At 43.5% G+C, this 109,313-nt stretch overlaps 3 protein-coding genes and 1 pseudogene across 4 annotated transcripts; 3 read left to right on the top strand and 1 right to left on the bottom strand.

Annotated features, from left to right (window-relative positions):
- Nucleotides 1–6,526: 6,526 nt before the first annotated feature.
- Nucleotides 6,527–64,637, bottom strand: LOC120063682 (disintegrin and metalloproteinase domain-containing protein 23-like). Its single transcript, XM_039013977.1, has 25 exons — nt 64,631–64,637; nt 60,771–60,988; nt 60,171–60,247; nt 38,990–39,053; nt 37,419–37,501; nt 36,689–36,752; nt 29,077–29,149; nt 28,452–28,519; nt 25,895–25,960; nt 25,407–25,475; nt 24,204–24,370; nt 23,796–23,880; nt 23,631–23,718; nt 23,409–23,460; nt 18,278–18,377; nt 18,094–18,165; nt 17,919–18,005; nt 16,270–16,350; nt 16,130–16,180; nt 15,793–15,856; nt 15,556–15,661; nt 15,273–15,392; nt 14,775–14,943; nt 13,140–13,251; nt 6,527–6,621 (listed from the first exon to the last, which is right to left on the bottom strand). The coding sequence occupies exons 1-25, from the start codon at nt 64,635–64,637 to the stop codon at nt 6,527–6,529; spliced, it is 2,238 nt and encodes a 745-aa protein (XP_038869905.1).
- A 490-nt stretch (nt 64,638–65,127) lies between these two features.
- Nucleotides 65,128–68,485, top strand: LOC120063725 (G-protein coupled receptor 1-like). 2 transcript variants are annotated; one of them, XM_039014019.1, is made up of 4 exons: nt 65,128–65,343; nt 65,955–66,067; nt 66,293–67,439; nt 67,490–68,485. In XM_039014019.1, the coding sequence occupies exon 3, from the start codon at nt 66,308–66,310 to the stop codon at nt 67,415–67,417; it is 1,110 nt and encodes a 369-aa protein (XP_038869947.1). In that variant the 5' UTR covers nt 65,128–65,343; nt 65,955–66,067; nt 66,293–66,307; the 3' UTR covers nt 67,418–67,439; nt 67,490–68,485. The 2 variants fall into 2 exon arrangements, with proteins under 2 accessions (XP_038869947.1, XP_038869946.1); XM_039014018.1 differs by having other exon boundaries at nt 66,293–68,485.
- A 10,394-nt stretch (nt 68,486–78,879) lies between these two features.
- LOC120063681 lies at nt 78,880–89,496 on the top strand (annotated as a pseudogene).
- Nucleotides 89,497–94,338: 4,842 nt separating this feature from the next.
- Nucleotides 94,339–104,825, top strand: LOC120064123 (INO80 complex subunit D-like). The gene is made up of 10 exons (XM_039014487.1): nt 94,339–94,654; nt 96,333–96,579; nt 96,695–97,791; nt 97,933–98,038; nt 98,125–98,346; nt 99,073–99,170; nt 99,357–99,490; nt 99,580–99,806; nt 102,541–102,698; nt 103,042–104,825. Exons 2-10 carry the CDS (start codon nt 96,362–96,364, stop codon nt 103,998–104,000), a joined length of 3,219 nt encoding a protein of 1,072 aa, XP_038870415.1. The 5' UTR covers nt 94,339–94,654; nt 96,333–96,361; the 3' UTR covers nt 104,001–104,825.
- The last annotated feature ends 4,488 nt before the right edge of the window (nt 104,826–109,313 follow it).

Genomic DNA, 109,313 nt, shown 5'->3' with positions numbered 1-109,313 from the left:
CTCTCTGCTCCACTTTTCCTTTTCTGACCGTCCATTTCGCCGTGCGACTTGTCTAAAATGTTATCGGTAGAGAAGCAGGTAGACGGTTGCTATGTGCGTCGTGGAGAGACCTGAGGTCATTTTTGGCACGGGGACACTGCAGCGAAAGTGTGAGAGTCCCGCCTGATTCGTGGATTCTCCGTTAACTCATTCCTGCTTGCTATATTATCGCTGGTCAAGTTGACTATTCACGGCAGGCCAAAACGACCCTCAGGCCACCGGGAATGTCCCGGTGCTCCCGACGGCCAGTCCGCCATTGGTGGGGTTGTTAGGTGAGTGGGGTTGTTAGGTGGGTGGGTGTGGTTGTTAGGTAGGTGGGTGGGTGGGGATGTTAGGTAGGTAGGTGGGTGGGGATGTTAGGTGGGTGGGTGTGGTTGTTAGGTAGGTCGGTGGGTGGGGATGTTAGGTGGGTGGGTGTGGTTGTTAGGTGGGTGGGTGTGGTTGTTAGGTGGGTGGGTGGGGTTGTTAGGTGGGTGGGTGGGGTTGTTAGGTATGTGGGTGTGGTTGTTAGGTATGTGGGTGTGGTTGTTAGGTGGGTGGGTGTGGTTGTTAGGTGAGTGGGGTTGTTAGGTGGGTGGGTGGGGTTGTTAGGTAGATGAGTGGGGTTGTTAGGTAGGTGGGTGGGGTTGTTAGGTGAGTGGTGTGGTTGGGGAGGTGGGTGGGGTTGTTAGGTGGGTTGTTAGGTAGGTGGCTGGGGTTGTTAGGTGGGTGGGTGTGGTTCTTAGGTGAGTGGGGTTGGTGGGTGTGGTTGTGAGGTGGGTGGGTGGGGTTGTTAGGTAGGTGGGTGGGGTTGTTAGGTAGGTGGGTGGGGTTGTTAGGTGGGTTGTTAGGTAGGTGGGTGGAGTTGTTAGGTAGGTGGGTGGGTTGTTAGGTGGGTTGTTAGGTAGGTGGGTGAGGTTGTTAGGTGGGTTGTTAGGTAGGTGGGTGGGGTTGTTAGGTAGGTGGGTGGAGTTGTTAGGTAGGTGGGTGGAGTTGTTAGGTAGGTGGGTGGAGTTGTTAGGTAGGTGGGTGGAGTTGTTAGGTAGGTGGGTGGGGTTGTTAGCTGGGTTGTTAGGTAGGTGGGTGAGGTTGTTAGGTGGGTTGTTAGGTAGGTGGGTGGGGTTGTTAGGTAGGTGGGTGAGGCTGTTAGGTGGGTTGTTAGGTAGGTGGGTGGGGCTGTTAGGTGGGTTGTTAGGTAGGTGGGTGGGGCTGTTAGGTGGGTTGTTAGGTAGGTGGGTGGGGCTGTTAGGTGGGTGGGTGGGGCTGTTAGGTGGGTTGTTAGGTAGGTGGGTGGGGCTGTTAGGTGGGTGGGTGGGGCTGTTAGGTGGGTGGGTGGGGCTGTTAGGTGGGTGGGTGGGGCTGTTAGGTGGGTTGTTAGGTGGGTGGGTGGGGTTGTTAGGTGGGTTGTTAGGTAGGTGGGTGGGGTTGTTAGGTAGGTGGGTGGGGTTGTTAGGTGGGTTGTTAGGGTTGAAAAAGGCTACATCTCTACATGACTAAGATGGATAATGTTAAATTGTCCTCTATGTATTTTTCAAGTAAATCTAATGCCCAAAAAATCCTCCGCAGTAAGTGCAGTCCAGCTGTAGAGTACTAAGGAAGCCCAGAAGGTTCCCTCTGTGCCCGCTGACCTCTCCTCCAACCTTATATGGCGCTGGCGTTGGGGTCGTACTTTCGCTTCTTCACATTTCTTCACGTTCAAGGGAGAGTCGGAAAAGAAGACAAGGGGTCAATATCTGGTATATTACTGATGATGGTGGTACAGTAAGTGCACATTGGAGAAGCAGCTACACTCATCTCTTAGACAACAGCAGTCATATCTGGTGGTTTCATATTGGACTGCTCACTGCAGCTAAGGTCTTCAGTGACGTCACTGGAGAGTAGATTCCTGGTATTGATTTGGTACGTTAACTATTGGTACGTTAACTATTGGCACGTTAACTATTGGTACGTTAACTACTGGTGCGTTAACTATTGGCGCGTTAACTATTGGCACGCTAACTATTGGCACGCTAACTATTGGTACGTTAACTATTGGTACGTTAACTATTGGTACGCTAACTATTGGTACGTTAACTATTGGTACGCTAACTATTGGTACGCTAACTATTGGTACGTTAACTATTGGTACGCTAACTATTGGTACGTTAACTATTGGTACGCTAACTATTGGTACGCTAACTATTGGTACGTTAACTATTGGTACGTTAACTATTGGTACGTTAACTATTGGTACGTTAACTATTGGTACGTTAACTATTGGTACGCTAACTATTGGTACGTTAACTATTGGTACGTTAACTATTGGTACGTTAACTATTGGCACGTTAACTATTGGTACGTTAACTATTGGTACGATAACAATTGGTACGTTAACTATTGGTACGATAACAATTGGTACGTTAACTATTGGTACGTTAACTATTGGCACGTTAACTATTGGTACGTTAACTATTGGTACGATAACAATTGGTACGTTAACTATTGGTACGATAACTATTGGTACGTTAACAATTGGTACGTTAACTATTGGTACGATAACAATTGGTACGTTAACAATTGGTACGTTAACTATTGGTACGATAACAATTGGTACGTTAACAATTGGTACGTTAACTATTGGCACGTTAACTATTGGTACGTTAACTATTGGTACGATAACAATTGGTACGTTAACTATTGGTACGTTAACTATTGGCACGTTAACTATTGGTACGTTAACTATTGGTACGTTAACTATTGGTACGTTAACTATTGGTACGTTAACTATTGGCACGTTAACTATTGGTACGTTAACTATTGGTACGATAACAATTGGTACGTTAACTATTGGTACGTTAACTATTGGCACGTTAACTATTGGCACGTTAACTATTGGCACGTTAACTATTGGGACGTTAACTACTGGTACGTTAACTATTGGCACGTTAACTATTGGTACGTTAACTATTGGTACGTTAACTATTGGTACGCTAACTATTGGTACGTTAACTATTGGTACGTTAACTATTGGTACGTTAACTATTGGCACGTTAACTATTGGTACGTTAACTATTGGTACGTCAACTAGTGGTACGTTAACTATTGGTACGTTAACTATTGGTATGTGCAGTGCTTTTATGGTTGTTTATTTTTCAGAAAGACAGTGAGTAAATTCTTCTGCATTGCAATGACACTCATTTTGTGTTTCACATTAACAACCACAGCATGGTGCTGGAGGCAATGAGATGAGGCTGTGCTAGTCCATGTGACATACAGTTAGCTTTCCAAAACACAAGGACAAGGAGAGGACATGTATCGCTCATTACCATCTCTGATAGGAAAAAACACATTTGTTCCATTCAAAACATTAGCATCTGGGGTGAGAGAGAGAACCAACAAAAATGTACTCTATAAAAGGAGGGAAAGAGGAGACAACGACACATCAACAACAACAACAACCACAAAGACGACAACAACAACAAGATAACACCAACAACATGAGTTGTGCATAACCTCTCTGTAAGTGGCTTGATGTAGGGCTTCTAGCAGTCTGTCATGCACCTGTTTCAATAGTAGGCCAGTTGGAGATGGCTCTATTGATGTGCGTGGTGGGTCATGCAGTACAATGCGCCGTGTGTGTACCAGGTCTGTGAAGCAGGCAGCAATGGCAGCTGGTGTGGGCGGGTCCGTGAGTCCTGCTCTGCTCTAGGGCGGAGTCTGGCCATCCAGGTGGGTGTGGCCAGCCATGGCACAAAGGCTGCGGCCAACAATATGGCCCTGGCTTCTCTCTCACCACTTCCGCTTAAACTCTCACCCTCGAACCCTCGTACCGGAGTGAGAAAAAGATGATGGTAGTGATAAGAGTATGGTAACCCAGGAGCATGTCATCCTGGGTTAGGCTCAGCCTTTGTGCAATGAACTGACCTTATCCAAGTAAACATGCAGAAATAAATGTTTTGGTGACAAATGCTTGCTAACTGGCATGCTTTGGTGGCTGAACTATATTTATCAACTCCTTTTCTTTCTTTAGATGAATGGTGTGTAACACCCCTGTTGCCCAACACAACAGGTTTACCAGTGAGCGACTGGCACTTGATACCTCAGATTAGTGAACATAACATAATGTGTCAAGAAACTATAATCTGAATGTGTCGAGGAGCTATAATCTGAATGTGTCGAGGAGCTATAATCTGAATGTGTCGAGGAGCTATAATCTGAATGTGTCGAGGAGCTATAATCTGAACGTGTCGAAGAGCTATAATCTGAATGTGTCGAGGAGCTATAATCTGAATGTGTCGAGGAGCTATAATCTGAATGTATCGAGGAGCTATAATCTGAATGTATCGAGGAGCTATAATCTGAATGTATCGAGGAGCTATAATCTGAATGTGTCGAGGAGCTATAATCTGAATGTCGAGGAGCTATAATCTGAATGTGTCGAGGAGCTATAATCTGAATGTGTCGAGGAGCTATAATCTGAATGTGTCGAGGAGCTATAATCTGAATGTCGAGGAGCTATAATCTGAATGTCGAGGAGCTATAATCTGAATGTGTCGAGGAGCTATAATCTGAATGTGTCGAGGAGCTATAATCTGAATGTGTCGAGGAGCTATAATCTGAATGTGTCGAGGAGCTATAATCTGAATGTGTCGAGGAGCTATAATCTGAATGTCGAGGAGCTATAATCTGAATGTCGAGGAGCTATAATCTGAATGTGTCGAGGAGCTATAATCTGAACGTGTCGAGGAGCTATAATCTGAACGTGTCGAGGAGCTATAATCTGAATGTGTCGAGGAGCTATAATCTGAATGTGTCGAGGCGCTATAATCTGAATGTGTCGAGGAGCTATAATCTGATTGTGTCGAGGAGCTATAATCTGAATGTGTCGAGGAGCTATAATCTGAACGTGTCGAGGAGCTATAATCTGAATGTTTCGAGGAGCTATAATCTGAACGTGTCGAGGAGCTATAATCTGAATGTGTCGAGGAGCTATAATCTGAATGTGTCGAGGAGCTATAATCTGAACGTGTCGAGGAGCTATAATCTGAATGTTTCGAGGAGCTATAATCTGAACGTGTCGAGGAGCTATAATCTGAACGTGTCGAGGAGCTATAATCTGAATGTTTCGAGGAGCTATAATCTGAACGTGTCGAGGAGCTATAATCTGAATGTGTCGAGGAGCTATAATCTGAATGTCGAGGAGCTATAATCTGAATGTGTCGAGGAGCTATAATCTGAATGTGTCGAGGAGCTATAATCTGAACGTGTCGAGGAGCTATAATCTGAATGTGTCGAGGAGCTATAATCTGAATGTGTCGAGGAGCTATAATCTGAACGTGTCGAGGAGCTATAATCTGAACGTGTCGAGGAGCTATAATCTGAATGTGTCGAGGAGCTATAATCTGAATGTGTCGAGGCGCTATAATCTGAATGTGTCGAGGAGCTATAATCTGATTGTGTCGAGGAGCTATAATCTGAATGTGTCGAGGAGCTATAATCTGAACGTGTCGAGGAGCTATAATCTGAATGTTTCGAGGAGCTATAATCTGAACGTGTCGAGGAGCTATAATCTGAATGTGTCGAGGAGCTATAATCTGAATGTGTCGAGGAGCTATAATCTGAACGTGTCGAGGAGCTATAATCTGAATGTTTCGAGGAGCTATAATCTGAACGTGTCGAGGAGCTATAATCTGAACGTGTCGAGGAGCTATAATCTGAATGTTTCGAGGAGCTATAATCTGATTGTGTCGAGGAGCTATAATCTGAATGTGTCGAGGAGCTATAATCTGAATGTCGAGGAGCTATAATCTGAATGTGTCGAGGAGCTATAATCTGAATGTGTCGAGGAGCTATAATCTGAACGTGTCGAGGAGCTATAATCTGAATGTGTCGAGGAGCTATAATCTGAATGTGTCGAGGAGCTATAATCTGATTGTGTCGAGGAGCTATAATCTGAACGTGTCGAGGAGCTATAATCTGAATGTGTCAAGAAGCTACAGTATAATCTTAATGCATATACTAGATTAGTGGTAAGAACAGTTTGGTCTCCAAGTGCTCCTATAGAGCTGATTTAATGATTATTCTGTTTAGCTAGCAGGTTTAGTAACTGTACTGAACATGCACGTCAAACCTTGAACTGTGCCCGTCTTATCAGTTTGAGGTTCTGCCACAGACTCACAGATGCCCAACCTCTCCCCCAACATAATCTCTATGGTATTTATTCACCCTATATGATTGATTGTGGACCTTTAAGACAAGTAAAGGTATCATGAACACATGCAAGATGACTTTAAACATGTCAGTGTGTGTTTACTGCTTACTGTGTAAGTGATGGTACATCGGACAAACGTGTATCAGGTATGTGTGTGTGTCCCATTCTGTATCAGGTGTGTGTGTGTGTGTGTGTGTGTGTGTGTGTGTTTGTCCCTGAGTCCATGTCCGTATTCTGTAGCAGGAGCTCAAACACTGGTGTCTATATGCAACAGCAGGGGATGCCAGAGTCATGGAGAAGAGGCATGTGGTGTGCTGCTTACTTAAAGCCCCATCCGGTCCCCCCCAGCACTATGGCAGCCACCAGGATGGCGCCGGCGATGGAGCCTATTATAAGATTGGTGGCACTAGGACCTGCAAAGGGTTATGGGGGAGAAAGACATGAACGCCTCACGTATGGTATATTTTTGCATGCTTATGCTTGCATGCTTTTTGCACCTTCTACTCAACGATACCGTGGTAGTAGTGATTATCAGGACCTTCTACTCAACGTTAACGTGGTAGTAGTGATTATCAGGACCTTCTACTCAACGTTACCGTGGTAGTAGTGATTATCAGGACCTTCTACTCAACGTTACCGTGGTAGTAGTGATTATCAGGACCTTCTACTCAACGTTACCGTGGTAGTAGTGATTATCAGGACCTTCTACTCAACGTTACCGTGGTAGTAGTGATTATCAGGACCTTCTACTCAACGTTACCGTGGTAGTAGTGATTATCAGGACCTTCTACTCAACGTTACCGTGGTAGTAGTGATTATCAGGACCTTCTACTCAACGTTACCGTGGTAGTAGTGATTATCAGGACTTTCTACTCAACGTTACCGTGGTAGTAGTGATTATCAGGACCTTCTACTCAACGTTACCGTGGTAGTGGTGATTATCAGGACCTTCTACTCAACGTTACCGTGGTAGTAGTGATTATCAGGACCTTCTACTCAACGATACCGTGGTAGTAGTGATTATCAGGACCTTCTACTCAACGTTACCGTGGTAGTAGTGATTATCAGGACCTTCTACTCAACGTTACCGTGGTAGTAGTGATTATCAGGACCTTCTACTCAACGTTACCGTGGTAGTAGTGATTATCAGGACCTTCTACTCAACGTTACCGTGGTAGTAGTGATTATCAGGACCTTCTACTCAACGTTACCGTGGTAGTAGTGATTATCAGGACCTTCTACTCAACGTTACCGTGGTAGTAGTGATTATCAGGACCTTCTACTCAACGTTACCGTGGTAGTAGTGATTATCAGGACCTTCTACTCAACGTTACCGTGGTAGTAGTGATTATCAGGACCTTCTACTCAACGTTACCGTGGTAGTAGTGATTATCAGGACCTTCTACTCAACGTTACCGTGGTAGTAGTGATTATCAGGACCTTCTACTCAACGTTACCGTGGTAGTAGTGATTATCAGGACCTTCTACTCAACGTTACCGTGGTAGTAGTGATTATCAGGACCTTCTACTCAACGTTACCGTGGTAGTAGTGATTATCAGGACCTTCTACTCAACGTTACCGTGGTAGTAGTGATTATCAGGACCTTCTACTCAACGTTACCGTGGTAGTAGTGATTATCAGGACCTTCTACTCAACGTTACCGTGGTAGTAGTGATTATCAGGACCTTCTACTCAACGTTACCGTGGTAGTAGTGATTATCAGGACCTTCTACTCAACGTTACCGTGGTAGTAGTGATTATCAGGACCTTCTACTCAACGTTACCGTGGTAGTAGTGATTATCAGGACCTTCTACTCAACGTTACCGTGGTAGTAGTGATTATCAGGACCTTCTACTCAACGTTACCGTGGTAGTAGTGATTATCAGGACTTTCTACTCAACGTTACCGTGGTAGTAGTGATTATCAGGACCTTCTACTCAACGTTACCGTGGTAGTGGTGATTATCAGGACCTTCTACTCAACGTTACCGTGGTAGTAGTGATTATCAGGACCTTCTACTCAACGTTACCGTGGTAGTAGTGATTATCAGGACCTTCTACTCAACGTTACCGTGGTAGTAGTGATTATCAGGACCTTCTACTCAACGTTACCGTGGTAGTAGTGATTATCAGGACCTTCTACTCAACGTTACCGTGGTAGTAGTGATTATCAGGACCTTCTACTCAACGTTACCGTGGTAGTAGTGATTATCAGGACCTTCTACTCAACGTTACCGTGGTAGTAGTGATTATCAGGACCTTCTACTCAACGTTACCGTGGTAGTAGTGATTATCAGGACTTTCTGCTCAACGTTACCGTGGTAGTAGTGATTATCAGGACCTTCTACTCAACGTTACCGTGGTAGTAGTAATTATCAGGACCTTCTACTCAACGTTACCGTGGTAGTAGTGATTATCAGGACCTTCTACTCAACGTTACCGTGGTAGTAGTGATTATCAGGACCTTCTACTCAACATTACCGTGGCAGTAGTGATTATCAGGACCTTCTACTCAACGTTACCGTGGTAGTAGTGATTATCAGGACCTTCTACTCAACGTTACCGTGGTAGTAGTGATTATCAGGACCTTCTACTCAACGTTACCGTGGTAGTAGTGATTATCAGGACCTTCTACTCAACGTTACCGTGGTAGTAGTGATTATCAGGACTTTCTGCTCAACGTTACCGTGGTAGTAGTGATTATCAGGACCTTCTACTCAACGTTACCGTGGTAGTAGTGATTATCAGGACTTTCTACTCAACGTTACCGTGGTAGTAGTAATTATCAGGACCTTCTACTCAACGTTACCGTGGTAGTGGTGATTATCCGGACCTTCTACTCAACGTTACCGTGGTAGTAGTAATTATCAGGACCTTCTACTCAACGTTACCGTGGTAGTAGTGATTATCAGGACCTTCTACTCAACGTTACCGTGGTAGTAGTGATTATCAGGACCTTCTACTCAACGTTACCGTGGTAGTAGTGATTATCAGGACCTTCTACTCAACATTACCGTGGCAGTAGTGATTATCAGGACCTTCTACTCAACGTTACCGTGGCAGTAGTGATTATCAGGACCTTCTACTCAACGTTACCGTGGTAGTAGTGATTATCAGGACCTTCTACTCAACGTTACCGTGGTAGTAGTGATTATCAGGACCTTCTACTCAACGTTACCGTGGTAGTAGTGATTATCAGGACCTTCTACTCAACGTTACCGTGGTAGTAGTGATTATCAGGACCTTCTACTCAACGTTACCGTGGTAGTAGTGATTATCAGGACCTTCTACTCAACGTTACCGTGGTAGTAGTGATTATCAGGACCTTCTACTCAACGTTACCGTGGTAGTAGTGATTATCAGGACTTTCTACTCAACGTTACCGTGGTAGTAGTGATTATCAGGACCTTCTACTCAACGTTACCGTGGTAGTGGTGATTATCAGGACCTTCTACTCAACGTTACCGTGGTAGTAGTAATTATCAGGACCTTCTACTCAACGTTACCGTGGTAGTAGTGATTATCAGGACCTTCTACTCAACGTTACCGTGGTAGTAGTGATTATCAGGACCTTCTACTCAACGTTACCGTGGTAGTAGTGATTATCAGGACCTTCTACTCAACGTTACCGTGGTAGTAGTGATTATCAGGACCTTCTACTCAACGTTACCGTGGTAGTAGTGATTATCAGGACCTTCTACTCAACGTTGATTGTGAATCTGATGTGGCACTGTGCTTGTAAATTAAAAGGTCATGTCTACATCTCAGGGGCCCTATTGCCTACAGGTGGAGGTATCTAAGAGGTTTTGAAAAGACTCAGACCACTACATTGAAAAGTTGGCCAGAGCAAAATGTTCCCGATAAACATGGTGGTTAGCGTATAACAAATCTCAGGAGATCATAAACCTCTCGTACTGTATTATCTTAGACTGAGAGATGTTTTACTCCTTTATGGCAGCATTTACCTAGCTACAGTCTCAGCCTAACCTACATTAGCTTCCGATGACAGGCTGCATGAAGTTAGTGACAGGTGATCTATACGCAGATAAATGGACAGTGGAAAATGACCACATTGGAACTCTTTGGGAGTCACAGACAGGCTACAGTATCTCACTACGGTTCACTTCCCTTGACCGAGGTCTATCTCCATCTCTAAAGTGCTAATATTTAGTCAAACTTACAGATATTGAATATTTTTATCTTGAGGCGATCTGCACCTCTATGTTCAGTCCGCCATCTTCCTCAAACCGCCACTATCATTATTCTATAACAAAGAACGCTGTTTGTTCTTTGTTACAGAGCCAAACATATTGGGGAAGTGGTCAACTCTTCGTGTTGTTATTTGTTTAGAGTTTTCCAATTTTCCCATAAGTGGTTAGATTCTATAGATTCTTCAATTACATTGAGCTGATTTCTGAAATGCTGTTCATTCTTTTCACGTAGTGTATTTCTGTCTTGTTTTAGTGATTCACCATAGTGAAGGCGTAGGCTCAGGTTTTCTGGGTCTCTATGTTTTGCAATTTCTTTCTTAGGTTTTTGCATTCTTCAACAAACCATTTGCCCTTGTTGTTATTTTTTTGTTGTTGCCTGCTTGAAATGTTTTGATTTTATAGGGAAGCTAAGAGGTCAAATATACTGTTTAGGTTTTCTACTATGACAGTGAAATGTTTTGTCTAGGAAGTTGTCTAGAAGGGATTGATGTCTATATCTGTGATGATGGTGATATCATGATGTCTATATCTGTGATGATGGTGATATCATGATGCCTATATCTGTGATGATATTAGAGGCCACAGCTACAGCACCTATTCTCCTGGGATTCATTAGATGTATCTGTGTGCCTATTCCAGAATAATAATTTAATGATTATAATCAAATTGATTTATTTAGCACCTTTCATACGAGCATCAGCAGCTTACTGTTAAAATTAGCACTTAAAACAACTATAAAATAGCACAATAAAATAATAAGAGCAACAAAAGCAGATATAAAATAAATATATATTTTTAAAACAGCAATACAAGTTAAAAAAGGATTAAAAATATTTATAAAAGAAAAACAGTCAAACAAGAATGAAAAGGCACACTAGTTAAATGCCATAGCCATCTTGAAGGACCTTCCATTCACTTTGACATGTACAAATGTTCTGTGAAATGTACAGTTGAAGTCGGAAGTTTACATACACTTAGGTTGGAGTCATTAAAACTAGTTTTTCAACCACTCCACAAATTTCTTGTTAACAAACTATAGTTTTGGCAAGTCGGTTAGGACATCTACTTTGTGCATGACACAAGTAATTTTTCCAACAATTGTTTACAGACAGATTATTTGACTGTATCACAAGTCCAGTGGGTCAGAAGTTTACATACACTAAGTTGACTGTGCCTTTAAACAGCTTGGAAAATTCCAGAAAATGATGTCATGGCTTTAGAAGCTTCTGATAGGCTAATTCACATTACTTGAGTCAATTGGAGGTGTACCTGTGGATGTATTTCAAGGCATACCTTCAAACTCAGTGCCTCTTTGCTTGACATCATGGGAAAATCAAAAGACATCAGCCAAGACCTCAAAAAAATAGTTGTAGACCTCCACAAGTCTGGTTCATCCTTGAGAGCAATTTCCAAACGCCTGAAGGTACCACATTCATCTGTACAAACAATAGTATGCAAGTATAAACACCATGGGACGACGCAGCCGTCATACCGCTCAGGAAGGAGAGGCGTTCTGTCTCCTAGAGATGAAAGTACTTTGGCGCGAAAGGTGCAAATCAATCCCAGAACAACAGCAAAGTACCTTGTGAAGATGCTGGAGGAAACAGGTACAAAAGTATCTATATCCACAGTAAAACGAGTCCTATATCGACATAACCTGAAAGGCCGCCAAGCAAGGAAGAAGCCACTGCTCCAAAACCGCCATAAAAAAGCCAGACTACAGTTTGCAACTGCAGATGGGGACAAAGATCGTACTTTTTGGAGAAATGTCCTATCGTCTGATGAAACAAAAATAGAACTGTTTGGCCATAATGACCATTGTTATGTTTGGAGGAAAAAGCGGGAGGCTTGCAAGCCAAAGAACAGCATCCCAACCGTGAAGCACGAGGGTGGCAGCATAATATTGTTGGGGTGCTTTGCTGCAGGAGGGACTGGTGCACTTCACAAAATAGATGGCATCATGAGGCAGGAAAATAATGTGGATATATTGAAGCAACATCTCAAGACATCCGTCTGGAAGTTAAAGCTTGGTCGCAAATGGGTCTTCCAAATGGATACTGACCCCAAGCATACTTCCAAAGTTGTGGCAAAATGGCTTAAGGACAACAAAGTCAAGGTATTGGAGTGGCCATCACAAAGCCCTGACCTCAATCCCATAGAGAATTTGTGGGCAGAACTGAAAGCGTGTGCGAGCAAGGAGGCCTACAAACCTGACTCAGTTACACAAGCTCTGTCAGGAGGAATGGGCCAAAATTCACCCAACTTATTGTGGGAAGCTTGTGGAAGTCTACCTGAAACATTTGACCCAAGTTAAACAATTGAAAGGCAATGCTACCAAATACTATTTGAGTGTATGTAAACTTCTGACCCACTGGAAATGTGATGAAAGAAATAAAAGCTGAAATAAATAATTCTCTCTACTATTATTCTGATATTTCACATTCTTAAAATCGTGGTGGTGATCCTAACTGACCTAAGACAGGGAATTTTTACTAGGATTAAATGTCAGGAATTGTGAAAAACTGAGTTTAAATGTATTTGGCTAAGGTGTATGTAAACGTCCCGACTTCAACTGTAGCTATGATCTTTAGACAGAAGAAAGTATTTGAAAACCAACTGATGTAAAGATGATCTAAAAGTCAATGAAATGATTCTAGTCAGGGAAGCATGTTACTTTAGTCTACCATGGAGAGGTTCTGAAAACGAGATGGAAACAAACCCTTTGGTTCTTCTTCTTCTGAGGGCGCAGGCTCCTTGGGAGGGTCGGGCATGCTGCAGTCTGTCCCCGCCCAGGTGGTGTCACAGGTGCACGTCGCTTCGTTGTTACACACCTGGCCAGGTAGAACAAAGGGAGGAAGAGAGGCGGCAAGGAGGAATTCATTAATCTATGCTCCATGACAAATTAATACGTCACCCTTGTTAAACTCGTCCCCAGGCTCAGTTACTACTGCATGCTGGGGATTTTACACGATTTGTGAAATTGTAGTGAATAATTCACTTGCTGACACTGTGTCATTGGAGACACCATTGTGGACCCTTATGGCTAATAACAAAGCCTTCAAGGTTGTAGTCCTGGGCTGGGGTCATATGGGTACACCTAGAGCAGGGATCATCAACTAGATTCAGCTTCATATGGGTACACCTAGAGCAGGGATCATCAACTAGATTCAGCTTCATATGGGTACACCTAGAGCAGGGATCATCAACTAGATTCAGCTTCATATGGGTACACCTAGAGCAGGGATCATCAACTAGATTCAGCTTCATATGGGTACACCTAGAGCAGGGATCATCAACTAGATTCAGCTTCATATGGGTACACCTAGAGCAGGGATCATCAACTAGATTCAGCTTCATATGGGTACACCTAGAGCAGGAATCCTCAACTAGATTCAGCTTCATATGGGTACACCTAGAGCAGGGATCCTCAACTAGATTCAGCTTCATATGGGTACACCTAGAGCAGGGATCCTCAACTAGATTCAGCTTCATATGGGTACACCTAGGGCAGGGATCCTCAACTAGATTCAGCTTCATATGGGTACACCTAGAGCAGGGATCCTCAACTAGATTCAGCTTCATATGGGTACACCTAGAGCAGGGATCATCAACTAGATTCAGCTTCATATGGGTACACCTAGAGCAGGAATCATCAACTAGATTCAGCTTCATATGGGTACACCTAGAGCAGGGATCATCAACTAGATTCAGCTTCATATGGGTACACCTAGAGCAGGGATCCTCAACTAGATTCAGCTGCGGGATGATTTTTTTCTGGAGCGGTTGGTCGGGGGTTGGGGGGGGGGACATAATTACAAATCATTTGTGGACTGCAAATTGACAGCAAGAAGCCCAAACAGATATAATGTTTGACTAAAACATAATAATTTCAAACCTTACATGTGTATCCGATCACGTTGTGTCTATTATGAGTGGGGAAATACTTGGGATCACGTTGTGTCTATTATGAGTGGGGAAGTACTTGGGATCACGTTGTGTCTATTATGAGTGGGGAAATACTTGGGATCACGTTGTGTCTATTATGAGTGGGGAAATACTTGGGATCACGTTGTGTCTATTATGAGTGGGGAAATACTTGGGATCACGTTGTGTCTATTATGAGTGGGAAATACTTGGGATCACGTTGTGTCTATTATGCGTGGGGAAATACTTGGGATCAGATTTCTTAAATTAAAAACCCCTTGGAGCTGTTTTTTTTACAATCTTTTATGTCCAACAATGAACCCCCCCCCCTCCCCCAGAAAACTTAAACCAACCACAGGCCAAATTCGGCCCACGGGCCGCCAGTTGGGGAAGCCTGACCTACAGGGTGAACCAGCTCCACTGGACTCACCCCGTGGGTTGAGCACACCTGGCCGTTGGGCCCGCTGGGGCAGGTGCTCATGTTGAGGGACTGGATGGGCAGACACTTGTGGTCAAGGCACATCATGGACGGCCCACAGGGCGTTCCGTCCTCCACGTAGCCTAAGTCAGTCTCATCGTCCAAAAGAACATGGCCACCACTGGAGAGAGAAACAGAGAGAGAGAGACCATAGAGAGAGAGAGACCATAGAGAGAGAGAGACCATAGAGAGAGAGACCATAGAGAGAGAGAGAGAGAGAGAGAGACCATAGAGAGAGAGAGACCATAGAGAAAGACCATAGAGAGAGAGAGAGAGAGAGAGAGAGACCATAGAGAGAGAGAGAGACCATAGAGAGAGAGAGAGACCATAGAGAGAGAGAGAGACCATAGAGAGAGAGAGAGAGAGAGAGACCATAGAGAGAGAGAGTTGAGTTAGTATCCTTATGTTGTCTTTGTGCGTTGACAGGTGAGGTGAGGAGGTTGTATCCACCTGCAGTTCACCGGCCTGCCCTGATGGTTGAAGGAGGTACGAGTGATGTCTCCCTTCATCATGCCGATGCGGGGGTTGTGTCCGATGTTACTGCACAGCAGGAACCCACAGAACACATCGCTGCAGAGGGAGAATCAGAGACAGTCAGAACTAAGGAAACATTGACAATTTGTGAATACTACATTGATGTAGAACAGATACAGCAGTACTTGACTATTTGTTCTGGTATAGTGCATGACTACAGTGTACACCGGTGTATATTTGGTATCGGCTGTAAACTCACTGCTTGCTGCACTGGAGCCACTTATCTCCATCCTTTCCACAGTTACCCTTCTCGGTTCCTTCTGTGTTTAGCTTCTCGTAGCAGAACTTCTCAGAGCCTCCCGCCTCTGCACAAGGAGGTAACACAGGAGAGGAGAAAGGGAGGAGGGTGACCACACCTCACAACAAGCTTTTATATGACATATCTTGCCACTGTACTGGCATTGAATAACTTAAGCAAGAGGGATTCTGAACTCACTTGGGCCCCAGAGGTATTTGCACTGGTTTCCTCTGGTCTTGCACTCTCCACTGTAGCAGCGTCCCTAAAGAGACAAAATCATATCAAATGTATTTATAAAGCCCTTTTTACATCAGCAGATGTCACAAAGTGCTTCTACAGAAACCCAGCCTAAAACCCCAAACAGCAAGCAACGCACGTGTAGAATCACAGAGTATACTCATTCATTCCCTATCTGTTCAAGCAAGTTCATAAAGACAATCATTTTCTAAAATCACATCATCTGAATAGGTATCAGATGATGTGAATCACATCATGAATCACATCATCCTTGTGGCTTAGTGATCATGCTGCCCACCTGGTCGACTTGACATTGGTAGCCATCTTGTTTGTGGAGGTTGGGAGGGCACTACAATGAACAACATAACAAATATTTCCTTTTAAGACAGCTGAACGTTTCATCCTTTTTCAGAAATGAATGGTTAGAGCCCACCTCACCTGGCCAGAGTCTCCTGAGCATGTCTCTGAGATGTCACAGTCATTCACCGCATAGCGACAACTGTAACCACGTGGGTAGAACTAACATAGAGAGAGAGAGAGAGAGAGAGAACAAGAGACTGGGATTTCCTGTACCAATCTTATCAGGTCTCTTAAGCAACACTAACAAAAAATACATACTGGTTATTAAAAATATTGGTTCTTAGTGAGCATCCTGACACAGTGATTAAACAGTCCTATTGGTTCTTAGTGAGCATCCTGACACAGTGATTAAACAGTCATATTGGTTCTTAGTGAGCATTCTGACACAGTGATTAAACAGTCCTATTGGTTCTTAGTGAGCAGACTGACTCAGTGATTAAACAGTCATATTGGTTCTTAGTGAGCATCCTGACACAGTGATTAAACAGTCCTATTGGTTCTTAGTGAGCATCCTGACACAGTGATTAAACAGTCCTATTGGTTCTTAGTGAGCAGACTGACTCAGTGATTAAACAGTCATATTGGTTCTTAGTGAGCATCCTGACACAGTGATTAAACAGTCCTATTGGTTCTTAGTGAGCAGACTGACTCAGTGATTAAACAGTCATATTGGTTCTTAGTGAGCATTCTGACACAGTGATTAAACAGTCCTATTGGTTCTTAGTGAGCATCCTGACACAGTGATTAAACAGTCCTATTGGTTCTTAGTGAGCATCCTGACACAGTGATTAAACAGTCATATTGGTTCTTAGTGAGCATCCTGACACAGTGATTAAACAGTCCTATTGGTTCTTAGTGAGCATCCTGACACAGTGATTAAACAGTCCTATTGGTTCTTAGTGAGCAGACTGACTCAGTGATTAAACAGTCATATTGGTTCTTAGTGAGCATCCTGACACAGTGATTAAACAGTCATATTGGTTCTTAGTGAGCATCCTGACACAGTGATTAAACAGTCCTATTGGTTCTTAGTGAGCAGACTGACTCAGTGATTAAACAGTCATATTGGTTCTTAGTGAGCATCCTGACACAGTGATTAAACAGTCATATTGGTTCTTAGTGAGCATCCTGACACAGTGATTAAACAGTCATATTGGTTCTTAGTGAGCATCCTGACACAGTGATTAAACAGTCCTATTGGTTCTTAGTGAGCATCCTGACACAGTGATTAAACAGTCTTATTGGTTCTTAGTGAGCAGACTGACTCAGTGATTAAACAGTCCTATTGGTTCTTAGTGAGCAGACTGACTCAGTGATTAAACAGTCCTATTGGTTCTTAGTGAGCATCCTGACACAGTGATTAAACAGTCTTATTGGTTCTTAGTGAGCAGACTGACTCAGTGATTAAACAGTCCTATTGGTTCTTAGTGAGCATCCTGACACAGTGATTAAACAGTCCTATTGGTTCTTAGTGAGCATCCTGACACAGTGATTAAACAGTCCTATTGGTTCTTAGTGAGCATCCTGACACAGTGATTAAACAGTCCTATTGGTTCTTAGTGAGCATTCTGACACAGTGATTAAACAGTCCTATTGGTTCTTAGTGAGCATCCTGACACAGTGATTAAACAGTCCTATTGGTTCTTAGTGAGCATCCTGACACAGTGATTAAACAGTCCTATTGGTTCTTAGTGAGCAGACTGACTCAGTGATTAAACAGCTCTTACCAGACAAGTGTTGTTGCAGCAAGGTCCGTCAGCACAATGTGCACCATTAGCTAGGGAACACTTCTTACAGCACTCCTTGTAGCACTCCTACAACATAGACGGCAGCACCAGTCCGACACTGTATTTGAACCATATTAATGAGATGTAAATAAACTCGTATTTAATAGTAACTTACTGTTCTATCTCCGCAGTCACACTCCTCTCCCACCTCAATGTATCCATTCCCACACTCTGTGGATTCAAACAGCTGCCCAAACAAACAGAATCAGAGGATTATAACGGTATCTGAGTTACTGGTTATATACAGTATCGCTCTTTTGATGTTCAGCTGTATGGCGACCGCAACGTAAACTAATCACCTTGGTTGGCCTGTTATAAAGACATGATCCACCGCCCTTCAGCAGGAACTCCTTGTAGTCTGAGATGCTGCACTTGGAGAACTTCCGGGGATGCTGGACCCTGGGGGGGGGGGGAAGGAATACATTGACCTTTAACATCCAACTGTTAATTGACCTTGTCCTAGCGTGAGAGTGAAAGGTGTGGCAGATGTTATTCACGTCAGGTGACTTCTGGACCAGTGTGCAACAAGAGCCACTGTCAACAACACAAGCATGAAGTCAAGGAAACTTTCACATGCTAGCACAGGTCATGACCCTGCACAGCCTCTGGTGGCTGCAGCTACAGCTCTATACATCCTGTCATTGGCCTACTATCATAGATAGAGGTTGGGGCGCTAGGTGGTTAGCAGCTCATAGAGAGAGGCTGGGGCGCTAGGTGGTTAGCAGCTCATAGAGAGAGGTTGGGGCGCTAGGTGGTTAGCAGCTCATAGAGAGAGGTTGGGGCGCTAGGTGGTTAGCAGCTCATAGAGAGAGGTTGGGGCGCTAGGTGGTTAGCAGCTCATAGAGAGAGGCTGGGGCGCTAGGTGGTTAGCAGCTCATAGAGAGAGGCTGGGGCGCTAGGTGGTTAGCAGCTCATAGAGAGAGGTTGGGGCGCTAGGTGGTTAGCAGCTCATAGAGAGAGGCTGGGGCGCTAGGTGGTTAACAGCTCATAGAGAGAGGTTGGGGCGCTAGGTGGTTAGCAGCTCATAGAGAGAGGCTGGGGCGCTAGGTGGTTAGCAGCTCATAGAGAGAGGCTGGGGCGCTAGGTGGTTAGCAGCTCATAGAGAGAGGCTGGGGCGCTAGGTGGTTAGCAGCTCATAGAGAGAGGTTGGGGCGCTAGGTGGTTAGCAGCTCATAGAGAGAGGCTGGGGCACTAGGTGGTTAGCAGCTCATAGAGAGAGGTTGGGGCGCTAGGTGGTTAGCAGCTCATAGAGAGAGGCTGGGGCGCTAGGTGGTTAGCAGCTCATAGAGAGAGGTTGGGGCGCTAGGTGGTTAGCAGCTCATAGAGAGAGGTTGGGGCGCTAGGTGGTTAGCAGCTCATAGAGAGAGGTTGGGGCGCTAGGTGGTTAGCAGCTCATAGAGAGAGGTTGGGGCGCTAGGTGGTTAGCAGCTCATAGAGAGAGGTTGGGGCGCTAGGTGGTTAGCAGCTCATAGAGAGAGGTTGGGGCGCTAGGTGGTTAGCAGCTCATAGAGAGAGGTTGGGGCGCTAGGTGGTTAGCAGCTCATAGAGAGAGGCTGGGGCGCTAGGTGGTTAGCAGCTCATAGAGAGAGGCTGGGGCGCTAGGTGGTTAGCAGCTCATAGAGAGAGGCTGGGGCGCTAGGTGGTTAGCAGCTCATAGAGGGAGGCTGGGGCGCTAGGTGGTTAGCAGCTCATAGAGAGAGGCTGGGGCGCTAGGTGGTTAGCAGCTCATAGAGAGAGGCTGGGGCGCTAGGTGGTTAGCAGCTCATAGAGAGAGGTTGGGGCGCTAGGTGGTTAGCAGCTCATAGAGAGAGGCTGGGGCGCTAGGTGGTTAGCAGCTCATAGAGAGAGGTTGGGGCGCTAGGTGGTTAGCAGCTCATAGAGAGAGGCTGGGGCGCTAGGTGGTTAGCAGCTCATAGAGAGAGGTTGGGGCGCTAGGTGGTTAGCAGCTCATAGAGAGAGGTCGGGGCGCTAGGTGGTTAGCAGCTCATAGAGAGAGGTCGGGGCGCTAGGTGGTTAGCAGCTCATAGAGAGAGGCTGGGGCGCTAGGTGGTTAGCAGCTCATAGAGAGAGGTCGGGGCGCTAGGTGGTTAGCAGCTCATAGAGAGAGGCTGGGGCGCTAGGTGGTTAGCAGCTCATAGATAGAGGTCGGGGCGCTAGGTGGTTAGCAGCTCATAGAGAGAGGCTGGGGCGCTAGGTGGTTAGCAGCTCATAGAGAGAGGCTGGGGCGCTAGGTGGTTAGCAGCTCAGAGAGAGGTTGGGGCGCTAGGTGGTTAGCAGCTCATAGAGAGAGGCTGGGGCGCTAGGTGGTTAGCAGCTCATAGAGAGAGGCTGGGGCGCTAGGTGGTTAGCAGCTCATAGAGAGAGGCTGGGGCGCTAGGTGGTTAGCAGCTCATAGAGAGAGGCTGGGGCGCTAGGTGGTTAGCAGCTCATAGAGAGAGGTTGGGGCGCTAGGTGGTTAGCAGCTCATAGAGAGAGGCTGGGGCGCTAGGTGGTTAGCAGCTCATAGAGAGAGGCTGGGGCGCTAGGTGGTTAGCAGCTCATAGAGAGAGGTTGGGGCGCTAGGTGGTTAGCAGCTCATAGAGAGAGGTTGGGGCGCTAGGTGGTTAGCAGCTCATAGAGAGAGGTTGGGGCGCTAGGTGGTTAGCAGCTCATAGAGAGAGGCTGGGGCGCTAGGTGGTTAGCAGCTCATAGAGAGAGGTTGGGGCACTAGGTGGTTAGCAGCTCATAGAGAGAGGTTGGGGCGCTAGGTGGTTAGCAGCTCATAGAGAGAGGCTGGGGCGCTAGGTGGTTAGCAGCTCATAGAGAGAGGCTGGGGCGCTAGGTGGTTAGCAGCTCATAGAGAGAGGTTGGGGCGCTAGGTGGTTAGCAGCTCATAGAGAGAGGCTGGGGCGCTAGGTGGTTAGCAGCTCATAGAGAGAGGTTGGGGCGCTAGGTGGTTAGCAGCTCATAGAGAGAGGCTGGGGCGCTAGGTGGTTAGCAGCTCATAGAGAGAGGTTGGGGCGCTAGGTGGTTAGCAGCTCATAGAGAGAGGTTGGGGCGCTAGGTGGTTAGCAGCTCATAGAGAGAGGCTGGGGCGCTAGGTGGTTAGCAGCTCATAGAGAGAGGCTGGGGCGCTAGGTGGTTAGCAGCTCATAGAGAGAGGCTGGGGCGCTAGGTGGTTAGCAGCTCATAGAGAGAGGCTGGGGCGCTAGGTGGTTAGCAGCTCATAGAGAGAGGTTGGGGCGCTAGGTGGTTAGCAGCTCATAGAGAGAGGCTGGGGCGCTAGGTGGTTAGCAGCTCATAGAGAGAGGTTGGGGCGCTAGGTGGTTAGCAGCTCATAGAGAGAGGTTGGGGCGCTAGGTGGTTAGCAGCTCATAGAGAGAGGTTGGGGCGCTAGGTGGTTAGCAGCTCATAGAGAGAGGTTGGGGCGCTAGGTGGTTAGCAGCTCATAGAGAGAGGTTGGGGCGCTAGGTGGTTAGCAGCTCATAGAGAGAGGTTGGGGCGCTAGGTGGTTAGCAGCTCATAGAGAGAGGTTGGGGCGCTAGGTGGTTAGCAGCTCATAGAGAGAGGCTGGGGCGCTAGGTGGTTAGCAGCTCATAGAGAGAGGTTGGGGCGCTAGGTGGTTAGCAGCTCATAGAGAGAGGCTGGGGCGTTAGGTGGTTAGCAGCTCATAGAGAGAGGCTGGGGCGCTAGGTGGTTAGCAGCTCATAGAGAGAGGTTGGGGCGCTAGGTGGTTAGCAGCTCATAGAGAGAGGCTGGGGCGCTAGGTGGTTAGCAGCTCATAGAGAGAGGTTGGGGCGCTAGGTGGTTAGCAGCTCATAGAGAGAGGTTGGGGCGCTAGGTGGTTAGCAGCTCATAGAGAGAGGCTGGGGCGCTAGGTGGTTAGCAGCTCATAGAGAGAGGTTGGGGCGCTAGGTGGTTAGCAGCTCATAGAGAGAGGCTGGGGCGCTAGGTGGTTAGCAGCTCATAGAGAGAGGCTGGGGCGCTAGGTGGTTAGCAGCTCATAGAGAGAGGCTGGGGCGCTAGGTGGTTAGCAGCTCATAGAGAGAGGCTGGGGCGCTAGGTGGTTAGCAGCTCATAGAGAGAGGTTGGGGCGCTAGGTGGTTAGCAGCTCATAGAGAGAGGCTGGGGCGCTAGGTGGTTAGCAGCTCATAGAGAGAGGCTGGGGCGCTAGGTGGTTAGCAGCTCATAGAGAGAGGTTGGGGCGCTAGGTGGTTAGCAGCTCATCATTACACATTTCCCTCAACAGAAATACGCGGAAATGATCTATTCTCTCTCCTAATAGGAGCTCTAATAATAACATCTGTTTCATAGTGTTATATTATCTCCCTCTCTCCTTTTCGTTTTCTCTCTCCCCGCCTCTCTCTCTCTGCATCTCTCTCTCCCGCTCTCCTTTTCGTTTTCTCTCTCTCCCCGCCTCTCTCCCTCTCTGCGTCTCTCTCTCCCTCTCTCCTTTTCGCTTTCTCTCTCTCCCCGCCTCTCTCTCTCCCCACCTCTCTCTCTCTCTCTCTCCCTCTTTCTCTCTCTCTCTCTCTCTCTCCCTCTCCCTATATACACTACCATTCAGATGTTTGGGGTCACTTAGAAATATCCTTTTTTGAAAGAAAATAAAAAACATTGTCCATTAAAATAACATCAAATTGATCAGAAATACATTGAAGACATTGTTAATGTTGTAAATGACTACTGTAGCTGGAAACGGCTCATTTTCTATGGAATATCTACATAGGCTTACAGAGGCCCATTATCAGCAACCATCACTCCTGTGTTCCGATGGCACGTGGTGTTAGCTATTCCAAGTTTATCATTTTAAAAGGCTAATTGATCATTAGAAAACCCTTTTGCAAATATGTTAGCACAGTTGAAAACTGTTGTCCTGATTAAAGAAGCAATAAAACTGGCCTTCTTTGGACCAGTTGAGTATCTGGAGCATCAGCATTTGTGGGTTCGATTACAGGCTCAAAATGGCCAAAAACAAAGAACTTTCTTCTGAAACTCGTCAGTCTAATCTTGTTCTGAGAAATTAAGGCTATTCCATGCGAGAACTTGCCAAGAAACTGAAGATCTCGTACAGCGCTGTGTACTACTCCCTTCACAGAAAAGCGCAAACTGTCTCTAACCAGAATAGAAAGAGGAGTGGTCAGGCCCCGGTGCACAACTGAGCAAGAGGACAAGTACATTAGATAGTCTAGTTTGAGATATGACTTTTTCTTTGCAACTCTGCCTAGAATGCCAGCATCCCGGAGACGCCTCTTCACTGTTGACATTGAGACTGGTGTTTTCTTTCAAAAACAAGGAAATGTCTAAGTGACCCCAAACGTTTGAAAGGTAGTGTATATTATTATATATATCTGTATGTGTGTGTGTGTGAGGGGGCACATGTGACAGGGAGAGAGAGACATAGAGACAGAAACAGAGAGTGAGAATAACAGTAGTTCAGCAGCTCATTACCCAGTATCCTCCATGATGCAGCCCACCCAGGAGTCAGAGCAGCCACATTCCTCTGTGAGAGAGAACAACACACAACATGTCCATCAAAGAAACATATGTGCCTAAAATTATTCCAAATTTAAAACATAGATTGTAAAATTAGATATTTCTAAAAAGGACTGCTTTGTAAATCTGTGAGGCAGAAATGAATGTGCAGTGATGCATGTGAGCTGGTCTGTGTACTTCTCTTGGCGGCTGGATCCCACTGGATGCCGAGGTTCTGTGCCAAGCTCTGGGAGAGTGATGAAGCCATAGTCCATGTGGTGCCATACTGCAGGTACAAAACATTAGCAGTTACTCGTCTGTTCTGCCATAATAAAACAGTATGATCCTGGACATTAGTCTCACCTCGTTGACCCCTACTCCACGGCTCACAGAGCACATGCCCCCGAAGTACGCTACACTGCTTCGATGATAGTGGAAGGTCACATTGCTGTGCATCGAAGAGACACAGAGTAACTATCAGACAGACACACAGACAGGCAGTCAGATACAAAGATAGACAGACAGACAGACAGACAGGTGGACAGGTAGACAGACATATGCTGGACATGTGAGTGGTATTCAGCCACCCTTGGAGGAAAAATGAAAGTGGATGGAAAAAGGTTGCTTTGTTGTTAAAGCCAAAGCATTAGGGCCTAGTCCTTTAACATGATCTACTGATCTGGGAAGCCATAAGGGCACCGTGTGCAAGAGATACTTACTACAGCATCAGTATGGGGTGGCCCTGAGGAACAGGGAGGAGAGAGCACTTACGAGAAGAGGTGCACAGCGTCAGCGTGCTGCTTGATGCTCTGCGCCCGGTACTTAGAGAAATCTTTCAGCATGTCCAGAGGCTTCACACTGATGGGAATCTGGTCCTTGTCCGTCCAGATCTCCGCGGCAACCAGAACCACCCGTGTGTGCAGGTGCTCCTTAAAGATCTGTCATCGGAGCATGTTGGGGTAGTGGGAGAACACAGAGAGAGAGAGAGATGGAGAGATCACAGCACAGGAACAGGAGAAAAATACTGGGTGTGAATGATCATCTGTACTGTCTGAGGACAGGACAGGACAGGACAGGGGAAACAGCACACTGAGAGCAGGGAGAGACACGGGACAAGACAGGACAGGACAGGGGAAACAGCACACTGAGAGCAGGGAGAGACACGGGACTGTTATTCCACATCCCAGCTACACAGAGCAACAACAAGCACGGTGATACAGTGTACAATCTGAACAGCACAGACACACGTATGGGGCCGACTGACAGTACAGGAGACTGAGGGTACAAGAGACTGAGGGTACAAGAGACTGAGGGTACAGGAGACTCAGATTACAAGAGACTCAGATTACAAGAGACTCAGATTACAAGAGACTCAGATTACAGGAGACTCAGATTACAGGAGACTCAGATTACAGGAGACTCAGATTACAGGAGACTCAGATTACAGGAGACTCAGATTACAGGAGACTCAGATTACAGGAGACTCAGATTACAGGAGACTCAGATTACAGGAGACTCAGATTACAGGAGACTTGAGGTACAGGAAACTGAGGGAACATGAGACTCAGGGTACATGAGATGAACAGTGTATGACACATGAGGAAATGGTCAATTCTGGGTTCTACCTCTAGGGGAACTTTAATAGAAATGGTAAAGAGCTGTTCTCAACAAAAAATAAATATACATTTGATAAATTAATCTGTAAATTCAACGTTTAGATATACTTGTGTTTTGCAAACACAATAATTGATTAAGCTATGATTGATTCAACTATGATTGCATTGAAAGTATTATTTAGTCACACGAGCCAGAGAATTAGAATCAGTTCAACATTATTCTAGATTGTTCTGACGGACACCCTGAAACATACACCAGAAAGAGGAGGTGAAGAGCTGAATATCTGCAGTTGAATAAAAGTGTTTTTTAAAAAAATAATAGAATCAGTTCTCAGAGCCAACTGAAGATGTTACTCACAGCATCAACAATGTTCACCACTGACTTGGCAGAGTTCCTGGTGTGCTGCTTGGTCTTGAGTCGCTTATACTGCAGACCACACAAAAAACAACGACACAAATGTTATTCAAAACTATTATTAAGGGGAATATGAATACATTCTTATACAAGCTCCTACAACACCCTTTTAGAAAAGACATAAAATATACATGTTGATTTTTGATGGTCCACACCAACAATAGAATAAGCCTGGTGTTTTCAAATCTGGACGACGGTTACGTTAGCTAGGATATGAATCACGCATCCACTGCCACATTCAACAGTGTTGCAACCTCTTGTGGGTGTAGCTGGCTAAGCACAGGACAATAGAGGAAAAAACAGGTCTCCTTGGTGTTGCTGGAATGTTGCAGAGACTCTTAACAGTAAAAGAATGAAACATGGATGAAATATTAATTCATGTTTCCTGTCTTTTGTTTAGATAGTGATGCTTGGCTTTTGAGGGCACATACCATATTATGGTCACTGACGATCATAATCTCCAAATACTTCATCTCCTCAAATACATTCCGAGGCATCTGAAAAAGCCACAGATTAGTTAACTTTCATAAGACACAGCAATGAAAGATTTATAGAGGATGAGAAGAAAATAGAGAATTATATTGTGCTGAATGCAAATTATGTTGTGAAAGAAGCTTGAGGCATTTACATGAATTTAAATTAACATGTTATAACATGAGGCTACATCGCACACTAGGCTATCGCAAGAGGCTACATCGCACACTAGGCTATAACATGAGGCTACATCGCACACTAGGCTATAACATGAGGCTACATCGCACACTAGGCTATAACATGAGGCTACATAGCACACTAGGTTATAGCATGAGGCTACATAGCACACTAGGTTATAACAAGAGGCTACATAGCACACTAGATTATAACACAGCAAGGGTGGATGAACAGTAGGTGGAGTGGGTTACATAGCACACTAGGTTATAACAAGAGGCTACATAGCAAACTAGGTTATAACACAAGGCTACATAGCACACTAGGTTATAACACAAGGATATGTAGCACACTAGGTTATAACACAAGGCTACATAGCACACTAGGTTATAACACAAGGCTAAGTAGCACACTAGGTTATAACACAAGGCTACATAGCACACTAGGTTATAACACAAGGCTAAGTAGCACACTAGGTTATAACACAAGGCTACATAGCACACTAGGTTATAACACAGCAAGGGTGGATGAACAGTAGGTGGAGTGGATTACAGTAAGGTTAGGGTTACAGTAGGGTTACAGTAGGGTTAGGGTTACAGTAGGGTTACGGTTACAGTAGGGTTAGGGTTACAGTAGGGTTACAGTAGGGTTAGGGTTACAGTAGGGTTACAGTAGGGTTACCTTGGGGTTACAGTAGGGTTACAGTAGGGTTACAGTAGGGTTACCTTGGGGTTACAGTAGGGTTACCTTGGGGTTACAGTAGGGTTACAGTAGGGTTACCTTGGGGTTACAGTAGGGTTACAGTAGGGTTACAGTAGGGTTACAGTAGGGTTACCTTGGGGTTACAGTAGGGTTACAGTAGGGTTACAGCAGGGTTAGGGTTACAGTAGAGTTAGGGTAGGGTTACAGTAGGGTTACAGTAGGGTTAGGGTTACAGTAGGGTTACAGTAGAGTTAGGGTTACGGTTACAGGAGGGTTACAGTAGGGTTACGGTTACAGTAGGGTTAGGATTAAAGTAGGGTTACAGTAGGGTTAGGGTTACAGTAGGGTTACAGTAGGGTTACCTTGGGGTTACAGTAGGGTTACCTTGGGGTTACAGTAGGGTTACAGTAGGGTTACCTTGGGGTTACAGTAGGGTTACAGTAGGGTTACAGTAGGGTTACCTTGGGGTTACAGTAGGGTTACAGTAGGGTTACAGTAGGGTTACCTTGGGGTTACAGTAGGGTTACAGTAGGGTTACCTTGGGGTTACAGTAGGGTTACCTTGGGGTTACAGTAGGGTTACCTTGGGGTTACAGTAGGGTTACAGTAGGGTTACAGTAGGGTTACCTTGGGGTTACAGTAGGGTTACCTTGGGGTTACAGTAGGGTTACAGTAGGGTTAGGGTTACAGTAGGGTTACAGTAGGGTTAGGGTTACAGTAGGGTTACAGTAGGGTTAGGGTAGGGTTACAGTAGCGTTAGGGTTACAGTAGGGTTACAGTAGGGTTACAGTAGGGTTACAGCAGGGTTAGGGTTACAGTAGAGTTAGGGTAGGGTTACAGTAGGGTTACAGTAGGGTTATAGTAGAGTTAGGGTAGGGTTACAGTAGGGTTACAGTAGGGTTACAGTAGAGTTAGGGTAGGGTTACAGTAGGGTTATAGTAGGGTTAGGGTTACAGTAGAGTTAGGGTAGGGTTACAGTAGGGTTACAGTAGGGTTATAGTAGAGTTAGGGTAGGGTTACAGTAGGGTTAGGGTTACAGTAGGGTTACAGCAGGGTTAGGGTTACAGTAGAGTTAGGGTAGGGTTACAGTAGGGTTACAGTAGGGTTATAGTAGAGTTAGGGTAGGGTTACAGTAGGGTTAGGGTTACAGTAGGGTTACAGTAGAGTTAGGGTTACGGTTACAGGAGGGTTACAGTAGGGTTACGGTTACATGAGGGTTACAGTAGGGTTAGGGTAGGGTTACAGTAGGGTTAGGGTTACAGTAGGGTTATAGTAGGGTTACAGTAGGGTTAGGGTTACAGTAGGGTTAGGGTAGGGTTACAGTAGGGTTAGGGTTACAGTAGGGTTATAGTAGGGTTACAGTAGGGCTACGGTTACAGGAGGGTTACAGTAGGGTTACAGTAGGGTTAGGGTAAGGTTACAGTAGGGTTAGGGTAGGGTTACAGTAGGGTTACAGTAGGGTTACAGTAGGGTTAGGGTTACAGTTGGGTTACAGTAGGGTTAGGGTTACAGTAGGGTTACAGTAGGGTTAGGTTTACAGTAGGGTTACAGTAGGGTTACAGCAGGGTTACAGTAGGGTTAGGGTAGGGTTAGGGTTAGAGTAGGTGGAGTGTCCCTTTAAGGGATTGATGAGACTTACAGCCCGCTTTTTCCTGCGCTTCAGCCAGGCCATGTCGTCCAGCTCCGAAAGCAGCCGCTCGTCCTTCACTAGAGAAACACGGGAACACAGAAACACAATAACAAAGGTAGAGAAACACACTGAGGTCTACGGCAGGATACCGATGCCATGCTGGGTTCTGTGGTTCTGTGTCAACAGTCCCAACCTGCGTCAAATACACTAAAGTATTAAGTTGTGGTATGCATTAAGTTAATTTACCTTCCACTCTACTGGGCAAACCAAATCAAGCGCAACAGAGGCATTTGAAAGTATTTGACATTATGTAGGATAGGATAGGATAGGATAGGATAAAGTAATCCTTCTAACTCCCCCCCCCCCTTAAAAGAGTTAGATGCACTATTGTAAAGTGGTTGTTCCACTGGATATCATAAGGTGAATGCACCAACTTGTAAGTCGCTCTGGATAAGAGCGTCTGCTAAATGACTTAAATGTAAATGTACTTGACCCAGGTGAGGGGAATATAATGTCAACGGTAGTAGGAGAGGTTCTGGAAGGCCAGGTAGACAGGTCATGAGATTGTTGATGTAAAGTGGTGGAGGGCGGGTGGAGATTATACAAGATGGCAGTCAGATGCAGAACACCTTACCCAGTTCCTCGGAGTCACTGTTCCACTGGAGGCTGGGCGTCCTGCGCAGTGAGTGGGGCCGTGCGGCTGTATCCTGTGAGGGAGAAACCATCAACAGGCCGTCAACAGGGGTGTGATGAGGGTGGAGGGAACAGGCAAGAGGGGTCAAGTTACAGAAGAAGAGGGTATTGGAGGGTATTCCCATTAAACTGCATAACAAGGCACATGATCAGGTTTTCACAACTACAGAGTCAACATCAATCAATATTTAAAAATGGAATACTTGACTACGCTAAAAACATTATCATTACATTATTATTATCCTTACCATGATCATTATCATTCCATTAACATTAATATTACCATTATAATTATCATTTCCATTATCACTGTCCTTTCCATTATTATTATCCTTTCCAGTGTCATTATCATTTCATTGTAATTTCCATCATCATTATCCTTTCCATTATCATTATAATTCCATTATAATTTCCATTGTTATTATCCTTTCCGTTACCATTATCATTATCTTTTCCATTGTCATTGTTATTCTTTTATAATTACAATTTCCATGATCATTATCCTTTCCATTATCATCATGGACCTCGAATGGGATATAGTGTTCTGGGCTTATGTGACTTTAGAAAAAGATCAATGAGAGATTAGTGAGGGAAAACCATTTCTATACATACAGCACTTTTGTTTCCCGTAGCCACCGTGCTTCTACACCTGCATTGCTTGCTGTTTATTGTTTTAGGCTGGGTTTCTGTACAGCACTTTGTGACATCAGCTGATGTAAGAAGGGCTATATAAATACATTTTATTTTATTTGTTTGGGGTTTTAGGCTGGGTTTCAGCTTTGATGATTGATATTACCATATGTCCTTCATTATAGTACACCATGGACTTCCTTCAAAAACAAGATTGCCCTTGACATTGAAGTATGTAAATTTTCACTAGATAACCTAATGTGCCTTTACAGTAAAAAGGAGGCTTTAGTAAAGGTAAAAGGAAGCTTTAGTAACGGTAAAATGAAAGCTTTAGTAACGGTAAAAGGAGGCTTTAGTAGTGGTAAAAGGAGGCTTTAGTAGTGGTAAAAGGAGGCTTTAGTAACGGTAAAAGGAGGCTTTAGTAACGGTAAAAGAAGGCTTTAGTAACGGTAAAAGGAGGCTTTAGTAGTGGTAAAAGGAGGCTTTAGTAATGGTAAAATGAGGCTTTAGTAGCGGTAAAAGGAGGTTTTAATAACGATAAAAGGAGGCTTTAGTAGGGTTAAAAGGAATATTTAATAACGGTAAAAGGAGGCTTTAGTAAGGTTAAAAGGAGGCTTTAGTAGTGGTAAAAGGAGGCTTTAGTAATGGTAAAAGGAGGCTTTAGTAACGGTAAAAGGAGGCTTTAGTAGTGGTAAAAGGAGGCTTTAGTAACGGTAAAAGGAGGCTTTAGTAGTGGTAAAAGGAGGCTTTAGTAACGGTAAAAGGAGGCTTTAGTAACGGTAAAAGGAGGCTTTAGTAGTGGTAAAAGGAGGCTTTAGTAATGGTAAAATGAGGCTTTAGTAGCGGTAAAAGGAGGTTTTAATAACGATAAAAGGAGGCTTTAGTAGGGTTAAAAGGAATATTTAATAACGGTAAAAGGAGGCTTTAGTAAGGTTAAAAGGAGGCTTTAGTAGTGGTAAAAGGAGGCTTTAGTAATGGTAAAAGGAGGCTTTAGTAACGGTAAAAGGAGGCTTTAGTAGTGGTAAAAGGACGCTTTAGTAATGGTAAAAGGAGGCTTTAGTAGTGGTAAAAGGAGGCTTTAGTAACGGTAAAAGGAGGCTTTAGTAACTGTAAAAGGAGGCTTTAGTAGAGGTAAAAGGAGGCTTTAGTAACGGTAAAAGGAGGCTTTAGTAACGGTAAAAGGAGGCTTTAGTAAGGTTAAAAGGAGGCTTTAGTAAGGTTAAAAGGAGGCTTTAGTAAGGTTAAAAGGAGGCTTTAGTAGTGATAAAAGGAGGCTTTAGTAACGGTAAAAGGAGGCTTTAGTAACGGTAAAAGGAGGCTTTAGTAGCGGTAAAAGGAGGCTTTAGTAACGGTAAAAGGAGGCTTTAGTAACGGTAAAAGGAGGCTTTAGTAAGGTTAAAAGGAGGCTTTAGTAAGGTTAAAAGGAGGCTTTAGTAGTGGTAAAAGGAGGCTTTAGTAATTGTAAAAGGAGGCTTTAGTAATGGTAAAAGGAGGCTTTAGTAGCGGTAAAAGGAGGCTTTAGTAGCGGTAAAAGGAGGCTTTAGTAACGGTAAAAGGAGGCTTTAGTAACGGTAAAAGGAGGCTTTAGTAAGGTTAAAAGGAGGCTTTAGTAAGGTTAAAATGAGGCTTTAGTAGTGGTAAAAGGAGGCTTTAGTAATGGTAAAATGAGGCTTTAGTAGCGGTAAAAGGAGGCTTTAATAACGATAAAAGGAGGCTTTAGTAGGGTTAAAGGAATATTTAATAACGGTAAAAGGAGGCTTTAGTAGCGGTAAAAGGAGGCTTTAGTAACGGTAAAAGGAGGCTTTAGTAGCGGTAAAAGGAGGCTTTAGTAACGGTAAAAGGAGGCTTTAGTAAGGTTAAAAGGAGGCTTTAGTAGTGGTAAAAGGAGGCTTTAGTAATGGTAAAATGAGGCTTTAGTAGCGGTAAAGGAGGCTTTAGTAGTGGTAAAAGGAGGCTTTAGTAATGGTAAAATGAGGCTTTAGTAGCGGTAAAAGGAGGCTTTAATAACGATAAAAGGAGGCTTTAGTAGGGTTAAAGGAATATTTAATAACGGTAAAAGGAGGCTTTAGTAAGGTTAAAAGGAGGCTTTAGTAAGGTTAAAAGGAGGCTTTAGTAGTGGTAAAAGGAGGCTTTAGTAATGGTAAAAGGAGGCTTTAGTAATGGTAAAAGGAGGCTTTAGTAGCGGTAAAAGGAGGCTTTAGTAACGGTAAAAGGAGGCTTTAGTAATGGTAAAAGGAGGCTTTAGTAAGGTTAAAAGGAGGCTTTAGTAGTGGTAAAAGGAGGCTTTAGTAATGGTAAAATGAGGCTTTAGTAGCGGTAAAAGGAGGCTTTAGTAACGGTAAAAGGAGGCTTTAGTAAGGTTAAAAGGAGGCTTTAGTAGTGGTAAAAGGAGGCTTTAGTAATGGTAAAATGAGGCTTTAGTAGTGGTAAAAGGAGGCTTTAGTAAGGTTAAAAGGAGGCTTTAGTAGCGGTAAAATGAGGCTTTAGTAAGGTTAAAAGGAATATTTAATAACGGTAAAAGGAGGCTTTAGTAGCGGTAAAAGGAGGCTTTAGTAACGGTAAAAGGAGGCTTTAGTAACGGTAAAAGGAGGCTTTAGTAACGGTAAAAGGAGGCTTTAGTAACGATAAAAGGAGGCTTTAGTAGGGTTAAAGGAATATTTAATAACGGTAAAAGGAGGCTTTAGTAACGGTAAAAGGAGGCTTTAGTAAGGTTAAAAGGAGGCTATAGTAGTGGTAAAAGGAGGCTTTAGTAAGGTTAAAAGGAGGCTTTAGTAGCGGTAAAAGGAGGCTTTAGTAAGGTTAAAAGGAGGCTTTAGTAGTGGTAAAAGGAGGCTTTAGTAAGGTTAAAAGGAGGCTTTAGTAGTGGTAAAAGGAGGCTTTAGTAACGGTAAAAGGAGGCTTTAGTAACGGTAAAAGGAGGCTTTAGTAACGGTAAAAGGAGGCTTTAGTAACGGTAAAAGGAGGCTTTAGTAAGGTTAAAAGGAGGCTTTAGTAAGGTTAAAAGGAGGCTTTAGTAGTGGTAAAAGGAGGCTTTAGTAATGGTAAAATGAAGCTTTAGTAGCGGTAAAAGGAGGCTTTAATAACGATAAAAGGAGGCTTTAGTAGGGTTAAAGGAATATTTAATAACGGTAAAAGGAGGCTTTAGTAAAGTTAAAAGGAGGCTTTAGTAAGGTTAAAAGGAGGCTTTAGTAGTGGTAAAAGGAGGCATTAGTAATGGTAAAATGAGGCTTTAGTAGCGGTAAAAGGAGGCTTTAGTAGCGGTAAAAGGAGGCTTTAGTAATGGTAAAATGAGGCTTTAGTAGCGGTAAAAGGAGGCTTTAATAACGATAAAAGGAGGCTTTAGTAGGGTTAAAGGAATATTTAATAACGGTAAAAGGAGGCTTTAGTAAGGTTAAAAGGAGGCTTTAGTAGTGGTAAAAGGAGGCTTTAGTAAGGTTAAAAGGAGGCTTTAGTAGGGTTAAAGGAATATTTAATAACGGTAAAAGGAGGCTTTAGTAAGGTTAAAAGGAGGCTTTAGTAGTGGTAAAAGGAGGCTTTAGTAAGGTTAAAAGGAGGCTTTAGTAGTGGTAAAAGGAGGCTTTAGTAACGGTAAAAGGAGGCTTTAGTAGTGGTAAAAGGAGGCTTTAGTAGTGGTAAAAGGAGGCTTTAGTAGCGGTAAAAGGAGGCTTTAGTAGTGGTAAAAGGAGGCTTTAGTAACGGTAAAAGGAGGCTTTAGTAACGGTAAAAGGAGGCTTTAGTAACGGTAAAAGGAGGCTTTAGTAGTGGTAAAAGGAGGCTTTAGTAGTGGTAAAAGGAGGCTTTAGTAGCAGTAAAAGGAGGCTTTAGTAGCAGTAAAAGGAGGCTTTAGTAGTGGTAAAAGGAGGCTTTAGTAGTGGTAAAAGGAGGCTTTAGTAGCGGTAAAAGGAGGCTTTAGTAGCGGTAAAAGGAGGCTTTAGTAGTGGTAAAAGGAGGCTTTAGTAATGGTAAAATGAGGCTTTAGTAGCGGTAAAAGGAGGCTTTAATAACGATAAAAGGAGGCTTTAGTAGGGTTAAAGGAATATTTAATAACGGTAAAAGGAGGCTTTAGTAGCGGTAAAAGGAGGCTTTAGTAACGGTAAAAGGAGGCTTTAGTAACGGTAAAAGGAGGCTTTAGTAACGGTAAAAGGAGGCTTTAGTAGCGGTTAAAGGAGGCTTTAGTAAGGTTAAAAGGAGGCTTTAGTAGTGGTAAAAGGAGGCTTTAGTAAGGTTAAAAGGAGGCTTTAGTAGCGGTAAAAGGAGGCTTTAGTAAGGTTAAAAGGAGGCTTTAGTAGCGGTAAAAGGAGGCTTTAGTAGTGGTAAAAGGAGGCTTTAGTAGTGGTAAAAGGAGGCTTTAGTAACGGTAAAAGGAGGCTTTAGTAACGGTAAAAGGAGGCTTTAGTAAGGTTAAAAGGAGGCTTTAGTAGTGGTAAAAGGAGGCTTTAGTAAGGTTAAAAGGAGGCTTTAGTAGCGGTAAAAGGAGGCTTTAGTAACGGTAAAAGGAGGCTTTAGTAACGGTAAAAGGAGGCTTTAGTAACGGTAAAAGGAGGCTTTAGTAACGGTAAAAGGAGGCTTTAGTAAGGTTAAAAGGAGGCTTTAGTAAGGTTAAAAGGAGGCTTTAGTAGTGGTAAAAGGAGGCTTTAGTAATGGTAAAATGAGGCTTTAGTAGCGGTAAAAGGAGGCTTTAGTAGGGTTAAAGGAATATTTAATAACGGTAAAAGGAGGCTTTAGTAAGGTTAAAAGGAGGCTTTAGTAAGGTTAAAAGGAGGCTTTAGTAGTGGTAAAAGGAGGCTTTAGTAATGGTAAAAGGAGGCTTTAGTAATGATAAAAGGAGGCTTTAGTAGCGGTAAAAGGAGGCTTTAGTAACGGTAAAAGGAGGCTTTAGTAATGGTAAAAGGAGGCTTTAGTAAGGTTAAAAGGAGGCTTTAGTAGTGGTAAAAGGAGGCTTTAGTAATGGTAAAATGAGGCTTTAGTAGCGGTAAAAGGAGGCTTTAATAACGATAAAAGGAGGCTTTAGTAGGGTTAAAGGAATATTTAATAACGGTAAAAGGAGGCTTTAGTAGCGGTAAAAGGAGGCTTTAGTAACGGTAAAAGGAGGCTTTAGTAACGGTAAAAGGAGGCTTTAGTAAGGTTAAAAGGAGGCTTTAGTAGGGTTAAAGGAATATTTAATAACGGTAAAAGGAGGCTTTAGTAAGGTTAAAAGGAGGCTTTAGTAGCGGTAAAAGGAGGCTTTAGTAGTGGTAAAAGGAGGCTTTAGTAACGGTAAAAGGAGGCTTTAGTAACGGTAAAAGGAGGCTTTAGTAACGGTAAAAGGAGGCTTTAGTAACGGTAAAAGGAGGCTTTAGTAACGGTAAAAGGAGGCTTTAGTAAGGTTAAAAGGAGGCTTTAGTAGTGGTAAAAGGAGGCTTTAGTAATGGTAAAATGAGGCTTTAGTAGCGGTAAAAGGAGGCTTTAATAACGATAAAAGGAGGCTTTAGTAGGGTTAAAGGAATATTTAATAACGGTAAAAGGAGGCTTTAGTAAGGTTAAAAGGAGGCTTTAGTAGTGGTAAAAGGAGGCTTTAGTAATGGTAAAATGAGGCTTTAGTAATGGTAAAATGAGGCTTTAGTAGCGGTAAAAGGAGGCTTTAATAACGATAAAAGGAGGCTTTAGTAAGGTTAAAAGGAGGCTTTAGTAGTGGTAAAAGGAGGCTTTAGTAATGGTAAAAGGAGGCTTTAGTAATGGTAAAATGAGGCTTTAGTAGCGGTAAAAGGAGGCTTTAATAGGGTTAAAGGAATATTTAATAACGGTAAAAGGAGGCTTTAGTAAGGTTAAAAGGAGGCTTTAGTAGTGGTAAAAGGAGGCTTTAGTAAGGTTAAAAGGAGGCTTTAGTAGCGGTAAAAGGAGGCTTTAGTAAGGTTAAAAGGAGGCTTTAGTAGCGGTAAAAGGAGGCTTTAGTAAGGTTAAAAGGAGGCTTTAGTAGTGGTAAAAGGAGGCTTTAGTAATGGTAAAATGAGGCTTTAGTAGCGGTAAAAGGAGGCTTTAGTAGTGGTAAAAGGAGGCTTTAGTAACGGTAAAAGGAGGCTTTAGTAACGGTAAAAGGAGGCTTTAGTAAGGTTAAAAGGAGGCTTTAGTAGTGGTAAAAGGAGGCTTTAGTAGTGGTAAAAGGAGGCTTTAGTAGCAGTAAAAGGAGGCTTTAGTAGCGGTAAAAGGAGGCTTTAGTAGCGGTAAAAGGAGGCTTTAGTAGCGGTAAAAGGAGGCTTTAGTAACGGTAGAAGGAGGCTTTAGTAGCGGTAAAAGGAGGCTTTAGTAGCGGTAAGAGGTGTCACGCCCTGACCTTAGAGATCCTTTATATTCTCTATTTGGTAGGTGTGACTAGGGTGGGAAATCTATGTTTATATTTCTTTGTTAGCCGAGTATGGTTCCCAATCAGAGGTAGCTGTCTATCGTTGTCTCTGATCGGGGAACATACTTAGGCAGCCCTTTTTCCCACTTTCTGTTGTGGGATCTTGTCTTTTTTGTTGCATGTGTGTGCACTCCTAGCTTTACGTTCGTTGAGTTGTTTATTGTTTTTGGTGGAACATTTAAAATTAAAGGAAATGTACGCCTACCACGCTGCACCTTGGTCTTCATTTAACGACGGACGCAACAAAAGGAGGCTTTAGTAAGGGTAAAAGGAGACTTTAGTAATGGTAAAAGGAGGCTTTAGTAACGGTAAAAGGAGGCTTTAGTAGCAGTAAAAGGAGGCTTTAGTAACGGTAAAAGGAGGCTTTAGTAGCGGTAAAAGGAGGATTTAGTAACGGTAAAAGGAGGCTTTAGTAAGGTTAAAAGGAGGCTTTAGTCAGGTTAAAAGTGGCAAAAGCGATCCTAGCAGTAGCACAAGTAGAGGTAGAACAATGTTATTTGTGTAGCAAAGATTGTTAAAAACCTAAATGGAAGGAAGAACTTACAATTGAGTGAGTCTGTTGCAAAGGCTCCATTATATAGAGATAGAGTCCATCGTCAAACATTCCGCTGTCAGGCAAAGGCAGGTGGAACGAGAGGCAAAGTGAAGAAAGAAGACAGGGGGAACGAGAGGCAAAGAGAAGAGAGAAGACAGGGGGAACGAGAGGCAAAGTGAAGAGAGAAGACAGGAGGAACGAGAGGCAAAGAGAAGAGAGAAGACAGGGGGAACGAGAGGCAAAGAGAAGAGAGAAGACAGGGGGAACGAGAGGCAAAGTGAAGAGAGAGGACAGGAGGAACGAGAGGCAAAGAGAAGAGAGAAGACAGGGGGAACGAGAGGCAAAGTGAAGAGAGAAGACAGGGGGAAACGAGAGGCAAAGAGAAGAGAGAAGACAGGGGGAACGAGAGGCAAAGTGAAGAGAGAAGACAGGAGGAACGAGAGGCAAAGAGAAGAGAGAAGACAGGGGGAACGAGAGGCAAAGTGAAGAGAGAAGACAGGAGGAACGAGAGGCAAAGAGAAGAGAGAAGACAGGGGGAACGAGAGGCAAAGTGATGAGAGAAGACAGGGGGAACGAGAGGCAAAGAGAAGAGAGAAGACAGGGGGAAACGAGAGGCAAAGAGAAGAGAGAAGACAGTCAATACTGAGTCAATAGCAGCTGTAGAGAGCACAGATGAATCTCCACACATATTCCAGGCACGGATTATTATATATAAAACTGCTGCTGTTCCTTCACTTACTGCAGCCCATTGCAGGTAGACAAGGCCACGTGGGAATCATCTTTCCCCCTCACCTGGCCGTGGTAGTAACAGTGCTCACCACCCTGAGGGAACACAGAAACAGCACTTAAACAACACTTAAACGAGACTTATACAACACTCATACAACGACACTCATACAACACATCACAGCAACCTACTGTGGAGAACAGGGGGGACATGATGATTGGAACACCACTCCATGGGTTTGGTCTTCTCCAAGACATTCAACAAACAAATATATTCACATACTAATCCATCTATACAATCTGGAATATTCTTCAGATGAAGTACCCTTGTGTATTTGCTGCATTATTGCAACTGTGTTGTAATACTGTTAATTCAGTTGGGAGGACTATACTTTTCTTCAATACAGTACATCTTCTGCAGCCTGGTTAACGAAATCAGCCCACATTTAGAAAAAATACATTTCTGGAGTGTGGGTTGTGTTTGTGGGCCTCAAACTAGACTGTTCTCTTCAGACCTCAATGATCCACATCTCTCTCGCTCTCTCTCTCTCTCTTTCTCTCTCTCTCTGAAAGACCATCCCACGCTGCATAGCTACTGCAGAGCGCCAGTCTCTCCCTTCCCTGTCACGTGATCTGGGTTGCAGCCAGGCAGGCAGGAGAGGCAGGAGGCTGCAGGGGAGCGGAGTGGAGCCATGCTGAGTCAGCTAACTCCACTGTGCCCAGCCCAGCCCAGCCCTCAGCCCCTGAGCCCAGCTCTTAGCCTAGCCCTCAGCCCTTCAGCCCAGCCCACAGCCCCTCAGCCCCTGAGCCCAGCTCTTAGCCTAGCCCTCAGCCCCTGAGCCCAGCCCTTAGCCTAGCCCTCAGCCCCTGAGCCCAGCTCTTAGCCTAGCCCTCAGCCCAGCCCACAGCCCCTCAGCCCCTGAGCCCAGCCCTTAGCCTAGCCCTCAGCCCCTCAGCCCAGCCCCTCAGCCCCTCAGCCTAGCCCTCAGCCCCTCAACCCATCAGCCCCTCAGCCCATCAGGCATCAGCCCCTCAGCCATCAGCCACTCAGCCCCCAGCCCCTCAGCCCAGCCCTCAGCCTAGCCCTCAGCCCCTCAGCCCATCAGGCATCAGCCCCTCAGCCCATCAGGCATCAGCCCCTCAGCCATCAGCCACTCAGCCCCTCAGCCCCTCAGCCTAGCCCTCAGCCCCTCAACCCATCAGCCCCTCAACCCATCAGCCCCTCAACCCATCAGCCCCTCAACCATCAGCCACTCAGCCCCCAGCCCTCAGCCTAGCCCTCAGCTCCTCAGCCCATCAGCCACTATGGACAATGGCCATATTATTTATTTGAATGTCTGTGAACTCCAGAGGTCCTGTCGACATCGTACAACTGAATAGTCTTTAAGCGTCTTGCTACATATTACTTTAACTATCCACTTGTACTTTGATTGGCCCTAATCAGCCACCGTAAAACAAACCAATCCATTCTTTACCAGCTGTAGGCCCTGTATCTTCCACTGGGAACCAATTAGGCTCCGCCCGAAAAAAGGTCAATGAAAACAGGTACCCAAACAGAGTGTGTTGTCTGCCTGGAGATGTTACCTTTGATAGAACAGGTTTGCCCTCCTCATAGTGGATCTCCACATAATCCGACGACAACAAGTCACTGCGAAGTAGAAAGAGAAGGGGGCGTGGGTTAGTATCTGTTGTGATGACCTGCTGCCCTAACCCTCTGGCTGTGGTCTGATCTAGAACCGTGACTCAGTTTTCCTTGTGGCTTACATCATCCTGTTTAACAGCTGAACAGCATTCAACAATCATCACAAACCTTAGATAATCTTATTCAAACCCCACAGTCAAATACACCCACGTCAACATAAATACACCCACGTCATCTCACAGTTAAAGGTAGCTTAAACGTTGCATTCTGTGCAGCTATAGGAAGACTAGGTAAGATTCTGCATCAGTATGTAAGATGCTGCATCAGTATGTAAGCTGCTGCATCAGTATGTAAGATGCTGCATCAGTATGTAAGATGCTGCATCAGTATGTAAGATGCTGCATCAGCGGGTAAGATGCTGCATCAGTATGTAAGATGCTGCATCAGTATGTAAGATGCTGCATCAGCGGGTAAGATGCTGCATCAGTATGTAAGATGCTGCATCAGTATGTAAGCTGCTGCATCAGTAGGTAAAATGCTGCATCAGTATGTAAAATGCTGCATCAGCAGGTAAAATGCTGCATCAGTATGTAAAATGCTGCATCAGCAGGTAAGATGCTGCATCAGTATGTAAGCTGCTGCATCAGCGGGTAAGATGCTGCATCAGTATGTAAGCTGCTGCATCAGCGGGTAAGATGCTGCATCAGTATGTAAGCTGCTGCATCAGCGGGTAAGATGTTGCATCAGTAGGTAAGATGCTGCATCAGTAGGTAAGCTGCTGCATCAGCAGGTAAGCTGCTGCATCAGCAGGTAAGCTGCTGCATCAGTAGGTAAGATGCTGCATCAGTAGGTAAGATGCTGCATCAGTAGGTAAGATGCTGCATCAGCAGGTAAGATGCTGCATCAGCGGGTTAGATACTGCATCAGTAGGTAAGATGCTGCATCAGCGGGTAAGATGCTGCATCAGTAGGTAAGATGCTGCATCAGCGGGTTAGATGCTGCATCAGTGGGTAAGATGCTGTATCAGCGGGTTAGATGCTGCATCAGTAGGTAAGATGCTGCATCAGCGGGTTAGATGCTGCATCAGCGGGTTAGATGCTGCATCAGCGGGTTAGATGCTGCATCAGTAGGTAAGATGCTGTATCAGCGGGTTAGATGCTGCATCAGCAGGTACGATGCTGTATCAGCGGGTTAGATGTTACATCAGCGGGTAATATTCTGCATCAGGGGGTAAGATGCTGCATCAGTGGGTTAGATGCTGCATCAGTGGGTTAGATGCTGCATCAGCGGGTAATATTCTGCATCAGGGGGTAAGATGCTGTATCAGCGGGTTAGATGCTGCATCAGCGGGTAATATTCTGCATCAGGGGGTAAGATGCTGCATCAGCGGGTAAGATGCTGCATCAGCGGGTACAATGCTGCATCAGCGGGTTAGATGCTGCATCAGTGGGTTAGATGCTGCATCAGTGGGTAAGATGCTGCATCAGCGGGTTAGATGCTGCATCAGGGGGTTAGATGCTGCATCAGCGGGTTAGATGCTGCATCAGCGGGTTAGATGCTGCATCAGCGGGTTAGATGCACCAGATCCTTTTTTGTGGAGCTGCCAGGTGGTAAAGACTGTACCAATAAAACATTATAAGATAGATACTGTAGGTATAACACAGTAAGGTACATACTCTGAAACCATTTGAAAGTCAGTCAACACACAGTGGTGACAGCCAGCGTACAAAATGGGATCCAGAATCCATCACAAAGCTGTCATTTACAGAGCCAACAAGTGAAGTGCTCGTTGGAGTTCACAACAATGTCAAATCTATTCTAACCTTTGAAAAACATTTAAAAGCAAGAAAATATCTAAAACAATGTTTCACTATTACACAAATGCATTGATTAGAAAGAAAATCCATGACAGACAAAAGACACAGGCATGGCATTGATATAAGTAACCAAGCAAAACATATCCCCTTTCAACATGGTGTCAATGAAGCATGACATGATCAATGATTGTTTGAGGCCTTTGGTTCACCTTGAGTCCCGCTATCCTCCAGCCTGTTCCCACCGTCTGACTCAGCAAGCCATGCCACACCACACAGTTACACACAGTCAATATGTTAGCTGACCACTGACTTCAAGAGACTGCCATTTCTGCCACAATGGCACTTTTCAAGGTAACCTTGTAGATCTAATTGAACACACCCTCCCAACCCCGGACATACAGCACCTTTTGCTGCAGACAAGTAGAAACAAAAAATTAAGAAATGTCTTTCGAAATGTGTGTGTGTCTGACATGTTTTGAGTGATGCTCAGCGAGTGGGCAGGAAGTCCTGTACACAGTTAGGTGTAGAGAGAGAGCGAGAGAGAGAGAGAGAGAGAGCGAGAGGAGAGGGAAAGGGAGCGAGAGAGAGAGCGAGAGCAGAGGGAGAGAGAGATCGAGAGAGAGAAAGAGGGATGGAGAGAGAGAGAGAGAGAGAGAAAGAGGGATGGAGAGAGAAAGAGAGAGAGAGAGAGAGAGAGAAAGCCACAAGAATTAGCCATACAAGATGTAGGAATTTGGAAAACTTATTTTGATAATCTATACAAAAACATCCCACAAAAAGACTTAAAACAGAACCAATTAGAAATGAAAGAAAAATTGAACATCCTTGAATCAGTCATTAAAAACAACCAAAATCCATTAGATTACCCAATAACCCAACAAGAACTAAATGAAAAGCTCAAATCTATTAAATCAAAGAAGGCTTGTGGTCTAGACAACATCAGAAATGAAATGCTGAAAAACAGCACACCTGAGTTGCAAAATGCTGTGCTTAAATTGTTCAACATGGTTTTAACTTCTGGCTGCTTCCCCGATGTCTGGAACCAGGGGCTCATCTCCCCTATCCACAAAAGTGGAGACAAATCAGACCCCAATAATTACAGGGGAATTTGTGTAAACAGTAACTTGGGAAAGGTTTTCTGTAGCATTTTGAATTCAAGAATTCAAACCTTTCTTCAAGAAAAAAATGTAATAACTAAATGTCAAATTGGCTTTCTCCCTAACCATCGCACTACTGACCATATATACACATTACACACACTAATTAATAAACACGTCCACCAAAAAAAAGAGGGCAAAATCTTTGCTTGCTTTATTGACTTTAAAAAAGCATTTGATTCTATTTGGCACGAAGGGCTATTCTACAAAATTCTCCAAAGTGGGCTTGGTGGTAAGGTGTATGACTTAATAAAATGTATGTACACAGAAAACAAGTGTGCAATAAAAATCAAAAACCAAAGAACAGAATTCTTTTCACAATGTCGAGGTGTGAGACAAGGCTGTAGTTTGAGTCCAAATCTTTTCAACATTTATATCAATGAATTAGCAGACATGTTGGACCATTCTCCAGCCCCAGGACTCACACTATTTGACACAGAGGTGAAATACCTGCTATATGCTGATGACTTGGTACTTCTATCACCAACCAAAGAAGGTCTTCAACAGAACATTAATATTCTAGAGCAATATTGCCATAATTGGGCCCTGGCAGTAAATTTCCCAAAAACTAAAATCATGATTTTCCAAAAACAAAACAGATGTCAGAAACACAAATATAAATTCACCCTGAACAACACCATCATTGAACACACAAAAAATTACACCTACCTTGGTCTAACCATATCTGCATCGGGAAACTTTAATAGGGCAGTGAATGCACTCAAAGAAAAAGCCCGCAGAGCATTGTATGCAATAAAAATGAAATTATTCAAAATCAACATCCCAATTAGAATTTGGACCAAAATATTTGACAGTGTAATCCTACCAATAGCTCTTTACGGAAGTGAGGTTTGGGGGCCACTCAATAAACTGGACTTTAAAATGTGGGACAAACATCCAATTGAAGCCCTACATGCAGAATTCTGTCGGAAAATCCTACAAGTCCAGAGAAATACACCAACTAATGCATGTTGGGCAGAATTGGGCCGCTTTCCAGTAATAATGAAAATACAGAAAAGATCATTAAAATTTTGGCTACATCTAAATTCAAGTCCAAATTCGAGTCTGCAATTTAAAGCACTTCAAACCCAAGAGCTGAGCCCAGAAACGAGCCCTCTCAGTCAGCTGGTGTTGGACCTCACCAACCAAGCTGACACCAGCACTGCTTCAAAAGAAAGAATTCCAATAAACAAAATCATGAACCAATCAAAGGACTCATATATACAACATTGGAAAAACGAAACAAAATCCCAAAGCCGACTAAATTGCTATCTGACCCTAAACAGAGAATATGAACTGGCTGAATATCTCTACTCTGTCAGAGATACGAAGCAGAGACAGATCCTTACCAAGTACAGGCTGAGTGACCACCGATTGGCAATAGAAACCGGCAGACATAAAAAGACATGGCTACCCAAAGAGGAGCGTGTATGTGGTCACTGCACGACAGGGGAGGTAGAAACAGAGATGCACTTTCTCCTTTACTGTGATAAATATTCCTCACCAAGAGATTCATTATTCACAGAAATGTCTACATTTATTCCAAATTTTAACTTATTAAACCCAGAGGAAAAACTAAAAATACTCATGGGCGAAGGAGCAATGGCTCCTCTTGCAGCCAAATATGTATTTGCCTGCCATAGCCTGAGAGACACTGAATAATAACATCTGCATAGTAAGCAGTAACTTACTTATTATTCCTATTATTGTTATTACTGTTATTGTTATTACTATTATTATTGTTGTTTATCATTCCAAGTAGTAATGGTATGGGTGGTAATGGTAATGATAGCAGTTTAGTGATGGTGGTGGTGGTAGTAGTGGTAATGATGATAGTAGTTGTAGTACCGATGTAATGATGAAGATGACCGTTATTTAGTTATAAGTTAGTTATAGTTTCATTTTTTTATTACATTACATTCGATTATTGACTGTTACCATTTTATTGTTACTATTTTTATATTTAATTTTGTATTATTATTTACTGCCATTCTATATTATTATTTGTCATTGTTTATAATTTTATTACAATGTATATTGTATACATTGTTGCTTTGGCAATATTGACACAATGTTTTTCATGCCAATAAAGCAGCTTGAATTTGAATTTGAATTTGAGAGAGAGAGAGAGAGAGAGAGAGAGAGAGAGAAAGAGAGAGAGAGAGAGAGAGAGAAAGAGGGATGGAGAGAGAGAGAGAAAGAGAGAGAGAGAGAGAGAGAGAGAGAGAGAGAGAGAGAGAAAGAGAGAGAGAGAGAGAGAGAAAGAGAGAGAGAGAGAGAGAGAGAGAGAGAGAGAGAGAGAGAGAGAGAGAGAGAGAGAAAGAGAGAGAGAGAGAAAGAGGGATGGAGAGAGAAAGAGAGTGTCGGAGCACCCGTGAAGGGCTATTTTTAGCTTGATGGATGAGGCAGGGAGAGGCAGGGAGAGAGAGAGAGAGAGAGAGATAGATAGAGAGAAAGTTAGAGAGAGAGATAGAGAGAGAGAGAGATAGAGAGAAAGTTAGAGAGAGAGATAGAGAGAGAGATGGAGAGAAAGAGAGAGAGAGAGAGATGGAGAGAAAGTGTGAGAGAGAGAGAGAGATGGAGAGAAAGTGTGAGAGAGATGGAGAGAAAGTGTGTGAGAGAGAGAGAGAGAGAGATAGAGAGAGAGATAGAGAGAGAGATGGAGAGAAAGAGAGAGAGAGAGATGGAGAGAACGTGTGAGAGAGAGAGAGATGGAGAGAAAGTGTGAGAGAGATGGAGAGAAAGTGTGTGTGAGAGAGAGAGAGAGAGAGAGAGAAAGAAAGAGAGAGAGATCGAAAGAGAGAGAAAGAGAGAGTGAGATGGAGGGAAAGTGAGAAATACAGATAAAGAGAGAGAGAGAAAGAGAGAAAGAGAGAGAGAGAAAGAGGGGGGGGAGTGCAGCATTGCAGAGTCTGGTGGGCTGGATCAGTGGAATGCAAAGATGTGTGTGTGTGTGTGTGTGTGTGTGTGTGTGTGTGTGTGTGTGTGTGTGTGTGTGTGTGTGTGTGTGTGTGTGTGTGTGTGTGTGTACATGAGTGGAGTGTGTGGAGAAGGAATGCCGGAGGAAGTACATGTCGCATTGTGCAATGTACAGTCAGTGTGTATGAGTGTTTATGTGTGTGTGGCTAAAGAGGAGGGAGTCCTTCCCTGAGGTCTTTGAGTCCACAGGAGACTGACAATGCAGTGATAGAAGAGAGGGGGAGACCAGCAACTGCAGGAGGTTCTGGGGCCTGGCGTCGGACCAGCTCCAGCACAAATTCACTGACACGTGATGCTGTCATTGCTATGTCTCTGACAGATGGAAATAATCAGCTCTTCTCAGAATTGAATAGTGATGCTATGGGAGAGGAAGGGCAAGACATACTGTTCTGCAGCCAAGACCCAGACACACTGAATGACTGAAGCAGTCCAAGATGAATGCTTATTAAAACACAGAGGTATTATGAGTCCAATAAATACTCAATCTACAATACATTAAACCATCTGCATATAGGGGTTCTATGAAAACTATATTGGATAAATCCATTTTAAATTCAATAACTTTTTAGCAGCATCCCTTTTGATGTAAACAAAACTTTCCATAAATGTTTGCAAGTGATGGAAGGAAAAATCGATAAAGTTACATATCGGGATAGTATTTTTGACGATATCTTGTATAGTTTTGACAATATCTCAACATTATTTTTGTGCTAGTAGGCTGGAACTGCACTGAATTCTTCCTTCATAGCTTGCTCTCCATCTTTTTTTTAAAACTGAACCAAAATATACACGCAGCATGTAAAGTGTTGGTCCCATATGAGCTGAAATAAAAGATCACAGAAATATTCCATACATGTACGTACAAAAAGCTTATTTCTCTCAAATGTTGTGCACAAATGTGGTTACATCCCTGTTAGTGAGCATTTCTCCTTTGCCAAGATAATCCATCTACCTGGCAGGTGTGGCATATGAAGAAACTGATTAAACAGCATGGCCATTACACAGGTGCACCTTGTACTGGGGACAATAAAAGGCCACTAGAAAATGTGTTGTTTTGTCACACAACACAATGCCACAGATGTCTCAAATTTTGAGGGCGCATTGTCATACTGACTGCAGGAATGTCCACCAGAGCTGTTGCCAGAGAATGTAATGTTTATTTCTTTACCATAAGCCGCCTCCAACGTCATTTTAGAGAATTTGGCAGTATGTCCAACCGGCCTCACAACCGCAGTCCACATGTAACCATGCCAGCCTAGGACCTGCACATCTGGCTTCTTCACCTGCAAGATCGACTGAGACCAGCCACCTGGAGACAGCTGAGGAAACTGTGTTTTTGCACAACCGAAGAATTTCTGCACTAACTGTCAGAAACCATCTCAAGGAAGCTCATCCGTGTGCTCATCATCCTCACCAGGGTCTTGACCTGACTTCAGTGGGATAATGCTCACCTTCGATGGCCATTGGCATGCAGGAGAAGTGTGCTCTTCACGGATGAATCCCGGTTTCAACTGTACCGGGCAGATGGCGTTGTGTGGGTGAGCGGTTTTCTGATGTCAACGTTGTGAACAGAGTGTCCCATGGTGGCAGTGGGGTTATGGTATAGGCAGGCATAAGCAATGGACAACGAACACAATTGCATTTTATTGATGGCAATTTGAATGGACAGAGATACTGTGACGAGATCCTGAGGCCCATTGTCATGCCATTCATCCGCCACCATCACCTCATGTTTCAGCATGATAATTCACGCCCACATGTCGCAAGGATCTGTACACAATTCCTGGAAGCCGGAAATGTCCCAGTTCTTCCATGGCCTGCATAGTCACCAGACATGTCACCCATTGAGCATGTTTGGGATGCTCTGGATCAACGTTTACAACAGCATGTTCCAGTCCCTGCCAATATCCAGCAACTTCACAAAGCAGGAGTGGGACATCATTCCACAGGCCACAATCAACAGCCCGATCAACTCTATGTGAAGGAGATGTGTAGCGCTGCATGAGGCAAATAGTGGTCACACCAGAAACGGACTGGTTTTCTGATTCACACCCCTACCTTTTTTAAGGTATATGTGACCAACAGATACATATCTGTATTCCCAGTCATGTGAAATCCATAGATTAGGGCCTAATGAATTTATTTAAATTGACTGATTTCCTTATATGAACTGTAACTCAGTAAAATCTGTGAAATTGTTTCATGTTGCATTTATATATTTGCTCAGTGCAAATAGGGAGCCAATTTGTTTTCAGCACTTTTATTTCCTTGTCTGAACAAAATTAGTTTTTCTCATGGCTCTCTCTTGTCCCTCTGCAGCAGACATATAGTCAGCAATATGTTTTGAACATCGAATCGCAATAAAATCACAGTATTGAAAGCCTCCTGAGTGGCGCAGCGGTCTAAAGCACTGCATCACAGTGCTTGAGACGTTACTACAATAGCCAGGTTTGATTCCAGGCTGTGTCAGAGTCCCATAGGGCGGTGCACAATTGGCCCAGCGTCGTAAGGCTGGGGGGGCTTTACTTGGCTCATTGTGCTCTAGTGACTCCTGCTGACCAAGGATGGGTCTGAGGAGCTATTAAAGGTTGCAGCTAGCCTAGCTGTTAGCTAGCTCCATATCAACCTATTACACAACATGCCTACCACTTTGAAGATGCAAAATATTTTTTATAGTGAAACAAACAAGAAATAAGACAAAAATTCAGAAAACTTGAGCGTGCATAACTATTCACCACCCCAAAGTCAATACTTTGTAGAGCCACCTTTTGCAGCAATTACAGTTGCAAGTATCCTGGGGTATGTTTCTATAAGCTTGGCACATCTAGCCACTGGGATTTTTGCCCATTCTTCAAGGCAAAACTGCTCCAGCTCCTTCAAGTTGGATGGGTTCTGCTGGTGTACAGCAATCTTTAAGTCATACCACAGATTCTCATTTGGATTGAGGTCTGGGCTTTGACTAGGCCATTCCAAGACATTTAAATGTTTCACCTTAAACCACTCGAGTGTTGCTTTAGCAGTATGCTTAGTGTCATTGTCCTGTTGGAAGGTGAACCTTTGTCCCAGTCTCAAATCTCTGGAAGACTGAAGCAGGTTTCCCTCAAGAAATTCCCTGTATTTAGCACCATCCATCATTCCTTCAATTCTGATCAGTTCCCCAGTCCTTGTTGATGAAAAACATCCCCACAGCATGATACTGCCACCACCATACTTCACTGTGGGGATGGTAATATCGGGGTGATGAGAGGTGTTGGGTCTGCGCCAGACATAGCGTTTTCCTTGATGACCAAAAAGCTCAATTTTGGTCTCATCTGATCAGAGTCCCTTCTTACATATGTTTGGGGAGTCTCCCACATGCCTTTTGGCAAACACCAAACATGTTTGCTCATTTTTTTCTTTAAACAATGGCTTTTTTTCTGGCCACTCTTCCATAAAACCCAGGTCTGTGGAGTGTACGGCTTAAAGTAGTCATATGGACAGATACTTCAATCCCCACTGTGGAGCTTTGCAGCTCGTTCAGGGTTATCTTTGGTCTCTTTGTTGCTTCTCTGATTAATTCCCTCCTTGCCTGGTCCGTGAGTTTTGGTGGGCGGCCCTCTCTTGGCAGGTTTGTTGTGGTGCCATATTCTTTAAAAAAATGTATAATGGATTTAATGGTGCTCCGTGGGATGTTCAAAGTTTCTGATATTTTTTTATAACCCAACCCTGATCTGTACTTCTCCACAATTTTGTCCCTGACCTGTTTGGAGAGCTCCTTGGTCTTCATGGCGCTGCTTGCTTGGTGGTGCCCCTTGCTTAGTGGTGTTGCAGACTCTGGGGCCTTTCAGAACAGGTGTATATACTGAGATCATGTGACAGATCATATGACACTTAGATTGCACACAGGTGGACTTTATTTAACTAATTGTGTGACTTCTGAAGGTAATTGGTTGCACCAGATCTTATTTAGAGGATTCATTGCAAAGGGGGTGAATACATATGCACGCACCACTTTTCTGTTTTTTATTTTGGGGAATTTCTTGAAACAAGCTATTTTTTTCATTTCACCTCACCAATTTGCACTGTTTTGTGTATGTCCATTACATGAAATCCAAATAAAAATCCATTTAAATGACATGTTGTAATGCAACAAAATAGGAAAAACACCAAGAGGGATGAATACTTTTGCAAGGCACTGTATATCTTCCTTAACGAGTACTATCCTGAAGCTGTGCGCCAGAAGAGGAAAGAACTGATCCCAGTCATGAAAGCTGCCAGAGCGCGTGGGGACATTGCTTACATCCGCTATGACAGGCTCATTGTCCACCCACCCTCCCTCCCAGAAGCCTGGAGGGGATGAGAGAGCCAAGCCTATGGGTTCGTAGCTTCAACCCCGCAGCACGCGCACACACACACACACACACACACACACCACACACTACACACACACACACATTGATTAATGGACTGCTGAATGTATATTTTTTTTATCTTGCTTTGCTTGCTCTTTTCAGTATTATGTCTATCTCTGATAAACTACCCAGGAAAGGGCTGAAAATAGCCCATATTAATATATGTAGCCTTATAAATAAGGTTCATGAAACCAGTAACTTGCTAGCATCAGATAACATTAATATATTAGCAATTTCTGAGACTCACTTAAATAATTAATTTGATGATGCAGCGGTAGCAAAACAAAGACATAACATCTATAGAAGAGACAGAAATGCTTACGGGGGAAGTTTTGCTGTATATATTTAGAGCCATGTCCCTGTAATGCTTAGAGAAGATCTTATATCAAGTGTTATTGAAGTTTTGTGGTTGCAGGTTTACTTGGCACATCTAAAGCCTTTTCTTTTGGAGTGTTTCTATAGGCCACCAAGTGCGAACAGTCAGCCTCTAAATAATATGTGTGAAATGCTTGAAAATGTATGTTATGTAAACAGGGAGGTCTACTTTCTTGGGGCCCTGAATATTGACTGGTTTTCATTAAGCTGTCCGCTCAAGACAAAGCTTCTCACTGTAACCAGTGCCTGAAATCTGGTTCAGGTTATTAATCAATCTACCAGGGTGTTTACAAACACTACAGGGACAAGATCATCCACATGCATCAATCACATTTTTACTAATACTGTAGAGCTTTGTTCTAAAGCTGGATCACAATATAGTGGCTATATCCGGGAAAGCCAAAGTTCCAACAGCTGGGCCTAAAATAATGAGATCATACAAAAGATTTTGCTGTGACTTCAGTGGATGATGTTAAAAATATTTGTTGGTCTGATGTGATTAATGAGGATCATCCAGATGCTGCACTTGATGAATTTATGAAATTACTTCTTCTAATTATTGGTAAACATGGACCTGTTAAGAAACTGACTGTTAGAACTGTTAAGGCTCCATGGATTGATGAGGAATTGAAAAACTATATGGTTGAAAGAGATGGGGCAAAAGAAGTGGCTAATAAGTCTGGCTGTACAGCTTACTTCAAATTGAGAAATGATGTGACTAAACTAAAAAAAAAGAAGAAACTGTATTATGAAGCCAAGATCAATGATGGAAAAATACTTGAGTACTTTAAATGAAATAGTGTGCAGAAAGACATTCAACTCCATCTTTCATCGAATCAGATGGCTTATTCGTCACAAAACCATTTGATGTTGCCAATTATTTTAATGATTACCTCATTGGAAAAGTGGGCAAATGTAGGCAGGAAATCCCAACAACGAACAGTGAGCCATCGTATTCATGCATTGTGTCACGTTCCTGACCTGTTTTCTCTTGTTTTTGTATGTGTTTAGTTGGTCAGGGCGTGAGTTGGGGTGGGCATTCTATGTTATGTGTTTCTATGTTTAGGTTCATTGTCAGTTAGCCTGATATGGTTCTCAATCAGGGACAGGTGTTTTACGTTTCCTCTGATTGAGAACCATATTTAGGTAGGTTGTTCACACTGTTTGTTTGTGGGTGGTTGTCTTCCGTGTCTGTGTATGTTGCACCACACGGGACTGTTTCGTTGTCGTTCGTGTATGTAGTCTGTTCCTGTTCGTGAGTTCTTCGTGTATTTATGTAAGTTCCATGTTCAGGTCTGTCTACGTCGTTTTGTTATTTTGGTAATCATTTCAAGTGTTTATCGTGTTTCGTCTGGATATAATAAATTCGTTATGTCAAACTATCACGCTGCGCTTTGGTCCAATCCCTACTCCTCTTCTTCTTCCGAAGAGGAGGAGGACAACCGTTACACATTGCAAGTTTAAATTCTGTAAAGTTAGCGTGGGAGAGGTCGAAAAATGATTATCGATCAATAATGACAAACCTCCTGGCATTGACAACTTAGATGGAAAGCTACTGAGGATGGTAGCTGACTCTATAGTCACTCCTATCTGTTATATCTTTAATCTGAGCCTAGAGGAAGGTGTTTGTCCTCAGGCCTGGAGGGAAGCAAAAGTCATTCCACTACCCAAGAGTGGTAAAGTGGCCTTTACTGGTTGTAACAGCAGAGCTATCAGCTTGCTGCCAGATCTTAGCAAACTGTTGGAAAAAGTGGTGTTTGACCAACTACAATGCTATTTCTTTTGTAAACAAATGAACAACAGACGTTCAGCACGCTTATAGAGAAGGGCACTCAACATGTACTACTGCACTGACACATGACTGATGATTGGGTGAAATAAATTGATAAGAAGATTGTGGGAGCTGTACTGTTAGATATTATTAACCATAACCTGCTGCTGATTCAACCATATATACACATCAGCAACCACAACTAATGGAGTCACTGAAACACTTAACAAAGAGATAATCTGTTTTGGAATGGGTGGCCAGTAATAAACTGGTCCTGAACATCTCTAAAACTAAGAGCATTGTATTTGGTACAAATCATTCCCTAAGCTCTAGACCTCAGCTGGATCTGGTAATGAATGGTGTGTCTGTTGAACAAGTTGAGGAGACTAAATTACTTGGCGTTTGTAACGATCGTCTACTTCGTTCTCCTCCTCAGACGAGGAGGAGCATGGATCGGACCAAGATGCGGAGTGGTAAGTATTCATGTTTTAATGGAAAAACAACAAACACTACAAATTACAAAACCCAACAAACGTGACTAACCTGAAACAGTCCTGTGTGGCCCAAACACTGTCACAGGAAACAAACACCCACAAAAACACAAGTGAAACCCTGGCTGCCTTAGTATGACTCTCAATCAGGGACAACGATTCACAGCTGTCTCTGATTGAGAATCATACCAGGCCGAACACAAAATCCCAACATAGAAAATCAAACCTAGACCAACCCACCCAACTCACGCCCTGACCAACTAAAACAAATACATGACAAAGGAAAACAGGTCAGGAACGTGACAGCGTTACCTTAGATTGTAAACTGTCATGGTTAAAACATATAGATTCAATGGTTGTAAAGATGGGGAGAGGTCTGACCGCAATAAAGAGATGCTCTGCTTTTTTGACACCACACTCCAAAAAAGCAAGTTCTGCAGGCTCTAGTTTAGTCTAATCTTGATTATTGTCCAGTCATGTGGTCCAGTGCTGCAAGGAAAGACCTAGTTAAGCTGCAGCTGGTCCAGAACAGAGCGGCACGTTCTCCTCTTCATTGTAATCAGAAGGCTGATATAAACACTATGCAGCCAGTCTCTCTGTTAAGAGTTGAGGAGAGACTGACTGCATCACTTCTTCCTTTTTATCAGAAACATTAATGTGTTGAATATCCCAAATTGTTTGCAATAGTCAACTTACATACAGCTCTGACACACACTTACCCCACCAGACATGCCACCAGGGGTCTTTTCACAGTCCCCAAATCCAGAACAAATTCAAGAAAGTGTACAGTATTATATAGAGCCATTATTGCATGGAACTCCGTTCCATCTCATATTGCTCAAATAAACAGCAAACCTGGTTTCAATAAACAGATAAAGCAACACCTCACGGCACAACTTCTCTCCCCTATTTGACCTAGATAGTTTGTGTGTATGTATTGATATCTAGGCTACATGTGCCTTTTAAAAGATGATTATGTCATTTTGTCCTTGAGCTTTTTTCAAACCATAAGCAGAACGTACGACCAAAGATAGTGGTAACCTTTCGTCTGTGGTGTGACTTTTAGCTAGCAAGCTACTTACCAGCATGCCGGCGAAAGCACACTGTATTGTGACTGGTTGCCATAGCGTAAAATGAACCTTCCACTATTTTCCGAAGAATGAAGACATCTGACTGCATTGGCTGCTTTTCCTTTCGGGTGGACAGGCTGCACCGAACATTATGAGCATGTCACATTCTGAGGGAAGTTGCTTTATCAACTGGAGAGAACATCCAATGGGTCTTGCCAGAAAGCTAATCCTGAAGACGGATGCTGTACCATCATTCACAGTGAATCTTGTAAGCGCTGACCACAATGTTAAGTATCAGAGTGTGATGAGTCTGACACGGTAGCCAACATTTTTTGGGGAAGGGGGGGGATCGGGGGACTAAGGTTTAATAATGCAACTGTGGATGCTTTGACTTGTGAACGGTATATTGTCTGTAACACACCTGATAGTCACGACATGGTTGTTATTCTATCATCCCCATGCCATCTACATTGAGTCTCAGCAACAGCTGACACAAAAGAATGTTGTCCACAAAAGGAGTTGGGTGTGTATAGTATTTGTAATTTACCCTGGAAATCATATATCGCCAATCCACGGTGTGGTTTGTGATCTTACAGTTTCAAATTTCAATTAGCATACAATTTCTGCGCCCCCATCAAAATCCGATTGTTTAAAATACAAATATCTGTTTTTTTTGCATGGGATGCGTCTCAATCCACCACATCTGCTGATATCTCCCTTCCCCATCTGCAGTGAAAGGTGGCAGAGCTAGAGCAGTGTTTGTCAGACCATGAGACATCCCAAAAGTCTGTTTTCTCACAAAAACCTCTAAAAATATATATCTATATATATTCCCCTCCGTGGAAAGATGAGACTCTCACCAACACGATGGCGTTCTCCGTTTTGCTCTACGACCCCCACAGCCGATCTGCCAACTTCTGTCTGTAGGGTCTGAACAGTTTGGGCTACACACTAATATGACCCCTCTGTGGAAAGGTGAGACTCCCATGAACATGTCGGTTGTATTGCTCTAGGACGCCCACAGGCCTCACAAGACTCGACTGAAGGTCCCCCGGTACCAGTTGAAAAAATGTATGAAAGTATACAGTATACGGAGACTGTTTAGTGCCAACAATAAGGGGTTAAATACATGTAAAATAAAAAATGTAAATGTTCCCTGATCTTTCTTATATCGCTCAGATACTAATAGATCTAATCAAAAATCTAAATAATTCAACTTTGAGCACCTTTAACTGATGAAAGTCACTTTCTGAGCACTTCTACGATGGGTAAATAGGTATTGGAAGGTTTTGTTCAAATCAAAAGGGGTTGCTGTCAAAAAGTTATTGAATTGAAATGGATTTACCAACATGCTACACTATAATGACAATAAAACACCATTATCCATGAAAGGGATAGTTCACCCAAATTACAAAATTAAACATTGGTTTTCTTACCCTGTAATAAGTCTATGGACAAGGTATGACAGCAATCCATGCTTTGGTTTTATTTTCCTGACACTGTTTCCAAATGCTAATATTTTAATATTCTTAAAGGGATAGTCCACCCAAATTACAAAATGACATGTTGTTTTTTTCCCCTGTAAGCATTTGTGGCACAAATCCCATTCAAGTCATGATACCAATATTCACACTTTTCACGGATCGTGTCCACATCATCCGAAAGTATCTAAAATTGACTGTGAAGCTCAACAATGTCACTTATAGATGATTTGAACATGATGCACAAAAAATGCTAATATATCAGTAGCATGACTTGAATGGGATTTGTGCCACAAATGCTTACAGGGTAAAGAAACCAATATGTCATTTTGTAATTTGGGTGGACTATCCCTTTAAGAATATTAAACTCCATTATGCTGAAAATATGTTCTCCAGGTGCAATAGTGACAGGTAACAGTGAGCAGGGGGTAGAAGTTGTGCCCATTGGAGGGTTGCAGACCTATCTATATTTAGATCAGCACTGTCGCAGCTACAACAGTGAACACAATTCATCCTACCCATAGACACAGACAACAAAAAACATGCACCAAAGTAAGCTCACTCACAAACAATGAAGAACAACATAGAATCTGGTCACAAAGCACAGCTTCTCTTCACTTCTGCAGATCGTTCTTATCCAGAGCGACTTACATGTGCAATTAGGGTTAAGAGCCTTACTCAAGGGCACATCAACAGATTTATTTTTAACTAGTCGGCTCAGGGATCCGAACCAGCGACCTTTCGGTTACAGGCCCAACGCTCTTAACCGCTAGGCTACCTGCTGCCCCGCCGCCCAGGTCGTTGTCTAATTATTATCTGATCAAAAAATCACTTGTGATCTTGCTTAAACCCTATGGTTCAAAGCCTGTTGTGCAATTGTGAGTGTTGGGACTGAGAGTAACAGCAAAACTAGTTTGTGTTGTGAGGACCGGAGATGGTTAAGTTCTCAGGTCAGGGACAGGACACCAAACCCTCATGTCTCTACATGCTTCCTGCTGTAGTTTACTGTGTGTGTGTGTGTGTGTGTGTGTGTGTGTACGTGTGCGTGCGTATGTGTGTGTGTATGTGAGGGCCAGGTGCTAATCTATACACCCAGCTACATGGTTCTAGATTACATGGCTATAAACTACCACAATCCCTACTCCCTCTGGAATGACAGTGATTAAGGCATAGTGGACCCATGGTCAAACGTCTCCAAACAGAGTGCCAACATCTGGCCCCTGGCAATCAGGAACATCAACCCTCTTCCTCTGACAGCATTGGTCCACATGACCACTTCCCCCATCTCTACTGTCATCCTTCACATGGTCATCAGACCATCAGACCACACCACCTTCACATGGTCATCAGACCACACCACCTTCACATGGTCATCAAACCACACCACCTTCACATGGTCATCAAACCACACCACCTTCACATGGTCATCAAACAACACCACCTTCACATGGTCATCAGACCACACCACCTTCACATGGTCATCAGACCACACCACCTTCACATGGTCATCAAACCACACCACCTTCACATGGTCATCAGACCATCAGACCACACCACCTTCACATGGTCATCAGAACACACCACCTTCACATGGTCATCAAACCACACCACCTTCACATGGTCATCAGACCACACCACCTTCACATGGTCATCAGACCATCAGACCACACCACCTTCACATGGTCATCAAACCACACCACCTTCACATGGTCATCAGACCACACCACCTTCACATGGTCATCAGACCATCAGACCACACTACCTTCACATGGTCATCAAACCACACCACCTTCACATGGTCATCAGACCATCAGACCACACTACCTTCACATGGTCATCAGACCACACCACCTTCACATGGTCATCAAACCACACCACCTTCACATGGTCATCAAACCACACCACCTTCACATGGTTATCAGACCACACCACCTTCACATGGTCATCAAACAACACCACCTTCACATGGTCATCAGACCACACCACCTTCACATGGTCATCAGACCACACCACCTTCACATGGTCATCAGACCACACCACCTTCACATGGTCATCAAACCACACCACCTTCACATGGTCATCAGACCACACCACCTTCACATGGTCATCAGACCACACCACCTTCACATGGTCATCAGACCACACCACCTTCACATGGTCATCAGACCACACCACCTTCACATGGTCATCAGACCACGCTACCTTCACATGGTCATCAGACCACACCACCTTCACATGGTCATCAGACCACACCACCTTCACATGGTCATCAAACCACACCACCTTCACATGGTCATCAGACCACGCTACCTTCACATGGTCATCAGACCACACCACCTTCACATGGTCATCAGACCACACCACCTTCACATGGTCATCAGACCACACCACCTTCACATGGTCATCAGACCATCAGACCACACCACCTTCACATGGTCATCAGACCACGCCACCTTCACATGGTCATCAGACCATCAGACCACACCACCTTCACATGGTCATCAAACCACACCACTTTCACATGGTCATCAGACCATCAAACCACACCACCTTCACATGGTCATCAGACCACACCACCTTCACATGGTCATCAAACCACACCACCTTCACATGGTCATCAGACCACACCACCTTCACATGGTCATCAGACCACGCCACCTTCACATGGTCATTAGACCACACCACCTTCACATGGTCATCAGACCACACCACCTGCACATGGTCATCAGACCATCAGACCACACCACCTTCACATGGTCATCAGACCACACCACCTTCACATGGTCATCAGACCACACCACCTTCACATGGTCATCAGACCACACCACCTTCACATGGTCATCAAACCACACCAACTTCACATGGTCATCAGACCACACTACCTTCACATGGTCATCAGACCACACCACCTTCACATGGTCATCAGACCACACCATCTTCACATGGTCATCAAAACACACCAACTTCACATGGTCATCAGACCACACCACCTTCACATGGTCATCAGACCACACCACCTTCACATGGTCATCAGACCACACCACCTTCACATGGTCATCAGACCACACCACCTTCACATGGTCATCAGACCACGCTACCTTCACATGGTCATCAAACCACACCACCTTCACATGGTCATCAAACAACACCACCTTCACATGGTCATCAGACCACACCACCTTCACATGGTCATCAGACCACACCACCTTCACATGGTCATCAGACCATCAGACCACACCACCTTCACATGGTCATCAGACCACGCCACCTTCACATAGTCATCAGACCATCAGACCACACCACCTTCACATGGTCATCAAACCACACCACTTTCACATGGTCATCAGACCATCAAACCACACCACCTTCACATGGTCATCAGACCACACCACCTTCACATGGTCATCAAACCACACCACCTTCACATGGTCATCAAACCACACCACCTTCACATGGTCATCAGACCACACCACCTTGACATGGTCATCAGACCACACCACCTTCACATGGTCATCAGACCACACCACCTTCACATGGTCATCAGACCACACCACCTTCACATGGTCATCAGACCACACCACCTTCACATGGTCATCAGACCACACCACCTTCACATGGTCATCAGACCACACCACCTTCACATGGTCATCAGACCACACAACCTTCACATGGTCATTAGACCACACCACCTTCACATGGTCATCAGACCACACCACCTTCACATGGTCATCAGACCACACCACCTGCACATGGTCATCAGACCATCAGACCACACTACCTTCACATGGTCATCAGACCACACCACCTTCACATGGTCATCAGACCACACCACCTTCACATGGTCATCAAACCACACCAGCTTCACATGGTCATCAGACCACACTACCTTCACATGGTCATCAGACCACACCACCTTCACATGGTCATCAGACCACACCATCTTCACATGGTCATCAAACCACACCAACTTCACATGGTCATCAGACCACACCACCTTCACATGGTCATCAGACCACACCACCTTCACATGGTCATCAGACCACACCACCTTCACATGGTCATCAGACCATCAAACCACACCACCTTCACATGGTCATCAGACCACACCATCTTCACATGGTCATCAGACCACACCACCTTCACATGGTCATCAAACCACACCACCTTCACATGGTCATCAGACCACACCACCTTCACATGGTCATCAGACCACACCACCTTCACATGGTCATCAGACCACACCACCTTCACATGGTCATCAGACCACACCACCTTCACATGGTCATCAGACCATCAAACCACACCACCTTCACATGGTCATCAGACCACACCACCTTCACATGGTCATCAAACCACACCACCTTCACATGGTCATCAGACCACACCACCTTCACATGGTCATCAGACCACACCACCTTCACATGGTCATCAGACCACGCTACCTTCACATGGTCATCAAACCACATCACCTTCACATGGTCATCAGACCACACCACCTTCACATGGTCATCAAACCACATCACCTTCACATGGTCATCAGACCACACCACCTTCACATGGTCTTTAAACCACACCACCTTCACATGGTCATCAGACCACGCTACCTTCAGTAGTCGATGTCTGCCATGAGTCTCCATGCTTCCCCATTCCTCTATTCACTTGAAAAGACAATGCATTTGCCATGCTTGTTAGAGTCAGCCCACACCATAATGTATGTTCACGGTCATAGGAGCTAATGTTGTGCATGTGACAGTGCTGAGAAGACTGATGGTGGTCACAATATGACGTCTGCCAGTGATGAGACAAACAGGCAGTCTCTCTCTCTCTCAAGATGACCTGTTCAATCGCCATAGCAGACCCCATTATCTACGTGAGGCACTGCATGAATCATTCACATGAGGCGGCAGGTAGCCTGGCGGATAAGGAGAGTTGGGCCAGTAACTGAAAGGTTGCGTGATCGAATCCCCGAGCTGACAAGGTAAAAATCTGTCGTTCTGCCCCTGTGCAAGGCAGTTAACCCACTGTTCCTTGGGTGCTGTGGATGTTGATTAAGGCAGCCCTCCGCATCTCTCTGATTCAGAGGGGTTGGGTTAAATGTGGAAGACACATTTCAGTTGAATGCATTCAGTTGTACAACTGATTAGGTATCTTCCTTTAATACACCTCATTACAAGTGAAAAAAGTCACATAGAACTCCCAGGAATCATGGGGCCTGTCACTTTTAATTTAAAGATGTCCCACTCAGCCCAATATGGTGCTCTCCGTATCAATGAGTATAGCCTGGCAGCCATGCAAAATGTGGCTACTGTTGTAACCAATGACCTGGACAACATAAACTGTAGTTGGACATGTTCCACAAACTGGATCTGGATCAAAATGGAAGACTGCTCAGAAAATGACTCCTTAAGTTCATATAAAAAGACCTCTCTGCTGTAAAACATGAAAAACCAAGAGCAGGGCAACACCCAAATTCCCATATTCATCACTGTTAGCAAATACCCATGCCTATTTCATAAGCTAAAATATCAGCCTGCTGACCAAACTGTATTGAGTAAGAACAGTGAGGTTTTAAGGTAGATAAAAGCTCTTACTTGTTTAACGTTAGGTCCAGTACAAATCTGGAGCCAAAGGCCTCTAACTGGAAACTGGCTTGGGCAAGATGGATTGCCTGTGGAACAGACAGACTGTTAAACACATCACTGTGAAAACACTGGTCACTGTTTTCACTTCTTATCAGGCTGTTTTCCTTTCTAATTGTAGGTATATTGGGAGAATGGTCACCCTTGATAATGGTAATGGTAAGAGTAGATATAGCACTATACAAATTAAATGTATTATTATTATTATTATTAGTTAATAACCATATAATTAGAATCTTATAGTCATGGGTATTACATTGAGAAATTGCAACTGTAATAATGACTGTAAGGAATGGCATGCCAACTTCAGTGCCAATCCAAGTTAAGTAAGTCCCTTGCATATCAAGTAAAATAGTTAATCACCCTCACAATGCTCTCATTGATGATTCCGTCTATCATTTCAATCAATTTATACCCATTCATCAGTTTACTTTATCCGGTGTGCCAACATGGACAAGAGTACTTCCATTGACAAGTATAACCTCACCGCAACTCTGAGGCTGTAATAGGATGACCATCCCATATGCATATTAGTCTGGTATGTTGTCATACCTGGTCATGACCCTCTGTGACCTGGTTCCTAGCCCGGGTGTCCAGGTCATGGTAAGTGCTCTCTGAGTCCTCCTTCAGGTAGTAGATGAGCCGAGAGGGGTAGGTGATCGCATGCTCAGCCTCACGGTGACTTGTGTTGTCTGTGGCCGCTGCTGCAGTTGCCACTCGCTCCAACAATAATGGTTCTGTGTCCCTCTCCACCACCTCATTCTCTCCTCCTTGAGAAAGTGCAGAAGAGGAAATACCCCTCACCACCACACGAGCATGTGACAGTCAGCCGGCACTCTGCATAGCCCTCACCACCACACGAGCATGTGACAGTCAGCCAGCACTCTGCATAGCCCCCACATAAGGAAGCCTGTCAATCATAATCTAATCATGTAAAACATTGCTGCTACTGCAGGAAGTGCTCATGACTTCCCCATTCCTCCTGGATACAGAGGAGAGAGAGTGAAGTACATATTGCTGCTACTGCAGGAAGTGCTCATGACTTCCCCATTCCTCCTGGATACAGAGGAGAGAGAGTGAAGTACATATTGCTGCTACTGCAGGAAGTGCTCATGACTTCCCCATTCCTCCTGGATACAGAGGAGAGAGAGTGAAGTACATATTGCTGCTACTGCAGGAAGTGCTCATGACTTCCCCATTCCTCCTGGATACAGAGGAGAGTGAAGTACATATTGCTGTATACTGTTGTAAAGTACATATTGCTGTATACTGTTGTAAAGTACATATTGCTGTATACTGTTGTAAAGTACATATTGCTGTATACTGTTGTAAAGTACATATTGCTGTATACTGTTGTAAAGTACATATTGCTGTATACTGTTGTAAAGTACATATTGCTGTATACTGTTGTGTATTCAGACCATTTGAGTATAGCAGGGTATGGCAGTAAACTATGACATCACATTTTCAAAATCTACCTAAAAAATTATACCTGGGGATTCCCATAAAAATGCTATGCTTACAATGAAATACACAATAATAAAAACTCAAAATAATGTAAAATTCCATTACATAAATCTTTAGCTGACTTCAACAAAAAGAAACAGATCAATTGAATATGACAGACTGGGTAGACTACTTTATGTTTTGTTGAATATTATTCTACTAATAGCACAGTTCAATTCATAATATAATATTATTCTACTATTGGAAATAGCACAGTTCAATTCTTAATATAAGCGCCTTGATAAGGTCAATGCTGGGAAATAATGTCTCAAAGATCAGCAGTTTATAAAGGTGTTTATAATATTACCAATATCACTAATAATGTCGTGGAAATATTCAGTCAATAATATTTCTCAAATACCGGAGCCTGTGAGTTCAAATAGACTTTTATTACAATATAATAAAAGCCGAGCTGGTTCATGAAAACAACTGCCTTTTCAACCTCGGCACACACTCATTTGTCCTCCTTACGTCACACTCATAGTAACTCCTCTTCATGACTCATCCCCTCTGGCATTTAGTCACCATTATCTTATTGCCTTGCACTGGTTTTAGTTTGGTTTCACATTAGGGCATGGAACCATTAGAGCCATAGCACTGGTACAAAAATAAACAGACATGTCATCCTGCTAACTCCTCCGAATTGAACACTCATGTTCTGGAAAAGTCCCAATAGGCGTAACCATAGCAACGTTTAGATATTAGGCCATAGCACTGGTACAAAAATAAACAGACATGTCATCCTGCTAACTCCTCCGAATTGAACACTCATGTTCTGGAAAAGTCCCAATAGGTGTAACCATAGCAACGTTTAGATATTAGGCCATAGCACTGGTACAGAAATAAAAAGTCATGTCCCCTCCCCAGACAGGTGCATGTCTAATGGTGTCTAATGACCCAGAGCACATATAGAGTGCACTATTCTCGCTGGCTCCTCTGAAATGAGCACACATGTTCTGGAAAATACCCAATAATAACTGGACAAAATGGTAGGCCTAGAGTTAAAAGGAGTTAATGTCAAACATTCCTCACAGGGTTAATTTATATATATTTCATGTTCATAACCTGAACAAAAAGATACTGAGCCCACTCTCTCAACGTCACTTATAAAGACTTGTCCTCCGGACCAGACACTTCCGTCCCAAATTAGAAACAGCATAGCGAGAAAAACTAACATCTCAATCATATCTATCAGATAATGACACAAAGGAGCATGCAAGTTATTAGATGTACCTGATACCGTTCTGACTGGGCTAAGAACATGCAAGAAGGCTACATACCGATTGATGCTATGGATGAATGGAGCCCGGATGCAAGGATGCTCACGAGCAAATTTGCTAGAAATATCAAATGCATGATTCATATTTGATATTTTAAAATATATGTATATCAACACGTCAACGCAGTAATTATCTTCCGGCCCGTTATAGCGGGGGAGATGTCGTTTACGGGAAATTGTTCATGTATCCAGTCAGTAGGGGAGACGACTCCTGCAGCATCGGGCGCGGGGCGAATGGAAAGCGATGGCCAGCTACTCGAAATCAACGAGCAGACTCCTATGCTGCATCCGCTCAAGTGCGGTGTTTTTACAATTCAATATAAATCCACGTTTTGCCCGCGCGCACATAGCACAGGCTCGTGCACGAGCTTTAAAAGTACAAGCAAGTGCTTTTTCACAGGGAAGATATCCCCGCATCCCGCATCCCAGAGATCATCTGCTTGCACTGCTTCCCATCCCTACTACTGCATTAATGTATTGTAGTGTATAATGTCATGTCTATCCTGATTCCCACTGTATTTTACACAGTTAAAATAAATAGTGAGCAGTTTTGTGATATGGTGGGTAGTATAATGTGTATTGCCTATGTATTTTACAGACTGATTATTAGCATTTTACTGTATTCTGCTCCACAGTGCCTATCTCTGTCTAATCTCACAGTGATAAACATCATAACAGTTGAAGAGCTATTTTGATGGGAATTATTTGTATTGTTTTTGTCGATCATCGTGGCCTTCCCTTAAACAGGGTAAGAGTGTTCATTAAAATGCAGCAAAATTAGTGGGATTTTGTTGACTGACTAAAGTCTAGACTAAATGGATTACGATCTGTCTTGGGATACAGATTCCCACACAGACAGATCCTTTACGATCGGAGCTAGTAAGAGGGTATATCTGCTTCGCTAAGGCTATAGTTCAAAGGACACAATCAATGTCAATGATTGCCTGCATTTGCCTGTGTTTTAAATATTTGATAAAGCTTTGCATAAAACACGTGGCACCGTCAGATTTCATGTCCACAGCACTTTTAAGCAGTCAAGGAAATGCTCACAGAAGGCAATATTTCAATCATGTTTTTAAGACAGCGCCCAGCAAGTCCAGTTCAAATAATGTATGGGTCCAACAATTTCACACACACACACACACACGCACACGCGCACACGCACACGCACACGCACACACACACACACACACACATCCTATCATGAGGCGGCAGGTAGTCTAGCGGGTAAGAGCTTTTTTAGACCAATAACCGAAAGGTCGCTGGTTTGAATTCTAACCCGTCGATGTGCCCTTGAGCAAGGTATTGAGCTGATATTGAGCTGCCCCTAGTTGCTCTGGATAAGAGTGTCTGCTAAATTACTAAAATGTAAATGTTCCTGCAGGATCTGACAGCTCCTCACTCAGGGCTAAATGGGTCTGCAGTGGAATGGTCGCTGAGCAGAGATAAGAGAAAAGCCTGTTTTGTTATCTCACGACGCAAGAGGGGGGGTAATACGTGAGCAGTGCTCCACCTAAAGGACATCGTTTGGAGATTTAATTTGCACCAACTGATTTTTTAGCTTCATCAATCAATCAAACAACAACTTTGGAATGCTGCGGATTTTCATTTCGTAATTTATACTTACTTGACATCAAATCTATAATCTGCACAAGATGATAAGGAGTGATTGTAAAACATCCAAATAATGCAATATCTGTATTCGTGATGACCAGGGTTACTTACAGGACTCTTTTTTAAAAATTGTTTTTGATTTAGACTGATTTAGACTCGGTATATTGAGCTGCTCCTGTACGATGTGCTACACTACAGTAAATCATGTTGGTTGGTTAGATTGTATGTTCCATTGTAGGCTGGTGCTTAGAACTTCTGAGATTTGATTGCCAGTGGTCAACCAGTCGGAAATCCGTCCTGAACTATTCTATAAATCATGCGATCTTTTTTTGACAGACTACAAGTATACCGATTGTACAATCTTACACAAAGCATTCCTTTACCCCAGTACTTCTCATTCTTATACAGCGCACGTGACGCGTCAGTGGACGCGCCTACTGAACGACAACACGCCTCCTCCAATATGTATTACGGCGTAACGGGTTTATGCACAGCACAGACTAACGAAGATACCCGAACAGGAACAATACCCCAACTCCAGTGATAAAATAGGGATGGAGATTGGAATTTCAATTAAACATATCACCGAATGAGACAAATGGTAAAGTATTGGCAGTTGCTATAGCCTAACTACGTTTACGCCGTTGAACTTCTGAAAGTTTTTATTTTGGGTGATTCCGACTCCGAGAGGATTGGCAGGACATAGTAACTTTCAGCGACTGGAAGGTATGTATATATATAGGCTACTGTATAAGTAGACTAGGCTTTCGTGGCTGTTGGATAACGCATAGGAAAATGGACAGCATCCGCAAAATATCAGATGTAGTTTTTTTCTGATCAATCAGTGTTATCTGTATTTTATAGAATACGCCCAGCCCACGCATGTCAATGTTAGTATTAGTTTCATAGCTCACATACTCTATCATGTGGCAAATTATTTTAAAACAAAATAATTTTTTATTTGGCCTGCAGTTAAATGGAAGATTATGTTGTACGGGTTTTTAAGTGTTTCTCCTGTTGTCGTCAGTTTATATCTGATTATAGACCTTCAAGGCCTAAGTTAGAGGAACTGAGACTGAAGAGACGTGTTGTCCACATTTGTGTAGGTTGGAGGTTTCCTGTGTTTAAAGGTCACAAGTTTGTTAATGCCCAGAAGAAACAGACAAGCAGGATGATTTCCTGATTTTTTTTTTTTGTGTGTGCGTGTGTGTGTGTGTGTGTGTGTGTGTGTGTGTGTGTGTGTGTGTGTGTGTGTGTGTGTGTGTGTGTGTGGGGTGTGGGCACTCCACATCCGCTCTTTTTCTAGTTGGCTTACTAATGATGACACTCTCTTCCAGGATAAGGACCAACCCAGCTGTATTTTACAATCTCCGTTTTAAAACAACTGGAGGAACTGTGACCGGGATAATTACAAGGACATTTGTGTCAAAGAAGTGCAAGGGGCATTCAGGTGAAGAATCTATGATATCAAAACATTATGGGCTATTATGACAAAACAGAAAATCTGGTAACATATATTAAGTTCTTATACTCGTGCGGTTACACAGTAATTAACTGTTAAAATGAGTAATTATTGTTTCTAAACTACACCAGTACAAGAGCAACTTGTAAAGTTTTACTGAAAAATCCACATATTGAAAGGATGTATCTTATCATTGCTTTCTCATTCTTGCAGGACCTCTGCTTACAAATGGTAGGTAGTGTTGCAGCAATGGAAGAATCCATGGACGACTATAACAATTACACCTACGATTATCTGGAGTATGGAGACTTGGAAGAAGAAAAAGTCAGAGATGGATACTCTCAAAGGGAGGCTATACACATCATATCAGTAGTCATGTATAGTATTTCATTTGTGCTCGGTGTCACTGGCAATGGAATAGTCATATGGGTGATGACATTTAAAAGCAAACGGACAGTGAACAGTGTATGGTTGCTGAACATGGCTATAGCAGATTTTGTGTTTGTGCTCTTTTTACCCTTCTCTATCGACTACGTTCTTCGAGACTTCCACTGGTCCTTTGGGCTGGTCATGTGTAAGCTAAACTCGTTTGTGTCTGTGATGAACATGTATGCCAGTGTGCTCTTTCTCACAGTGCTCAGTCTAGACAGGTATGTCTCATTGATTCACCTTAGCTGGTCTCAGAGGTGTCGCAGTGTATGGCGAGCCTGGATCGTATGTGGCTGTGTGTGGGGGGTGTCTGCTCTACTGAGCCTCCCTACCCTGATATTCCGTGACACTGTGAGTTACCGTGACCGGGTGATGTGCTTCAACAACTTTAATGTCCAGGATAGACATACAGCTGCTGTGAGACACATTACGTTGGTGGTCATCCGTGCTGCAGTGGGATTCCTACTGCCTTTCAGTGCCGTCTGTGTGACTGGAATTCTCCTGGCAATCAAAGTCCACCAGTCGGACGATTCTGTGTGCCTGTCTAGCTTTTCTAAGACAGTTTCAGCTGTCATTCTGGCCTTCTTTTTGTGCTGGGCACCATTCCATACCCTTAGTTTAATGGAGCTTTCCTTAAACTCATCACTGTACCTACATGCTGTTCTGAAGACAGGCTTTCCTCTTGCTACTAGCTTAGCCTATTTCAACAGCTGCGTCAACCCCTTCATCTACATGCTGGTGGGTAAGAAGGTTCGCCAGCTCCTGAAACGCTCGTGTCTGGACATCACAAAGAGTACTCTGCGGGAGCTCAACCAGTCCATCTCTGCAACTGAATCAGTGCCTATAGCAGACATAAGACCTCCATACATCAGTTCACCACAGGATCCCACAGAATCATCAACGGTTTGATTATACTGACCTAATCCCACAGTTACCTATAGCAGAAACCATCAGAAACTGCCCTTTGACCTAATCCCACAGTTACCTATAGCAGAAACCATCAGAAACTGCCCTTTGACCTAATCCCACAGTTACCTATAGCAGAAACCATCAGAAACTGACCTTTGACCTAAAAGAGCCAGCCTGACCATTATTTTAGTCCAAATGTGACTTATTTTATATTTTACTTCAGTGTAACATTTGTGCTAGTTGTTTGAGTTGAATACTTCCAAGTAGCAATTACTTTGAGTGCCAACGTCTGTTTGAGTGACCTCATAGGAAAACTTGAGTAAAGACGTGCGCTAAAAGTATAACTTGCACAGGGGAAAAGAGGCAACTTTAATGATTTTAAAAAGAAGTATCTGATCCTATTTACCCTGAAGACAAATAGGAAAGGAGGCCACCCTTCCCCACTTTATCTGTAACAGACTGTCTCTGGAACAGGTTGTCTCTGGAACAGGCTGTCTCTGGAACAGACTGTTTCTGGAACAGGTTGTCTCTGGAACAGGCTGTCTCTGGAACAGGCTGTCTCTGGAACAGGCTGTCTCTGGAACAGGCTGTTTCTGGAACAGGCTGTCTCTGGAACAGACTGTCTCTGGAACAGGCTGTCTCTGGAACAGGGATGATTAGAAGCAGATCTACCATTTTCATAAACACTTTGTATTTAGATTTCGGTCATCAAACAAATCCAAGTTTAACCCTGACGGGAATTTAGTCCTTCTCTTTCTTATTACGTTGAAACATTTGCCATTACAAGTTGATTTGCTGTTGTAGTGTACTCTGTTATTATATGGCTGCTGTACACATGTACACAAATTCTATTAGGTCGTTCTTTATATTTTCTAATTATATTAAGCGTATAAATTAATCTCAATGTTTACATGACATTTTCCAATCGTGTTCACATTATTGGAACACTATCACTGTGTGGGATTTTTTTTGTGGGAATTTGAAATATATGAGGGAAATTTGGCATGCAATTGATTTGTTAATTGTAATATACTTGAGTCAAAGGAATAAACAATGAATCCAATCCGTTCTCTGTGGGTTTTAATATGTATTCCTTCTGTGTTATACAGACGCAGTGCCAGAAGTGCCGCTATATTAGAGAGTGGTGCTCAATCTAACAGGACCAACGGTATATTGCCTGTAACCTCAATTATGGTCACAATACCCTGTAGATGGAATGAAAATACTACACACATAGTTGATGAAAGCAGGAAACACCAGACCTGAATACCTAACACGTATTCACGTATAGCTAGAGAGTGTTGCCGCTCTCCACTCTCACAGATGTGCATTTCCAATAAAGGCGTTTCGCTGTACTTGTGCACGTGACAATAAAACTTGAAACAGTACATCACTTAGTCCTAACTGCTGGCTTCCTGAAGTTCAGTCCTGTCACGGGTGTCGTCATCTGATGAGGAAGAATCGGACCAAAGCGCAGCGTGGTAAGTGTTCATGACTTTTATTGAACTGAACACTGAAACAAAAATAACAAAGTGAATAACGAAACCGAAAGAGTCCTGTCAGGTGCAGAAAACACTAAACAGAAAATAACTACCCACAAAACACAGGTGGGAAAATGCTACCTAAGTATGGTTCCCAATCAGAGACAACAATAGACAGCTGTCCCTGATTGAGAACCATACCCGGCCAAAACAAAGAAATACAAAACATAGAAAAAAGAACATAGAATGCCCACCCAAATCACACCCTGACCAAACCAAAATAGAGACATAAAAGCTCTCTAAGGTCAGGGAGTGACAGTCCAGTTGGTTACAATGTAAATGCAGCTATTTCCTGTTATTGCCAAAACCCCCACAGCAAACAAACCCAGATGAGTTGAGTTTGGTTGAGTGAAGTCCCCATCTGGGACCATAGCCTCAAAGAACATCAACTGTATCATGGTTGTATTAATTACCCCCATTTCTTCCGTCAATATTATCACGCCTGCCCCCGCTCCCCCTCTCTGCACTCAAGCGCACCAGGCGGCCCATCATTACGCACACCTGTCACCATCGTTATGCGCATCAGCGCTTCCTTGGACTCACCTGGACTCCATCACTTATTGATTGCCTCCCCTATATCTGTCAATTCCTCAGTTTAATCCCCGTGTCAGCATTAATGTTGTTTTGTTACCCCTGTCCAGACGCTGTCCTTGATGAGTGTCATGTCGGTTATTTATTAAATATTCACTCCCTGTACTTGCTTCTCGTCTCCAAGTGTCTGTCCTCACAAATATATTGATACAATGCTTGGAAAAATGGGCTATTGACATTTGATTCAGATTAGTTTAACTGGCAAATGGATGGAATTGTTTAATAAAAATACTTTGGAATGAATGAAACCAGATTAGGGTTTTTGGACATTTAAATCTGAGATTTCGGCACAATTTGAATTGAATAGAGATAGGAATGAAAATCAATTGCATCTCAGTGAAGCAAAAACATTCTGCATGTCATTGATGGAAATCAATTGCTCAGCCAGTGAGAACATCTGAAATTCTCTCACATGACGTACAAAGAAATTACCAGTAGACTAATTTACAGATTAAAAAAACAACTGAAATGTTTATTGTTGAGTAGTTGTGTTTAATTAAAAATACTAACATGTTTATTGTTGAGTAGCTGTGTTCACTATTGGAAGATAATGCATTCATGGAGATATGGCAATTTATTGATTAGATAGCAGTGTTGGGGAGTAGTAAGCTACATGTACACTACCATTCAAAAGTTTGGGGTCAGTTAGAAATGTCATTGTTTTCCATGAAAACATACATGAAATGAGTTGCAAAATGAAAAGGAAATATAGTCCAGACGTTGACAAGGTTATACAGTTGAAGTCGGAAGTTTACATACACGTTAGCAAAATACATTTAAACTCTGTTTTTCACAAATCCTGACATTTAATCCCAGTAAAAATTCCCTCTCTTAAGTCAGTTAGGATCATCACTTTATTTTAAGAATGTGAAATGTCAGAATAATAGTAGAGAGAATGATTTATTTCAGCTTCTATTTCTTTCATCACATTCCCAGTGGGTCAGAAGTTTACATACACTCAATTAGTATTTGGTAGCATTGCCTTTAAATTATTTAACTTGGGTCAAACGTTTTAGGTAGCCTTCCACAAGCTTCCCACAATAAGTTGGATGAATTTTGGCCCATTCCTCCTGACAGAGCTGGTGTAACTGAGTCATGTTTGTAGGCCTTGCTCACACACACTTTTTCAGTTCTGCTCACAAATGTTCTATGGGATTGAGGTCAGGGCTTTGTGATGGCCACTCCAATACCTTGACTTTGTTGTCCTTAAGCCATTTTGCCACAACTTTGGAAGTATGCTTGGGGTCATTGTCCATTTGGAAGACCCATTTGTGACCAAGCTTTAACTTCCAGACTGATGTCTTGAGATGTTGCTTCAATATATCCACATTATTTTCCTGCCTCATGATGCCATCTATTTTGTGAAGTGCACCAGTCCCTCCTGCAGCAAAGCACCCCCACAACATGATGCTGCCACCCTCGTGCTTCACGGTTGCGTTGGTGTTCTTTGGCTTGCAAGCCTCCTCCAAACATAACGATGGTCATTATGGCCAAACAGTTCTATTTTTGTTTCATCAGACCAGAGGACATTTCTCCAAAAAATACAATCTTTGTCCCCATGTGCAGTTGCAAACCATAGTCTGGCTTTTTTATGGCGGTTTTGGAGCAGTGGCTTCTTCCTTGCTGAGCGGCCTTTCAGGTTATGTCGATTTAGGACTCATTTTACTGTGGATATAGATACGTTTGTACCTGTTTCCTCCAGCATCTTCACAAGGTCCTTTGCTGTTGTTCTGGGATTGATTTTCACTTTTGCACCACACAGCAAAAATCTCTAGGAGACAGAACGCGTCTCCTTCCTGAGCGGTATGGCGGCTGCGTGGTCCCATGGTGTTTATACTTTTGTTTGTACCGATGAACGTGGTACCTTCAGGCGTTTGGAAATTGCTCCCAAGGGATGAACCAGACTTGTGGAGGTCTACAATTTTTTTTCTGAGGTCTTGGCTGATTTCTTTTGATTTTTCCATGATGTCAAGCAAAGAGGCCCTGAAGGTAGGCCTTGAAATACATCCACAGGTACACCTCCAATTGACTCAAATTATGTCAATTAGCCTATCATAAGCTTCTAAAGCCATGACATCCTTTTCTGGAATTTTCCAAGCTGTTTAAAGGCACAGTCAATTTAGTGTATGTAAACTTCTGACCCACTGGAATTGTGATACAGTGAATTACAAGTGAAATAATCTGTCTGTAAACAATTGTTGGAAAAATTACTTGTGTCATGCACAAAGTAGATGTCCTAACCGACTTGCCAAAACTATAGTTTGTTAACAAGAAATTTGTGGAGTGGTTGAAAAACTAGTTTTAATGACTCCAACCTAAGTGTATATATACTTCCGACTTCAACTGTAAATCATGATTTTTAATTGAAATAACAATTGTGTCCTTCAAACTTTGCTTTCGTCAAAGAATCCTCAATTTGCAGCAATTACAGCCTTGTTGACCTTTGGCATTCTAGTTGTCAATTTGTTGAGGTAATCTGAAGAGATTTCACCCCCATGGTTCCTGAAGCACATCCCACAAGTTGGATTGGCTTGATGTACGCTTCTTACGTACCATACGGTCACTTTTCACTCATCTCACGAATGTTCTTCTTTGTAATCCAAACACCTCAAACTTACATTTTTTATATTTTTTATAGGACAGACGAAACTTAGATTCGTCTGTCCATAACACCTCATTCCAATCGTCCTCTGTCCAGTGTCTGTGTTCTTTTGCCCATCTTAATCTTTTCTTTTTATTGGCCAGTCTGAGATATGGCTTTTTCTTTGCAACTCTGCCTCGAAGGCCAGCATCCCGGAGTCACCTCTTCACTGTTGCTGAGACTGGTGCTTTACGGATACTATTTAATGAAGCTGCCGGTTGAATACTTGTGAGACATCTGTTTCTCAAACTAGACAATCTAATGTACTTGTCCTCTTGCTCAGTTGTGCACCGGGGCCTCCTACTCCTCTTTTTATTCTGGTTAGAGACAGTTTGCGCTGTTCTGTGAAGGGAGTAGTACACAGCGTTGTACGAGATCTTCAGTTTCTTGGCAAGTTCTCGCATGGAATAGCCTTCATTTCTCAGAACTTGAACAGACTGATGAGTTTCAGAAGAAAAGTCTTTGTTTTTGGCCATTTTGAGCCTGTAATTGAACCCACAAATGCTGATGCTCCAGATACTCAACTAATCCAAAGGCCAGTTTTATTGCTTCTTTAATCAGAACAACAGTTTTCAGCTGTGCTAATATAATTGCAAAAGGGTTTTCTAATGATCAATTAGCCTTTTAAAATGATAAACTTAGATTAGCTAACACAACGTGCCATTGGAACACAGGAGTGATGGTTGCTGATAATTGGCCTCTGTATGCCTATGTAGATATTCCATAAAAAATCTGCCGTTTCTAGCTACAATAGTCATCTACAACATTAACAATGTCTACACTGTATTTCTGATCAATTTTATGTTATTTTCATGGACAAAAAAAATGTGCTTTTCTTTCAAAAACAAGGATATTTCTAAGTGACCCCAAACTTTTCAACTGTAGTGTAGTTCAACTAGTATTCTTTTCTAAAAATCTTTATTTAATTAGACAAGTCAGTTAAGTCTCCCGGGTGGCGCAGTGGTCTAGAGCACTGCATCGCAGTGCTAGCTGCGCCACCAGAGTCTCTGGGTTCGCGCCCAGGCTCTGTCGCAACCGGGAGGTCCGTGGGGCGACGCACAATTGGCATAGCGTCGTCCGGGTTAGGGAGGGTTTGGCCGGTAGGGATATCCTTGCTTTACGGATACTATTTAATGAAGCTGCCGGTGGAATACTTGTGAGACATCTGTTTCTCAAACTAGACAATCTAAAAAAATGTAAAATGTAATAAAATGTATGCACTCTACTGTAAGTCGCTCTGGATAAGAGCGTCTGCTAAATGACTAAAATGTAGATGTTAAGAACAAAATCTTATTTACAATGACGGCCTAATTTTACAGTAGCTCGCTTGGTGGAAGTTGAACTAAATACAAATCTAGGTAGTCTTTTCAGTTGTTAATTCCTTTTTTTACACCAGGTAGTGGTGTAAATATCTATTGGAACTACAGGCAATTTTTTTTTGCAAAAATAAAATATGGGTGAAGTAGGCAATAATTTCCTTTCTTTTTTGCATCAGAACTGCTTGAATTTCCAGATTGTGTTAACATATGACCCTAAAGGGCACTATTCTTGCGATTTGTAGCCCGAAATTCAGATTTATATATGCAAATTATTCAGGAAGTAGTTTGGATGTCAATGAACTACTTTTTCAAAGTAACTTTAGTAACTTCTTCCAGTGAAAAGTAATTGGTATCTTGGTAAACTATATTTTCAGAGTAGCTTCCCTAACACTGTTAGATAGCAACATCATGTGCTACATTAGGGTACATTATATGGGGATTACCAAATAGTGACGCAGCTGAATAGTGAAAAGTACGCAGTCAGTGGTGATCGTTGAGGTGCCACTACCGAGGCTGGAGTGACACAGGGGCAAGGTAAGGACTCGCTATGACAGCTCTCGTGTGTACATTGAATCTCAAACGTATAAGAGGAATGCGATATTTGAAGATGTTTTAAAACCATCAGAATTGTATATAGTACCGGCACCATAAAGTTTGATGAGTGTAAAAATATGTATTGGCTGGCTACGTTAGCTAACTTGTTCGCGTAGTCTAGCCAAGGTGGTCATGGCTAAAAATGATGCATTGCAAGCTCTTGTTATTTTTGTATAATGTATACGCAACTACGTGGCTTCCGTAGGCAAGTGATTCATGTGTTTTTAGCTAACTATTTACACAATATTTGTATTCCTGCCTAAACTAGGGAGACAGATAACGTTAGATACCAAACACAGATGCTTGCTAGTTAGGGGTAATTTGTTATCCTATAAAGGAAACTAAAGCTAGCCAGCTAGCTATCTTTATACAGTAATGTCAGGTGATGCTGCTTGCCAACATGGGAGTGATTGCATTTTCTAAGTGGCAACTTTGTTGATGAAACCAGCTTTTTACTTATTCGCTCAGCTAGCTGAGCATTATAATATCGTTCAGCATCATTTTGCTTCTCTCAGGAGTGGCTCACTCTACAGGGGGCGTGGCAGTCACCAACAGTGACCGAGGTAAAGTCAGTTTCAGGTTGGATATTCGACTGTAGTTTTCCTTACGTCCACCAACAGCAGTTATGGACCATCAACATAGTGACAAACCTAATTGTTCAAATTTCAATAGCTCTTTAACCATTACTTATAAAACTTTCAAAACTGGTTGTAGCTAACCCGATGGCATAGACACGCATTGCACACACTTTTTTTTGTCGATTTACATCTCACACTATTTTAAGTTTATTTATTTACATTTTTGAATTTCAATAGCTCTTTTGTCATGTGACCTACTGACCTCAAACAAGGTTCAGAATGTCCACCGACTACCCTTATACATTGCACACCCTTTTGTTTGTCCATTTTCATCTCACTTGATTTTACATTAATTTAGTAAACATTCTAATTTCAATAGCTCCTTGGTCATGTGACCTACTGACTTCAAACAAGGTTCAGAATGTCCACCGACTACCCTTATACATTGCACACCCTTTTGTTTGTCCATTTTCATCTCACACGATTTGACATTAATTTGCCTGCTCTGCCCCCTGAAGGACAGTGTCACTCACACACCTATTCAATTGGGCCTTCTCCCTGGGGCCTTCCTGACCTCAAGGCAGCAATGAAGTCGCAGCAATGAAGAACGCGAAGGGTGGGAGAATTCTGGCAGATTTTCAGCACAAAATCTCCCCCCTATTTTTGGCACATCTCCCCCCGTGCTGCCACCAGCAAGATGCCGCCCTACCCATGTCGCCCGTACCTAAATCCGCTACTGATTTTGTATTAGTCTATAAATACATCTCTTTGTCAAAATTCGTCATCTCCCATGTCTTATTCGACTAGTATTTTTGAAAGTGTAAGGATAATAATCACAATTTCCCTAGAATAACAAGTGCTCTTTTTTGATTTTTTTATGAACATTTCTTCAATCAAAAGTTTTTTACCGACAGACATAGCCAATTGAATAGCCTATCATTATAGAATATGCATAAAATGCATCCTCCAATTGCAATGTTTGCCTAGGCCCACACATATTGTCTCAAGAAAATGTTATATTTTTAATACCCTCAAACACCAAGTTAGGCATATGCTACCAACTTTCAATTATCCATCATCCCTGTTAATCATGAATAATAATTCTTCACGTTTTACCTGTGAAAGTCCAAACTGCATCTCCCTTCCAATCATTTGATGTCAATCAGTTTCATGGGAATCAGCATTTCAATCTTCTTGAATGACTGTTTCCTGAGTGAATTAGAGCAGATGATGTTAACTAACTATTAGCCTGTCTTGCATTTTGTTTCAATCAAAGCAGACATCCTGCATAGTGGCTCTGAGTTTTGGTGCATAATGATATATGTTTTTAACTATTCAGCTTCAGCTAACCATCCTAAAATCTCATTAGAAATTCTGTGTTTTTTTGTGGTTACCGTAATGTTATAGACCTGCTATGCTATTCATTATGTAAAATAGAAATACATCTTTATGTGATCTTGCAAGACATGGATTCAGCTTTGATCTAAGTTTACTAAAGAGCACCATTGTGAGAAGTGATAATCTTCTATTTGTAATTCTAATAAGTGATGAGTAGGACTATTAGGCAACATATCTTGACGAGTGTCATTTTAAGCAACAGATGCACTCTTTGTGGTTCTGAAAGGACAGCGCCAGGATCACACAATGACGTTCGAGAGGTTGACCCAGCTTTTGGTGCTGAAGGACGGCTGAAGGATAGCTGAAGGATAGCTCTGTGCATTCGGCCAGTTCAGGAAGAAACAACAATAATTTGCAGTAGGCATAGTATAACTATTTGTAGGCTACAGCCTAATGTAAGCCTGGTGTGGTGTATTCATGCATTTCAATAAACTATTACTTAAATGCATTATTACCTCCAACTTGGCCCAATTCACATTTCCAATTGCCCACCCTGACATACCGAGCTAGAATGAGCCGTGCGTCTCAACCAATAGCCAATGTAGGCTAAATATTCCAAGCAGGGCTACAGCCCCTTCCAGAAAGGTTCGGGCACCTTGGGCTTTGGGTGTCTTCGGCAGAACGGTGTCACCGTAACCAAGAGGTCACATATATAGTTCTGGGTACCACTGAGCAAGAGTAGAGAGGGGGTGTGTGGAGTTTAATAAACATCAAGGCAGACATACGGTGAATTACCGTTCATATTAGCCAAAGTGGTCAAGCCTTCGACGGGCCTCTGCACACGTAGGCTATAGTGAGTCATTATTCTGGCTACCGCCAGAGAGAACAGGGAGGAAACCACCGTGTACCTCTAGGCTGCTATACATATTCATTTGGTTTGTCTTTCTATTGTTTTCTTTGTTATTTTTGTGGCAATTAAATAGAATTGATTTAGAATTTACCAGAATTAATTTTCCAGAAATAGTTTTACCTGCTCCGTCTATTCTCAGACTGAAAAAAGCAGTACACCCCTGCTAGTATAACACTGGTGTTACAGTCAAAAAGCAGCACAACAGTTTTCATTATTAGCATTATTATTAGCATTATTAGCATTATTATTATTATTAGCATTATTATTATTAGCATTATTATTATTATTATTATTATTAGCATTATTATTATTATTATTAGCATGATCATTATTATTATTCATTATTATTATTATTATCATGATCTGTTATCATTATTATTATCATTATTTATTATCATTATTATTATTATTCATTATTATTATTATTATCATGGTCTGTTATCACAGCTACAGGAGTAAGAGGTGTGCCCATGTCGTCCCTTATTCCATTCTTGGATTATCTGCAGGATTACAGATTAACCAGGGAGGGAATGAGAATAGGTGCTAGGCAGTTGCCAGAATGGTGACATCAGATCTGCTCAATTTAGTGCAGGTGGTTTGTTAAGACTACCTTTTATTGTGATGGTACACTTCACATTTAACTAATGCATGATGTACTGGGGATACTAATAAAGTCGACGTCATTGTGTGAGACGCAGTGTGATTTATGATACAAGGATGCAGACGATGTGGGGTTTGTCATCTGTGCTTGCAGGCCGCACCACAGCTATAGCAGCAGCAAGCAGGAAGTAACCTGGCGGAGGTGTGTGTATGGGAAGCCACTCATAGTGGAACCGAAAACTACAGTGCTGCAGGTAGCAGGGGCTCTACTCATTGTATCTGACTGTATAATAGAACATCGTGTCTCATTTTTGTAGATAGTAACTGCTTCGGCAATGAAATCAGGCTTCTTAAAGTTTGTTGATATTTTGTTTTTTAGGCGTGTGAAAAGGTGGGAGTGCATGTTCCTCGCTTCTGTTACCATTAGCGCCTGTCAGTTACAGGCAACTGTCCGCTGTGTCGCAAGGAGATTGAGAAATCTCCTATGGTATGTGTTTATGTGTTCTCTTATTAAAGGTTTCTAAATGTCTGTATATTTAAATATTTAACTAGGTAAGTAAGTTAAGAACAAACTCTTATTTTACAATGACGGCCTACCCCCCCTGGCCAAACCCTAACGACGCTGGGCCAATTGTGCACCGCCCAATGGGACTCCCAATCACGGTTGTGATACAGTCCGGGATCGAACCAGGGTCTGTAGTGATGCCTCTATCACTGAGATGCAGTGCCTTAGACCGTTGCGCCACACGATAGGGTTGGAACATTTGAACTGACTCTTGACAAGAGAAGGAAAGCTAGGTAGGTAGAATCAACTGCAAACGCATCATCCCTTTGATAGTCTGTTTCTCTATAGTGATGTTTGCATTACCTTCTTATTTGGTGATAATCACCAGTATTATAGTGTTTTTTATTACTTTTACTTACGTCTTCCGGTAGCCAGGGTGTGATGGAGTTTCTGTTGGCCAATCACTGAATGTGACCTTCATGTAAAATCATAACATCATTGTTTCCTAAAGCTTCTAAGCCTCATTTAGAGGTTAGTCATGATGACGGTTCAGCCTGTGGGAGGGACTGGTTAGTCATGATGACGGTTCAGCCTGTGGGAGGGACTGGTTAGTCATGATGACGGTTCAGCCTGTGGGAGGGACTGGTTAGTCATGATGACGGTTCAGCCTGTGGGAGGGACTGGTTAGTCATGATGACGGTTCAGCCTGTGGGAGGGACTGGTTAGTCATGATGATGGTTCAGCCTCTGGGAGGGACTGGTTAGTCATGATGACGGTTCAGCCTGTGGGAGGGACTGGTTAGTCATGATGACGGTTCAGCCTGTGGGAGGGACTGGTTAGTCATGATGACGGTTCAGCCTGTGGGAGGGACTGGCAACAAGGTTTTTGGCATTGGACTTCTTAAAGGAACATGTTGCCATTGTGTGCTGACTGTGCAGGACCAGTGACCGGTACCGCTTCTTAGAGAGCTGTGGAGGACAAGAACATTGGTCCCTTCATCAAGACCGTCATGACCCGCTGTATCCAGTCCACCCACTGTGTCCGGTGAGTCAGGCTAGTAATCATAGTATGGTCCACCTTGGAAGCATTCATTATAGAGGGCAACACCTTATTATTACCAAGAATTTCAAAGAGGCAGACATCTATGCGCCAAATCATTTTTTCCCCCTTTTGTAGCTTTACCAGTGAGATTACAGGTGTGGAGGATCTGGGGACCACTGGCAGGGGACCTGCAGATTGGCATTCGTGTGGAGAAGATGTTCATGTCGGCGCTGCCTGGGAATGTGATTGACGTACGCCCTGTGGGAGCATTGACTTCCAAGCTGTATGCCCTCACTTCCTGTCCCTGGGAGACCAGGTATGTGCTTTACACTGTTGTGTATACAGTACCATCCGGTTCTTGGAATAGAGTCCAAGTAGTAGTATATAGAGTTTCTCCAAGATGGCGTAGCAGTCGGACGTGTGTTTTTGTCTTGTCCCTTCCTGTCCATTGTAAACATAGTTTTTCCTAGTTTTTTTTCTCCGTATATATATTTAATATTTTAATATCACTTTCTATCTACGGACTGAAAATAATCTCCTGCAACCCGCCTCACCCAATGTGGTACGAATCTGCTTTTTTTTACACTTAAGAACTCAACTCATCAAAAGCTAGCCAGCAAACTGGCTACCAGCTAACTGGCTACTAGTTAGCCACGGCCCGCTGTCTAAAGTACATCGGACTGTTAGCTTAAGAGGCCCATCGGATAAATTCTTTGGCCACTATACCCACCATACGGAGCCCTGCTGATCCGTCGTCTGAACCGGAACCCCAACAGAAGCTAGCCAGCTAACTAGCGCGGACAACTCTCGCCAGTCTGCACAGCGCGACCAGAGCAAACCAGAGCAAATCGGACTTATTTTTCTCCGTATCTCCGGATTCCTACTGCAAGCTCTGAACCTTTTTTTTCTTCTTCACCTGGATCATCACAGCTAGCTAGCTGCTATTCGAGTGGCCACTCCTGGCTAACGTCACTGTCCCGAAGCAAGAACCAATTAGCCTGGAGCTAGCCTTGCTAGGCCCATCTCCTGGCTAGCCAAAGAGGTCCATCAGCCACTACTTGGGCTACAATACCTCTTTTTGCCAACTGGCTTGGACCCACAACGACTCATCACGACTGGACCACCGACGTGATTCGCCCGATGGGGTTTTTCTCAACTGGCTCCGCCGTCGCTTCATCCCCTGAAATCCCATCCGCTAGCATGCTAGCTAGCGGCCTGCTACCTGTCCAGAGCACATCGGGCTGTTAGCTTAAGAGGCCCACCGGACAAATTCTCTGGCCACTATACCTATTCTGCCAATTGGCCTGGTTTACCACATGGAGCCCTGCTGATCCATCTGCCGACGTAACAGCACGAGGGGGCCACAACAGACTTTCTTCCGTTGTGACGTCCCTCCAAGGCCCTTCTGTTAGCTTGCTAGCCCCAGCCCGCTAGCTGCCTGAAGCCACTCACTGGACTCCTATGATCACTCGGCTACACATGCCTCTCGCTAATGTCAATATGCCAGTGTCCCAAAAAAGTTCTGGGATACTGTAAAGGCTATGGAGAATAAGAGCACCTCCTCCCAGCTGCCCACTGCACTGAGGCTAGGAAACACTGTCACCACCGATAAATACACTATAATTGAGAATTTCAATAAGCATTTTTCTACGGCTGGCCATGCTTTCCACCTGGCTACCGCTACCCCGGTCAACAGCCCTGCACTCCCCACAGCAACTCGCCCAAGCCTCCCCCATTTCTCCTTCACCCAAATCCAGATAGCTGATGTTCTTAAAGGACTGCAAAACCTGTACCTCTACAAATCAGCCGGGCTAGATAATCTGGACCCTCTCTTTTAAATTGATCTGCCGAAATTGTTGCAACCCCTATTACTAGCCTGTTCAACCTCTCTTTCGTATCGTCTGAGATTCCCAAAGATTGGAAAGCTGCCGCGGTCATCACCCTCTTCAAAGGGGGAGACACTCTAGACCCAAACTGTTATAAACCTATATCCATCCTACCCTGCCCTTCTAAGGTCTTCGAAAGCCAAGTCAACAAACAGATTACCGACCATTTCGAATCCCACCGTACCTTCTCCGCTATGCAATCTGGTTTCAGAGCTGGTCATGGGTGCACCTCAGCCACGCTCAAGGTCCTAAACGATATCATAACCGCCACCGATAAATATCATAACCGCCATCGATAAGAGACAATACTGTGCAGCCGTATTCATCGACCTGGCCAAGGCTTTCGACTCTGTCAATCACCACATTCTTATTGGCAGACTCGACAGCCTTGATTTCTCAAATGATTGCCTCGCCTGGTTCACCAACTACTTCTCTGATAGAGTTCAGTGTGTCAAATCAGAGGGCCTGTTGTCTGGACCTATGGCAGTCTCTATGGGGGTGCCACAGGGTTCAATCCTCGGGCCGACTCTTCTCTGTACACATCAATGATGTCGCTCTTGCTGCTGGTGATTCTCTGATCCACCTCTACGCAGACGACACCATTCTGTATACTTCTGGCCCTTCTTTGGACACTGTGTTAACTAACCTCCAGACGAGCTTCAATGCCATATAACTCTCATTCCATGGTCTCCAACTGCTCTTAAATGCAAGATAAACTAAATGACCACTGCCCGCACCTGCCTGCCCTCAAACTTAGAATATGTGGACAACTACAAATACCTTGGTGTCTGGTTAGACTGTAAACTCTCCTTCCAGACTCACATTAAGCATCTCCAATCCAAAATTAAATCTAGAATCGGCTTCCTATTTCGCAACAAAGCATCCTTCACTCATGCTGCCAAACATACCCTCGTAAAACTGACTATCCTACCTATCCTCGACTTCGGCGATGTCATCTACAAAATAGCCTCCAACACTCTACTCAACAAATCGGATGCAGTCTATCACAGTGCCATCCGTTTTGTCACCAAAGCCCCATATATCACCCACCACTTCGACCTGTACGCTCTCGTTGGCTGGCCATCGCTTCATACTCGTCGCCAAACCCACTGGCTTCAGGTCATCTACAAGTCTTTGCTAGGTAAAGCCCCGCCTTATCTCAGCTCACTGGTCACCATAGCAGCACCCACCCGCAGCACGCGCTCCAGCAGGTATTTCTCACTGGTCACCCCCAAAGCCAAATCCTCGTTTGGTCGCCTTTCCTTCCAGTTCTCTGCTGCCAATGACTGGAACGAACTGCAAAAATCACTGAAGCTGGAGACCCATATCTCCCTCACTAGCTTTAAGCACCAGCTGTCAGAGCAGCTCACAGATCACTGCACCTGTACATAGCCCATCTGTAAACAGCCCATCCAATCTACCTCATCCCCATACTGTATTTATTTATTTATCTTGCTCCTTTGCACCCCAGTATCTCTACTTGCACATTCATCTTCTGCACATCTACCATTCCAGTGTCTAACTGCTATATTGTAATTACTTCGCCACCATGGCCTATTTATTGCCTTACCTCTCTTATCCTACCTCATTTGCACTCACTGTATATAGATGTTTCTTTTTTCTACTGTATTATTGACTGTATTTTTGTTTATTCCATGTGTAACTCTGTGTTGTTGTATGTGTCGAACTGCTGTGCTTTATCTTGGCCAGGTCGCAATTGTAAATGAGAACTTGTTCTCAACTAGCCTACCTGGTTAAATAAAGGTGAAATAAATAAAATAAAATAAAAATAAAAGACCTTGGTGGTTATCAACTAATCTTTCTCTCCTCACAGGAAGACTGAATCCATTGACGTGCTGGATGCTGTGGGCAGCAATATCGTGGTGAGCACCCGGGGGGTGGTGAGGTCATGAGGAGTTTGCCCCCCATCTCCACAAGGTCATCAATGAGGAGTGGATCTCAGATTAGACCAGGTAAACCTGAGGTCCAGCTCATGTCACGTCCATACGGTCTTGACTGACCTTATCGGTCTGAAATTCACACTGAACTCTTTCTCTCAGGTCTGCGTATGGTTGAAGCGACAGCGCCACAATCAGCCCAATGTGAAGCATCTGGCCAGCTGGCGGCCACTTCCTGGGAGGACGTGTTGACAATGACGGCATATGACGGGGAAGGCGCTGGAGCCAATTGTGCGCCGCCCTATGGGACTCCCAATCACGGCCGGTTGTGATACAGCCTTGAATGCTTCTGTTTTATATTCAGACCTCCCTCCCCCATGTTATGTGTATCAACAAAGAGAGAACAGTCTATCCACAGTGTCTCATGACCTGAGTTGTAGCATGATCCTTGTTGATCTTGTGTTTGTGTGTTGTCCTTTTTTTAAACTCTCTGTAGACACCAGTAGCCGGTGACATCAGTGTTTTCGTTTGCAGTTGCAAGGAGCTCAAGGCACCAATGTCAAGGCCATTGTAGGAGGGATGATGGATGCAGAGGCTCTGATCGCCCTGAAAGATATGCTGAACCGCTTGCGTAGTGACAGTCTATGTACTGAGGAGATCTTCCCCATGGCAGGGGCTGGCCAATGCAGAGTTGCCAGTGCTTCAGCAGCGGTTGCAATGCCTGCTTGCCTCCCAGGATATTTCTGTTGGTAGAACGCCTGTGACAAGTTTACTTCTGGTGACGTTTCAAAAAGACATTCTACTCAAATGCATGAAAATTCAATGATGTTGACACCATGGGAAACTGCACTGTAGGGTGATGAGGAGGAGCAAGCGGTGGCTGTGGGCTCCTGGCTCTCATTCACGCCACTGCTTGCTCTGTTTGCTACAAATATATGTTGTAACTTGTCACTCTGATCTTAAATGGATAGTGCGAGATTTTGGCAATTAAGCCCATTTCTACTTACCTAGAGTCATATGAACTCATGGATACCATTTGTATGTCTCTGTCTGCAGTTTGAAGGATGTTGAAGGTAGTTTCACAAGCCATTGCTAACTAGCGTTAGCGCAATGACTGGAAGTCTACAGGAACAACTAGCATGCTAGCGCAATTGCTAAATGAATATAGGGTAAACACTGGCTGAGCCTGAGGGGAACAGTGGAACATTACTACCTTCTGAATTCCTGCATCGCTGGCATTGAAGAGGGCGATTTGCTGCTCCTAGTTGGCACCAACCCACGCTATGAGGCACCACTTTTCAACGCACGCATCAGAAAGATGTATAGCTGAGAGGTCGGGGTGGGATTTAAGTGCTGTCAAATCACTGGCATCTCAATTTGCATGTAAATAACTGCTTCCAGCTCCTGATTTACACTCTCTCTTTAAGTGGAAACTCTAAATCTGAAACGTGACTGGTGGTATTTTATGGATACTTCATGTACCCCTGGTAGTTGGCTTCACAACGAGCTGTAGGAGGCCTTGGTGGGGTGGGAGGTGGACCTGACCTACACTTACGATCATCTGAGGGAGTCTGCTATGGTCCTGCAGGAAATAGTTTCTGGGACCCACCCCTTCTCTAAGGTAATCATCTATTATTTACATATCTCTGATGGTTGGTCACTAAGTGTAGTCATAGAGAATTCACTATGTCAACAATTATTAAAAAATCTTGTTCCTAGGTTCTTTCCGAGGCAAAGCATCCTGTAGTGGTGCTGGGCAGTGGTTCCCTGCAGAGAGGGGAATGGAGCCGCTATAAATGCAGCCATGTCCACCATTGCTCAGAATGCCAGCAGTGGAGTAGGAGAATGCTGGAAGGTACTCAATGTGCTTCACAGCTAATATCTACTACTGTACCTGATCTCACATTTTAGATTGATGGTGAATTTAAAAAAAAAATGCTATTGACAGATCAGTTTTCATAGCCAACTCCCTCTTTGTTTATCTGTCACTTACCCCCATTTCCTGTTCCTCTTTGGGGAAGATGCTGGCTGCAATGCTCTTCCACAACAAGATACACAAAAACATTTTCAGATGTGCAGGACTTAGAATAATATCCATGATCTTTAAGTGAGTCTTGTGTCAGACTGAACGTAGTTTTAGTTTCATAACTCTACACAGGGCACCATGGAGGCTCTGGGGCGGCGATGGCTGAAATCATTCTCCCTGGAGCAGCATACACAGAGAAATGTAGCACCTATGTGAACACTGAGGGCCGCGACCAGCAGACCAGGCTGGCTGTGACTGCTCCAGGCATGGCCAGGCATTATTGGAAGATCATTCTGCCATATCTGAGGTAAACTAATGTTTCATCACACTAATCAGTGTATGTGTTCATGAGTTAGTATCATTGTTGCGGGTGGGGGGGGGTTACCCTAAAGCTTGCTGGAGTGACATTGCTCTACGACACCATGGATGAGGTGCGTGACAGACTGGCGGAGGTTTCACCCAACCTGGTGCGCTATGATGATGTACACTCACACAAACCCCTCTCTCCTCCCTGGAGCTCCATAAAGAATATAGTTAGTGGTCCTCTAATGACGGACATAGTTGGCCTAAGGAAAACCCCTCCTATAAACATGTTACTGTTATTTTGACATTATTCTCTCATGCCTATGGTTAGTGAGGTTGTTAACTAATAATGTCTCTCTTCTACCGCAGGATGTGAATCAGACTGTCCTCACAGAGCCTCTGGTCCCTCCACAGCTCACTGTTCGAAACTTTTACATGACAGGTGAGTAGTGCTGAGCGATTAGTGCTTTTTGAGGTCGGTTTCGGTTCAATTATTAAAAGATAATCACGGATTTCGGTTTAGATGATGTATTTTTAAACATTAAATTAACTATGCATTATGTTAGTTAAATTTTTTTAAATTCAACTAGGCAAGTCAGTTAAGAACTAATTCTTATTTACACTGACAGCCTACCCGGGGAACAGTGAGTTAACTGCCTTGTTCAGGGGCAGAACGACAGATACCTTGTCAGCTCGGGGATTCGATCCAGCAACCTTTCGATTTACTGGCCCAACGCTCTAACCACTAGGCTACCTGCCGCTCCAAAATTGAATGCTGTAACACAGACTAAAACAATTAATAAAAGGTAGTGACTGCCCGTTACTGCTTATTAACCATAGTTTATTCACATTTACTTTAATCAAATATTTCACTTGTGTAGGTTATATTACATTTGTTTTATTTGATTACTTTATTACTTCACCTCTTCTCTATAAAGCTGCTGTCTGGAAGAAAAACAACTATTTTGTAGTTGAAAGTAAATAAGGCATACTTGTATGACTGCTGAATACCAACTATCAATCACTTAGATCATATTTTCAGGTAGAGATACCCTGGAATTTTGCTTAAATTCATCAAAAACGTTAGCTTAACAGTGAACCTTTTGTGGGATACACATAAGGTAATTCTAGGTCTTGTGCCATATTTTGGTTAAACTATCCCCAATTCAATGGAATTGCAACCCTCTGCATGCACAGTGCATTCTTCCATCACATGCTCAACTGATTCTCAAGATCTTGCACACTAATGAGTATCAGGTTTCAGGTAAGACCCAAGTGCAGACTGTGTTGAAGTAACAATGTTTATTGCAACAACAGGGGCAGGCAAACGACAGGTCAAGACAGGCAGGGGTCGATAATACAGAGTAGTGGGGCCAAGGTACAGGACGGCAGGCAGGCTCAGAGGCAAGGGTCAAAACCAGGAGGGTGAGAAAAGAGAGACTGGGGAAAAGCAGGAGCTGAGACAAAACGCTGGTTGACTTGAACAAACAAGACGAACTGGCACAGACAGACAGAAAACATAGGCAGGGGATAAGTGGGGAAGATGAGTGACACCTGGGGGGGGGGTCAAACAAGGACAGGTGAAACAGATCAGGGCGTGACAGTACCCCCCCCCCCAGGGACGCCACCTGGCTGGCCGGGGTGTAGGCGTTGGAATTCAGAGATGAGGCCTGGGTCCTGGAATCCCCTGCCCCGAGGTCAAACCTTCAGGAGACGTCTCACCCTGTATGCCTGTTGGCCGTCGATGAGACAGGGGGAGCGGGGTGGGCCTGGAAACAGGAGACAAAGGGCTGTGAGACATGGGTTTACATCTAGACACATGAAAAGTAGGAAGTATACGGAGGGTTACAGGGCAACAGAGGACGAACAGCAGAGGGGCTATTGATTTTAGAGCAGGGGGGGAAAGGTCTCGGCTTCTGGGGGTGTAGCGGCATGCCAGCGCATCCGGCTTAACCTCCTTGGGAACCGGTCGGTGTTGCGGAAGCGAAGTGGCCCGGGCCTTACTGAACCCCTCCCGGAGGGCCTGGTACTCCGCGGGAATGACGGAGAGGTTCGGGGCTATTTCCAAGCCTCCAGGAAGATGTCCCCGGGCAGGCAGAGATGATTTCAGGCAGTGGGCGTGGCAGAATGGGCTCCAGCCCACGAAGGCATCAGTAGACCAGTCAATCGAGGGATTGTATTGCTGGAGCCAAGAGAATCCCAATACCACAGGAACCTGCGGAGACTCAATTAGCAGGAATTGGATCGTCTCGCTGTGGTTCCCTGACACTCATAGGTTGATGGGAGTGATATGGTGGGTGACCCGGCCTATAGAGCACCCGTCCAGCGCTCTAACATCCATGGGAATGGAGAGGGGTTGAGTGGGGATGCCCAGCTTAGACGCCAGGGTAACGTCCATAAGACTCATATCGGCCCCTCGAGTCGATGAGTATCTGGAGAGACTTGGACTGGTCACCCCACAGCAGGGTGGCATGGAGAGGGGGGCGAGTAGGGGGAGAAGCAACATTATCCTTAAGACCCACCAGAGTACTCATTCCTACCAATGAGCTAGGTCTCTTGAAGGGACAGGTAAACACATAATGACCGGCAGTACCGCAATACAGACAACTCTGGGTGTTAAGTCTGCATCCTCATTCAGCTGGAGACAGTCTAGCTCTGCCGAGCTGCATCGGCTCGGGAAAAGGCAAATCGGCAGTCTTCGGAGGAACTTGGGTAAACCCGGATCCTCTCGGGGACGAAGACACTAGGGACTTCCGGAATTCATCAGATGCACGGTGGGATCCTTGAGTGAGCGATTGGGAACGCAATCAGACCTCTTCTCCCTCCTACGTTCTCGTAGCCGAGATGCAATATGGCAGTCGTGCCAACATATCTCATCAGCCACCTGGTGGAAGGGACTTTGTGGATTTGAGGCTCTTTCCTCTGTTGCCTCCATCATCCTCCAAATCCCAACATCAGCCGCCTCAGAGCGCAACTGGTCCTTGTTTGGGAACACACACCAAAGCACTCAACACGCTGACCAATACAAGGGTTGAAAAATTGGTGGCATTCCGGGAAAATGTGAGGCTTTTTGAGCCTGACAACGAGCCATCCTCAACAAGGTTGGAAAGTGACAGTGAAGATGAGGCCTCAGAGTCTGATGCTCAAGAGGTGGACATGGAGGAGGTCCAGGGAGAAGACATGGAAGCCTGAGAGGAAGACAACCAAAGCTTTAGTTTCTAGACTATCATTTTACAGATGCAATGGATCATTGGGGATCATTCAATCTTCCCTTTTGTTGTTCAGTGAAATCATCCCATGTGTAGTCAACTTATTTAATTAAAGTTACATTCGTAACTAAATGTTTTTTTACATTTTATTTCTATTGGAAGGATTTAATTATTTGCAATTATGTTTATTTATGATAAGGTAAAAGGTTTATGTTTCTGTCTCCATATGATATGGTAAATATATCCAATGCAAAAAACATCTACATTTAAATGGTATTAATATTAATTTGCATATATTCTCGCTAATTCCCACTGAAAGTTTCCACCTCTGAATATTGCCCAAAATGTGCAACCCTAGTCATTGTAGTTAATTACCACATTTTATGCACAATACTACGTAGAATATTGGCATGTTGGAAACTACAACTCCTTACTACATTGCACAGTTCAGTCTGGATCTAATTTATCTTTAGAGAAGCTGTGCGATGGTGCATTGACCTCACACACAAAGAAGAAATGGAATTCTAATAATTTAACCAACATCATCTGACTGTCTGTCTTTACTACTGTATGTGAATGTTGTGTTCAGTGCTTGACTTGGACTGAAATAGGTGCCGGTACTCATTTTGGGTGCCGGTACTGTTTACATTTAGGTGCAGGAGATCAACAGAGATAATGTTCTATAAGAGGAACAGGAGCTCAAGCAGTAGAACATTTCTGGTACTCGGCTCCGGTGAGCTCCTGCCCAAGTCAAGCACTGGTTGTGTTAAAATATCCCTCTTGTCTACAGATCCAATCAGCAGAGCCTGCCAGACCAGGGCTAAGTGTGTGTAGGCTGTGACCGAAGGAGCCCAAGCTATAGAGGAGCCATCCATATGCTTAAGATCTGTTTTCCAGGTCATTCCTCTCTACATGTACAAGCTGTCTATCCAACTCACACCAACAGAAATAACTCTTAGGCCTACATACATCCATAGAAATGTTATTATATGCCGTATAGTGTCATTGTAATAGATTCCAGCCTGTTCAACTGTCATTCAACGTCAACAGAACAAAGGAGATGATCGTGGACTTCAGGAAACAGCAGAGGGAGCACCCCCCCTATCCACATCGAAGGGACAGTAATGGAGAAGGTGGAAAGTTTTAATTTCCTCGGCGTACACATCACGGACAAACTGAAATGGTCCACCTACACAGACAGTGTGGTGTAGAAAGCACAACAGCGCCTCTTCAACCTCCTTTTGGCTTGTTTCCCAAAACCCTGACAAACTTTTACAGATGCACAATCGAGAGCATCCTGTCGGGCTGTATCACCGCCTGGTACGGCAACTGCACCGCCCTCAACCGCAAGGCTCTCCAGAGGGTGGTGCGGTCTGCACAACGCATCACCGGGGGCAAACTACCTGCCCTCCCTGACACCTACAGCACCCGATATCACAGGAAGGCCAAAAAGATAATCAAGGACAACAACTACCCGAGCCACTGCCTGTTCCCCTCGCTATCATCCAGAAGGCGAGGTCAGTACAGGTGCATCAAAGCTGGGACCGAGAGATAGAAGCTGTTTTTCAATCTCAATGCCATCAGACTGCTAAACAGCAATCACTAACTCAGAGGCTGCTGACTACATTGACACCCAATCACTAGTCACTTTAAATAATGCCACTTTATATAGTGTTTACATATCTTACATTACTCATATCACATGTATATACTGTGTTTTACACCATCTACTGCACCTTGCCTATGCCGCTCTGCCATCCATATATTTATATGTACATATTCTCATTCACCGCTTTTAGATTGTGTGTATTGGGTAGTTGTTGGAGAATTGTTAGATTACTTGTTAGATATTACTGCACTGTCGGAACTAGAAGCGCAAGCATTTCGCTACACTCGCATTAACATCTGCTAACCATGTGTATGTGACAAATAAAATTGGATTTGATTTAGAAATAACCTGCACATCTACAGAAATATATTAAAGTAACTGTCCAGTGTTTCCAGATTTCTATAAAATAAGACTGATAATTAATTACCATCAAATAAAATTGTATTGGTCACATACATGGTTAGCAGATGTTATTGTGAGTGTAGTGAAACGCTTATGCTTCTAGATCTGACAGTGCAGCAGTATCTAACAGGTAATATCTAACAATTCCACAACAAAACCTAATACACACAATCTAGTAAAGGAATGAGAATACAGTTGAAGTCGGAAGTTTACATACACCTTAGCCAAATACATTTAAACTAAGTTTTCACAATTCTTGACATTTAATCCCTGTCTTAGGTCAGTTAGGATCACCACTTTATTTTAAGAATGTGAAATGTTAGAATAATAGTAGAGTGATTTATTTCAGCTTTTATTTCTTTCATCACATTCCCAGTGGGTCAGAAGTTTACATACACTCAATAAGTATTTGGTAGCATTGCCTTTAAATTGTTTAACTTGGGTTAAAGCTTCCCACAATAAGTTGGGTGAATTTTGGCCCATTCCTCCTGACAGAGCTGCTGTAACTGAGTCAGGTTTGTAGGCCTCCTTGTTTGCACATGCTTTTTTTCCAGTTCTGCCCACAAATCTTCTATAGGATTGAGGTCAGGGCTTTGTGATGTCCACTCCAATACCTTGACTTTGTTGTCCTTTGCCACCCCCGTGTGCAAAGTACGATCTTTGTCCCCATGTGCAGTTGCAAACCGTAGTCTGGCTTTTTTATGGTGGTTTTTGAGCAGTGGCTTCTTCCTTGCTGAGCGGCCTTTCAGGTTATGCCGATTTTACTGTGGATATAGATACTTTTGTACCTGTTTCCTCCAGCATCTTCACAAGGTCCTTTTCTGTTGTTCTGGGATTGATTTGCACTTTTCGCACCAAAGTACGTTCATCTCTAGGAGACAAAATGAGTCTCCTTCCTGAGCGTTATGACAGCTGTGTGGTCCCATGGTGTTTATACTTGCGTCCTATTGTTTGTAAAGTGGTTGTTCCACTGGATATCATAAGGTGAATGCACCAATTTGTAAGTCGCTCTGGATAAGAGCGTCTGCTAAATGACTTAAATGTAAATGTAAATGTACAGATGAACGTGGTACCTTCAGGCGTTTGGAAATTGCTCCCAAGGATGAACCAGACTTGTGGAGGTCTACAATTTTTTTTCTGAGGTCTTGGCTGATTTCTTTAGATTTTGCCATGATGTCAAGCAAAGAGGCACTGAGTTTGAAGGTTTGGCCTTGAAATACATCCACAGGTACAACTCTAATTGACTCAAATGATGTCAATTAGCCTATCAGAAGCTTCTAAAGCCATGACATAATTTTCTGGAATTTTCCAAGCTGTTTAAAGGCACAGTCAACTTAGTATATGTAAACTTCTGACCCACTGGAATTGTGATACAGTGAATATAAGTGAAATAATCTGTCTGTAAACAATTGTTTGAAAAATTACTTGTGTCATGCACAAAGTAAGTAGATGTCCTAACCGACTTGCCAAAACTTTAGTTTGTTAACAAGACATTTGTGGAGTGGTTGAAAAACGGGTTTTAATGACTCCAACCTAAGTGTATGTAAACTTCCGACTTCAACTGTAAGTATAAAATATATGGATGAGCAGTGACAGTGGCTAAGATGCACTAGATAGTAAAGAATAGCTAGTGAAGGATACAGTGTACAGTATATACATATGAGATGAGTAATGCGAGATATGTAAACATTCTTAAAGTGGCATTATTAAAGTGACTAGTGTTCCATTTATTAAAGTGGCCAATGATATCAAGTCTGTAGGTAGGCAGCCGCCTCTCCGTGCTAGTGGTGGCTGTTTAACAATCTGATGACCTTGAGATAGAGATTGAAAAACTGCTTCTATGTCCCAGCTTTGATGCACGTGTAATGACCTCGCCTTCTGGATGAAAGAGGGGTGAACAGGTAGTTGCTTGGGTGGTTATTGTCCTTGATTATCTTTTTTGCCTTCCTGTGACATCGGGTGTTGTAAGTGTCCTGGAGGGCAGGTAGTTTGCCCCCGGTAATGCGCTGTGCAGCCTGCACCACCCTCTGGAGAGCCCTGCGGTTGAGGGCGGTGCAGTTGCCGTACCAGGCGGTGATGCAGCACGACAGGATGCTCTCAATCGTGCACCTGTAAAAGTTAGTGAGGGTTTTCGGTGACAAGCTACATTTTTTCAGCCTCCTGAGGTTGAAGAGGAGCTGTTGTGCCTTCACCACACTGTCTGTGTGCGTGGACCATTTCAGTTTGTCGGTCATATAAAACTTTCCACCTTCTCCACAGCTGTCCCATCGATGTGGAAAGGGGGGTGCTCCCTTTTCTGTACCATATGAGTGAAATAATTAATTACACTTTTTTGGAAGGAAAACTATGTTAAAAAGCAGTGTTTCTGTGTTGGAATGGTGTGGGCATACCCCAACAACAGAAGGGTCTGGGCGTATACCAGTCATAAAAATATTCATTAGAGTAGATCGCTGATTGGCCAGCTCATCCTCTATCAGGAAATAACAAGCAGTTTTGAAATGGTCGGTTTGACTTGCCTAGTTAAATAAAGGTTCAATAAAATTAAAATACAAGTTTGAGGTGGTGGTTTTTATGTGTTAAAAAAAAAATATATATATATGCTTTGGCCACATGATTCAACAACATTATTTTGGAATGAGTTAACAAAATATGAACTTTTAAAAGTGAGAATTTCACTGGACAGTTACTTTAATGTATTCTGAAAAGTCAATGCGATAGATACAGTACCTATCCAATCCTTACTTATAAAAATAGCTGTTAAACATCCATAGACACATTTATTATGCAGTAAAGTCATTCTAATAGATGCCTATTCCTCTCTCACTTTATATGCACAACTTTCTGTACACTATACACACAACTTCCAACCCTATACAGCAGTGGTTCTCAAACCTAGCCTCAGGATCCACAGCCGTTCCATCCATTTTATCTATTCCAGAGCTAGCACACCTGATTTAACTTGTCAACTAATCATCAAGCCCTTGACTAGTTGAATCATGTGAGGTAGTTCAGAGCTACAACAAAATTGTAAAACGTCTGGGGGTCCCTGAGGAGGTTTGAGAACCAACTTCCTCATACCCTTATTGACCAAATGCACTACAAGCACCTTTCAGTCTTCCAGCTGCATAAATAGTTTATTTCCTGTATGTATATTACAGCTGTGAATTGTGTAAAGATTGTATTTTCCCCAATGACTATTGAGAATATGCTGCTTTGTAGATAATGTATACAAGAAACTATTTAAGAAATCAATTTTTCTTCAGTAGTAATCAATGGTAAAGCATTGATTAATTCTTAATCTTTAGATAAAGCCTGTATAGAGCCATTGGTCAGCACAATCTATCACAGTGGAATATCTTATGTGCCACTTATTATTATTATAGCACAGTTTATACCAGTGATCACAAATATTTGTATTACACTGTTGAAATAGATCAAATTTACTAAATTGTAATACCTTCATTAAATACTTGTTTACAATCACACACCCACAAATGCATGTAGTATGGTCAAATTGAGCTGGTAACATGTGCCTTTCAAATCATTAAGGCAAGAAAGTAAAAAACAATAACTTTTAAACACTTTCCTTGGGGAAAGAAGATGACAAATGTGGGATGTAGGGCCTTAAACTGCGTTCCTATAATGTTTTAGCGTTCCAAGTGTTTAGTAGGTAATGGGCACGGGATGCATCAGCATTGGGCAACAGCCAGAGTAGAGAACGCATTCATAAAGAATGTGACATCAGCCCGTTGCCAGATAGGAATTTGACATGTGTTAAATGAGAGTTTCTAAACCATGTTGATATAAGCAGGGAAATGTCACTTATTTAAAAGTACATAACTATAGCTACTCTACCCTTCAATCAGCATTGCCATGCATGCAGTCGACAAGACATAACATTGCATTTCTTCCCTGCTGTAGTTTATACAAAGTTGAATTTCCAATATGGTAGAGAGGTTGTTGTTGGACTGTGGACTGGTGTCATGTCCCCGCAGTGCCTGTAGTGGTGCTGTGAGGAGTCTGCTGTGGACTAATCTAAAATCCTCAGCAGCTCCCACCTGCTAATGTTTGCTGTGGATAATCTACATTTACATGCATCAGTATTTTCAATGATATTGTATTCAGATAGGAGCATTATTAGTTACCTAAAATATCGAATATCGATGCACAAATAGGCGAGCTGGTTGTAATAGGCACTTCTACTCTATCAGGAGCGAATACCTTACACAGCCTATACAAATTGAAGGTAAGTGAAGCCTCGACTTCGATTTTTGAGGAGGCCGCTTATGGTGCAGGGCTAGTCGGGACGACTTTGCTACTCGAGGCCCTAGGGTTACTAGGTCTGATCGTTTCATGTTAAATGTTTAACCTTTGATCGTTATCTGTATCACACAACATATGATTATGATAGTTACGGAGTTGTTTTATTATATACATATCTTAACAACGTTTCGTTATTCACCTAAATGTATTAATTTTCTTAAAAAGAAAATGACCAGATGACTTGCGGGCAATATTTCGTTTAAGGCCTTTTTGAACGAGCATCTGTGCCTCCCCTTGCCTTTGTTTTCTATTTGCCACAAATTAGGCGGTTTGATTGTCGTGAAATCCTAATCTTAAGTACTTTTTATATTTTAAACTATTTCCAAATACACTAAAATGTATTGTAAATTCCCCATTTTCATAGAAATGTTCTATGTATTGATGTTTCCGTTTCCTGGCTACCGCTACTTGTGTTTTTAGCGTAGCTAGCTAATGTGCTAGCTAGTTAGCTACCTATCACTAGACCGTAGCAGGCTAAAATTGCAATTTTATAAGGTCGTTTTATTGTATGATGTTAATGTATACGTTAACCACATATCTACATGTGTACTTGTTGTCCAATGCCAATACTCTTTTCGGATTATTGCAAATTTGCCAGAATGCAGCTATTTAGTTAGCAAGCGAACTACCACACAACATCTAGGTAGCTAACGTTATTAACTAGGTCGGTTTGTTAACTTTACCTAACTAGGTTGTTAGCTATGCTAGCTAACGTTAGGTAGCAAGTAGGAAAATATCATAACGTTAGCTAACTATTTGTTTTGCTAACTAGTAGGTACCTATTTATGCAACGTTCATTGTTCTGTGTAGTTAGCTAATTATTTGCTAAACAAATACTAACTTGCTCAGCTAACTCGTAATCTAAATTTGCTCAAGTGTGCATGTTTTCTTGTATTTAGTTTAGCTAGTTAGCTATGCAATTCAGATTTAATCATAACGTTAACTATATAGCTAGCTAATAGCTATGTTTTTACTAGAGACACATTTAATTCAATGTTATGTGGACACACTGTACTGTATTACCCTCCGTTTGGAACTGGTGACGTTTCTGTCGCGCAAATGACATTGTGACTACAGTACAGTCAGTGTCCATATCCTGCATTTGCATGTAACGGAAAACTTCAGTCTGACGCTGCATCCCGTGCGCTTGAATTGACAGTAGCCACAGGTATGGGAAAGCATACAGTCTAAATTCTAAACCTGCCTGTGCTAAGCCAAAAATGTCCCTTACATCATTGGTTCAAAAACACATTTAAGATATAGGCATATGCCACAGAGGTGTATCTTGACATTTTCAATCTCACCCATGATTTCTTCCTAATGTTTTAGTCATGTATGCATGTTTGTTTGGAACGTTTTTTTACACTAGTAGACTATTTTCTTTACCATATGAACACATTCTTAATTAGTTGCCTGAATTGTGCATGTTAATGTTCTTGCTAGCAACAGTCAAACTATAGAGTCAGAGGAGCTGTAAATGCTTATTTCAATCTGTACCCGTGGTCTGTTCTTGTCTTGTTTGCATATTCAGGGCAGTCTCAGTGATTACTGTGCATAATGTAAGACTCATGGTTTTCCTTGCTTTCTCCCTCTCCCATCAGCTGATGTTCTCAAGGACCAGAGTCACGTGATGTATGAGGGCAAACACATCCACTTCTCGGAGGTGGACAATAAGCCATTGTGCTCATACAGCCCAAAGCTCTGCAAGCAGCGCAGACTCAATGGCTATGCCTTCTGTATCCGTCATGTCCTGGAGGATAAGACCGCTCCCTTCAAGCAATGTGAATATGTGGCCAAGTACAACAGCCAACGATGCACCAACCCCATCCCCAAGTCTGAGGACCGCAGGTGGGTGTGGCGTTCCAGTAGAAGCTGTCCTCGCCACAGAAGACGTCAGGTCTTTGTGATTGATTTATCTGTCATAGTTGTGAAACAGCATGTTAAAGGTGTGTTTGTTCCACAGATACTGTAACAGCCACCTTCAAGTCCTTGGGTTTATCCCCAAGAAGGAGCGGAAGAAGAAACACGATGCATTGGAGGAGATGCGCTCAAGACCTCACCTGGAGTCAGTGGCTCTTAACATAACTGTGCCCTCGCTAGCTCTGAAGGCCTCCAATGGCCTGGACGAGCTGCCACCCTCTCCACCCTGCACCCGTCTGCTACCCCTCCCAGATGGGGAGCTCCTGGACCCTTTTGCCTTCTACGAGGAGGACACTGATGGGGAAGAGGGCCCTCCTCGGAAGGGCTCCACCGTCAGGAAGAAACTACACAGTCGACTGGTGCTCAGCCAGAAACTCCAGCTCCCCCATCACGACAATGCCCTCCTCCAACCACCTCCAGAGCACTTTAGCCCCTCTCCTCTTACCTGTGTGCACCGCTCTTCGCCCCTCCGTCCTCATCTTCCCCATCAGCAGCAGACAGGACTCCTCCAGCCCACCCAGCACTCCACTATGCCTTCGTTTGTCCTCCCAGGACAGCAGCAGACAGGACTCCTCCAGCCCTCTACCATGCCCTCGTTTGTCCTCCCTGGACAGCTGCAGACAGGACTCCTCCAGCCCTCTACCATGCCCTCGTTTGTCCTCCCAGGACAGCAGCAGACAGGACTCCCCCAGCCCTCCACTATGCCCTCGTTTGTCCTCCCAGGACAGCAGCAGACAGGACTCCCCCAGCCCTCCACCATGCCCTCGTTTGTCCTCCCTGGACAGCTGCAGACAGGACTCCTCCAGCCCTCCACCATGCCCTCGTTTGTCCTCCCAGGACAGCTACAGGGTTTATCATGTAAGCTAGCTCCACCTCAGATTCCCGCCTTTCTGCCTGTCGGACTGCCCCCCAACACAGCTCCCAGTCCGTTGCAGTCCTCCTGTGCCCCCCTCGGCAGGAAAGCTCTGTTCACTGCCACGCACTTGCCATCCAGTAGCTGGGACAGCACTCAGCGTCATGTGGTGGCCATGCGCCCGGCTGCCTTCTCACCTCCCCTTGCCTGCATGGCAAGGTTACAGCATCTGGTGCAGCTCTGCACCCAAAGACATCAGGAGCACGGAGACCTCTTCCATCATCTAGGTACCTCTCCTCCCTATTCACATGATATACTGTATTTTGCTTATTAGTTGAATGTCGTATTGGGTCTGTGTAAAACGAGACAAAGATCATTTGACATTATATTGCTGAGACCAGCTGTACTAACAGGTTATCTTCTTTCAGGGTTGGACTGGTCTGAAGACAGTTCAGAGGATGATGAAGTAGAGGCAGAGAGAGTTCCACCCTATCACAATGCCTGGAGACTACAGGAAGGACACCTGCAGGATGTGTAAGTTTCTTACGTACATAGTTAGACTATCTTGAAATCAAACATGGATTTGTTTTTGACTTGTTTATTTTATTTTTTAATTCCAGCTCAGATGAAGATGCTGGCAGCTCGCGGAGAACGCGGCTGGCTCGGCTGTGCTCATACCTCCAGGAGAAATACAAGCACCTGTGCAGGCAGGAGAGGGCTACCATCCGCCAGAAGAAATACCACTATGCCTTCCGCAAAGCCCTGCTGCACGCTGCCAGTAAAGACCCCGACTGTGCTGGCCAGTTGATTCAGAAGTTGCGCAAGGTCTCCCAGACCTCAAGGTAAACCAAATACTCAACACTGTGCACAACACTCCCATTTATGAAATTGAGCCTGACTAACCTTATTAGTCTCCTCCAATACCATGTCAATGGGAAAATGTTTTTAAAAAAATGTTTTTTTAATGACTTAGATACTAAAACTTTTCCTGGTTGTGATGTGAGTACATCCTCATTTGAGCACAGTTCCTTATTTAAATTGTATTTGTGCGTTTCTTTTTTATTTCTATGTGTATTATATAGCAGGTTCCTGCTTAACTTTTATATTATTCAGATCATGCCATAGTTGAGATCTAATTTCACCAGAACCATTTAAAAGTGTCTAGTAAATTGAGTGTCTGAATTTGCTATTGGCTAAAGAGGTAATTGTAGGACCCCTGCCACTAAATGAGATGATGAGCTATAGCTGTTTGTGGGAGCGTGCTAGTGGGGAAGAGAGGTAAGCAGGGATAGACCAGCGAAGATTATTTTATTCTTGGTCTTAATCTTTTTAGTCCTTGTTTTTACAATTTTAACTCTGCCATTTTTAAGCCTTTTTTTTGTATTTATATATTTATAAAAATTTGGAAGAAACCTTTCCAGTTCTTTTAGTAAAACCCTTTTTTACGTGACGGGCATCGGCCAGCCCTCTCACACTGGTCATGTGGTCAGTAATGATAGTTGTGAAGAGCTGAGAGAGTGTTGACATGGTTGTGTCCTGAGCGTGGGCCTATCTGTCTCTCTGCTCAGTGCGCCAGGGCAGCAGGAGACGGGAATCTGCACTGGAAGCACCAAGGGCCAGGCATGTAGCAGCCGAGCTCTACCCTTCACCCGACACTGCTTCCAGCGTATCCTTTTCACCAACCTCTTACATGGCACACTGGACTGTTGGGACCAAACTGTCATTATTGCAGAATATGGCTTTATAACTTGTCCTAATAGAACTTAACAGACTCAAAGTATGGCTTCTGTTTTTGAGACATGACAGTTGTCCTCTTTTCCTCTGGAGTGCTTCCTTCACGGTGTTTCTGTAGACATTCTGTTGAATCGCTCCCAGCAGCTCTTCTCCAGTTGCACAGCCAAATTTGCCGATGGACAACAGTGCTCCATTCCTGTGTTTGACATCACGCATCAGACACCGCTCTGTGAAGAGCATGCCAAAAAGATGGTCAGTACATTGGGAGTACCATTGTTATACATATGCCACATTATCTGCTCTGTAATACTATACTTACGGACACGTGTTTTTTCCTATAGGACAATTTCCTGCGTGGAGACGGTAACCGAAGAGTGCAGCACCACCAGCAGCAGCAGCGAAAGCCGCGTAAGAAGACCAAACCGCCTGCACTCACCAAGAAACACAAGAAGAAGAGGAGGAGAGGGCCGTGGCGGCCCCAGAAGCCCATCCCGCCGGCGCTGCCCCAGGGGAACCTGGGAATGCCTTCCTCTTCCAGCCTGACCATGCCCACCCAGGCCAACATCAGGTCTGCCCCAGAACCATCTGGTCTCTCACTGGGTCTGAAATGGCACCCTAGTCCCTATATAGTGCACTACTTTAGACCAGAGCCCTATGGAACCCTAGTCCCTATATAGTGCACTACTTTTGATTATACGGTAGTGCACTATATAGGTTTAGGCTACTACAATGATACTAGAATTTTCCCTGTACCGATCACGAGGTTGCTACAATCTAACCTATGAATTCAAGTTTACAACGTGGGTGCACACAGGACAGAGAGACAAATTTGAGTAATCAAGGTGAAAGTGACACAATTTCAATACCGCCTTGCACGCTCTTGCCTGCATCTAGCTGATCTAGGGTGTAGTCATTAGTCCAACAATTCTAAACATGTGTTTCTATTGGACAAATTCAGGTATGTTTATCCCCGTTCTGTTTGTGAAACGTTTTTCAACAGAATCGCCAGAATGAATGCACCACTGATCACCTGCAAACACAGTTCACATTCATAGCAGCCACGTACAAACAGCATGATCACTTTGCTCATTGTATACTCCTCCTCACTTCTACGCACTCTCATCTCACCTTTTCCCTTCGCTTGTGGACTTAAGAGCACAACTGTCTGTGACCAGGCGAGAAAAAAAACTTTCCAAGCCAAACCTTCATAACATTAACTGCTACACGCAGCCTACATCGTTTTCACCATATTAGCTAACGTCATAGTCAAATCAAATGAAATGTTATTTGACGCTAACACACGCGTCAAATACAACAGGTGTACAACCGTGAAATGCTTACTTAAAAGCCCTTAACTAAAAATGCAGTTAAGAAAATAATTACTAAATAAAGTGAAAAATAAAATAACAATAACAAGGCTATATACAGGGAGTACCGGTACCGAGTCAATGTGCGGGGGTACAGGTTAGTGAAGGTAATTGAGGTAATATGTACATGTAGGTCGAGTTAAAGTGACTATGCATAGATAATAAACAGAGAGTAGCAGCAGTGTTTAAAAAAAGGGAAGGTGGGTCAATGCAAATAGTCCGGGTAGCCATTTGATTAGCTGTTCAGCAGTCTTATGGCTTGGGGGTAAAAGCTGTTCAGAAGGCTTTTGGTCTAGAGTTTAAAATATAAAAAAATCCCTCTTGTTGCACATGTAGAAATGAGGTAAACAGATTTAAGTTTCCCTGCATTAAAGTCACTGGCCACTAGGAGTGCCGCCTCTGGATGAGCATTTTCCTGTTTGCTTATGTCCTTATACAGCTCATTGAGTGCTGTCTTAGTGCATCGGTTTGTGGTGGTAAATAGACAGCTATGAAAAATATAGATAAACTCTCTTGGGAAATAGTGTGGTCTACAGCTTATCATGAAATGCTCTACCTCAGGTGAGCAAAACCTTGAGACCAGCTGTTATTGACAAATAGACACAGACCTTCACGCCTTGTCTTACCAGATGCAGCTGTTCTGTCTTGCCGACGCACGAAAAACCAGCCAGCTGTATATGTTGTTCAGCCACGACTCTGTGAAACATAAGATAATACTGTTTTTAATGTCCTGCTGGTAGGATAGATTTGAACGGTGCTTATCCAGTTTATTCTCCAATGATTGCACGTTGGCCAATAAGACGGATGGTAGAGGCAGGTTACCCACTCGCCAACAAATTCTCATAAGGCACCCGGACCTGCGTCCCCTGTATCTGCGTCTTCTATTCACGAGAATGACAGGGATTTGGGCCTGGTCAGGTATCTGGAGTAAATCATTTGCGTCAGACTCGTTAAAGAAAATGAGATTATTTACAAAATAAATTACAAATAAAGCGAAAAAACACTAAATAGCACAATTGGTAAGGAGCCTGCAAAACATCAGCCATCTCCTCCAGCGCCATTAACATAGTTCTAGTAACTAACGTGTTAGTTAACCCGCTACAATCATGCAGTACAGTGAGCAGTTTAGCAATTACACTGGCGGGCCCCGTTGGCAATACATTTAATAAAACCAAAAGCTTACCTTTACTTGAAAGAGTTCCAGTGTTGGATAGCCATGGCCAACTAGCTAACATAACATCCCTCTCTGTTTGAGCTGAGTGTTAGTTGGCCAAAACTAGCTAGCTGTGAAAGTGAAAAAAAAATACAAAATATAGCTAGCTCTCTCGCCTTCATTTTGAAAAATAATTTTTTCCAAAACTGTTAAACTATCTTTCACTTTTGAGTCAACTACTCACCACATTTTATACACTGCAGTCCTAGCTAGCTGTATCTTATGCTTTCAGTACTAGATTCATTCTCTGATCTTTTCATTGGGTGGACAACATGTCAGTTCATGCTGCAAGAGCTCAGATAACTTCCAGAGGATGTCCTCCAGTCTATCATAATTACTGTGTAAGGTTATGGAAGGGGGTGAGAACCATGAGCCTCCTAGGTTTTGTATTGAAGTCGATGTACCCAGAGGAGGACGGAAACTAGCTGTCCTCCGGCTACACCATGGTGCTACCCTAGAGGGTGTTGGGCTACTGTAAACCTTTGCAAAACAGTGTTTTAATAAATTATTTGGTGACGTGATTATATTTATTATAGTTTCATCTAAAAAGGATAATTTTTAACATTTCACTTTAAATTTTTCTGAAGGATGGTCCTCCCCTTCCTCTGAGGAACCTCCACTGCTATGAACATTTTGTTCCAGACACTAGGAGTGTGTGTTGCGCATGAACAGTCCATATGTACTTGCTGATTTTTTTATTTTTTTTTCTCCCTCGATGGCAGGAGTCCCTCGACGCCTGAACTGAGCACCGATGAACTTCCCGATGACATCACCAATGACATGTCAGACATTCCAAACGACCTCGAGCTGAACCAGGAGGATTTCTCGGACGTGTTACCCAGGCTCCCCGATGACCTTCAGGACTTTGACTTGTTTGAAGGTACTTTTATTATTATTTATTTTTTGCTTGTTGTTGTCATGGATTTCACCACTCTAGGGCCTATTCATAATGTTATTCTATTCTTCTAGTTGTAACTGTCCAGATAAGCTGTCACAGCAAGACTTTCCAAATAGGGGTCATTTTAGCTTGTGTGTGTATGTGTGAGACATCAGCTATTTTTATCTTTACAAAAAATAGTTTTATTTGAACAGGTTTGTCTGAATATTATTGAATAAGCTGAAGGCTTAAGTATTTACTCAAACATTTCTTCCTGCTCTCTGAGAAAGGTGGATGGTTGGTAGATTCCTACGGTGTGGGTAAGAGATATTGTGTATATCCTCAGGTAAGAATGGGGAGCTGCTTCCCACCACAGAGGAGGCTGAGGAGCTGGTACGAGCACTGCAGGCTGGGCTGATGGGCTCCTACCCAGACTCCCTGGTGTGCCTGACCTCCATGGCGGAGCTGGCGCAGGCAGATGGAGTGGACCACCGGGCCATGGCAGCAGTGTTCACTGGGCCAGGGGTCCAGCCGGGGGGGATGGGGGACCTGCTCAACGGCCGCATCCCCGTAGGGAACTTCTCTGAGCTGGAGGACAACCTGCTGCACTCTGCTGGTGGCCACTTCTCCCCCTCGGTGTCACCTCAGCAGCCCACTGCCCAGGGCCAGACTCCTCCCTCGGGACCCAGCCTCACCACCTCCACCCGCACAGTCCCCCGGACACACCCGCCCCACATCTTGGCCAAGCCGGAGGCGCCCACATCGTCTCCGCAGGGCAGCCATTACTGCAGCGAGCATGTATCATCCTCCTACAACGACCACATGTCCTCTCCCCACGCCAACTCCTTTCAGACGGACTCTCCTCTCCTGATGGAGGTACCAATTACCCCACGCTCCTCCTGGAACAACCTCCCCCTGCCCCTCACTGACCCCACACAGTTCCGCAACCTCATCAGACCAGAGGGCCACCTCGTATCCACCTCTCTGTCCACTCCCCCCTCCTCCCACTCTGTGACCCTACAGCCCATGGCTGCCCTCTCAGCGTTGCCCCAGAGCGGCTTGACGGGCTTGACTGCGCTCCCCGCCCCCTCGCCACCACACGACCTCTTGATTTCCACCCTTCCCAAGCAGCAGCTCCCTCAGTTCAGTGCTGCCTTCGGCCACCAGCTGGCCTCCCACAGTGGCATCCCGAAGGACAGGCAGCCCAGTCACAGCTCCACAGCGCCCCCCACTGGCTTCTCCATAGCTAGTGCCACCGCTGCAAGTGCCAACAGTGCAACGCCCCCCTTTCCACACAGTAACTAGAGCAAGCCGTGCACAGTACAATGGCTGTTGGTCAAACCGTGGACTCTAGAAACGTATTCACCCAGTGTCCATTCATTTCCCTTCTGCTTCAAGTGTGCAATGTGGTAACGGACCTAACGCTTCACTATTCTATTGGAATTTGCACAACCTCAGATATTCCTTAACTGTGTAATGATTTGGTGGTAATATAGCCAGTTGGCCACCTGAAAGGGTCCAGTGGTTTGACGTAAACGCAGCTCCAGAGTTTCGCCAGCAGGGGGCAGAGGTGTGTGGAGGGAGGTGGTTCAGTAGAAACATCAAATGTTATTTGTCACATGCCTGGTAAACAACAACAGTAGACTAACAGTGAAATGCTTGCTTACGAGTCCTTTTCCAACAATGCAGAGTACAAGATACAATAGAAATAGTGACACGAGGAATACATGGATTGATGTGGGGGAACATTGGAGGACGGCCCTTAGAAGGAGAGATTATTTATATCATAGTGACAACAACAGTGCTAGAGAAAACGGTGACAAAGCGTCAATCAGTGGTCAATTAAAAAAAATATATATAATAATAATATTGCCAGTTTAGTCGTGTCTAACATCCATCAGCAACACTGCCCTGCGTATTATTTGGACAGTGAAGCTAAAACTTTTAATTTGGCTCTATACTCCAACATTTTGGATTTGAGATTAAATTAGAAACAAACGCACTTCATGTATCTAGTCTCCCAATTGAATGTGTCATAAGTATTTGGACTAATTCACTTGTGTATTAAAGTAGTCAAGTTTAGTATTTGGTACCAGTTTCCTAGCACACATCAAGCTTGTGACTCTACACTCTTGTTGGCTGCATTTAGTTTGTTTTGTTGATGTTTCAGATTATGTTGTGCCCCCATAGAAATTAAAAGTAAATAATGTATTGTCACTTATTTTAAATAAAAATTGAATGTTTCTAAACACTTCTACAATAATGTGGATGCTACCATGATTACGGATAATCATGAATGAGTCGTGAGCGAGAAAGTTCGAGGCACAAAGTTCATACCCACAAGACATGATAACCCCTCTCCATGACCAATAACGGGATGTTAGCATCTTATATCATACCCACAAGACATGATAACCCCTCTCCATTACCAATAACGGGATGTTAGCATCTTATATCATACCCACAAGACATGATAACCCCTCTCCATTACCAATAACGGGATGTTAGCATCTTATATCATACCCACAAGACATGATAACCCCTCTCCATTACCAATAACGGGATGTTAGCATCTTATATCATACCCACAAGACATGATAACCCCTCTCCATTACCAATAACGGGATGTTAGCATTTTTTGGGGGGGGGGGGGGGGGGGTATGATATTTATGCCTCTAACTTTCTCACTCATTATTCATGATTAACTGTAATCTTGGTAGCCTCCACATTTAATGTAGACATGTTCAGAAACACAAGTGACTCCAAAATGACACTGCATTATTTACCATTTAGTTTTAATGGGGCACAAAATAACTTAAAATGCATCCAACAAGTTTGTAGAGTCACAAGCTTGATGTAATCATTGCATGCTAGGTTACACCTTTTGACTACTTTAATACACAAGGGAATTTTTACAGATACTTATGAGGGGCACTAGATACATGAAGTGATTTCATTTCTAAACGGTAAAACGGATGTGTATGAAAATATCCTCAAATAAAAGGTGACATTCTGTTGCCTCCTATGAAACAGTTGATCTCAAATCCAAAATGCTGGAGTATAGAGCCAAATTAAACGTTTTCGCTTCACTGTCCAAATAAATACGTAGGGTAGTATATCCTGCCTTGCTATGGTCATTGCATGGGTTCATCTGTTCCATTCACCTTTTTGAAAGAGATTCTAAGGCAGGTCCTTGTATGCGGGTGACCCGTTGTGAAGCAACAGAGGAAATTGCTCTGTCATCTTACCATGATGTAGTCCTGTCCTCCTCCACTTAACAGAGAATTTGGCCAAACCACTTTTAAACAGCGTTAAAAAAAAATATATATATATTGTGTATATATTTGCTCTATTATTGGGTCACTCAGAAACATAAAATGTCTTTTGACCTCAACATTGTGGGACTCCTTATGGGTGACCTATTAGCCAAATTGTGTTAATTTAAGCAATAAACACATTGGCGCACACACTCTTGTCACAGTATTGTATTGGTCTCCACTTTATGTATCTTCACTATGTAATCCAAACCGATGTGGACCAGATATGTTTGGGCCTGTGTAACTCTCTGTGACATAAACCGTTTGTTCTAAATCAAGTCTGAACTGTCTGAGTAGAGAGCGACTGCAACTGACCATTGAACAGGATGCTTCTCTTAGGTCATACTGAGTAGTTATTGCAAGGGTGATGGCCAAATCCATGGGCTCGGGTGTTCACAACTCTCCATGGTGCTCTCTGGTCTTGCTATATAATGCCATTTTAAAAGGACATTCATGGATATGGTCCCTTCTACAATAGAAACTACTTAGGAACCTGGGGGGGGGGGGGTGAGTGATATAACTACACTGAGTATACCAAACATTAGGACACCTTCCAAATATTGAGTTGCCCCCCCCCCCCCCCCTTTAACCCTCAGAATGACCTCAGTTTGTCGGGCCATGGACTCTACAAGGTGTCAAGCGTTCCACAGGGATGCTGGCCCTTGTTTGATGCCTCCCATAGTTGTCAAGTTGGCTGGATGTCCTTTCGATGGTGGACCATTCTTGAAAATTCCGCAACCTGTCTCCACCCCTTCATCGACACTGATTTGAAGTTGATTTAACAAGTGACATCATTAAGGGATCATAGCTTTCACCTGGTCAGTCTGTCATGGAAAGAGCAGGTGTTCTTAATGTTTTGTCCACTCTAACTCCCCCCAGTAAAGGACCAGAAAGTCATCTTTCACTAGTCTAGCAGTGTATATGGATACGTAGGATGGGTATATGGACATGTGAAATGATGCCCCCTTGTTTTAGCATCTTATCTGTTTGTGTGGTAGTGTGACACCATTGGTGTAAACTGGTGCAATGAGCATTTCTGAGGTATAGATAGCACTGTCTGTTGTACTAAATAAATATTCTCAGGTGCATTAAGGTTAATGAAGCATGGGTCTCAATGTTAACTGTTAAGGAATGAGGATGGAATTAACCGGACAACTCTGCCCTGTCTGGTTTTAAACTCTATAGTAGTAAATCATGGGTTTGGTATATATTTTTTTTTTTTTAGAAATGGAAAGATTACTCATTGTTAAGTATTAGATATATTTATAGGGTAGAGGTCTCTACAGTTTAGGTTTTATTGTGAGTTAATGAGTGGCAATGGATTGAAAAATGAAGTCAAATAGTCTTTTGCGATGTGCTTGATGGAAACTGTTTGTGGAACACCCCTTGTTTTAATGGCTATCAAAACTCTTGTAATTTCTCTTCAAAGTGAAATGATCAATGTTTGTGTACATTGTCATTTAGCTAACCGAACTGGCAAAATGTCTAATGTAAGACAGTATTTCTGATAGCTATTAAACTCCGGAAAGTAGTTGCTGCTGAAAGACTGGGGTTGCATGGCAAGACAACTTTACATCTGAGTGCAAGGCCACAACATTTCTCCCTTATTGGGATTAGCAGATCTCTTGGTAGCAGTAAATCCAGGCATAGCATAATTTTTTCTCGGAAGTATATATATATATATATATATACTTCTGCACATAACAGCACCCATATTCATTTTGGATTTGGAACACACAGCTGACCTGCTCTAAACAGCACTGTGGGAGGCCAGATGCTCCCAGTAAGCATTTTGCCTTTTGTCATGATACGAAAAACTAACAGCTGCCATTAACTGCACACACACACTGCTTAGAACCGAGCAGGCCCCACTTCCAACTGTGAGAAGGCCTAGTTATTTCAAGGAGACAGACATTACCAGAGCAGATGCTTCAAGTTTCAGTTTCTTTTTTGCTTGACCACAGCATTGTTCCTAGATGTACAGCCCCTAGGAATTAGGTGGGCTGGAATGTTTTCTTGAATTTGCGCAAGCAAGGCGATACTGCTGTATTCACAAAGCATGAGATTAGATTCATTGCAGTTAAGACTCCTCACCAACCATATAGAACAAACTAAGCAGGGCTCTGTAGGCACTTGTAACTGCTTGAAATCTGAGAGATGGCTGACAAATTCCTATACTCATTGAATGTACTGTATTACTGTTTTTAAAGATGATAGGATGAGCTAATAATAATCTAGTCACCTTTTGTTATCGGTCCTTGTATAATTTGTCTAAGGTATTTTTTTGTATACAAAGGTTTACATTTTTATGTATATTTTTCTTGTGTACAAATTATGTAATATGTGTATAAACACTGTATGGAATGTGTATATAGTGTGATAAAATGTGATCTTGGATGTATAAATAAAACTTGCTGTGAGGTATTTGCTGTCATGGGTTGTCGGTTTTTATTTATAGATCCACAATTCTTACAATAATACACGTACGTAAATGGTACGTTTTGAGGGAATAAATCAAGTCAGAATACAGTGTATCTGTAGACACGCCCTCCGCCACACCTTTATTTCTTATCTCCACCCCGAAAAAAAATAGCATGCTGTTGTCGTGCTTAAATCCAAGGTCAGAATACGCAAATCCAAGGTCAGAATAGAGAAAAGTGCATAAAAAGCGAATAATTCCAACTTGACACGAGAGGAAACCATGAATAAAGGTCTTCTAGCAAACCTGCCAGTACAAGTGTAAAACGTTTTATTTTCCCCCCAATAGAAATAACAGCATTCTCCAGGCTCTGTAATTTAGAAATGGATAAGAGCTATGTAAATTAGTAATCCGTTTTCAGAAAGGGATTGTAAATACACATAGCAAGTTTTCCTTATGATCCCTGGAGATGAAAGTTTACATTTTACATTTAGCAGACGCTCTTATCCAGAGCGACTTACAAATTGGAAAGTTCATACATATTCATCCTGGTCCCCCCGTGGGGAATGAACCCACAACCCTGGCGTTGCAAGCGCCATGCTCTACCAACTGAGCCACACGGGACCACAAATGAAAGTGAAAGAGATGAAAGTGAAGCCAGCCATATGGAAGCAAACTGAAAATCATATACATTTGAAATGTATTGGGACCCCATTTCCACAGTGAAATAGAATAGCTATGCCCTCAATTTGCGTTTATGAAATTTTGACAACCAAGCTATAGGTTTCTGTAGGTCTGAACCTGCCAAATTGGTGTATACGCTATAGCATGTTCAATATTCTAGGCTTTTCTACGTTTTATTTGACAATGTGTATCATGATA

This window comes from Salvelinus namaycush, chromosome 19 (genome assembly GCF_016432855.1).
Source record: "Salvelinus namaycush isolate Seneca chromosome 19, SaNama_1.0, whole genome shotgun sequence".
Lineage (NCBI taxonomy): Eukaryota > Metazoa > Chordata > Actinopteri > Salmoniformes > Salmonidae > Salvelinus > Salvelinus namaycush.
Note: the sequence above shows the minus strand (reverse complement) of the source record. Positions and strands in the feature narration are given on the sequence as shown.

Coding starts and splice junctions, on each gene's coding strand:
- LOC120063725 (XM_039014019.1), top strand. CDS start 66,308: ATGGTAGGTAGTGTTGCAGCAATGGAAGAATCCATGGACGACTATAAC.
- LOC120064123 (XM_039014487.1), top strand. CDS start 96,362: ATGTATGAGGGCAAACACATCCACTTCTCGGAGGTGGACAATAAGCCA. Junction 97,792..97,932: donor AGACCTCTTCCATCATCTAG/GTACCTCTCCTC, acceptor ATCTTCTTTCAG/GGTTGGACTGGTCTGAAGAC. Junction 99,171..99,356: donor CACCCGACACTGCTTCCAGC/GTATCCTTTTCA, acceptor GTGTTTCTGTAG/ACATTCTGTTGAATCGCTCC.
- LOC120063682 (XM_039013977.1), bottom strand. Junction 60,248..60,770: donor TCACAGAGGGTCATGACCAG/GTATGACAACAT, acceptor TCTGTTCCACAG/GCAATCCATCTTGCCCAAGC. Junction 28,520..29,076: donor CAGTGACTCCGAGGAACTGG/GTAAGGTGTTCT, acceptor GTGTTTCTCTAG/TGAAGGACGAGCGGCTGCTT.